We start from the raw sequence: 141,582 nt of genomic DNA, 5'->3' as shown, positions 1-141,582 counted from the left end.
TTGTCTAGAGAGAGCTAAAACACAAACCCCAGTTTGGATGACCTGCTAAGCCAAACCACGGCTTAACTCAGCACAGTAGCAGAACAACTAGGGGAGGGGGGGAAACAACCATGATCTCTCCAGGAGCCCACAAGTTTGCACTAAGCCATCTTTGGCTTACCATTAGGTGTGAACCCAGACAGTATGATTCTAATCACATAGCCACACAATTGGTGTTACACACCCCCTTAACATTTCGTAAGTGAAAATGGGCCCATTTCTGTTGGTGTACGTATAATACCCATATTCTCACACCAAGGATTAATGTGTGATCACCCCATCAGCACATAACAGTATTATATTAAGAAGAAGAGTAGAAGAAGAGTTTGGATTTGATATCCCGCTTTATCACTACCCGAAGGAGTCTCAAAGCGGCTAACATTCTCCTTTCCCTTCCTCCCCCACAACAAACACTCTGTGAGGTGAGTGGGGCGGAGAGACTTCAGAGAAGTGTGACTGGCCCAAGGTCACCCAGCAGCTGCATGTGGAGGAGCAGAGACGTGAACCCGGTTCACCAGATTATGAGTCTACCACTCTTAGCCACTACACCACACTGGCTCTCTAAACTTTTAAGTTCTGCTATATCCCAGAGGGTCAGATCCCCAACAATCTTGAGATGAGATAAGACACTACAAGGAGAAGGGGGTCGTTTAAGTACAAGTCTCAGGAGGAATTTAGGAGCCAGTTCTGTCACCATCGCTATGGGGTGAGAAGACCTGTTCTTAATCCCGTGTCTGTTTTGGAACCTGCTGTTGTGTGTATTACGTGTCGTCAGTCAAACAGTTAAGCTCACCATAGAAAACAGTGACTTAGCAAAGTTGTCTTTACTTCGCCAACACCAGCATACACCACACACACACACACTATTTACAAGTAGTCTTCTTTCTCAGAACCCAGAGAGGGCTCTTTGCTTCAAAGTCCTTGCTGTGCTAAAGCCCACAGCCAAGTCCTAAATTCAGTTGCTTGCAAAGTCCTCAACTGAGAGAGGTCTCTAAGATCTGAAGCCTGGCAATTTTCCACCTTTTTCCTCAGACCATCTCTTCAAAAAGTCTTCAATCAAATCCACAGTTCCAACAGTTAGCCTCCAGCGATTCCTGCAATCTCCTACCGCAACCCACACAGTATGCTGCAACCTGAGCCCTTATATACACAAAGTTACTTGCCAAATATTCCCAGCAACATTGATAAGACATTATGCCTACAGGTGCATTGTGGGGAATGAGTCTTCTCTGCTGACTCATGAAGAATTGACCCATTAATTGCATTTTTATGTGTAGGTGAAATTTGAAATAGATCATTGGCTTGTAAGTATTCTCCATTTTCGCTGCAGTCTCTAAGCCTACATGAAAGTTTGTCAAGGTTTAGTCCAGTTTAAACAACACTGAGTCAGAAGAAAATCCACTCTAGTTCTTTCTATATTCATACTGTATGGGCAAAATTCTCCCGGTATGCCCCGTGGAGGACCTTAAAGTCCATAAATAACAACACTTTGGAAGTCCCAAGCCCCAGGGAGGTTAGATTGGCCTCAACCAGGGCCAGGGCCTTTTCAGCTCTGTCCCCGGCCTGATGGAACGCCCTACCGCATGAGATCAGGGCCCTGTGGGATTTTACATCTTTCCTCTGGGCCTGCAAAATGGAGCTGTTCTGCCTGGCCTTTGGGCTGGACTCAGTCTAACCCCCCCTCTCATATATTTATTTTTTTAATGGAACCCCTTCCATAGGATTTGTATATAATTTTTCCCTTGGCTCTTTTTGCTGGCCCATGTAGGATCAACATGGATAGTTGGCCCCAGTGAATATTTGACGTTTTCTCCCCTTATGGCTTTGATCTATAGGCTACCATTAAAACGAGGCTGCATTTTAAGCTGTATTCTAACTTATATTTTAATCAACTGTTTTTTGGTTTTTTGTTTTGTTTTGTTTTTACTGTATTTTTATTCAGTGTTAGCTGCCCTGAGCCTGGTCTTGGCCGGGGAGAGCGGGGTATAATTATTATTATTATTATTATTATTATTATTATTATTATTAAAATAGAGATATGTAATGGCTGGTCTCGTACATAATACTAAAACATGGTTTGCATAAACATCCAAACCCACCTTGGCAGATTGACCTGGTTTATTCTCTGGCAACAAACAACAATGCAAAGCAATTGTTTGTTGTTGGCTTACAAACAATGGCTTGTTTTAATAGTGGTTTGGTGTGACTAAGTGTGACTGGTTTGACTTCAGCCCAAAGGTGCACTCCTCCATTGTCTCCCAAGACAGATGGATGCCAACCAAGGTGTGTTTCAGTGGGCTTGCTTAACTATGGTTTGTTTGGCCACTCCCCCCAAAGCACCAGTCTGCAAAGGCACAACAAACTGACCTCTGGAGAAACAAGCCTTGGCTTGTCATCCCTGAAACAACTTGTGTTTGTTACCGTATTTTTTGCTCTATAAGACCCACTTTTTCCCTCCTAAAAAGTAAGGGGAAATGTGTGTGCGCCTTATGGAGCGAACGCAGGCTGCGCAGCTATCTCAGAAGCCAGAAGAGCAAGAGGGATTGCTGCTTTTACTGCGCAGCGATCCCTCTTGCTGTTCTGGCTTCTGAGATTCAGACTATTTTTTTTCTTGTTTTCCTCCAAAAACTAGGTGCGTCTTGTGGTCTGGTGCGTCTTATAGAGCGAAAAATACGGTAATTATGGAAATCACACACTCCGTAAGTTATTCCACCCCATTCATTTCAAAGCAAATGAATGTAAATAGGGATGCCAAATGTAATCAGTCACGTGGTTTGCAGACTGAAAACAACAACAACAGCAAATACTAATCATATTTGCTGGAACGATTTCCATTCTGGACCTGGGATGAGTCAGAACATGGGTAATTTCCATTACCATCAGAAAATTCCGACATCCTAGCGACTGTGCTACCAACCCTGTTCCTCCTCTGCCTCCTTCAGCCACCCACCTCCATCCCTTTTCTGCTGTGGAATAAATGAAACCCTCTTTACTATCCTAGAATGCAACGGAGTGAGCTCCCGTTGCTCTGTCCCAGCTCCTGCCAACCTAGCAGTTCGAAAGCACGCCAGTGCAAGTAGATAAATAGGTACCACTGTGGCAGGAAGGTAAACAGCATTTCCGTGCGCTCTGGCTTCCATCACGGTGTCCCGTTGCACCAGAAGTGGTTTAGTCATACTGGCCACATGACCCAGAAAGCTGTCTGTGGACAAACACTCATGGGCAGAGGAATGGGGTGTGCGGTGGGGGTGGTCCGCCCCAGGTGTCCCCACTGAGGGGGGGGGGTGACAAAATGCCGGGCGGCACTCACTTGCGTCTTGTGGTCTGGTGCGTCTTACAGAGCAAAAAATACGGTACTTGATTAAGCAAATAATGGTTAAAACAAACCATAGCTTCAGCGGCGTAGCTACCCATTCGGATGCCTGGTGCGGCATGTGAGTCCTGCAGCCGGGGGTGAGGCAAGCCACCTATGGGGGCGGGGCGTGCTTTGTGGAGCCTCTCCGCCACCTCCCCCTCAGCTATAGGGCGGCTGAGGGAGAGGCGGTGGGCAGACGTAAGTTCCACACTGCCATTTCAGGCAGCGTAGAGCCTGCGGGCGGCCAAGCTACCATGTCACTCCCAGGAGAAACGCGTGGCTTGGGCACGCTGCAGGCCCCGCAGTAAGTGCCAGCCTCTGCGGTGTGGTACCCAGTGCCAGCCATGCTTCATTACGTTTCTTGACTAGACTAAAAAGTTTCATGAGCCCAATTTTTTTAAAACTCGTATTTTTGTCACCCCCCCCCCAGTGGTGACACCTGGGGCAGGTCACACTCACCGCACCCCCTTTCCTCCCCCACTGCATGGCTTAGCTGTAGGACTGTGTGCAAACGAAGCCCATATGTTGTTGTTGTTTAGTCGTTTAGTCGTGTCCGACTCTTTGTGACCCCATGGACCAGAGCACGCCAGGCACTCCTGTCTTCCACTGCCTCCCGCAGTTTGTTGGGGTTTTTTAAAAGATATTAATTGAAATTTTCAAGATGTTACAAAAAATAAAAAATAAAATAGAAACAGAAGAAGGTACAAAATAAAAATAGTCGACAAAGTAGAAAAAGAAAAAAACAAACCCCTTCCCACCATATGAGTAAAGATTCAAAATATAAAAAGTGACAAACAAACAAAAAATACAAAAATGCATCACAAACTGTTAAAAACATTTAAAAACAAATTATTTTCAGATCCTTAACTGTCATTGCCTTCTTTCTTAGACCTCCTCCTCCTCCCTTTCTTTGTATCCTAGTTGTTAATTATCCCAGCAAATCCTTTCCATGTTTCATAATATTCTATCATTGCGTTACCCTAAACTGTTTTAATCTTATCTTTCTATAATAAAATAAACTTTAAAGCTTAAAACTTAAATCTTATCCTTACCAACTTCTCTTAACCATAATATTCTTTCATAATTCTTTAAACATCTTTGCTAAAGCCAAGTAATTTCATTCCAACATTTTTCTAACATTCATCAATTTTATAAAGCAGTTCTAATGGTAGAGAAAAGAGATACAAACAGATCCAATCTTCATCCAACGTCCCTTCCTCCTGGTTCCGGGTTTTGTCAGTCCTTATTATCCCGTCGATCTAGCCCATTAACCTTGCAACCTTATATCAGAGGCCCTCAAGTCTCTTCCATGTCCCTTCCGCGGCTCTTCTTCATATTTGTAACTGTATTTTCCCTTGTCTCCTGCTTGTAGTAACTCCAGCTTGACAATGTTTTTAACCCTTCTCGACAGATCAGCCCCTTTTCCATGTTCAACACTGAATTCCATGTAGTATTTAAAAGCATGTTTCAAAGACCCTCCAAAAGTAAGAGCCCCCACAGTCCCAAACATCTCACGGCCCATTGCCATATTTGAAAAGTCCAAACATCCCAGCATGGGGGGGGGGGTGTCAATCCAGCCCCCCATTTCCAAGCCAAGCCAAACTTTTCCTTTCCAAATCTGGCTTTTTCTAAGTTCATTTGTCAAATCCGAAAAATCATATTCCTGTTGGGCCTGTTCTGTCAAGACACACTCCTGATTTAATTCATGAGTGGGCTCCACATATTTTCCCACTGTCTGTTCAAAATTTCCCACTGCCTGTTCAAAATTTCTAGTCGAAGTTGCCATCCAATTCACCTTCTCATGTAATTGTTCCAGTAGGGCATTTGTTTTATAGAGAGCACACAACAAAGCTTCTGAATACATTGTCCTGCAAGGTCAGATGCCTGTTCCCACGGTTGTAATCTGTAACAGCTGCCGGCTCCCTGGAGTTAGTTACAGTTTCACAGACTCCCTCTAGGGGGAAAACTTCTATTTGTTCTTGCAACAAAGTTTCCCTTTTTTAGATACTTTGTCCATATATATTCCTTTAAAATGAGAAAGGGAACAGTGGAATCCCTATGTTTCTCTTCTTTTAGCTATCTGTCAAAAACACTTGTCTTTGGTCAATGAACTTCAAACGTCAGTCCTGACACCCCGCTCCAGGATCAGGACGGAGGAAAGTTACTTTACTTTAAAGTCACTTTAAACAGTCCAAAAAGATCCCCCCCTTCTCCTGCTGTCGAAGGGGGTTCCACAATTTTAAATGGTGAAATCCAATCTTTTAAAAACGATTTTCTGAGCTCTAGTTTAAATTGTCTTTGCTTTATTCTGTTTACAAAAGAATGGAAGGCTGACTTCCTGTTTAGACCTTCCCGTTCCGTACCAAATTAGAATAGGTTTTTAAAATCCAATTCTTTCCTGCTCGCTAGTCCTTATTTGATGTCCAATTGTTCAAAATCTAAGTACTCACGGGTGCTTATTTTAAAGTCCAAATTGTCCCAGGAAAAAGGCAGCGCTCTCCGGCAACAGCTATGCGGCTTCGCTCCACGGAAATAGCAGTTGACTCACAGCACCGCGCCACTTCCCCCTCTTCACTTCGGAGCCCGTTAGTGGGTTCCTTAGTGGGTTGGGGGGGCGCTAAAGGTGCCCGCCGAGTCCCATGGTCACAGGCTTCATCTGCCTGTAATTTTTAAAAGGATCCCCGCTTCACCGTACCGGAGAATACCCGTTTCCCACGGAGCTAGTCCCTCCAGTTCAGAGGGACGCCACCCCAGAAGTCTCACTGCCTCCCACAGTTTGGTCAAACTCATGTTAGCAGCTTCGAGAACACTGTCCAACCATCTCGTCCTCTGTCGTCCCTTTCTCCTAGTGCCCTAAATCTTTCCCAACATCAGGGTCTTTTCCAGGGAGTCTTCTCTTCTCATCAGGTGGCCAAAGTATTGGAGCCTCAGCTTCACAATCTGTCTTTCCAGTGAGCACTCAGGGCTAATTTCTTTAAGAATGGATAGGTTGGATCTTCTTGCAGTCCATGGGACTCTCAAGAGTCTCCTCCAGCACCATAATTCAAAAGCATCAATTCTTTGGCGATCAGCCTTCTTTATGGTCCAGCTCTCACTTCCATACATCACTACTAGGAAAACCATGGCTTTACTTATACTGACCTTTGTCGGCAAGCCCATATATAATTCTTGCTAATTATGAGCAGTGCATCCACACAAAACTAACTTCTGAAAAGGAACAGTATTATTTATAATTTAATAGACCTATAAAAGCCATTAAAAGCTTTCCTTTTAATTTCTAATTTCCTGTGCCTGTCCTGCCTCTTTGATGAGTAGCAAGTGGACGTTCAAACAGGACAGGAGGTGCTTTTGTCCAAATCCCATTTTTGGGGGGACAAGTGGCAACCAATGTCAGCCAGGGACCCGTTCTGCCCATCGTACCTCTTTAGAGCAACTCAGCTAACCACTGCCAGAGGTTTCGTTGCTGCCTCATCTCTTAGTGCTTTACAATGCAGATAGCAGCTGAGTGGGTGGAGCGGCTTCTGCTGCCATTTCAGTCTGTGGCAGGCGAAGCTGCACCTCTCGAACCTCTCCCTTGTCATGTAGCTATTAAAGGCACTAGGGAGCCTTTGACTCAAGCAGTGATTACAGCCAAAGTCTTAATTAGGACTGCACCTAGATATCCAGTTAAAATACTTGGGCAATACGTTTTTTCATTGTGAGATCTGATTCACAGAACGGCGCGTCAGCACGGAATAACCGATGGGACGTCAGTTGGAGGGAAGAGGAAAGAAACCATTCTCAGCAGACTGAAAGCCGCTGCGGATAATTTGGAAAATGCATTGTTGATAAATTAAGGAAGGGATGCATAATGGAGACATGATACGCTGGGAGCAAACCCTGCTTAAATGAATGAGAGCTGTGCAAAAATAAAATTAAAAATGGGTTTGGGCTAACTCCTGTAAGGGTGTTTTTACTGGGGCTTTTCCTGCTTCCTCTTCAGTGCTTCAGCTCCAAACTCAGTGTCCAGGGGGATGCGGGTGGTGCTGTGGGTTAAACGACAGAGCCGAGGACTTGCCAATCAGAAGGTTGGCGGTTTGAATCCCCGCAGCGGGGTGAGCTCCCTTTGCTCAGTCCCTGCTCCTGCCAACCTAGCAGTTCGAAAGCACGTCTGAGTGCAAGTAGAGAAATGGGTACCGCTCCGGCGGGAAGGTAAACGGCATTTCCATGCGCTGCTCTGGTTCGCCAGAAGCGGCTTAGTCATGCTGGCCACATGACCCGGAAGCTGTACGCCGGCTCCCTCAGCCAATAAAGCGACTGGGCCTAATGGTCAGCGGTCCGTTTACCCTTTTACAGTGTCCAGGAGCAGCTCCCTCGTTTCACCCCACTCCCCAAATAAGTGTAATGTGAAGAGGATTGCATAGACAGTGAAGTCCATTTGAAGTCCCCTTTTGCTACACAGATAGCCAGAGGACAATTTGAAATATTGAAAAATAATTATTCTGCAGAAGGAATAATTGGGTGCACTCTTCCCACCTTAGATCAAATCTATGCTGTCAGGTGCCATAAGAAAGCTGCAGAGATAGTGCAGGATAGTGCGTACCCCGGAAATTATCTCTTTCAGCTTCTGCCTTCTAGAAGAAGGTATAGGGTTATAAAGACCATGACTAGCCGCCTGAGAAAAAAAATTCTACCCAAATGCAATTCTGGTTCTAAACGCAGTATAAGGAGTCTCTATAGTACAGTGGTACCTCAGGTTAAGTACTTAATCCATTCCGGAGGTCCGTACTTAACCTGAAACTGTTCTTAACCTGAAGCACCACTTTAGCTAATGGAGCCTCCTGCTGCTGCTGCGCCGCCGGAGCCCGATTTCTGTTCTCATCCTGAAGCAAAGTTCTTAACCTGAAGCACTATTTCTGGGTTAGCGGAGTCTGTAACCTGAAGCGTATGTAACCTGAAGCGAACGTAACCTGAGGTACCACTGTATATTGTATTTTAAAATGGCGTTTCAGAGTTTTTAGGGGGTTTTAATTTCAGTGTTCTGTATGGAACAATGATAATAAAGATAAAAGGTAAAGGTAAAGGGACCCCTGACCATTAGGTCCAGTCGTGACCGACTCTGGGGTTGCGGCGCTCATCTCGCTTTATTGGCTGAGGGAGCCGGCGTACAGCTTTCGGGTCACGTGGCCAGCATGACTAAGCCGCTTCTGGCGAACCAGAGCAGCGCACGGAAACGCACAGTGCCACCCGCGTCCCGACAATAAAGATATTGTATCGTAAAAAAGAAATGTTTGGCTGGGCATACCTTTGGAAGTCCCAAGATGAGGGAACAGCTCCTTCACTTTCCTGCCCTCCCTCCCTCCTCCTCCTAAGGTAAAGGTAAAGGACCCCAGGACGGTTAAGTCCAGTCAAAGGCGACTATGGTGTTGTGGCGCTCATCTCGCTTTCAGGCCAAGGGAGCCAGTGTTTGCAGTGGCGGAGCAAGCCAATTGGGTACCTGGGGCAGCATGCGTGCCCTGCACCCAGGGTCTCCGAGGAGTCTGCCTGCCTACTCCCACTCAGCCGCCCTACAGCTGAGGGGAAGGTGGTGGGTGGACCGTTTGGGGTAGCATGGAGCCTGCGGGCATCCAAGCCACTGAGTCACTCCCAGGAAAGACACATGGCTTGGATGCACTGCAGGCCCCACAGTGAGTGCCGCCCGGCATTTTGTCACCCCCCCTCAGTGGGGACACCTGGGGCAGACCACCCCCACCGCACACCCCATTCCTCTGCCCATGAGTGTTTGTCCACAGACAGCTTTCTGGGTCATGTGGCCAGTATGACTAAACCACTTCTGGTGCAACGGGACACCGTGATGGAAGCCAGAGCGCACGGAAATGCTGTTTACCTTCCCGCCACAGTGGTACCTATTTATCTACTTGCACTGGTGTGCTTTCGAACTGCTAGGTTGGCAGGAGCTGGGGCAGAGCAACGGGAGCTCACTCCGTTGCATTCTATGATAGTAAAGAGGGTTTCATTTATTCCACAGCAGAAAAGGGATGGAGGTGGGTGGCTGAAGGAGGCAGAGGAGGAACAGGGTTGGTAGCACAGTCGCTAGGATGTCAGAATTTTCTGATGGTAATGGAAATTACCCATGTTCTGACTCATCCCAGGTCCAGAATGGAAATCGTTCCAGCAAATATGATCAGTATTTGCTGCTGTTGTTGTTTTCAGTCTGCAAACCACGTGACTAATTACATTTGGCAGCCCTATTTACATTCATTTGCATTGAAATGAATGGGGTGGAATAACTTACGGAGTGTGTGATTTCCATAATTACCGTATTTTTCGCTCTATAAGACGCACCAGACCACAAGACGCACCTAGTTTTTGGAGGAGGAAAACAAGAAAAAAAATATTCTGAATCCCAGAAGCCAGAACAGCAAGAGGGATCGCTGCGCAGTGAAAGCAGCAATCCCTCTTGCTGTTCTGGCTTCTGGGATAGCTGTGCAGCCTGCATTCGCTCCATAAGACGCACACACATTTCTCCTTACTTTTTAGGAGGGAAAAAGTGAGTCTTATAGAGCAAAAAATACGGTAATTGTGCAAATCACATAAGGTGTGTGATTTTTCCACACTGGTCAGCAAAACAAACAGCATGGATTACTTTTGACAGCGGATGAACTGCAGTGGTTTTTCGTTGTTAAGAATTTGAAACTCTAATGGAACATGATTCCTGCATCTCAGGGGGTTGGACTAGATGACCTTTGGAGTCCCTTCCCACTACGATTCTATGATTCTATGGTTCGAATAACAATATGAGCTTATTATTTTCCTTTTATGGTAAGATTTTACTTGAAAATCAAATCAAAACAAATTTGTTGGGGCATCAGGTTCTATCATTTTTTAATCCTTGCGGGGCAAGTCAGGCCTAGGAAGAGTGATTTGTCCAAAGCCACAGACTGGATTTCATAACTGAGCAAGGAGAAGAACACGTGCCACACTCTGACCACTATACAGCACTGTCTTTTCAGTATATAAAAAAAGTTCACACGGAAAGCATACATGAACTGAGCTGGTTCCTTGGCAGCAAAGCATATTGGATCTGCTTTAGCGCATGCATTTTATATCAGGGAAAGGAAGAGATGTGCAGTTTCTGCTTTTTGTGGTAGCCACGCATCTTTTCCCAGTAATACCTATACAGTGGTACCTCTGGTTAAGAACTTAATTCGTTCCGGAGGTCCGTCCTTAACCTGAAACTGTTCTTAACCTGAAGCATCACTTTAGCTAATGGGGCCTCCCACTGCTGCCGCGCTGCCACCACGCAATTTCTGTTCTCCTCCTGAAGCAAAGTTCTAAACCTGAGGTACTACTTCGGGGTTAGCGGAGTCTGTAACCTGAAGCGTCTGTAACCTGAGGTACCACTGTATATGCCTTCAGTTCAGCTGCACTTGCCATGTTAGTGTGCATTTCTAAAAACAAGAGACTGAACATGAGATCAAACAGCTAATCTTTTTATGTCTGCTGCGAGGAACCCTTCAGATGTTGTTGGACCCCAACTCCCATCAGCCCCAGCCAGTTTGGCCGGAGGTCAGAGATGATGAATCTGGTAGTTCTGCAACATTTAGAAGGCCACAGATTCCTCAGCCTTGATTTTTGTGCACTGCACAGTGATGTAAACCTCACTCTTCATCTGAACATCATTTGTGATCAGTTTCATGTCAACTCCTCCTGCTCCTTTTTGAGTTTTTGGTCATTTCTGCTGCTTGAAGAGGGGGTCTTCTCTGATATTTTTAATCAGAATTTTATTCTGCTTCGTGCAGTGTGAAGAATTCTTGGAGCAACAGGAATCCTTCAAGTGCCATTATCCGCTGGTATCGAGTCTCTTTCATTCAGCAGTTGAGCGGAGGAGTGGGTAAAGGCTTGGAATAGGTAAAGGTAAAGGGACCCCTGACCATTAAGTCCAGTCGTGACCGACTCTGGGGTTGCGGCACTCATCTCGCTTTATTGCCAAGGGAGCCGGCTTACAGCTTCCGGGTCATGTGGCCAGCATGGCTAAGCCGCTTCTGGCGAACCAGAGCAGCGCACGGAAATGCCGTTTACCTTCCCACCGGAGCAGTACCTATTTATCTACTTGCACTGGTGTGCTTTCGAACTGCTAGATTGGCAGGAGCAGGGACCAAGCAACGGAAGCTCACCCTGTCGCGGGGATTCGAACCACCAACCTTCTGATCGGCAAGCCCTAGGCTCTGTGGTTTAACCCACAGCACCACCCACGTCCCCCCCAAAAAGGCTTGGAATACAGTGGTGCCTCGCAAGACGAAATTAATCCGTTCCATGAGTCTCTTCGTCTTGCGGTTTTTTCGTCTTGTGAAGCACGGCTATTAGCGGCTTAGCGGCTATTAGCGGCTTAGCGGCTATTAACGGCTTAGCGGCTTAGCGGCTTAGCGGCTTAGCGGCTATTAACGGCTTAGCGGCTTTAAGAAAAAGGAAACAAACTCGCAAGAACTCGCAACACGTTTCATCTTGCGAAGCAAGCCCATAGGGAAATTTGTCTTGCGGAACGACTCAAAAAACAGAAAACTCTTTCGTCTTGCGCATTTTCCGTCTTGCGAGGCATTCGTCTTGCGAGATACCACTGTACTTGGGTTCAAATTCCCTTCTGCCATGAATGTACCGTACTTTATGACCTCAGTCCAGTTACCATCTGACAGCCTTCATAAAATTGTTGTGAGGATACCATGTATGATGCCATGAGGTTCTAGGAGGAAGAACAAGATTAGACCGAACAATTGACTTTTGTTGTTCTTCCTGTCTGTTGTGGGGCACTTGCTGTTGTCCAGTTGGACGCCAACTCCCATCAGCCCCCAGGTTGCATGGGTACCTGATACAGTTGAACTGATAGTTTAACGTGCACCACAATTAAAACAAGCTTGAACTTGGCAGCTATTGCACCATAATAATTCTCTGCCTAATCTGACTAAGAGTTTGCTCTCTGGCTGCAACATTAACTGCAAGATTCTGCATGTGGAAATCAATCACGACAACCCTTGCTTGGTTAAACAGGTACGACTCTGCACCCTAGACCAGGAAGTACAGGAGAAGAAATGCTGCTATCCTTAGAAAATACAAAAAAGGGCTGTTGTTTTCTGTTCAGCAAGAACAGTGTATCTGAAGAAGTGTGCATGCACACGAAAGCTCATACCAAGAACTAACTTAGTTGGTCTTTAAGGTGCTACTGGAAGGAATTTTTTTATTTTGTTCAGCAAGAGAAAGAGAAACCAGTATCCTCCCATTTTCACAGTGGGGGGAGGGATGTTCTTAACAAGTTCCGTCCTGTGTAAATGCTAGCCGTTAACTGTACAAATTGGGCTCCAGCGATGCTCCTCTGTCAACATTTAGCGAGAAATGTGGAAGGTGTGGGGCTGTCCCGACTTGCGAACCAGCAGAGGGAGGAATGCATTTAACAATGCCTATCATTACCCATTCTGTGGTGTCATCATAACCACAGATGTTGCAGTGAACTCTGAAAGACCTAATGACTCACTCAGATTTATTCTGACACCCTCAGACGTTTAAAACCGCTGGATTAGTGTACTCAATTGACTGCAGTTGAATTGCAGTGCTTTGTACCGCAAACATCTCCCAGCTTCTGAATGAAAGCCTGTTTCGTAATAGCCTGGCCATGATGAATTTGCCGAAACAGAAAATAGCTCGGCTGCTGGTACAATCAGAACAGAAAGTTGGGTCAAATGGTACTGAATGCTGGGTGGAAGAGGGGAGAACAAAATGTGAAGATGCACAAAGCATAACATCAATCATTCGGTCAGTGTCCTCATTGACACTCAAAATAAAAAAATTCCTTCCAGTAGCACCTTAAAGACCAACTAAGTTAGTTCTTGGTATGAGCTTTCGTGTGCATGCACACTTCTTCAGATACACTGAAACAGAAGTTGCCAGATCCTTCTATATAGAGAGAAGGTGGGGAGGGGTATTACTCAGAAGGGTGGTGGGAATGGGAGATTGGCAGATAGCTGAGATGAGCCTGTTGACGACTCTTAACGACTGCAATAGGTCTTACAGGAAAAGGCAAGGGGTGAGAAGGTGAGAAATGGCTTAGTCATGTATAATGAGATAAGAATCCAATGTCTTTGTTCAGACCAGGTTTTAAGTTTGGTAATGAGTTGCAATTCAGCAGCTTCTCTTTCCAGCCTATTTCTGAAATTCCTTTGTAGTAAAACAGCTACTTTGAGATCTTGTATAGAATGTCCTGGGAGATTGAAGTGTTCTCCTACTGGTTTCTCTGTTTTGTGATTCTTATAGATTCTTATATATATATATATTATTTTTTTATTTTGACTATGGCAGACCAACACGGCTACCTATCTGTAACTCACTGACACTCATAATTGATTCCTGCCTTTGTACATTTAGTCTGATTCACATTGGTAATTTTAAAACCTCAGAGGTTTAGAACCAGGTTATGCAATCAGCAGAATGTGGCTTAAAGCTTTTCCTGGACTGCACCACTTTAGTCATCTAGACAGAGGAAGTTGCATGTCTGTGAAAAACGGCAGGCAGAAAACTAGTTCTGAGATCTCTCCCTGACATGGTAATTCCCTTTTTGCAGGGCATTTCTGTATGGGAGAGCATTCAAACAGGAAAAGCTGTACCGTGTGAATCAGCCAATTCTGTGAATCAGCTAACCTTGTGCATGACCAATAGTCAGAGATGATGGGATCTGTAAACTCATGACATATAGAGAGGGCACCAGGCACCAGGTTGGGGAAGACTTAACTGGTATACAGTGTGGATGCTGGGATCAGTCCTGAATGAATCTACCTGGGCAGAGTAATAGTACTTGGGTACAAACACAGAGAATAATCTCTCCCATAGAATAGTTGATTGACATTCTATGGCGTTTTAAATGTGTTTGTGAGAGGGGGGATATTGGTTTGTTTTCGTCTTATTATGTATAGTAAATGCTGTCTTATCACTGCAGATGGTGACAGCAGCCATGAAATTAAAAGACGCCTGCTTCTTGGGAGAAAAGTATGACAAACCTAGAAAGCATCTTAAAAAGTAGAGACATCACCTTGCCGACAAAGCTCCATATAGTAAAAGCTATGGTTTTCCCAGTAGTGATGTATGGAAGTGAGAGCTGGACCATAAAGAAGGCTGATCGCCGAAGAATTGATGCTTTTGAATTCTGGTGCTGGAGGAGACTCTTGAGAGTCCCATGGACTGCAAGAAGATCAAACCTATCCATTCTGAAGGAAATCAGCCCTGAGTGCTCGCTGGAAGGACAGATCGTGAAGCTGAGGCTCCAATACTTTGGCCACCTCAGGAGAAGAGAAGACTCCCTGGAAGAGACCCTGATGTTGGGAAAGATGGAGGGCACAAGGAGAAGGGGACGACAGAGGACGAGATGGCTGGATAGTGTTCTCGAAGCTACCAGCATGCGTTTGACCAAACTGCGGGAGGCAGTGGAAGACAGGAGTGCCTGGCGTGCTCTGGTCCAGGGGGTCACGAAGAGTCGGACACGACTAAACAACTAAACAACAACAACAAATGCTGTCTTAAAACTTTGCCCCTTAAAAAAAATAGAAGCGGGGCGGGGGATAAAACCAGATATAGACTTAATGAGGCCAGAAGAAGCTTGATCTATTTCTCCTCCCACCCTTCCTCAGTTGCATTATTATAACATCCCTAGTGTGGTGCAGTCACATAAGTGCTTGGCTTTCATTGGGGAGACTTGGGTTCAAATCCTTTATTTGGGTACCAAGCCAGGATCAGAGGAAGGCAGGACATCCAGCTGAAACGAGTCAACGATTCCTTCCTATTGTAATAGAACAAAAGCACAAAACAGGCCATCAGAAACCACCTCCATCATAATAAATTACCTTGGCATCACTGGGTTTTCCCCCTCTTTCTGAAAAGAACTAATAGACCTATAGAATATAGATTGCATTACTGTGGTGAAGAAGTCCCGGGAACACCCTCCGTGTAACTCTTTTTGTCATTTTGTGTTTCGTTAGCTTGTCTTGCTGAAATTTAGGTGTTGTCCTTTGTGGTTTATTAGTCATCTGCCAGAAGCAAAAATGGACAAAAGAAAATCAACTGGTTTCATTGTTTTCAGGTGACAGGATGAAATAAGAGGGAGTAGCTGCCTTTACAGAGAGACACTTTAAAAGACAGAGAGTAAGAATTTTGTCTCCTTCGCAATATAGGTTCCAACAGGCTTCCTGTTGGAAAAGTCTATTGTTTGTTTGTTTTTAAGGGACAGACAAATCAGTCATTTTGGGCTCCTCTCAGTTTCTTGTTTTTCAGCTCTCCATATTTCTGCATCAACTTGTTTTTCGTTGTTGTTGTTGTTTTAACTCATGAAAACAGTCATCATTTTAGTGCAAGTTCCTCCTAATCTGCGCATCTCCCTGCAAATAAATCAGGACAAATGCTTGACAAATGGATCACTTTGAGGCTCCCAACGACATGTTGCAGAACACATCTGCGAAACAAAATGGGAAATGGGAAAAAAGAGTCCTGGCTCTCTACCTACTGCTTTAGAAAAGGACATGCCTAGATAATGGAAGCCAACTATTGTTAATCCAAAAATATACGTTTTCCTAGGTTATTACTAAGTTCTTGTTCCTGTGTGCATAGGCTTGTGTTGCCAGTAAGGACCCACCTTGACTATTCGTAGGTCTTGTCTGTTTTCATTGGCAAATCTTTTACATTCACTGGCTTTTTGTTTTGCGCGGACAGGCGGAGACCCCAACCCCAGGTTGGCTCCCGCTTGGAATAAAGACACACAACACTGTGTTATGGGATTAAAAGTGGCCACAACTTTATTTAAGATTCAGGTGTAGGGAGACATTATGGTGTAGTGGTTAAGAGCGGTAGACTCGTAATCTGGTGAACTGGGTTTGATTCCCTGCTCCTCCACTTGCAGCTGCTGGGTGACCTTGGGCTAGTCACACTTCTCTGAAGTCTCTCAGCCCCACTCACCTCACAGAGTGTTTGTTGTGGGGGAGGAAGGGAAAGGAGACTGTTAGCCGCTTTGAGACTCCTTCGGGTAGTGATAAAGCGGGATATCAAATCCAAACTCTTCTTCTTCTTCTTGGCTTAGGCCTTGGGCGGTTATTCCTCCCAATCCCCAGCCGGGGATCTGGGGAACATCAGGGTTATCCAGATTGGAGTGTCTCTGGAGAACATCTGTTCAAGCAGAGAACTCGCCCCCCAATTCACCACAACATAGGGGAGACCAATGACAGCCTCTTCACATATGGCCAATGACTCTCCTCAGAACAACCCCTTTAACGGGGAACCCTGGGATCGCCGCCGCAGGGGGGGCGTGGATCGCCGCTTCACGCTCCCCCCCCCCCCATTTTAGGGAAGAAAGACTAAAAGATTCCACCCAAGGCCTGAAACTGCCAAAGTTGTGACGTTTTGCTACGGGGAAGGCAAAACTTAATTGATAATTGGGAATTGATATTCATAATAATAGGTTAATATATGAAGTAAGGATAAATGTTAGAGGGTAAGGATTGCTGAATTTAATATTTGAACTGGAATACAAAATGGGAGGTGTGAGAAGGTCAAGAAACTAGTGAAGGAAATATAAGATTTGAAAATATAAATCTATTTTTAGTTTTGATTTTTGGCTTTTCTCTTTGTTCTTATTCCTTATTTTTTCTTTTTTCTTTCTTCCCCTGTTAACTGTTTTTTATTGTGTATCTTTTATCTGTTTTGTTTTTGTAGTTTAAATGTTGGAATTTGTTTTTTTGTTTGTGAAACATTAATAAATATCACTTAAAAAAAAACACAACTTGCCTATGCAGGAAAATTCCTTTCCGGCCCTTCAACAGCGACCTTGACATAGCAGCGCCCGCCTACCAGCGGAGAAAAGGTTAACCTGCAAAAGAAAGCTTAACTGAGGGAGAGCAGGGTGAGAGATGCTCTTTAGCCGACTGTGATCTCCCAGGTAAGTTCCACCCTCTATTGTGTGAGTAGGGAAGCCCCACCCCCTATCTGGCCAACTCCCCTGGCAACGCCTCCCCCACCGGGATTGGTTGATTGTTCGAGGTTGGGCGGGAACCTCCAGGTATCCAGCTTGGGCTGGGCAATGCCAGACAAATACTACTAGGAGCTGTGTAGGATCAGGGGTGCTGGGCGCGACCACGAAGGGTACGCCCCCCATTTGATGTGGGGAGCGGTCATTACAGAATGTGCTCATCCCTGAGGTTAACGATTGTTGTTGATCTCGTTCTTTCACCTCCACCAGCTTCTTGCTTTTCCCTGCCCTCCAAAAAGAGAGACCTGGAAGTTAGGTGTACTTTGAATTTTTCAGTTTTGACATAGCGACAGATTCATCAACCTAAATTTAGTGTGTGACCTGCATTCTGGAGTAAATTCAGCCCTCTGATCAAGCAGGATTCCTGATCACAGGGAGGATTCTAGACAGGCTAGATCAAGCATGCTTAGAATCTCTCAACGTGGGAAGGTCTCAGTTGGATCCAGTCCTCCAGGTATGGGGCACCCCTGTTCCTTCCCTCCTATTAGCCCACATAAGGACTTTGCATTCAATACTATTTACCCCAGCTCCAGTGCACTCTCACTGCTGGAGTTTGCTTCAGGATGAGAACAGAAATTGTGCTCCAGCAGCGCGGAAGCAGCAGGAGGCCCCATTAGCTAAAGTGGTGCTTCAGGTTAAGGACAGTTTCAGGTTAAGAACGGACCTCCGGACCGAATTAAGTACTTAACCCGAGGTACCACTGTACCTCATGAGCAGAATTGTTAAAGGGTGGATAACTGAAAGAATCACTGTATGAAGGAACCAGACCTATAACGCCAAAAACCGCTGAGAGCGAATTAAAGTGAAATTGCACTGTATTCCTGAAGTAACCTAAGTTTAATCCATTTGTGTTATTTAATACAGTGGTACCTCGGGTTACATACGCTTCAGGTTACATACGCTTCAGATTACAGACTCCGCTAACCCAGAAATAGTGCTTCAGGTTAAGAACTTTGCTTCAGGATGAGAACAGAAATCGTGCTCTGGCAGCGCAGCATTAGTACAGTTTCAGGTTAAGTACGGACCTCCAGAACAAATTACCGTATTTTTCGCCCCATAGGACGCACTTTTTCCCCTCCAAAAATGAAGGGGAAATCTGGGTGCGTCCTATGGGGCGAATGCAGGCTTTTGCTGAAGTCTGGAGAGCGAGAGGCATCGGTGCGCACTGACCCCTCTCGCTCTCCAGGCTTCAGGAAGCTATCCGCAAGCCTTGCAAGCCCGGTGGGAGTACCTGCGGGCTCACAAGGCTTGCGGGCAGCAGCCTGCAGCCCCCGCGAGTGTCTGCAAGCCTTGCGCAGGAGGTCCCACCGGGTGCGCGAGGCTTGGGGCGGCAGCCTGTCGCCCGAAGCACGGGGAGCCCTCCGGAGGGCTCCCCCTGCTTCCGACGAGTGTCTGCAAGCCTCGTGCGCCCGGCAGGAGGTCCCGCCGGGTGCGCGAGGCTTGGGGCGGCAGCCTGTCGCCCGAAGCACGGGGAGCCCTCCAGGCAGCTCCCCCTGCTTCGGGCGAGTGTCTGCAAGCCTCGCCCGCCCGGCAGGAGGTCCCGCCGGGTGCGCGAGGCTTGGGGCGGCAGCCTGTCGCCCCGAAGCACGGGAGCCCTCCGGAGGGCTTCCCCTGCTTCCGGCAGGTGAGCGCAAGGCTTGGGGCGGCAGCCAGGGCTGGGGGAGGGAAATAATTTTTAAAAATTCATTCCCCCCCCCCAAAAAAATGAGGTGCGTCCTATGGGCCGGTGCGCCTTATAGGACGAAAAATACGGTAAGTACTTAACCCGAGGTACTACTGTATCTAGCCTTAAATAAATCTTTATTGTTAATTTAAAGAAAGGCTGTCTGAGACTCCAACTTACTAGTTACTCCCTCACAAAGGTCCCCTGCAAGGCATTCTGGGCTAAAATTAAAGGGGAAAGGTAGAGAGACCTTCAGTTAAAGGGTTGTTCAGTGGGGTGGGGGCAATTTGCCTAAGTGAGAGCGGGCCCAACGGTGTAAGAGGAAAAAGTGCCGCCACGCCTGTCGCCGCAGTCCACAACGCTGTTGGAGTTTAGTAAATATACCACAGCTGTGTGCAGAGAGACATAATTTGGTGAGGCTGCCGGTTGAAAGGATGGAGAAAACTCAAGGTTTATTTCTCATGGCAAACAAAGCCATTCTAAGGATAGATTTTAGATGCAGCAAAGATGGATCCAAGATGTGAATGCTAACAGATGCCAGCTCATACTGAATGCTGGCTGAAACTGGAGAAGAAGAAGGAAGGAAGTAAAGGCTGAAAGGAAGTAATCGCCTTCACCAACAAGATGTTAGTAAAAGATAATGAATTGGTGAGAAGGGAGAACATGTTGTTTTTCTGTCTGTCACCTCCCACTGGTTCAGATACCTTATTGCACTTATTGCAGATACCTTATTACTCCCCCAGTTGGTGGATGTATACAGTGGTACCTCGGGTTACATACGCTTCAGGTTACAGATGCTTCAGGTTACAGACTCCGCTAACCCAGAAATATTGCTTCAGGTTAAGAACTTTGCTTCAGGATGAGAACAAAAATCGTGCTCCGGTGGCGCAACAGCAGCTGGAGGCCCCATTAGCTAAAGTGGTGCTTCAGGTTAAGAACAGTTTCAGGTTAAGAACGGACCTCCAGAACTAATTAAGTTCTTAACCCAAGGTACCACTGTACCAAAATCTCAGTCACCATGTCTTCATTCACCTGGGGCACATGCAGGGAGGAAAAGGCAGGGATAACGTGATCAAGGGAAGGGTTTTCAATCATGTGTCAAGTAACCACATCTAGAATCAGTCTCGGTGGAATCTACACACACATTAAAACAACGCTGTGAAAATGCTTTTCTAAAAAAAGTTTTGAAAAACACATTGAATTTTGCATAGCTCACTTCCGCCATCTAGTGTCACACTTGTATTTTGCACTTTACAACGCATTTAAAACGTTTTATTTGCAGTTGTGTAGCCGAGTCCCTAGATTGAAAGCAGCATGAAGAGGAAGAGCCTGAACGAATCCACATTGAGAATCTACATTTCTGCACCGCAAAGGAGATTAGGAATTACATAGCCTACAATTCAGTTCTCCAAATTTCTGACGCAATTTGCATTTTTTAAAAAATACTTGTCATCATTGTAGTACTGATTTCTCCTAATAAACGTGTTTTGTGTGTGGTTTTGCTTAACAAAGTTTGCAAGTGAATAATAATAACAACAATGATTTATTATTTATACCCCACCCATCTGGTATTTTAGTATGCTGTTTTCACCAGTATATCTACTTTCTGCACCCTCTCCTTTAATGTATGCATTGTTGTACAGCAATTTGGTTGGAGGGCTGCATGACAAAATCTGAAAATGTGCACATTTCAAAGGAAAACTGTTGTGGGCGAACATATCAGATGACACAGCGATTCTTCCAAAGCAGCTCTTTATTTGTAAGCTGGAACTGAACTGAACTGAGGAGCTCAGTCAGCCTGCTTATATAGAGCTCCAGAACAATTGTAACTGTTGCAACTTTCTAAAACTATCCAATCACAGAACATCACTTTTCGATCCTTCATTTGCATACAAACTGTCCAATCACAGAACGTTACTTTCGATCCTTCATTTGCATAACTATCTACAGTATTCCCCCTGTTGGCCCAGGGTGAGAACTTCAGTACATAACAAAAACTATTGGTTCAAAGAGTGAACATTTAAATAGTTTCCTATCAAAATGCAGACAAATAATCATTTCTCCCCTCTTCCTTCATAGAAGTCCTAATCAAGCCAAAAGATTTACCTCACAAATCTCATTGAAATGAATGGGCGTGCATAGAAGAATATGACTATCTTTTACAGATCCTTCACACCTCTGTTGGCTCATACAAAAGAGCTTGCAACAGTTGTGACCAAAGGCTCTCACTCTCTTCCCCTCTTAAACTTCCAGCTTGGTAACTCGTACCTGAAGATGAATGGTGTTGATGGGGGTAAGCAAGGTCAATTCTTGGATGTGTGACAGTGGAATTGCACAAGAGACGAAAGAACAAAACTTCTGCAAATTATCAAGGCAGACTATGGCTAATTATCACCTGCCTGTCACATTTTAACTAGCTACTCCCTGGTGTACATATGTAAGGAGACTGAGAATCCATATTTTGGTCCTGTCAGGGACTGGTCTGAAGAGGGGGGCTGTGAAATGCCCCTCCCACTTTTTTGGGGGGAGGGGAAAGTCCACCCCCCGCCCCCGTTCTCCAGTAGCTGCAAGAAGCGACAGAGACAGGACTGATTTACGACAGGACAGAGAACTGCCAAGTTTCGAGGTATTGAGAGAAGGAGAGGAAGCTGGAGAACAGATAGCAGACACATCCTTAGAGAGCCTGGGAAACTCACCCACCCCTTCTCCAAGGACACGTTGGTCCATCAGGAGTCAAGAGCAAAGAATGCAGAGACATGTGACTCCTGAGATTTTCCATAAGGACACAGAATGTTGTTGGGGAAGGAAAAGGGGGGGCTCAGAGTGAGCAGCTTCATGTTGTTGTTGTTTAGTCGTTTAGTCGTGTCCGACTTTTCGTGACCCCATGGACCAGAGCACGCCAGGCACTCCTGTCTTCCACTGCCTCCCGCAGTTTGGTCAAACTCATGCTGGTAGCTTCAAGAACACTGTCCGACCATCTCGTCCTCTGTCGTCCCCTTCTCCTTGTGCCCTCCATCTTTCCCAACGTCAGGGTCTTTTCCAGGGAGTCTTCTCTTCTCATGAGGTGGCCAAAGTATTGGAGCCTCAGCTTCACGATCTGTCCTTCCCGTGAGCACTCAGGGCTGATTTCCTTCAGAATGGAGAGGTTTGATCTTCTTGCAGTCCATGGGACTCTCAAGAGCCTCCTCCAGCACCATAATTCAAAAGCATCATTTCTTCGGCGATCAGCCTTCTTTATGGTCCAGCTCTCACTTCCATACATCACGACTGGGAAAACCATAGCTTTAACTATACGGACCTTTGTTGGCAAGGTGCTGTCTCGTCATAATGGCATCCAAGTCTAGATTCGTTGTTCTGGAAACCAGAGGCCTTTCTCCTGGGCATAGTTGGCCAATTGGTGTTAAAGAAGGATAGAACTTTCTTTATGTACGCTACAGCAGCAGCAAGAATTCTCATCGCAAAGCATTGGAAGACACAAGACTTACCCACCTTGGAAGAATGGCAGATGCAACTAATAGACTATATGGAAATGGCAGAAATGACTGGCAGAATCCGAGACCAGGGAGAAGAGTTGGTGGAAGAAGATTGGAGGAAATTTAAAACTTATTTACAGAAATATTGTAAAATTTTTGAATGCTGATGACATTGAAATGAATTGAAGGGGTTCTAGCAACAAGGTAAAATGTAAGATGGGATTGATAATAGACAAACTAATAGGACATGAATTTGCTGAACCAATTTTTAAAAAGGGATACAAAAAAGGGAGACGTGAGGAAGTCAGGAAAATAAGTTAACTAAAGATGAGAAATAAAGAAAGAGGGAGTTTTTGTTTTCTTCTATATGTGTTTTCTTCTTCTTCTTCTTTTGTGTTTAATGTTTGTATTTTTTGTACTTTGTAATTTTGTATTTTTTTGTTTTTGTATTTTTCTGAATTTTTCTATTGATGAAACCTAATAAAATATTATTTTTAAAAAAACAGATTCGTTGTTCTGCTCCTCGATTGCTGAATAAAATCATTAAAAAGAAGAACTTCCTTGTTTCTTCTTTGATCCTGGACGCTACCCGGGGAGGAGAGAATCCCTTGAGTCTGACACGTCCCTGAATGCCCCCTGCCCCCTTCCATGGGTCTGTCGGTGGATGCAAGCGAAGCACCCCCAAAGGAATGAGGCAGGCCCAGCCTGCTTGCAGCCAGCTTGCCTATCAGAACACAAGCCAAGCATGAAAGCGAAAGGATATAATTACTAGTATAGTCTAGTTTGGGTTCCAGTTTATTGTTCCGCTTGAGAATTTGGGCAGGATTCTTGAAGACCAGGTGCAGCAGACCAGGTGACTGCTCAATCTCCCCCCCCCCATCCTGGCTGATTAAATCTGCTAAACTGGGACTGTCTGGACAACAGGTGTAATTGCTACCTTGGTGACAGAGGGTCATGTTCCAGCTGTTCTAAGGGAGGCAGTAATGTGTTCTGTATTCAAGACACACCCACCCACCCATATAATTACCATTTGTTCTCAAATAGTCCATTGTTAAGCACTGGAGGCTGGTAGAGCATGAAACTCTTAATCTCAGGGTCGTGTGTGTCGGGATTCAAGCCTGCCTTCAGGAGAAACTGGCCACTCTCTGGCTTGAATCACCAGTTGACCTCCCTGTCTGCATTCCCGGCAAGACCCAGGCAAGGTCGCGATCGGCGATCCTCCTCATGTGTGAGGAGAACACACCACTCTTTCCTGCCCCCCCCCCAGGGGCAGGGGAAAGAGATAGACAGAAACGTATTTACATGCCTTTATTTCTGTCTTTGCAGCGTTACAGAGAAACACGTCTGCTCTCTTCAAACTCCAACAGCAGAGAGACAAACTCCTCCCATACTTCCTGTACAGCTCATATTACATTGTGAGCTAATGCCGGTGCTTCGCACTGTGAAAAGACTGTCCCTTTGTTTCCCATGGAACAGTACCCAACATTCCCATTATGTTTTGCTTCCAAGCTAGCAGCAGCTCGCGGCCGCATTGCTTCTTTTCCGTAACAGTGTGTCGAAGCCGCACATTGGGCAAAAATATTCTTGCATTGTAGGGGGTTGGACTAGATGACCCTCGTGGCCCCTTGCGGCTTGACAATTATATTATTCCAACCTCACTCTGCCCATAGCCAGACCCTGCCTGCCTGGCTATCGTCTTTCTTAGATACTCAGCGTTGCCCTTGTAGTTCTTAGTAAAGAGGTCTATGGGCACAGAAGCAGGGGTGGACAAAGGCATCTTGTGCCGCACATAGCGGTTTGCTGGCAGCACCGCTCCAGCGCCGTACGGACAGTGGCGGGATCCTCTGCTCACAGCTGCAGCCACAAACGGAGGATCCTCCGTTTTTGGCTGTAGCGGCGATGGAGGGATCCCATCACCGTTTGTACAGCGCTCGAGCAGCGCTGGTGGCAAACCGCTATGTACAGCGCATGTGCGGCGGCATTACGTACAGCGAACGGAGGATCCTCCACATGCAGTGGCAGTGGTGCGAAGTACAGAATCAGAGGCAGAAGTTGAAGCAGGAGGGTAGTGTTACCGGAAAAATCTGAGGGCTCACCTTGGACAAAACAAAGACACCAACCAGGATAACTTGGAGCAAAACAGCAGCCTGTAGGCTTGGCCTTTATTGAACTGTTGCAACAGGGTGTTCCCCTCTCTCGCAAGACAGAGGAAAGACCCAGAAAGATGGTCTGCAAGACCTTATAAAAACTTTTGAAATTCCCATCCTCCAGGTCAAGCCCACCCCCAGAAACATCATGCATACATTACAGAAAGGAGGGGTTGAGGGAAGAGTTGTGGTGGTAACCTGAGTGTCCTGTCACCTGGCTTTCCCCCTGCCCATGAGTCACTTCCAGGAGACAAAGGGGAGTTTGCAGTTTCCTGCCCCCAGAGGGAAGATCTGATCATTGTCCTTTGTTTCAGTCCATGCTGAATCCACTCCCATATGCAAGTTCTTTGTGATCCTGATTGTCTTCTGTCTGGGATCATCAGGGTTGACATAGCAACTGGGCAGGGCTCCTGTGGATGTGCTGGGATGGTGAAGGGATTATGGCTGACCAGAACCAAGCCACCCCCCCCGATAGTCCTTGTCATATGGAGTAAAATAAAAATGGAACAGCGCAAATCCGATGTATGGTTGATTCTTCTGTGAAATTATAACAGAAATGTGGCGTATGTAGTGTGTGAGTGAGTGTGTGTGTGAAGTTTGCACAAACAGAATGATTGGGGTGGGGGTGGGGTTCCTGCTACAGTAGGAGGAGAGAGGACAAGGGGCAGAGGTGAGTCAGGCTGCTGAAGAGTGTCTCTCCTCCCTGTTTGTCCCCCAGAACCAGAAGAGGCGTGAAATGGGAGGAGCAAAAGAGGCATCCGGGGACAGTCTCCAGTTGTTTGGGGGGGGAACACCCTGATGAGGAGGGGACTGTGCTCCTTAGGCCTGACACTCCTGTGCAGACTGCATTTTTGCTATGTTATGGGAAAGAGCACATGGAGATTTTGTGTGAGAGCAAACAGCATACAACCGCCCACAGCCAGCTCTCCCAATCCTTTTCATCCAACCAGGGAATATTAAATCTAGCGCTTGCTGGGCGCTTGCTAGCTACTTAAAGCACTCAGGGCACTCCTCTGGAACAGGAACTTGCATAAAGTTTTGCATGTGCTCATTTATGTGGATAGCTTCCTCTGGGCAAAGCAAGATGGTGAGCAGCTGGGATCACAGTGGTACTGCATTTTTTTACTGTGTCAAACTGCCTTATAACCGGGGGGGAAAGTTTACCAAAAGGTAGTGAAAGGGGCAGGATATCTGGAGAATGGTTGTGCTGTATATATAGTTGATTTCAGCTGTAGAGAAAGCATGGGTAGACTTTGCAAGGGGCAAGATATTGCAAGGGTTAAGTAGGGACAGAGCAGCCAAAGTCGCCTTTTCCTGCATTCATCATTTCTGTTGCTTCTCATTCACTTAGGTCAACCTCCCAGAGCGACTGTGACGCAGCCTGTGGCTGTAGCACCACCTAGCGCCGAATTCTGCACTGTGCGAATTTCCTAGGCAGCAACAGCTCTTGGGTGTAGCTAAAAGGTCCGTATGGTAAAAGCTATGGTTTTCCCAGTAGTGATGTATGGAAGTGAAAGCTGGACCATAAAGAAGGCTGATCGCCAAAGAATTGATGCTTTTGAATTATGGTGCTGGATGAGACTCTTGAGAGTCCCGTGGACTGCAAGAAGATCCAACCTATCCATTCTGAAGGAAATCAGCCCTGAGTGCTCACTGGAAGGACAGATCCTGAAACTGAGGCTCCAATACTTTGGCCACCTCATGAGAAGAGAAGACTCCCTGGAAAAGACCCTGATGTTGAGAAAGACTGAGAGCACAAGGAGAAGGGGATGACAGAGGACGAGATGGTTGGACAGTGTTCTCGAAGCTACCAGCATGAGTTTGACCAAACTGCGGGAGGCAGTGGAAGACAGGAGTGCCTGGTGTGCTCTGGTCCAGGGGGTCAAGAAGAGTCGGACACGACTAAATGACTAAACAACAACAATCCCTGAGAGAGATGGAGAGCTAGAACCATAGAGCTAGAACTCTGAGCGACTTCCTACAAATATAAAGTATTTTGGCCAAAGTATTGGAGCCTCAGCTTCAGGATCTGTCACTACTGGTAAAACCATAGCCTTAACTATACAGACCTTTGTCGGCAAGGTGATGTCTCTGCTTTTTAAGATGCTGTCTAGGTTTGTGATACGGAAGGTGGGGGCATGTCTTCTTCACCTCCTTCTTTGCTACAATATATCCATTTATTTCCAATTGTCAATGTCAAAAGGGACTAAAATCTATAAAATTCATAGAAAATCAACGTGCCAATTTGCTGAATTTCTCTAGGACTCCATGACACCTCCCCTGTCCTCCATAATCCCTCAAAGCAAGGTGTTGAGGCATCTGATGAAGATCTGCATTTTTAAAATGAGCTTAAAAATATATTTGTAAATGTTTGTATCTCTCATTCTCTCATGCCAGGCAGAAACCAGCTGAATACTCTGGCAGCTGTTTATCTTCCTGTTTAAGGGCCCCTCTGACAGAGCCTCAGGGTTGCAAAAGGAAATTACAGGCTAGGAGCTCTTTCATAGATGGTGTGTGAAAAGGTGAACAAAAGATCTGTTCAGATAAAAATTAGAACCATTAGCCATCTGTTTTGCAGGGAATAGGGAAAGAGGGGCCAAAGGTTATCTGGTAATTAAGGTGCCTTGTCGGGGTTAATGGCTACTTGTTTGCCATTTATAAATAGAAGAAAATATAGCTCTCTGTCTGGCATAAAAGGTAATAGGAAATGGGTGTATCTTTTATGATTGGTTCTAGCAAACAGCCAATAGGAATTTCAACCAGGCTGATTGGACAGAGGCAGCCAAAGGAGGAGCAAGGGGGCTGGGCTGAGGGAATATAAGTGCTGGCCATGAGGGCTGGAAGGGCAGAGCATTGGTAACCATATACCACTGTGTCTCTCATTTATTTGTCTGACAAATAAGTTATTATTTTAATTTCTCTATTGCTGCGTTGAATATTTCATTCCAGCTAAGCGTTAACCACTAGCAGGGTGCTACAGTGTCAAGACCCTAATCCTGTCAAATCACTCTGCCAAGCCTTTCCTCCGGGCAAGGCCAGGTGGCAGACCATGCATACATGGGCCATTGTCTTCTCATCAGGTACTCAGGATGTGCTTATCTGCGCATATCTCCAGCTCTGCATATTCCCCCCTCCCTCCTCCATATGTTAATCCTGTGTGACCCAACCTTTTCTTAATGTATTCATGATGTAATCTGTGTAACCCAACCTCTTCTTAATGTATTCATGATGTAACTGGGATGTATTTTGCACTGTATTCTGGGACATGGAGGGAAATTTCAAAAGTTCATGTCACCCCTTTCTCGCTGTTCAATCTCGTCTTGAACCTGTTGCGCAATAAACTTGGATCTTCTCCAGTTTGCTTCTGTCTCAGGCTGAGCTCATTTTTCTTCCGCAGGGACCCGCGGACCTAATCCGACGAGCTGGGTGGCAGAGTAGCCCCGCACCCAGATTTTACCGTAACAGTTTGTCATTGCTTTTCTCCCAAGATCTCTCAGGGGTGCCAACGTGAATTAAAATATTGGGGTGGGGTGGGGCCTCAGGTAAGCCCCGCCCCACATCAACCACATGACACAGTGTGCGCACACTATGTGAATGCCAATGTGCATCAGCTGGGAGTGGGGAGCGGCCCCCTCAAATATTTCATTGGGGGAGTTGACTCCTAGGCTATCCATCGCTCTATATACACGTTCCACACTTTCTTTCTTTTTTTAAAAAAAAAATAGATTTTCCACAATGATAATAGAAACCGCAAAGCAGAATAATACACAAAAACAGAAAAAGAAACAGAAAAAAAGGAACAATAAACAGATAAACAATAACAACAAACTTAATCATTCACAAATCCAACCTTTTAAACATCTTGGTTGACTTCCTCCAGTCCCTCCCTTCTGAGTTTCCTTGTAGTTAAAAGTAACAGCTTTCCAATATCATTATTAAACTAAAACAATTTCCAATTATAATCCATCTTATTCACTTTTCTTAACCTTCTAAATCCCATTTATTTAATTATAACTTAGTTTAATCCTATTTGTTTCTTTCAAGTAATTTCAATTTTTTTATATTACAATATTTATCCAAATAGTCCTTAAATTTCCTCCAGTCCTCTTGAAACTCCTTTCTGGTTGCGCACTGCTCTACACTTTCTAGCTCTATGGTGATATCCATATATCTACCTATCGGATCTCTTTGTCACCTCTCTAGCCGTAGACACACTCTACACTTTCGTAGCTCTACGGTGTGTTCGGGTTGTTGTTGTTGTTTTTCGTACGCCATGAGGTAACGGCGCCGCGCCCCGGGGGAAGTGAGGGCGGAACGCGACTTCGAACCTCGCCTCGAACCCTTTGCAACTCGCGTCTCTACGTTTTATCTCTATGGTGATCTTTTACCCCACCCTCGCGAGAGAGAAGAGAGCGTACGCCGTGAGGTAACGGCGCCGCGCCCTGTGACGCCGCGCGCGCGCGCGAGGGAGATAGAAGAGAGCGTACGCCGTGAGGTAACGGCGCCGCGCCCTGTGACGCCACGCGCCGAAGCGGCTCCGTAGGGCCTTGTGGGAATTGTCGCGTAGGAAGTATAAAGCCGGGAAGGAGGGGGCGGGGCTTTCGGCAGGAGGAGGAGGAGGCGGGGCCGCGAGGGGGGAAGAGCCTCCATTTTGCTCGGCGTCCTGAAGGGAGCAGCTCCTGAAGGGGCTCCGTCGCCCTCCCCGTTGCCTCCCTCGCGTCCTTCGGCCGCGCCGCTCCCACCTCGCCTCCCGATACTCCTCCGCCTCCAGAGAAAGCCGCCGACGCCGCCGGTTCTTCTCCTCCGCCGGGGGGGACGATGGCGGCCGAGAGCCGGGAGGAAAAAGGTACCGCCGGGTGTTTCCTTTCCCCTCAGTCTCTAGGCCGCCCATTGCCATGGCAACCGGGGCTGGAGGGGGGGCCTGTAGCGGGAGGGGGGGAGGCCAAGGCCCAGGGGATGTGGGGGGGGAGGGGAGAGGCCTGAGGGGCTTAACGAAGGAGGGCGAGGGGCTTTTGGAAGACTTACTGCTGCCTCCTTCTTCCCCCCCCCCCCCAAGGAAAAGTGGGCAGGGGGGCGGCGGTTGAATTGCCTTGAAATGAAATGTTACTCGCCGTCAGCCTTCGGGGGGCGTCACGTTTGGGAAAGTGGGGCGGGGGGGAGCAGTAAGGTAAGGGATGGCCGTTTAATAGGCCTTGAAATATTGGTTCTCTTTCAGCCCCCACCCCGGGAAAAGTGGGTGTTACTCGCCGTCAGCCTTCTTGGGGGGGGTCACGTTTGGGAAAGTAGGGCGGCGGGGGGGGCAGTAAGGTAAGGGATGGCCGTTTAATAGGCCTTGAAATATTGGTTCTCATCCCTTGGGGGTCATGTTGGGGAAAGGGGGGGGCATAGGTTGGGGGCTGGATGGAAAGGCCACGTTGTTCGTTGCCAGGCTTGGGAAAGCAAGGGGGAGGCGTAGGGTGGGGGCTGGCGCTTTAAGGGGGCCGAAATGAAATCTTGCTCACCAACATTGTCATTTTGGGGGTATTTTATTTGTTTACTGAATTTATATACCGGTTTGCAGAACAAATTCAAAATGTAAAACCGCAATATATATATAATCAAAGTAAAAGCAACCCAATAACACACAGACACACAAACCTTTGCACCACCTTTCCATAGTTAAAACCAGTCTGGCGGCAGCTTACAAGATGATATGTTTTGCGTACACAACCGGATTGAAACAGTTGCCACATAAATCATAACAAGAGCTTTTTTAAAAAAATAGGAAAAAAGTTGTATCAGTCGTTGTTGGCATCTGTCTGTCTTCAGAAGACAATGGAGGAGGGCACATTTGGGGTTGAGGTCAAGCTGTTGGATTATTACAGTAACAAACCCGCAACAAAAAGCCATTGGTCTCAAGTAGGAAATATTTTAAGCTTTCCATTTAAAATTGGTTAAAATAGATAAAACATATAAAAAGTATGCAGCCAAACTGAACAGTTTCTGCATAAAATCATATTAATATCTAAAAATCAGAATTTATGTTAATAACAGCAACAAACCCCTCCAGCGAAACATCCTAAACAATGGTGAAGTCTAGCCATTGGTTTCAGGTAAAAAATGTCCGCAGGCTGTTTGTGCTTTAAAAAATGATTTTTTTATTTTAAAAAATCAACCTTTTTTTTAAACAGTCTCCTAGTGAGTTTTTGGCTGATTGCTTTCATCCTCCTCCCTCACATTCCGTGAATATTAGCTAGTAATCCTAGACATTAAAATTAAAATGCTGCTGTGTTCAGATAACATCTCAGTAAGACTTATAACTGCCCTGTAAGATGCACCACTTCGGTTTTCCTAATGCAGATGAGATTCTGAGGATGAGAGGATAGTAGTGTACCTAAGACCAGCCAGTAAGTTCTTGGTTGGCCTTACGTTTGAGCCAAAAGTATCTTGGCTATATTATAAAGTTCACACACTTGGCTGCTATGTTAAACTAGCTTTCTATTTTTTCATATATATACACAGCTCTTAGGCAGGGATATTATACTAGTGACCCCCTCCACTGATTCAGCTGATGCTGACTAGATTTGTGTGTTTCCCTTCTAGTTGGCGTAAAAGCAAAACAATAAAACAGCTGATCTGTGTTATTCCCATGTCATGAGATGAAGTACAGCTCTGCAGCGCTTCAAGCTTTTTGTTTGCCTGTGTTAGAGATTAGGTTCATGTTACTGTGCTATTCAGCATTTATTCAAACTGCATTACAGAATAAGATAAAACAGTGGAGGAAATGTGGCGAGCAAGAAGGTATCTGAGGTTAGAGGTGAAGGCTGCAATTTGAAGCATACAAGATTTGATTTAAATGATGTAAAGTCTGACAGGACCTCTTAGTAAATCTGGGTACCATTGAGCTGCTTACAAATATAGAAGACAGGGTGGACAATAATATGGTGAAGCAGGCTTACCTTACAAGAGGGCTGAACTAATACTTGGATGGTTTTAAAAGCGGATTAGACAAATTAATAGAGGATAAGGCTATGTTCTGCATCCATTTTTGGAGGCTATGTGCCTCTGAATGCCAGTTGCTGGGAATAACAAGTGAGGAGAGTCCTGTTGTGAGTTCTGCTTATGGGCTTTGTATGGCCATTTCTTTAAACACTGTGATAATGGGATTTTCATAGAGTTGGAAGGGACCACAAGGGTCATTTAGTCCAACCCTCTGCAATGCAGGAATCTTTTGCTCAATGCGTGTCTTCAAGCCACGACCCTGAGAATCTCTTGCTCTACTCACTGAGCTGTGCTGGGCTAGGTGGGACTTTTGCCTGATCCAGCCGGTTATTACATTCTTTTGACTATGTTTAACTATGCAGATTGACCACTGGCATAATTATGTATTGTTTATGTACATACTTGTTTCCTAAATAGATTAGCCTTAGAAATCCTGTTGAAACAAGAGGGACAGCTTCTATCAAAAGCTTGCTTTTTGCATCTAATAGGAGCAATATGACTGCAGAGCAGTGACTGCAGCAGTTCTGCATTGTGTGTGCTGAAGGGAATTTTAACTTGCATGGCCTGGTTCATGTAGAAATATATTGATGAGTACGAAGCAAACGGAGCGATAGTACATCTACCAGCTGCATACTGGGGCACTATGTATTTGAAGGAGTAGTAAGTATCATGGACGTTCCACCAAAAATTTAGGTATTTGAGGTCTACCACATCTCCATAGCTCTGTTGTTATGTCTTTGCAATTGTATCTAAGAGGCTCCTGTAAGCATGACAAGGAAAATTCCTGAGCTGGTCATAAGCCATCCTACTTTGGGCCTTTTCCAAAATATAGGTTAGGGTATTGTATGCAGTAATTAATTTTATTGGCAATTACTCTAGTAGATAACAGTTGCTTATTTAAAATAAACTGCTACAGATTTTTTATCTAAATGGCACACCAGTAAAATACAGTGGTACCTCGGGTTAAGTACTTAATTCGTTCCGGAGGTTCGTTCTTAACCAGAAACTGTTCTTATCCTGAAGCACCACTTCAGCTAGTGGGGCTTCCTGCTGCCGCTGCGCCGCCGGAGCGTGATTTCTGTTCTCATCCTGAAGCAAACTTCTTAACCCGAGGTACTATTTCTGGGTTAGCAGAGTCTGTAACCTGAAGCGTATGTAACCCGAGGTACCACTGTGCACTGTTCAAGAACAGAACCGGTGCTCAGAAAAATTGTTTGGGATGCCCTGTCATCCTAAAAGCATTAGGGTGTTTTAAGAAGAAGAATGTTTACAAACACAAAAACTAGAGCTGTATACTACAAGATGTTTGGTGCTTTAATTAACGAAGTCACCTCCAAAGGATTCTTGGGCTTGGGCAGTCTTCCAATAAGAGACTGTGCTTCCTTGCAGTCCTATGTCAAATGTGTAGATGGTATGCATTGTTAATGAAACACAGTGGTGGCGGGAGATAAATGGAGCTCTGGTCATTCAGGACTCCAACACTTAAGGGGTGTTTTGCGCAGAAGTCAAGATAGGGCAAGTGCAGATAATGGAAGACAAATGCAATTTGCTCCTAATGTCTCATATCTAGAAGGTTAGAGGTCTCTGGCACTAGCTGAGGCCATTGGATTGAGGGTCCCAGCCATACCCCACCCCGAACAGTTGCCATTAGTTGAATATTGTCTGGAGTAGGTTTTAGTCTGTATACCTGTATCATTGAGAAATAATTGAGAAGCTTTTGAAAACCAAAGAGCCCAGAGAAGCCAGACGAAATAAAAAAGAGAAATGCAACTGATTTTTCAAGGCAGCTCCATTTTTAATGGAGTTTTGTACACCACGTTAACTGTAGTTGAATCTTTGGAAACCTCTTTGAACTTGATTGTAGATAATTAAATTTAATAATGTTTCTCTGTAGTTAGTAGTGGCTTTGTACTAGTCTACACATGATTTGTTAAAACAAATCAAAACTGCTCAAGGAGATAGAATTATGAAACAAATTCTTGCTGTGGTTCATCTTAAAGTAAAATGATTGCCTGAAATGGAAATTTCAGGAATTGCAGTCCTTCCTGTTGCATGCCAAACCACTTTCAACATTGAAGGAAGTTTGAAAAGGTGCTCATGATATGACAGTAGGGGGTCTGATTATGTTTTATATTGTTTTTAGATATGCTGTAAGCCGCCCAGAGTGGCTGGGGAAACCCAGCCAGATGGGTGGGGTATAAATAAAATAATTATGATTATAATTCTAAAAACGGAAAAGTAAAAATCTACGTGCACCAGTTGTTGGGATCCTAGTCCATAATTTTACAAGCTTTAATTACACTTGGCTGCCTGAGAAGAAGCGGTTAGCCAGAAGGGGGAGGTGCCCTCAACTTTTTGACTCCTCCCTTTACAGAACTTGTTCTTCAAGAACCATTCCACCTGGCTGTATTTTCAGGAAAGGTGGCCTAGGTACCATATAGTCTGCCCTTATTTGAATCACTGCTCTGTGGCTAGTATAGCAAATACTACAGGAGGTATGGGGCATCCCTGTCAGATTCCCCCAAAATATTACTACTTTTTCTAGTAGTGAATGATGGGTATAAAATCTAGCTCTTTAATATACACAGCTCTAGGATGAATGGCTCCGCAAACCTGTGAAGGATCACAGTTGTTGTTTTTTTAGGAGGCTGTTCCTTACCTATGAAATTTCATGAGAGTAAAATCAGTGCAGACACATCCTAGCCTCTATGCCTTCTTTGATAGTCCATGTTTGTCTAATTATGGCCCAGTCTGTGGTCAGGAATAAATCTCAACTGACTGGTGTGAATAAAGGTTGCAGTTAATATTTTAATCTAATTGCCATAATTGCATTAAACATTTTAATGTCCTGATTAGGGTCTAAAGCAGGGGTCGGCAAGGTTTACCTAGCCTGGGCCGGTTCACTCCAGAGGAGATCCTACCGTGGGCCAGATTTTGCATGCCTGTGATTTCTGGCCTCTGCGCAGATGCGATTTCCAGGGTTGCGGAAGCGAGTCCCCGCGTCGTGCTGCGCTGGTTTAGTGCAGCGCATGGGGACTCGCCAAGCGGACAGCTCAGTTCGGGGGCGGCTGCTGGGTCAGTTAAACGACCCCCGTGGGCTGCTTGTGGCCCATGGGCCTTAGGTTGCCGACCCCTGGTCTAAAGCAAGCCTATAAGGTTTACCAGGTCAATTGTCCCTTATGTAGTTTAGGGATTAATGCAACTGAAAGATAGATGAGAGGTTTGTCAGTGAATTTGGTTAAACCTGTAGGGAGTTCATCCATATCTTGCTTCTCCCCGATTTAAACAGTTTTGATTGGCAGCTATCCAAATTAGTCTTGTGAAAAACTGCCTTGCTATTCAGTTTTCACTCTTAATTTTAGAAAAGCTTGAAATGGGTGGGCAGGTGTAAGTGCTGAAAGAAATTGTGTGGGTATTGGATTTTAGTATCACTTTAAACCATTTTAACAGCTCACTTGGTAAGAGCATTGCAGCGGGTTGGACTAGATAGATGATCCTTGTGGTCCCTTCCAACTCTAGAACTTTGTGGTTCTAATTCCACTATTCTAATACCATTAAAGCATACGGTGAAGCTCTTCTGAATGCCATTTCTTAACCTTGTGTTTTGTTTACAGATGGCGAACTGAATGTTCTGGATGACATATTGACTGATGCACCTGATCATGATGATGAACTGTATAACCCTGACAGTGAGCAAGATAAAAGTGAGAAAAAGGGTATGCTTCTTTACTAGTTGGGTGCCCTTTTGAAAAGATGGACAGCAAGATCAGCCAACAAGCTTGAGGGCTGCTGCCAGGGTGCGCAGAGACTTGTGCATGCCCACTGAGCAGCCCCTCTTTTTCCTAAGAGTTCTTTGCTCTGCATTACAAATTCCTTTTGAAGTATCCTTATCTCCCTACCACATTTGATTTTTTCCAAAGGCAATGTGAGCTATTAAAGTAAAATATTACATGTCACATATGTGCAAAGAACTTGCTGTGCCGATACCTTGGTTGTAGTTTTCATATCTGAAAGTTTTTAAAGGCTTTAAGATCCTTTGTGGAATATGGCATCCCAAGCAAAACAGTACAGTTTGGTAAAAAGCAAGTACTGCCATTGCTTATAAAATACTAACAAGTTGAAATAGTTTTCCTTCCTCAAGCATGTAATCTTGGCTCTTTGGCTATAGAAATACACAGGGAGCTGTCTTTCTCCCGAGGAAGCCAGAAGCAAGGTTCTATTTCAGCTTATTTCCCAAGTCAACTTTCCACAGCCTGGCGCCCTTCACATGCTATTGGAATGAAACTCCCATAATCCCTGACCATTGGCCATACTGGCTGGGCCCAGTTGGAGTTGTGAGTCCAGTAACATTTGGAATGATACTACACTAGGGTTTGGGTTTGGAAGGTCTGTCCTAAGTTGTGTTTCGGTCTTTTAAGTCATTCCAGCCATTGGTCATCAGTTTTCTCATCTTTAAATAGTGAGAGATGCTAGGATTTCCAAGGAGGCAGTTTAGTTAACACAACATCCTGGTTTTAAACCTACTAGCTTTATGTGCTTTGTCTCATGCTAAATGTGAAAAAAGTTTGCTCGTCATGTTTTCTAAAGATAGCTTTAGCAGCATTTTGTTAATGCTATCAAGTAACTATGAAATGCTGATTTCAAAATTTGTTGGTGCTTTTCTAAAAAATAATAATTCAGGATCCAAAAGGAAAAGCGAGAGGATGGAGACAGCTGAGAGCAAAAAGCAGAAGCCTTCAGTGCATTCCTCGAGGCAGTTGTTACCCAAACCTCCAAGCTCATCCGTTAGCAACAACAAGCGAATAGTGAGCACAAAAGGAAAGCCGGTATTGGAATATAAAAATGAGGAGTATCAAAGGTCTGATAGGAGCAAGCGCCCAGAAGGTGACAGAAAGATGCGTATGACAAGCAGCAGCTCGAGAGACACCTACAAAGGGCAACCTGAGAAGGCATGCATGAGGAAGAGAGATGCTGACAGAAGGGCAAAGTCTTCCACTCCAGATACCTCTGGGGTAAGCAGCGGCTTTTGCAGTCATTAAATGCACCAGTTCTTTAAGGTGCTTGCTTGCTCCGAACTCTCTGTGCATCCTGACATGTAAGGCGTTTGTTTTATTCTCATTTAAACAGAGGCTAAGGCATGAGGTGGACAGACAGCCAAGCAGGTCCAGCCACTCCTCGAAAGAAGAGGTGAACTCCGAGGAGTACGGGTCGGATCATGAAACAGGCAGTAGCGGATCCTCTGACCCAGGAAACACAGAGAATGAGGAGGAGGAGGAGGAGGAGGGGATGGAGGAAGAAGAGGAGGAGGAGGAAGACGATGACGGGGAGGAGGAGGAAGAAGTGGAAGAAGAGGGAGATGATGAAGAAGAGGATTATGATCAAGATGAAAGGGATCAGAAGGAGGGAAATGATTACGACACACGAAGCGAAGCTAGTGATTCTGAATCTGAATCTGCATCCTTTACTGATGGGTCAGTCCGATCTGGTTCGGGCTCGGATATATCAGGTAGCTGATATCATTTCTTTCTGCTCTGGGTCTTGTCATATTCAGTTATTTATTTCTAAATTGTACCACAGATGATTGGCTCTGGTGTGATTTCCTGGTGTCGGAAGAGCACCACCAGTAAGGATAGCACAGCAGCAAAGTGTTCATTTTTGTCCAAAGGGCTTCCTATGGCCACTGAGAAGAGTGCTGGACTAGATGGCTCCTTGGTCTCATCCGGCAGAGCTCTTCCTATGCTGTGGTGCTCATTAGTGTCTCACTAAGCAGTTTCCTTCATAGTGCTGGTCTCTTGGCCAGAGGCTGTGAGGAATGAAAGTGGAAACATAAGATGAGTATTTTGGCGGTGTACTTTACGTTACATTCTTTTAGAGGCCTCTTTCATGGGGATGAGAAAAGATCTTCAAACCAGTGTGTCTCACAGGTTCAACTTACGTTTCAACATGCATAATTCTATGGACCAGTGTTTGTAATACCAGTCTAGGTTAGCCTTTCTCAGTCTTGGGTCCCTAGATGTTGTTGGACTACAACTCTCATAATCCATAGCCAGCAAGGGATGATGGGAGTGGTAGTCCAACAACATCCAGGAACCCTAAGTTGAGAATGGCTGGTCTGGGTGTATTTCTGTGGTGAAATAATTGATTTTTTAAAAACATTTTTTAAAAAGAGTAGATTAACTGAAGAAACATTAGTGTTTCCAGCAGTATATAAAGCTATTTGGCACATTCTGGTTTAAAAAAAAACCTGGAAAGAAACAAACCAGAGCAAAGCAGCTGAGGTTTAGCTGAATTTCAAACTTCTAGTCAAATACTTACGTTCTATTAATTTATCATTGTTCACATTTTATTTAAGCGATGTTCCTCCCAACTCCGTCTTTATATTTTGGTGTCCCTACTGTCCGAAGTCTCGTGACAGGGACAGTTCCATTTTAGAAGCTTTGGAATGGTATTGCCGATGTGATGTGGTTGTCGTGTCACATGGCTAGATCATTTGAATAACATGGCAAACACCTCAATCAGCATTGCATCTCATTGGGAGTCTGGCACAGACTCCTTAAGCGAGTCTGTTATCCAGAAGTAGGTTCACATCCATGGTGTGCAGAAGAGGCAAGCATGCATACCTGGCAATGTATAAATCAGGCTTTAGGGAGACGTGTTTGCTGTATTTCTAATAATGTGCATAAACGTTGTGGTCCAAGGGCATGCTGGGGCTCCAATAGGAGGATTGATCTGTACCAGTCGATTCCTTGACTTTGTGAAGACCTCACACTCGTGCACACGTGTGCACACCATACCGTATCAAAAACTGCTTTTGCAGTTTCTGTGTGTTTCAAAAGCAGCTTTCCATGTAATGTGGAATATTACTGTTCAAGGCAAAAAAGCTCCCTTGACCTCTGCAAAACAACTCCATGGATCTTTGGGTCCTGACTAAAGAATGAAGATGAGATGATAGTTCTGAATGTTGAGATCCAAATATGCATTTAGCTAATGTAAACTGTATTGACCTTCTTGCAATCATTCCTGATAAAGTTTTTGGTGTCGGCCTTAAAAGTACTGCTGTTGCTTGTTTTGATGGTCTTAGATGAGAAAAAGAAGGCGAGAAAAAGAGCTAGAGGCATCTCTCCGATTGTTTTTGATAGAAGTGGAAGCTCTGCGTCAGAGTCATATGCAGGTATTATTATGTTATTGCTTATCTTACTGAAATGATCTGTAGCAAAAACCCTTGAACTGCATTTTCCAAAATAAATAGCGGGCCATAGAAACCTATTGGACATGTAGCTAAATAGTGAAAATTGGTATTTTGGCATGTTCTGTGTGAATAATTTGGGGAAGTAGGTTTTCTTGTTATGTTAATGCTATTTTGTTGCTTAAGTGGAATTTTCACTTTTTAAAACTTGGAAGATGATGATTCATTGACTAGTTTTCTGAAGAGAAAACTGGTCCACCAAAACAAACAAACAAACAAAATGAAACAACCCAAAAATCCAAAACAAACCCTCGTGCACATTGAGCAGCATTCTTTGTGTGTGTGTGGGTGCGCGTCAGGAGGGATAATTTGTCATGAATGAAAATAGTATGTGAAAAGGCTGTAGAATTTATATCGTATCTCTATTAAGGCTCAATCTGAACAAATGTACTTTGGCTAAACACAGGTTCAGAAAAGAAGCATGAGAAATTATCATCTTCCGTTCGTGCTGTCCAAAAAGGTATAATTTAAATTCGAATTTTTTAATGCATGCTCCCATTGCAAGCTCTTGTGTCAAGTCTTTGTTAACATACATCAAATGTGGTAATGTTCCGATGTATAGTGGAACTAACTCAAGTGAGCAAATTGTATTGCCTCTCAAATTACTTCTTGCATGCATCTTCATAGTGGCAAATATATATCTTGTTGCTGAATTGGCAAGCAAAGAAGTAATGAAATGGTGCTGTTTGAAAGATAAATTTTCATAGGTTCTTCATTCAAGAATGTATTTTACTCCATTAACCAGGAAGCAAACATATCGGAACATTACTGATGTTGCATTGGCTTTTTCCTTGAAATAGCTTATTTTGCTTTCTACGCTTAGCATTGCATGCTATGACACAGATTTCAAGTCTGAAATATGTGGTATTCAGCTACTAACCTGCTGCACAATTCCTCAAAATTTGGTCACATAGTTTCAATATATTAAAATGGAATTTGTGCAGGAGACCAATATAAGCCCCTCTGAAGTGAAGAATAGTTGTACCACAATATAAAAGGGCTTGTCCCACAAAGGGGCTATAAATATGTGTTGTGTGTTTACTTAGGAGGTGCAGAGGGAAATGCCAATAAAATTACATTTTGCTTTGTTTCCACCCCCAGACCAAACTAGCAAACTTAAATACGTTCTCCAAGATGCAAGATTTTTTCTTATCAAAAGTAACAACCACGAAAACGTCTCACTTGCCAAAGCTAAGGTATGCCACATTGCGCTTACAGACTACTTTCATTATGAAGATAAAGCTCTGATTGCAGAATACGGAATAGGGGCAATTGTTCTTTTAATTATCAAGCCTTTAATTAGTTCTCTTACCTCAACCCTGTCACAAAGAAATAGAATTAGTTAGCATCTCACCAGCTGTATCTCTGTTACTTTGAATCTGCTTTGAATCTTGCAGAAAGAAAGGGGAACAACAAATTCTGGGTTAATGCTTTGTTTTTACTGTTTAATGCTTTCCATAATGCTTTGAACTTAATGGATTATGATTTTCCTGGTCCTCCCCAAGCTTTTGTTGGGTATGTGAGCATTTATGAAATACGAAGCTGTATCAGTCATACTGGCTTGCCTGTAGTGGTAGTACCTCAGTTAGAGATCTTTCTCAGCTGTCCCATCTTTTAACTGGAGATTACAAGGACTGAACCTGGGACCTGGTGCATGTCAAGCCTGTGTTCTAGCACTGAGCTAAGTGCAAGGTGTCCCTGGTGCGTCCATTGAACAGTTTGGGTTTTATAAATTACGTGTCTGCTCATCTCTCTGCAGGGTGTCTGGTCAACCCTCCCAGTCAATGAGAAGAAGCTCAATGCTGCCTTCAGACAAGCAAGGAGTGTTATCTTGATATTTTCTGTGAGAGAGAGTGGGAAATTCCAAGGTAAAGAAGAGGGAATGCCTGCACTCAACATTGACCCAAAGTTGTTCGGGTTATGTCGTCTCATTGCAGTGTTCTGATTCTTGCAGGATTTGCAAGGCTGGCTTCAGAATCCCATCACGGGGGATCTCCCATACACTGGGTGCTACCTGCAGGAATGAGCGCAAAAATGCTGGGAGGCGTATTTAAGATAGATTGGATATGCAGGTAAAAGGGTTAAAATGTGAAATTTCCGGTTCGTAATGTTTGCTTTTGGATATTCTGAGTAGGTTCACAAAGTGTATCCTCAAAATAGACATGATTCATTTGCTGGAACAATAGGTTACCACCCATTTGCATAGTCTGGAGATAGTTCGCAGATAGCTCAGTTGGTGGAGCATGAGACTCTTAATCTCAGGGTTGTGGGTTTGATCCCCACGTTGGGCAAAGGTTTCCTGCATTGCAGAGCACTGGACTAGATTATCCTCACGGTCCCTTCCAACACTACGATTCTAAAAGACTTTCGCCTTAGTGGAAGGAATATTTTTGCCCTACCATGAATAGGGTATATATCTTTTGTCTTTTATTTTTGCCATGCTTCAGAGAGTTTGTTATTAACCATCATCTTCATAGGTGGCAAATTATTGCCTTAAATTCAGTCCTAGGGTCTTGCAAGTGTGTGTGTGTGTGTGTGTGTGTGTGAGAGAGAGAGAGAGAGAGAGAGAGAGCGAACACATACACAGACCTGCCATTACAGTGATGCCCCGCAAGACGAATGCCTCGCAAAACGGAAAACTCGCTAGACGAAAGAGTTCCGTTTTGGAGGTGCTTCGCAAAACGAATTTCCTATGGGCTTGCTTCGCAAGACGACAATGTCTTGCGAGTTCCTGCGGGTTTTTTCCCCTTCCCCCCCTTTTTCTAAGCCGCTAATCCACTTATCAGCTGATCCGATCAGCAGATAAGCCGCTAAAAGCCGCTAATAGCGCTAATCCGCTAATCCGTCAATGGGCTTGCTTCGCAAGACGAAAAAACCGCTAGACGAAGAGAATCACAGAACGGATTCTTTTCATGTTGCGAGGCACCACTGTATTAGCATTCTGTGCTCCCCCAACTGATTATGTAAGGCTCTTGATAGCTGCCTCTAATGCATGGATTTTGAGACATTGAAGTATAGGATGGGAATGGGGAGCCTCTATCTGCTGCAGTAGGATGTCATCAGAAATTGACACACAAGATACTGACTTTCAGACTAGTAGTCTATGAAGTTGGGAAACCAGAGGTTGTGCTGCAAAAGATGCATTCTTCACATCCCCAACCCTGCCATTGAAGTCTAGTTTTTTGTTTTGCATTGGTTTTCTCTTGTCTTTGAAAATAATCAAACTTCTCATGAAACACATATTCTATATTATGAATGTCAAGCTTGGTTTTTGTCATCACTTACCTGAAATGTTCAGAATAGTGATGGTTGAGTTTCCCCAAGTCTTAATTTTAAATCGAGAGAGAGAGAGAAGAGTTTCTCAATCTGTGAAGATAACTTAATCCTTTTGAACATCTTCCCAGCATTACTACTGTACTGGAAGTCCACATTTTTTCCAGTAGTGCTTTCATAGTTTGTTTACTTCCTAGAAAGTAATAGCAGCATTCTAGGTGTTAAGAACGCTGCCAGAATGTCAAAACAGTGTGGGTGGGTGGGATGCAAAGGCAAGGCTTAAGTTTCCTTCTGGAAGAGAACTTGCAGGGTTGTCATGCTTGCTTCATACTAGGGTGAGCATTATGAACCTAACTCAGTTGGTCTTCCAAGCTGCACTTTGATAATATTTATAGATGCCAGTTCAGAATGCTCATCTTCCTGGTTTTCTGTTTTCTTTTTAATGTTCAAGTTATAGTCCGTAAAAGCATCCTTGTATAAGATTTAATTTAAATGCCAAATACACAAAATGTATTACATGTCACTTATACGTTTAGGCGTGAGTTGCCATTCACGAAATCTGCTCACCTGACCAATCCTTGGAATGAGCATAAGCCAGTAAAGATTGGACGTGATGGACAGGTTTGTCATTTGTGTTAATTATTCCTCTTCAGTATCTTAAGGCCAGTAGTTAAAATTTTGGAATGCATTTGTTCTTATTTTATTTGATAGTTGTCCACATTTGAAAGACAACCACCATTAATTCGAGCACAAAGAGATCCTAGAACAATGATGAACAGTAACCTCTTAGAAAAAAGGTCACAACAAAATATCTTCTTTTGAAGCATCTTGAAGTGTAGTCCATTCTTTATTAAAGCTACTGTTAGGCTACTTTCTGCCAAAAGCAGCCTTGAATCTAGATGAACTGTGACTCCCACCATTCTCAAGTCTCTAAAATGGGTTCATTGTGAGGGAAGAAATATGGGCTTGTTCTCCTGCTATACTAACTGGGAGGGTAGGGTCTTGTGAAAAAGCAGCCCACATAAACTTATGACTTCCTTCACCTTGCATGGGTATTTGCGATCTCAGTGTGCTTTTTAAAAAGATAGCTGTAACACTATTTGGCATGCTGCAAATACAATTTTTGATAGCTAACAAATTAAAGATATGCACTTTTTGTTGCTTCATGGGCAGCATATGTCCTAAAATTCCGTAAAAACAAATTTACCTAATCTATTTGTTTGTGCCGGTGAGCTTTTGATCCATGATTCTGGGCTACACATGTTGGTTGCACAAGGTACGTGATACAACTCTTTCTTACTTACGCTGTAACATTTTTCTAGAAATCCCTCTTTTGGTATTTATAGCTGTTTCTAGTATAACTTTCTCGTAGAAATCAGCAAAAACATGTCATTGAGCGTTATACTTCGTTGTGTCCGTCTGGTTGGCTGCAGAAGCTGTCTTTGGAAAATTTGGATTCATTTTCACCTTGTAAAACGAGCGTTTAACTGTTCCAGGAAATTGAGCCTGAATGCGGAACCCAGCTTTGTCTCCTATTCCCTCCCGATGAAAGTATTGACTTGTATCAAGTCATTCATAAAATGCGGCACAAGAGAAGAATGCATTCTCAGCCCCGGTCCAGAGGACGCCCATCCCGCCGAGAGCCACTCCGAGATGTGGGAAGGTTAGAAACGTTCTTTGGACTGATAATAGGCACATGTGTCAGAATTACGTGATGGAGGAATGTGATTCATCAAAAAGCTTTCCCTGCAATCAAGAAGAGAGAAAATCCTCACATCAAGCTGCATGGACGGGTTTGTGGCTTCATTGAGGATTTCACACTGTCCCCCCCTTCCCCAGTTGGTCACTTTCAAGAGGAAAACGGGGACTTTTGGCTCATGCAGAAAATACGTTCTTGTAAAGCTAGCTTAGACTAGATCTTTGGGCAGATAATGCAGATAATCTGTTCGTGTAGGTAAGCGGATTTACCATGAGCAGGCTAGGTGGAGGAAGAGCAAGTCTGTGTGTTCAAAAATGTGTTAATATCTTGTAAAAGCCTTTTCTTTCAGGTATATCTCTGGATAAGCCTTGTCAAAATATGGGACTTTTATCAGGATCACTTATAATTTTGCAGAAGATGACCGCCTCATTTTGAGGATAAAAATATTTGTGTTATTTTGCTGTTCAAGAAGAGCGTGTTTGGGACTGTCTCAAATTGTATCACCGTGCTGTGGTTAAGCCCATTACCAAATATTCTCTCACATCTTGCTGAGCTTCTGGAAGCCGTAGGTTCTCTCCAAAGGGGGAGGAAGTGGCCTTGGAGACCCGGCAACAAACCAAAAAGAATGGCTGTTGCTGTGTCTGTGTACACAACCTTTCCAGATGCGGGCAGCACCTGTGGACTTAAGAGTGGTTTTAGAGGATCGCCACGATTATTGATCACTGCTCTATGAACTTGCCAACATTCCCCAGAAAAGAGGGGTATATCTTGTTACAGAATTGGAGAAGTCTTTGCAAAGGACTGATATAAGCCCTTCTATCCATCACGATTCCCTGACCCCCTGTGTAGCCACTTTGCTTTCTGATAAATCTAAAGCCTTTCCGCTAAAGACTGTGTAGTTTGGGCTGAAACCTTTTTCGGTTGCAGTTTCCTGTTTGTGGAAACGTCCTGTGGTAGGTAACAGATATCCAACGAGTCCCCATATCCTTGCTGTTTAAAAAAAAAAAAAAGGACACCGTAACCTGTAGGTAGGAGGAATCCTGGCAGCATCCCCCTTTCTTTGGGCATAAGAGGACTGAGCAGCGATGGCTTTTGAAGTTAAGCCTGAGAGGTTTCCAGTGCAATAAAGTATTTACGAGTGAAGGTTTTGCAATGGACTGCAAACTATACATTATAACACCGCCACACCTTCTCAAGCCTGCCAGGGCCTCCATTTATGTATGTGGCTTTCAGCTTAAAGTCAGTAGTTGGACTGCTATATGAACTGTTACTATCATATATTATACCGGTCGTAAGTGCACACTCAAACTACAAGAAAGCGGTATGTTTATTCTTTACACCAGCTCTTTTTTTCTAAATCTATTTCTGCTGTACATACAGTTGCTTTGTTTGCTCAGAATTGTGATACTTGCTTTTAAAATGGTAATGCAGTATACTTTAATGGTAGTTGGGGAGGAGGGAGGGTTAATTGCCTTTGGCCTGTATAATTGTTTCACCTTTTGATGGTGTATTTGAAGGGTTTGGGGGGGGGGCATTCGGTGACCTGCTGGTGGTGAGCAAAGGAGGAACCCAGGCTGGCAGCTGCAAAATACCTTCTTCGGAAAGCACAACCATTTCAGCTAATAATAAGAATTTTGAAAAATCTCTCAGCTCTAATCTCGAGAACATAGGAATAGGCCATATTGTAAAGGGTCCTTCCTGGCTAGTAATCTTTGTATGTAAAGCAGGGGCGGGGGGAAAAGAGAGAGATGGGTCCGAATGATATCATTCCAAGTGAGGCAGAGTATTTAGAGGTTTGGAACACGTCCGTAAGATGCGTCCAAATTGTGGGGCTCTGTGCTTGTAGGGCGAGCATCAATACAGCAATTGGACAAGTTACAAGTAGGGTTAAATTAGGTTTATGGCTACAGTTCTGTGTGTAATGGGGAGTAAGCCCTAAAGAAATAGGTTGGAATTAAGAGGTATGGCTGGGTCAAGGATTTCAGGTTCTTTGCAACCATAAAATGCCAGTTAAGCGTATTTACATCGACACAAGAAAGGATTGAGCGGTGAATTTGGTAAGGCTCACACAGCTGCCTGGGACTTCAGAAACCTCCCAGAAAGTCGTCCTGGGTTACCTCCTGTTCCTTCTGAAGGTATTTACTTTAAGGTTGCTCCAAACAATTGTTTAATTATTGTCTAATTTATGTAGGCGTCGACCAGAGGATTATGATATTCATAACAGCAGAAAGAAACCAAGGATTGATTATCCCCCTGAGTTTCACCAAAGACAAGGTTAATATCTCGCTATGCAAATACATTTGCACAAACATACAGATTTGTGTATTAACAATCTTGAATTTGTGTAGAATGTGAAGGTTGAAATAAAGCTTTGAGGGTGCATAGGGGTCTTCAGGGCTCTAGTTAAAGCTCATTTTGAATAGGAAGACTTAACGGAACGTGGGGGATCGTGGTGCCCTTCTTGGAACATGGTGGGGGACCTAGCTTAGAGCAGAGACAAAAATGTTATAAATGTCCTTACTTCTATTATATGAGTGAATATGTAGGTATGTCTTAATCTCCTCAAAACAGGCTACATTGTACTTTTGTTGATGTTTAGATTAAATCTTGGCATCAAGCTAAAATGACCAGATTTAACATTCTTTATCCAATAGCTAGATAATTACTGGAGTCTTCTCTATTCTTCTATAAAGAAAAACTCGATACATTTTAAAGCTCCTTACACAAATTGTTGAAGCCACCATTGGGAACAGCAGAATTATTTTCCTTGTTCTCTTTGCCAAGGCAGGTGCATGCTTGTGGGAAAGATGCTAATTTCTGTTTATGTATTGCTATAGCGGTAAATATGATATATAATGCTGCTTGGTTTCAAACAGGCTATATAAAGGATCCCAGATACCAAGATGCAGACAGGTAAGAGATGCTTTAGTCTTTGTTCATTTTGTGCTGCGGTAACTTAGCACTGTGTTTAAATCCACAAATCTCATTCCCAACAGACGATTTTCAGGAGTGCGGAGAGACGTCTTTCTAAATGGGGTAAGCGTCTGCCTTTTCGTGTGCTTTAGCTGCAAGTGCTTTAATGCTGCCTGTGTTTATGACATTCCCTGTATGTGTTTATTTTCCAGTCCTACAATGATTATGTGAGAGAATTCCACAGCATGGGTCCGCCGCCACCCTGGCAAGGAATGGTTTGTATTTTTAAACGCACTTTACTTTTGACCATGCATTTGATTGAATGCATTACTTAGAGTAATGATGATAAGGGTAGTTCCATTTTTTTTATTTTATGAACTTCCTTAGGGATCCAAAAATGACAAGCGATTCCTGCTGAATCAGACCAAACCCCATCTAGTCCAGCATTCTGTTCTCATGGCGTCCAACCGCATGCCACTAGGAAACCCTGCAAGCCAGGATATAAGCGTAGAGCCGTGCTCTTAAATCCATGCAAGAAAGATTTGCTACGTATAAAAAAGGCGCAGGCGGAAAAGAGCAGGCAATATGAAAGAATGAAGTCGGGGGGCTACCAAAGTTGTAGCGAAACAAGGCCACAGAAAAAAGAAGGAAATCTGCAAGCCTTATACTGTTGAAGTACAATTGGGGGGAGGGACACGGGTGGCGCTGTGGGTTAAACCACAGAGCCTAGGGCTTACCGATCAGAAGGTCGGCGGTTTGAATCCCTGCGACGGGGTGAGCTCCCGTTGCTCGGTCCCTGCTCCTGCCAACCTAGCAGTTCAAAAGCACATCAAAGTGCAAGTAGATAAATAGGTACCACTCCAGCGGGAAGGTAAACGGCGTTTCTGTGCGCTGCTCTGGTTCGCCAGAAGCGGCTTAGTCATGCTGGCCACATGACCCGAAAGCTGTACCCTAGCTTCCTCAGCCAGTAAAGCGAGATGAGCGCCGCAACCCCAGAGTCGTCCGCAACTGGACCTAATGGTCAGGGGTCTCTTTACCTTTACTTACAATTGGGGGGGGGCACAAACCAAAGGAGGCTAAAAGAGGACTTGGCATACCCAATAGCTGACCTCTTCAAAAGGAAAATTGAATCTTGTGGGGAAGCTGCACCTAGAATGCAGACTGGAGTGGTCTGTTTGGGGTGCATGGAACCCAGGGCAGGCAAGATTTCTTTAGGAAGGATGATATACCACAGCAGGCCCCACTTGTAAAGTACACTTAGATAGTATCCAGGTAAATGAACCATTCAATCTCAGAAGTTCCCAGACTGTTGCAGTGTGTCTGGATTTGTTGCAGATGGAAGACAGCACAACCATACAACATCTAGCACAGGGATACAGTGCACAGCTGTCAACGTTTCCCTTTTTTAAAGGGAAATTCCCTTATTCTGAATAGGATTTTCCTTGGAAAAAATGGGAAGGTTGACAGCTATGTTACAGTGGCTACAACAAGCAGAAAAATCATTAATTGGTCACCAAAACCCTCAGCGATTTTCAAGTGGTCCATGACAGGAGAGTTTGTAAACTGCTGATCTATGTAATAACATTGAATTTCAATGTTCTGGATGGCTTTGGTATCAAGACACTTGTGTCAAACTACAGTATCTGTTCAGCTCCAGCCTCCCACCTGCTTTTGCAATCAGTTCAAAGCAAATGTATGCATATTGATTTTGACTGTAACATTAAGAACATGTTTTTGGCATTGTGATAATCCTCACCCCATTCATCCACCCTAGGCCCACAGTGGCATGGTGAATATCCCCACTGCCAGTTTAATTCTGCACAAGGTACGAGCGCCCCTTCCACACGGAGAATCGTGTGCATAGTATGTTTTTACCTATACAACTGTTCAGTCGCTGCAGCCTCCTCCTGTGTCTGGTTGTGGAAATGTGGGGTTAAGTGTACAGTTTTGGGCTAGTTTTTAACCACTATAAGGTATTTTATCGTCCCACACTCAGAAGTGCCATTGAATCTTTGAAGCACTTTCTTATTACAGTTGCATTTGAGTGTTCATTGATGCCGATTGTGTTCTAAGGAGGAGAAATTTAAGCGAATAACACCATTTTCTTTTTAGCCTCCTTACCCGGGTATGGAACAGCCTCCCCACCATCCTTACTACCAGCACCATGCTCCTCCACCACAAGCTCACCCTCCTTACTCAGGGCACCATCCCATTCCACACGATGCACGATACAGGGATAAGCGGGTGGTAAGTATGCCCAGAAGGGCTGGTACCATGCCAGTTAAGGGTCATGGGCAGATCTTACGCTGTCAAGTGACCTTTATACAGTCTTAAGTGTCAGGCCTCTACGTTCATTGAAACTTTCAGTGCGTGTTCTGTCCCAGCCTTCAAAGAGCACATTTTAAAGCTTCCACTTGTGCCAAACTAAATAGTAGAATGCAAGCACACGAGACTGGAGAGCAAAACCTATGATGTTGTTTTACAAAGTTGTTCCTTTTGCACATGCCCATCATCGACCCCCTTTGCCTATTTTTGCATATGCTCCCAAGTTTGAGCCTTGAGAGTCTCAGTTGTTGAAGACTTGGAAGATTTGCAAGAAGTATTGTATGTGGCTTGAGTTTTCCCTTTCAAAAGAGAAAGTACGCTCCAGGTGCATGTTGAATCCAGATACAGTGGTACCTAGGTTCTCAAACGTCTCCGTTGACAAACGTTTCGGAACTCGAACCGTCTTCCGTAATGGATTACATTCGAGAACCGAAGTACCACTGTATTTGAATGCAAAGCCCGTTTTCATTTGTGATTTGTTTTGGTCCTTCTTTTAAAGATTAGCATAAGGAATGTTAAAAAGGGGCGCGGGTGGCGCTGTGGGTTAAACCACAGAGCCTAGGACTTGTTGATCCGAAGGTCGGCGGTTCGAATCCCCGCAACGGGGTGAGCTCCCGTTGCTCGATCCCTGCTCCTGCCCACCTAGCAGTTTGAAAGCACGTCAAAGTGCAAGTAGATAAATAGGTACCACTCCGGCGGGAAGGTAAACAGCGTTTCCGTGCGCTGCTCTGGTTCGCCAGAAGCAGCTTAGTCATACTGGCCACGTAGCCCGGAAGCTGTACGCTGGCTCCCTGGGCCAATAAAGCTAGATAAATGCTGCAACCCCAGAGTTGGCCACGACTGGACCTAATGGTCAGGGGTCCCTTTACCTTTATAAGGAATGTTGGAGGGTTGAGGCCTCCAGGTCCATAATAACATCAGAGCACTGGTGGGTCAGTCCAAAGGTCTGTCTAGGCCAGCATACTGCTTATCACAGTGACCAACCACATGCCCATGAAAAGCCCTTAAGCAGCATTTGAGGGCAATAACCTGTCCTGCAGCATTACCTAGTGACTGGCATTCAAGAGGCATGCCACCCCCGCTCCTGGAGGCATCATAAAGCGATAGTCACCAGCAGCCTTACCTGTGCTTTGTAGCTTTTTAAAATTAGGTGATCTATAAAAACATTTCTGTCTCCTACAGCATGATTATGACATGAGGGTAGATGACTTTCTACGTCGGACACAAGCAGTTGTCAGCGGCCGAAGAAGCAGACCCCGAGAACGAGAGCGGGATCGTGAGAGGGATCGGCCCCGGGATACCAGAAGGGACAGAGATCGGGATCGGGGCAGGGAGAGGGAGAGGGAGAGGATATGCGATCGAGACAGAGACAGAGGAGAAAGAGGAAGATATAGAAGATAATGCATTGCGGAACTGCAATCACTTAAAGCAAAGGCTTGTATATTTGTGTGTTTACAGGTAGTAAACTTCTATTTTCCTCTGTCTACCTACTTTATTGTGTAGAAGGATTTATAATTGACCCTCTTTGTTCTAAGCATGCAGTAAGCTGTGAACTGGAAAATCCCCATCGGCTAAACAAAAAGACAAAAAACGTGCAAACTTGACCCTTGAGCTGGTGACTTTCATTTGAGCAGTTTCGAAAAAGTTTAAAGAAGGTAGATTAATGATCCCTATGTGTTTATCTTTAACTGTAATTTAATCATCTGTTTGTTTGAATACCAGTTGACAACTGCCATAATATTTTTGCTTTTGTTTCCTTCCATGTAGTTTTTTACATGATTCTGTGGGGGGAAATGCTGCTATCAGGTATGCAAATACTGGGTGTGATGGTTTGGCTGTATGTCCGTGTTGAAACAGCCACGTCTTGGTTTTTCTGGTTGTTCCTTTTTTTATGGAAAAAAAACCTCTGTAAGAGTCAAGCTTGTTCAATAATGAAAGCAATATTAAGATGACAATATTGATATCTAATTTTTAACCTTTTAAACAGCTTTCCTGTGTTCTGCTGGCATTTTGGTTAATGCTATTGTTTGTTCGCCTCTCCCACTTCCATATTACACCCCCCCCCCCGAAAAAAATGTCCATATTGTTTGGAATGTCCACCGTGTGTGTGTGTGTGTGTGAGCACAAAATCTTGCTGTATTCTACATTGCTACCATTTTTTTTTATAATAAATTGGTAACAGTCAACTTTCATGGATGTGCATGCTTCTGATGAGTTGTTTTGTTTTGTTTTTGAAGGGGGGGGCGGAGCAAAAAAGCCTCAATCCGAAAATGTCACTTCTGGCTCAATAGATCCCTTACCTATTACTGGTGCGGCAAAAAGCAGTTTTAGTATGTTTTAAGTTACATCCTAACTCCAGATGGGGCAGTGGTGAGCCCCATCTCTCCCTCCTCTGACTTGACAAAGTGCCTCACATGGACTCAAATTGCACTCTCTGAGCATCTTCAAAATACTATATTTCTGTGATGGACAAAAGAATTCCTGGAAAGCAGAAAGCTTGAGACACATTGACTTAGGAAAATGGATAAAATTAATTGTGGAGTAAGAGATTGGGGGCGGTGAGTGAGGTGTTATGCATCACAGAGAAGTGTGTTCATAATGCAAAAGCTGGACAGGGGCAAGGTTTCAGAGGTAGCAAAATCTCCATCTGGGGAACAAGAAGTCCACTGTGGTCAGAGCAGGGTTTGGGTTTAGAGTTCTGGGCAGAGAGGCAGCATCACAGTGAGATGATGGCTGGGACAGAGAGCTGTCTTATTTATGCAAAGCAAAAGCTAGGAGGATCTAGTGGCAGTGACAAAGGTGGTGTGATGGAATTCTGTGCCATGAAAAGCTGAATTATATGTACAGCCATCTTTGGCCTCGCTCCTATTTTTCTAGTCATGGTAAGGGTCAAGCAGCTAATCGGGCACCGAAACCTGAACTGCAAGCATTGCAAATCTTCTGAGGTTTTACTAGACATTTCCAAGCATACTGTTGCTGTCATAAAGGCGAAAGTTGCATATATAGATATATAAATCGCTATGATCCTGAGGAAACTGAATTCTACACCAATATCATTTATTCCAGTCCTGAATTGAAGTATGCGTGCAGCTCTATCACAATGGGGGAAAAATTATTGTTAAGAATCACAATATTAATAATCTCAGCAGATGTGCAATTAGACACATTTTTCCTGGGTCACTGTGTCATTATTAGAATGGCTTCGGTGCGGACTATCCACCATGTGGGACTTAAACATTAAATTTTGCATTTTTAGTCCATTGATTCCAAGCAGATTCGGGCATGACTAGCGTCTGTTGGATCGTATCGATTGTGCACGTGCTATACTCCAGCAGCAGGTGACAGATGTCCACAGGAAACCTTAACTGCTGTGTTTCAGAACTAAACGGTTCTCAATCTTGAAAAGGACCACGTCGTTTATGCGATTTCCCACTTTAGCAACACTTAGATGTATATTTTGAGAGATTCATAGTGAGTGTCACTGCCTCCAAATAAAAAGGTTCTGTGCTACGTTGCCAGTTGTGGAGTTTACAGAATAAGCTCAGTTCAAAACAAAAACGAGCAATCTCGAAGTGTGAACCATCATCAATACATACATTACTCACTCAGGTGCTGAATGGAGCAGAGTTAAGATTGGCTTGCTTGTACATCCGTTTGAGTTGAAAAGTGTGGCAAAAAAATTAGAAGTTTTAGGTGCAGTTTTCATAAAGGGGGGTATTAGCACACCAAGTCATGAGCATGCTGAATTATGCAGGCCACACAATGATGACCGAGTCCCAGGGGTAAGTTACTCTGTTTTGGTTTTCCTAAGGACCCTGCCACATTTCCGACAAAGAAATAAGCAGCATTTAACAGCAATGAATATGAAAACTGCCATGCAACCGATCAAGAAGGCAATGACGTCCAGGGAGTGATATTGGTACCAGGTCAAGTGATGGGCAGCTGCTCTCAAGTGCTTGGCACCTTTGTGGCGCATGACAAACTCAATCCAAAAGACAGCCCGGTCCAGCGGCTTTATCGGTTGGTCATGGTGGATCTGTGACAGTCTCATTGCATTTTCCTTATATCTGGAGGAAGATAGAGAAACGAGAACAAATTAGTATAGAGCCAGAACTCAGAGGACTGCAGTCTTTAATTGCTCCCAGGATTTAAAAACAAGACTGTTGTGGCAGCCTACTAACTAATGTATTATGTATTACACAAGGAAATTAAGGGAAAACATTGCTCTGATTTGCCTTTAACTTCTGCTGGTTTTCTTAGGCAAGTGGCCTTGTGAATGTTCCAGAAACATGCTATGTGCATTTTGTAGACTGGTAGTGTCATTTGTGGCAAAAAATCTGAATGAGTGACTGACGGGCACCAGAAAAACATAGACTGAAGAGATTGACTACTTTCGCAGTGTTACTTTTGGCTCCATAACCATATGGGGGACTGAATAGAAGGAAACGAGATATACCGTATTTTTCGCCCTATAAGACGCACCAGACCATAAGACACACCTAGTTTTTGGAGGAGGAAAACAAGAAAAAAATATTTTGAATCCCAGAAGTCAGAACAGCACTGTGCAGCGAAAGCAGCAATCCCTCTTTCTATTCTGGCTTCTGGGATAGCTGTGCAGCCTGCATTCGCTCCATAAGACGCACACACATTTCCCCTTTGTAGGGGGGAAAAAGTGAGTCTTGCAGAGCAAAAAATACGGTTCTTGCCTTTCGGGGTCGTCTGCACCTCAGACTGAGGGCAAGAGGTGTTTGGGGGCAAAAGCCTTTGAGTTCCGTAGGAGAAACGTCAGAAGACGCTAGAGTCAAATGTGGTTTGGCAAGAGAAAATGTATCCCAACGTGGTAGAAGACTTGTGGCAAGAAGACGACCACAGCAGGACAGGAGGAAATTGAGTCAGGTGGGAATGGGCTTGGCTATAGAATATTAATAATATGTGCTAACGATTTCTCGGCTACATTTTTCTTTTCCAAAACCTATTGCTGAAGGACCTAGCTTGCTCTAGGCATGGTACAGAGAAGGCGATCCGGGTCTCACTCACGTGGCATTGTGAATGACAGTGTTCACGGCATCCACTAAGTCTTCCGTCTTCATTTTATGAATGTCCAGCTGTACAGCCATCCCCTTTGCCTTCATGTGCACAACGTTGTCAGGCTGGTCAGCAAACATGGGGATCCCAACCATGGGAACACCATGGTAAATAGCTTCATAAATCCCATTGGTTCCACCGTGTGTTATAAAGGCTTTCGTCTTGGGGTGTCCTGGAATGGGGAGATGGGTAAAATGTGATAAGGAATCATTCATAAATTTTCCCATCTATGTACCCCCCCCAAAAAAAAATTGATACCACTGCATACTTTGTATATGACATGCTATTTTTTCACTGGTTCCAAGACCCCAAAATGCCTAATTTCATTGAAATATCTGTTGATTAAATTTCCCCATCCTATATAGTCGTACCTTGGTTTTCAAACAGCTTAGTTCTCAAATGTTTAGGCTCCCGAATGCTGCAAACCTGGTAGTGACTGTTCCGGCCCGGTTTCCAAACTATTTCTGGAAGCTGAACATCTGACGCGGCTTCCGTGGCTTTCGGTTGGCTGCAGGAGCTGCCTGCAGCCAATCAGAAGCCATGCTTTGGTTTGAGAACATTTTGGAAGTCAAACAAACTTCCGGAACGGATTCTGTTCAACTTCCAAAGTACGACTATAGTGGTTTATATCTTTTGATTACCATGATCGCCCATATTTTTCTCAACTAGTAGTTGTTGAGAAAAATATGGGCGTTCGTGGTGATCAAAAGATATAAACCACTAGTAGTCAGTTGGGAGTTGGGGACACGGGTGGTGCTGTGGTCTAAACCACAGCGCCTAGGGCTTGCTGATCGAAAGGTCAGCAGTTCGAAACCCCGCGACGGGGGTGAGTTCCTGTTGTTCAGTCCCAGCTCCTGCCCACCTAGCAGTTCAAAAGCACATCAAGTGCAAGTAGATAAATAGGTACCACTCTGGCAGGAAGGTAAATGGCATTTCTGTGTGCTGCTCTGGTTCGCCAGAAGCAGCTTAGTCATGTTGGCCACATGACCCAGAAGCTGTCTGTGGACAAACGCCGGCTCCCTCGGCCTATAGACCGAGATGAGCACGCAACCCCAGAGTCTTCCATGACTGGACCTAACAGTCAGGGTTACCTTTACCTTTACCTTTTTAGTAGTCAGTTGATACCTGCTGAGACCTCCAAACTATCACAACTCCAGCTGCTGATAACATGAGACCAGAATAATTATAGTAACTTGTTGGCATCTGTCTGTCTCAAGAAACAATGGAGTGAACCCCTGGGAGTGAAGTCAAAGTGTTGGAGAATCACAGCGCCTATTGTGGCAGTAGGGACCAGTACAGTGGTACCTCGGGTTAAGTACTCAATTCGTTCCGGAGGTCCGTCCTTAACCTGAAACTGTTCTTAACCTGAAACACCACTTTAGCTAATGGCGCCTCCTGCTGCTGCCGCGCCACCGGAGCACGATTTCTGTTCTCATCCTGAAGCATAGTTCTTAACCCGAGGTACTATTTCTGGGTTAGTGGAGTCTGTAACCTGAAGCGTATGTAACCCGAGGTACCACTGTAGTTAATGTTGTCAGTTATGAGTGTCTTGACCCTTTCAGCTGTCCCATCCAAGGCTAAGATCTGCAACTTTGGTGTTAACCATCACCACGCTCTAACCATCAGAGATATCCATAGATGACAATGCTTTTTAAGATCTGGACTCTATCTGATAAAAGCAGATTATTGCAACTGATTACTGATTACAGCATTCAAGTTTAGTCCAGTTGACATGCAATCCCTTAATATTTCCATTCACACACAAACACACAAAATGTGTTTCTAGAACCCAAGAATTTTCAGCGCTCAATCACAAAATAGCGCTTTCTAAAATGGAGTCACCCAAATTATGAATAGTTGGAAACTCGGGTTTTCAAATACATTTTGTGGGTTCCACAGTGCTTTGCGTATGTAGCTTCCAACATGGAAATGCAGAGGTTGTGTTTCCTAGCAATTGTCAGAATGGAGCACTGAAGCCAATGTTTGCAGCGTAAGATCTCTCACCAAGAAGGTCGTTTTGTGGGATCCAGTCATAAAGTCTGGTGTTGGCTCCTAATGTGTCTGGCCTTTTTCCTTTGTAGCGCCAAAGAACCTGGGATTTGGGGGAGGGGGGGGGAGAGAGAGAGAAATTAATGAATAATTGCAAAGACGATTAAGCTTGATGTTGGCCCACAGGTTATATTGACCTTTTATCAACACAAAGGAAAAAGATTAAAAGTTAATACATTGAGCATGAATACAGCTAAAGCCGAAGATTTTTTTAAGCACATTGCTTAAGTATATGCTTAAATGCTCTCTATAAAAACCAGTGCTTCAGCAGTTGTGGTTTTTTGTTTGTTTGTTTTTGGTCTTTACACAAAAAACAACCAGTTTTCTTTTTGAAAAGCTCAAATATTGCCTATTTTAAATGGCCAACAAGACTTAAGTTCTATTCTGCTCATTGAACTATTAATATGTGGCACCGTGGTTGAGATTGTACCCAGTCCTAGACATAATGATGTTTAATTAAAATTACAGATAGGTAGCCGTGTTGGTCTGCCATAGTCAAAATAAAAAAATTCCTTCCAGTAGCACCTTAAAGACCAACTAAGTTAGTTCTTGGTATGAGCTTTCGTGTGCATGCACACTTCTTCAGATAGTTGGTCTTTAATGTGCTACTGGAAGGAATTTTTTTATTTTAATTAAAATGTGAGTAGTATACCTATTTATATTATGTCTTACATATTTTATTTAGCTAAACTTTCTCCAGTGTTATTTTATGTCCCATATTGGTATTCAGTGGACATTTACTCCCATGTATCTTTTCCCAGAAGAATTAGTACATCATTTGCGAAGTAACTTTTGCCTCTCGCCCACTATGCTAAAGGGAAGTGTATGTGTACAAATATATAAATATATATAAACAGCTTCCTATTTCAGAGAAGTATAGCATTCTGAAAATATCACAAACAAAAGTCAAATGCAAAAATAAGGTTGAAATTCCACATTTGATAGCAGCATAGATAGCAATTGCATACGATATCCTCTCAGACATCACCATTAACTGAAATCACGTAAGGGGACCATAACGACAACTACTATTTATTAAATTTGTTAGTCGTTTTATCTTGCACAAGACAACCCAAAACAACCTACAAACAACGCAAAACCCCACTTAAAAAACTAGAGCATTAAAATCATCCCACCCATTTCTGAAAGGCCATAGTTGGTTAAAGGGCATCCGCCGCCACAGAAGAGACCTGTTCTTATGTTGCCACGTTCCAAACTTCTCATGGAAGGTACGCATGGAGAATGTCCTCAGATGATGATCTCATTCAGGGGTTGGCAACCGTGCACTGTGTTAAACTGGCGCAGAGCAGAGCGGGAACCACCTTCCATGATGCTGACTGGCTTTCCATTGGCTGCAGGAGCCTCCTCAGCGCCAAGAAGCTGCGCATGCCTCCTCCGCACCAGAAGGAGCGCCAGAAATAGCGTTTGTGCGTGCAAGTGCACTCCAGCCCCCTGTGGCATCTGCAGGATCATGAACCTGCCCAAGCCACAAAAACTTTGACAACCCCTGATGGTTGGTTCATATGGAGAGATGCGCTTCTTTCAGTATTGTGGTCTTGAGGTGTTTAAAGGCTTTATAGGTCAAAACCCAACACTTTTAGTTGGGCCTGGAAGCTAACTGGCAGCCCATGCAGTTGGACCAGGATTGGTGTTATATGCTCAAGCCATTTTACCATGGTGAGCAACCTGGCCATGGATTCTACAGAGACCGCCATTTCCCCCACACCCAATATGCAAGCATGTTTTTATCCATGGGTAGGCAACTCCTGCCCACCTAGCAGTTTAAAAGCACGTCAAAGTGCAAGTAGATAAATAGGTACCGCTCCAGCGGGAAGGTAAACTGCGTTTCCATGCGCTGCTCAGGTTCGCCAGAAGCGGCTTAGTCATGCTGGCCACATGACCCGGAAGCTGGACGCCGGCTCCCTCGGCCAATAAAACGAGATGAGCGCTGCAACCCCAGAGTCGGTCACGACTGGACCTAATGGTCAGGACGTCCCTTTACCTTTACCTTTAGGCAACCTAAGGCCTGGGGGCCAAATCTGGGCTAATCGCCTTCTAAATCCGGCCTGCGGACAGTCCGAGAATCAGTGTGTTTTTACATGAGTAGAATGTGTCCTTTTATTTAAAATGCATCTCTGGGTTATTTGTGGGGCATAGGAATTCGTTCATTTTTTTTCTTCCAAAATATAGTCCGGCCTCCCACAAGGTCTGAGGGACAGTGGACCGGTCCCCTTGCTGAAAAAGTTTGCTGACCCCTGTATTTTATCAGTAGTAGGAACACCCTAGCCTCTCCCGCTTTCTTCCCAACTGAAGGATTGTGTTCACTTTTCCAAAGTCCAGCATATAACTTTTATATATATATATATATAAACAAACAGCACCAAGCAGGCATCCAAAAGAACATACCTTCTGTGGAAGCTGGCTGAGGGCCAATGCGATCATGTTCCCCTTTTCCTCTGTTAAGTTTTTAATCATTGAGCCCAGGGAGAAGACCACAATGCCATGTTCTCCTGAACTCTGGACAAATTTTTCCATTTCCTATTAAAAGGCAAAAGCAATTAAAAGTAACGTTCCCTCTGCTGCCTGCAATGCATACATGACTAGCTGTGGTAATCCATTTTTTCTTGGCTTATTTTATAAGTTGTGCTGTAATAACATCCTTAACATTGGCCGTGCTGACTGGGAAATGGGAGAGACCTTCTAAGAAAAGCAGAGTGTCTAACATTTGGAGCACACCAACGTCTGGAGGGCCACAGGTCCCCAACTTCTGCGAGAGAAAATAACTAAAACGCAGAAGACAACAGTAGTGAGGAATTTAATTTGTGGTCTTCCAGTGGTTGTTGTGTTCTTCAGCTCCCCTCAGTCTCAAACACCATGGTCAATGGGCAGGAATGAAGAGAGTTGTGTTTGACCAGATGAAAAGCCAAAGAAGATTACGAGTTTAACCTACAAAATATGTGAGGCAATTGTGAGAAAGAGACATTTTTGTTTAACGTCCGTGGAATTCCATCATTCATCCTAAGGTGGCAGTGTCCCCCAGCAATACATGAAATTCATCTTCCAATTTTTGAGAATTACCGTACCTTGAGAGATATACTACTATTACTACTAATAATAAATACCAGGCTTCAGTTAATGAAGTGTTTTTGTACTACTAAGCCTATGGTATTTACGATGATAACAAGGACAAAAACTGCTTCTCCTTCCTGTTATGGTTGTCAATCGTATTAAATCTTGGGGACATATTTTATAGCTTTATGAATTGCAGTTCATATATAGTATTACTCTGCCTTTGTCAACTTGCCTTATTTGACAAGTTGAATCTAATCCACATCGTGTGTGTGTGTGTGTGTGTGTGTGTGTGTGTGTGTGTGTGTGAGAGAGAGAGAGAGAGAGAGAGAGAGAGAGAAAGACTGGGGAGGGAATTAAATCCCAGTAAACTGGTTGCCTAATAAGGACCCTGAATATATTAATGACAACAGTCCCATGGGACTGGCAGAAATGACTGGCAGAATCCGAAACCAGGGAAGAGAGACGGCGGAAGAAGATTGGAAGAAATTTAAGGACTATCTTGGGAAATATTATAAAATTACTGAATGTTAGATTGATGTTGGACTGAATCTAAGTGGTTACAAACTGTAATGATTAAGATAATTGGGGGGAAAAAGAAGAAAGAAAGGTGTAAAATTAAGTGAAAATTAAGGGTGAGGATTTGCTGAATGAATAATTTGAATTGGAATACAAAAAGGGGAGGTATGAGGAGGTCTGAGAAATAAGTTAAAAGAAAACAAGTGAATGAAATTATATGTGTTTTTAATTTTTTTGTATTTTTGTTTTTTGTATAAATTTTGAAAAGTTAATAAATATATTTTTTAAAAAAGAATATATTAATGACAACAATATCAATACCTGGCCTAGTCTAACTTTATGAGTTCTAAAGTCCTAAAGGGGAAATGATAACTAAGGCCTTTCCTGGAGCTGCATACAATGGACTGTTGTTTCATAGAACCATTCCTGCCCCCTGGTCTGAAGCCTCTTTCTTGGGGCTGTGTGTAAGAGTGGCCCAGAAGAAGGAGGAGGAGGAGGAGGAGTAGGAGTTTGGATTTGATATCCCGCTTTATCACTACCCGAAGGAGTCTCAAAGTGGCTAACATTCTCCTTTCCCTTCCTCCCCCACAACAAACACTCTGTGAGGTGAGTGGGGCTGAGAGACTTCAGAGAAGTGTGACTGGCCCAAGGTCACCCAGCAGCTGCATGTGGAGGAGCGGAGACGCGAACCCGGTTCCCCAGATTACGAGACTACCACTCTTAACCACTACACCACACTGGCTCTCTTTAGCTGCCGAGCTACTGACTTGCGGGCCCTCCTAGCACTTTGATGGCTCCTGAGCCCTATTCCCAGACTTTTGCTGCACCCCACCTTGCGCTTAAATATGTCTAGGACTTGAGTGGGACTGACATATCTCTCCACTCCACTTTCGGAAGCGAACGTGATGCTAGCAGGTTAATCATCTGCAGCCCCCAACTGCAATCTCTTTGCCACTTCTAGAGAAATCTGAAATGGATTGAAACCCAGACCAGAATCCATCCCCACATAAACATGGGGCACAATCCATGTCTCTCCACAAGCTCCACTGGGATGAACACAAAATAGCCCTGGCTTCCTCAACCTTGGCCCTCCAGATGTTTTGAGACTACAATTCCCAGCATCCCTGACCACTGGTCCTGCTAGCTAGGGATCATGGGAGTTGTAGGCCAAAAACATCTGGAGGGCCGAGGCTGAGGAAGCCTGAGATAGAATGTGTCCTCTGTGTCAGATCTGTCCATCTTCCAGGCTTCCACTCTGAATGTCACCCCTGAATTTGCCCCTAAATAAACCTTCAGATATGGATGCTGTGAAACCACCAACTACCTCAGATTTGGAGCTGATATTCAGAGAAAGCCCATGAAAGAAAGAAGAAGAAGAAGAAGAAGAGTTTGGATTTGATATCCCGCCTTTCACTCCCTTTAAGGAGTCTCAAAGCGGTTCACATTCTCCTTTCCCTTCCTCCCCCACAACAAACACTCTGTGAGGTGAGTGGGGCTGAGAGACTTCAGAGAAGTGTGACTGGCCTAAGGTCACCCAGCAGCTGCATGTGGAGGAGCAGAGACGCGAACCCGGTTCCCCAGATTACGAAACTACCGCTCTTAACCACTACACCACACTGGCTCTCTCCACATATAGAAAGCCATCCTCCTCCACATATACGTAATTAAGGGGAAGAAATGGAGGCTGTGAGAGATTTTACTTTCTTGGGCTCCATGATCACTGCAGATGGTGACAGCAGCCATGAAATTAAAAGACGCCTGCTTCTTGAGAGAAAAGCAATGACAAGCCTATACAGCATCTTAAAAAGCAGAGACATGACCTTGCCAACAAAGGTCCGTATAGTTAAAGCTATGGTTTTCCCAGTAATGATGTATGGAAGTGAGAGCGGGACCATAAAGAAGGCTGATCGCCGAATAATTGATGCTTTTGAATTATGGTGCTGGAGGAGACTCTTGAGAGTCCCATGGACTGCAAGAAGATCAAACCTCTCCATTCTGAAGGAAATCAGCCCTGAGTGCTCACTGGAAGGACAGATCCTGAAGCTGAGGCTCTAAGACTTTGGCCACCTCATGAGAAGAGAAGACTCCCTGGAAAAGACCCTGATGTTGGGAAAGATGGAGGGCACAAGGAGAAGCGGACGACAGAGGATGAGATGGTTGGACAGTGTTCTCGAAGCTACCAGCATGAGTTTGACCAAACTGCGGGAGGCAGCGGAAGACAGAAGTGCCTGGCGTGCTCTGGTCCATGGGGTCACGAAGAGTCGGACACGACTAAATGACTAAACAACAACAACTTGTCCTCGCCACCACACGTCCTCCCCTTTCCTGGTGGTGTTTTGTAGGAGAACCAGGCACGATTACCACGACCAGTTGATGGACAAAGGAGGGAATTACCTCTGGCAAAGGCTTGGCTGGCTGGCAGTGCAGACCCCCCACAAACTCAAAATTGGGTAGAAAAGGCCGTGGGAATTCAAAGTCCCAGTAGGTGCGAATCAACCAGATCTCTGCTTTCCCCATCACTTCACATAATGTTGTGGGTCTCCCTGTTGAGTGAGAAAAAGGAAGGGGGTTAAATTCAGCTCAACTCTTCTTCCCAGATTCAACCGCTTTGGCAAACTTGCTTCCAGAAATACTGTGGTTCAGACATTACATTTCAGCAGTGTAAGGTGCACCTGAAAAAAGAAGACAATAAATGTGAACCACAACAGGGGACTGAGCTTGCAGAAATGCATGTACTGCACATGCTTTCTTGTTAGGATTGGCTTTGGCTCCTTCCTGGATACTCTTTCAGAGGCACACCCAAGCTCACAGTTGAGTAATAGTTGAAAGAACCCATTGCTTCAAAGTCAGTGTTGATAGCTGAAGGCACATCACTGTTGCTTCCAATCTGCTTAGATCAGCTTTCCCCAACTTGGCTCCTTCCTGAAGTTTTGGACTACAGAGACCATCAGCCTCGGCCAGCATGTCTGCACTGACTGGGGCTGATGGGAATTGTAGTCCAAAACCTCTGGAGGGAACCAGGCTGAGGGAGACTGGCTGAAGCTGCATTTCTCGGGGTTTTTGAGACCTTATGGGCAAATTCTCAGTGACCCACTAGGAAAGAGTTTGGAATGAACCATCTTGAATATTTTTTTTAAGAAAAAGGAAGGAATAAGAAACACCTAATACAGTGGTAGCTCAGGTTACATACGCTTCATGTTACATTCTCCACTAAGCTCCGCTAACCTCGGGTTAACAACTTTGCTTCAGGATGAGAACAGAATCGTGCTCCGGCGGCGCGGCAGCAGCAGGAGACCCCATTAGCTAAAGTGGTGCTTCAGGTTAAGAACAGTTTCAGGTTAAGAACGGACCTCCGGTCAAAAAATATATGACAATAACAACAAGAGATGTGGAAAAATAATAAGAAAGGACTGGATAGTACTGTGAACATCATAAGGTTAGATTTGTGGACATTAAAACAGCAGTAAGAAGCAAGAAGTTGATTGGATCCCTTCGGAACTTGAAATATGGGTACCCCCAACAAAAATTTAAAATTCGGCTGTGTAATTTGGAATTTATGTAATTTGGTTTGAGTTGATGTGATTGGTCGGTTAATAAAAAATTATTCATAAAAAAAGAAAGAACGGACCTCCGGAACAAATTAAGTACTTAATCCGAGGTACCACTGTATTGAAAAGGAAACACAATGTTTATTTTTCAGGAAGGCTCACTTCCTGCTCACAGGTTATTCCTATATATCTCACATAGTTGTTGTCTTCCACTGCCCCAATTCTGTCATATTTCTCCCATTCTTCCACTGCCAAAAACATTGCCAGTGTCCACTTGGTCCATTTAGCCCAGCCTGGTGTTTGCAGCAGTGGCTGGGCAGATCTGCTTCTAGCAAGTTTCCAAGCTGGGCTTGAAGGCAATGCCTCTCTGCTTCCCTCTCTCCTTTCCCAGCACCTGGTGCTCAGGGATATATACTGTACCACCTTCAAACATCTGGTTGTTCGTTGAGGAGGGCTGAGTTAGCCTTCACATCTCTTGGGTTACACTTTTTAAAATGCACCCCTCAAGAGTCCAGTATCTCGGTTGGCAGGTGTCAGGAGCCGATCGGCAATAAATCACACGGCGTCAGTAAAGTTAACTCTTTATTCAAGGAAACAGGGTCGGCTCAGGAGGCCAGGCCTACTGAGGACAGCAACTCTTCCCGGTAGATCTTGCCCCTGTGAGGCCGTTCCCTTCTGTGTGTCCCCACCTTCCCAGCAGCTCCCTAAGTCTCCTTGGGAGGGGAGCTGGTCACAGCAGGAGGGGGAGACCCCCTGGTTTCTTCAGCAGCCTGCCTCATCTCTGCTTCATGGTCGTCCTCTTCTCCAGCCTCCACTTCTGCCTCTGAGTCTGAACTGCTCTCTTCCACAGCCTCTTCCTGCTCACTAAACCCTGTTGTCTCTTCAGCTTCCAATACCACCTCCTCCCGGTCTGCTCCCTCTAACCATTCCCTATCTTCCCATCCCACCCCCTGGGCTCTTCTTCCTTTGGGGTTTCCCCAGCTGGTGCCTCCCACTACTCTGCGTCCAGCCATTCCATGACACCAGCCTCAGCTTCCACTTTATCACATTAACAGGAAACCAGAACTATGCTGGGCGCACAGCCCACTTGCTGCCACTTGGCTCCTCCCCTGCTGCTGCTAGCAAGTAAACAAACCCGGAAGGGGATGGCTCAGTGCTACTGGGATCGCAAGCCAGCCTCAAACTGCTGCTTGTTAGTATGCAACAACAGCAGCAAGAATACTTATCGCGAAGTATTGGAAGACACAAGATTTACCCATCCAGGAAGAATGGCAGATGAAGTTGATGGACTATATGGAATTGGCGGAAATGACTGGCAGAATCCGAGACTAGGGAGAAGAATCGGTGGAAGAAGACTGGAAAAAGTTCGAAGATTATTTACAGAAACACTGTAAAATTAATGAATGTTAGAAAAATGTTGGAATGAAGTTATATGGCTTTAGTAGAAATGTTATAAGGAATTAAGTATAAATAGATTAATAGAGTGTTAAAGGGAAAAATAAGGTTAGAATGTGTTAAGATAATTATAGGATAGAAAACAGAGGAAGATGGAAAGGAATTGCTGAAACAATTAATAGAAGTGGAATACAAAAAGGGAGGTGTGAGGAGGTCGTGGAAATAAGTGAATGAAAGATAAGATATTGAAATTGGATTGTGTTTTAAATGGTTTTTGTTTTGCTTTGTTAGTTGTTTGTGTTAGTGTTTTGTAGTGTTTTTTGTATTGTATTGTATTGTTGTATTGTTTTTTTGGTTTTCTGTAGTGTTGTGTTTAAACTGTTGAAAAACTAATAAATATTATTTCAAAAAAACAAACAAACTGCTGCTTGTTACTGGTTTTATGACTCCTGGCTTGTTTAAAGTCAAATGAGATGAGCCACTGTTGCTCATGCCATGCATATTTCTCTGTCCCGTTATCATCTGTGGTCAAACAGGTTTTGCAATCTTTTCCTGCGTACTTCAAAGCCCCACAAATCAACAGCAAACAAGAGCAGCACCCTGTTGGCCTTAGATGATACCATTTTCAACTTTTCGGGGTGGAAGCATCAGAAGATAGGAAGCTGCCTTGGTCCATCTCGCTCAATTCTGTCTACACTGACTGGCAAGGGCTGTCCAGGGGTCTCTCTCACAGCTACCTGGAGATGCTGAGAACTTTCTGCATGCAAACCTGATGTTCTGCCACTGAGTCACAGCCTGCCTCAGAGCATCTGAGTGTAACTTTGGATAAATAAAACCCTGGCCCCTCTGAAGAACAAAAACCCTACAGGTTGCCTAAGGTAAAGGTAAAGGGACCCCTGACCATTAGGTCCAGTCGTGACCAACTCTGGGGTTGTGGCGCTCATCTCGCTTTATTGGCCGAGGGAGCCAGCGTACAGCTTCCGGGTCATGTGGCCAGCATGACTAAGCCGCTCCTGGAGAACCAGAGCAGCGCACGGAAACGGCGTTTACCTTCCCGCCGGAGCGGTACCTATTTATCTACTTGCACTTTGACGTGCTTTCAAACTGCTAGGTTGGCAGAAGCAGGGACTGAGCAACGGGAGCTCACCCCGTCTCGGGGATTCGAACCGCCGACCTTCTGATCGGCAAGTCCTAGGCTCTGTGGTTTAACCCACAGCGCCACCCGCATTCCGTAAAGTTTGCCTACACTTACCTAAAATCTCGCTGTAATATCGATCCCACTCACTTGCCAAGGAATACAGGAAAAATCCATTGCTGAAAGCATAGAAGAGGACATTTTTCATCCTCTCAACAAAACTCATCCTGTCACTCATCCCTCCAGTGCTGGCACCGACATAGGAAGGAGGAGCAGGGAGCTGTCCACAGAGTCTCTCCATACTGTTGCCATCTGAAAACCGCAACGTGTACAGAAAGGGGATTCCGAGCAACTCGGCCAGCAGGTCACCGCAAGGTGTCACTGGGTCCGAGATGAGGACGCTAAAGTTCTCCTCCCTCAGCTTCGCTATCCGCGTCTCATTGTGGAAAATGCTGTTGCAGACCTGTTTGAACACTTCTTCGAAGGAAGCAACTAATTCTCTCATCTTCTGCATAGCTTTCCAAAAGGGGAGCGTGGGCAACTCGTACGTCGCTACATCCAGGTATTTCTCCAGAACAGCTGAGACCTCCTCTTTGGTGAAGGTCACGGGCAGGACCTCAATGTGGTAAGAGGAAGACGATGCCTCTTTCGGATCGATGAAGTAAGAGGCTGAGGGTATCAACACCGTCACTGAGTGGCCCCTCAAGGCCAGCTCATTGAGCATCATCTTTATGTTAATCCAGTGGCTGCCATCTGTGGGCCAGACAAGAACTTTCCCACCAGAACTGGTGCCCCAACAGCACAGCTGTAGCCAGAAGAGGATGAGAAGCATCTTCCCCTGCATAGCGGCAAGCAGAAACGTTTCCCCAGCAGAGGTACAATGACCCCAAGCTGATGATTGCACAATTAAATAATGAGTCTATTTGCCCAGCCCTAAGCGGAGCAAAGATCCTTTATGTGGCCAGTATCAATGGCATGTAACAAATCCCGGAATGGACTGCTTCAATACAGTACCTTGGCTCTCGAATTTAATCCATTCCGGGAGGCCATTCGACTCCCAAAATGGTTCCAGAACCAAGGCACGGCTTCCGATTGGCCACAGGAGCCATGGAAGCCACACTGGACATTTGGCTTCCGAAAAACGTTTGAAAATCGGAACAATCACTTTCGGTTTTCGATCGTTCAGGAGCCAAAACGTTTGAGTTTAAAGGCATTCGACTTCTGAGGTTCCACTGTATAGGCTGTTCAAAAAGATAACGTCAAGTCACTCGCTCTACTAGATTCTTCATGTAATATAGAGCTCGTTTCTGAAGCTACGCTCCCATTCACAAAAGGCAGGAAATAGAATGGAAACTTCATAACATTTATCACCCTCTCTTCATTAATAAATAATAATATTTTTTTAAAATTTATACCCCGCCCTTCCCGGTTCAGAAAACCAGGCTCAGAGCAGCTAACAACAAATTTAAAACGCTTAATTGATGCCACAAAAAACAGCATAAAATACAGTATAAAACGTGAACAATAAAATTCAGAATTCAAAAATCAATTTAGGGGGGAAATCCATCCAATAAACATTAGATGATCACCAGGGCTAGCTGGCTAAATTAGTCCTATTTGGGCCAGCGAGGAGACCTGGGGAGAATTAGCTGTCGGATCCCAGAGCGGGTAATCTTCATAAAAAGGGGAGGGGGAGGCAAGGAAGGGGAATAAAAGATCAGGCTAAGTTCAAATTGAAAGCCAGGCGGAATAGCTCTGTCTTACAGGCCCTGCGGAAGGAAGTTAAATCCTGCAGGGCCCTGGTCTCATGGGACAGAGCATTCCACCAGGTCGGAGCCATCACTGAGAAGGCCCTGGCCCTGGTGGAGGATAATCCGACTTCCTTATGGCCCGGGACCTCTAAACTATGATTATTCATGGACCTTAAGGTCCTCTGTGAGGCATACCAGGAGAGGCGGTCCCATTGCTGCACTGCTGCAGGCAGTCTCAGAGTGGAGAACAATACTTAAAACTGAACCGATACAATAAGACACAGCTAAATATATCAGGGAAGATAGACTAAAGGATTCCACCCAAGGCCTGATACCACCAAAGTTGTGACGTTTTGCTACGGGAAAGGCAAACCTGCCAATGCAGGAGAATTCCTTTCCAGCCCTTCAGCAGCGACCTTGACGTAGCAGCGCCCACGTACCAGCGGAGAAAAGGTTAACCTGCAAAAGAAGTCTTAACTGAGGGTGGGTAGGGTGGGAGAAGCTCTGGAGCCAACTGACAATTCCCAGGTAAGGTCCTCCCCCTATTGTGTGGGCAGGTAGTCCCTCCCCCTACCTGGCTCGATCACCTTGGCAACGCCTCCCTGGGCGGGATTGGGCAACTGGCTGAGTTAGGCGGAGACCTTCAGGTATCCCACCTGGGGGGAGGCGAAGCCAAGCCTGTGCCAATGGTGCCACATAGGGTCCAGGGGGCTGCGCGCGACCACGCAAACGGTGCCCCCCCTTTAATGTGGGGAGCGGTAATTGTGGAATGCTCTGCCCAGGAAGTGGCACTGTGGGTTAAACCACAGAGCCTAGGACTTGCCGATCAGAAGGTCAGCGGTTCGAATCCCCGTGACGGGGTGAGCTCCCGTTGCTCGGTCCCTGCTCCTGCCAACCTAGCAGTTCAAAAGCACGTCAAAGTGCAAGTAGATAAATAGGTACCACTCCGGCGGGAAGGTAAACGGTGTTTCCATGCGCTGCTCTAGTTCGCCAGAAGTGGCTTAGTCATGCTGGCCACATGACCCGGAAGCTGTACGCCGGCTCCCTCGGCCAATAAAGCGAGATGAGCACTGCAACCCCAGAGTCGAGCACGACTGGACCTAATGGTCAGGGGTCCCTTTACCTTTACCTGCCCAGGAAGGCAAGCCTAACACCATCACTATCCCTGCTTGATTCCCTAAATCCTCATTCCATCTCCCCCTTCCACTCCAGTACTGGAGCAAGACTGTGTGAAGGACCAGGCAAAATAGAGAGTGAAGCAATACAACAGACATGTCTCCATGCATCAGACCTTACTGGTACGGATGTAAAAAATACAGTAACCGAAACTCGGAGCAGGATCTTACCTAGAACATCGCTATAGAACTGATGCCAGTCTCCATAGAGAACTTGATGGTAGAGGAAATCATTTGAGAGGTAGAAGAGCATGTTTTGGAGTCGCTCCATGAAGGACATCCTGTCTGTTAGCGCCTTCATGCTTGCAGGCACATAGGATGGAGGGGCTGGCAATCCTCCACAAAGACGCTCCACTGTGTTTGCCACAGAGAATCGATAGGTGTATATAAATGGAATCCGGAGTTTCTGAGCCAACAGTTCTCCACAAGGATAGAGTGGGTCTGCAAGGAGAACATCGAATCCAGCTGATTCCATCTTCTTCAGCAGTTTCTCATTCATCACAGCCATCTGACAGAAAGTTTTCTGCCGATGCATTGTCACAGTTACGATGTCAGACAACTTGTTGAAAAACTCCCAGTAAGATAGTTCATGAGCATCATACGTCATAAAATATACTAAGTTCTGCAGCAGATCTTCCATCTCTGCCCTTGAGAATGGAGCGGATATCACTTCTATCTGGAAAGGAGAAGGTTCACTGGGGTCAATTTTCCGGAAGAATGAAGGCAGGAGCACAGTCACTCGGTGGCCTCTGGCTGTGAGCTCATTCGTGATGAATTCCATATTGATCCAGTGGCTGTCGTCTGCCGGCCAGATGAGGACATTCCCACTGGAGGCTGAGTCCCAAAAGAACACCCAAACCACGGAAGACACCAGCAGCCATTTTGCAGCCATTGCGTCCTGGCTTTCCCACGGTTGATTCACAGAGCTCCAAGGTGGTTGTGACAGACTTGGGCTTATGCAGGGCACTCCTCTAATCTGTGCCTCTCCTTCCTGTTTCACCTTTGCCGTACTTTGGCACAGAGTTCGTCAAAGCAAAGGTGGTTTTCTGCTACAGCAAAATCCTGTTACATAGCATGATCCTGTCGAAACGTGGGTTCATGATTGTTACTCCGCCTAGTTACGAAACAGCCTCTCTGTTCAATATACACTTTTGTTTGTCTTACTAGGAATTACTCTCAGGTAACCTCTCTATGGGGACGCGGGTGGCGCTGTGGGTTAAACATCAGAGCCTAGGACTTGCTGATCAGAAGGTTGGCGGTTCGAATCCCCGTGACAGGGTGAGCTCCTGTTGCTCGGTCCCTGCTCCTGCCAACCTAGCAGTTCAAAAGCACGTCAAAGTGCAAGTAGATAAATAGGTACCGCTCCGGCGGGAAGGTAAGCAGCGTTTCTGTGCGCTGCTCTGGTTCACCAGAAGTGGCTTAGTCATGCTGGCCACATGACCTGGAAGCTGTACGCCGGCTCCCTCGGCCAGTAAAGCAAGATGAGCACCGCAACCCCAGAGTTGGCCACGACTGGACCTAATGGTCAGGGGTCCTTTACCTTAACCTCTCTATGTGGTCCATAATATTCTCACACAAAACCTGAAGCAAATGAAATGGTTTTCCTATAAGCACAGAATTGGAGAAACTTTTTTTGCTTGTGGGACCATAGTTTCTTCTGGTCAACTGTGAACAGTGGCAGATTGAGGGCAGCGTGACCAGTTTCCCAGCACTGGTCACCATGCCACAGGGGGCATCACAGGGCTTTGCAGCTATGGCGTAGTGCACATGCAGATGGAAGGCTGGAGGTTGTGATGGATTTTGGCCTCTCGCAGGACGCCGCTGAAATTTGAAAGACCAAAGTCCACACCTACCATAAACATCAGCCTCAAATTCAAAGGTACCTGCCATTTTCAAAGAAAATAGTTGATATTTAACAAAGTCCTGCCAGAGCAGACTCACTGATATTAAAGAATCTAAGGTAGTCCGTCATGTCCATTACGCTCAATAGGTCTACTCTGAGTAGGGCTAGGTCTAAAAATCTCTGGCAACCCAATATCCTTTGTTGCTGAGGTGCTAGGGCCATTCCCAGTGGATCTGATGACCTCTAAAGCCTACAATTAGACACATAGAGAGTGTTTCTTGCATACACAGGTGGGGAGATGCATGTCAAGACAGAGTAAAGATGGCTATTGGCCAAGACGACATTCTCCTGCAGTTTCGTGCAGCAGATAAGGATGTATTCTCTGTGGTGCTAGTGGTTAAATGAATCAGTGTCAACTGCTAAGGGATGCTGTGCAAGGAACAAGATTATGTGGGTAGTCGGTTTCACAAGTCTTGTATTGTCTCCAGTTAGTTACATCAATAGGGCTAGGGGTTGTTGTTTAGTCATTTAGCCATGTCCAACTCTTCGTGACCCCATGGACCAGAGCACACCAGACACTTCTGTCTTCCACTGCCTCCCGCAGTTTGGTCAAACTCATGCTGGTAGCTTTGAGAACACTGTCCCACCATCTCGTCCTCTGTCGTCCCCTTCTCCTTGGGCCCTCCATCTTTCCCAACATCAGGGTCTTTTCCAGGGAGTCTTCTCTTCTCATGAGGTGGCCAAAGTATTGGAGCCTCAGCTTCAGGATCTGTCCTTCCAGAGAGCACTCAGGGCTGACCTCCTTAAGAGCTAGGGGTAGGGGTAGTCTTGGGTGAAGAAATGTCAAGGGTAAGGATTCACTCCTGCTCTCAGAGAACCTAAGCCTCCCTCACCTGGGGTGATGCCTCTGCCAGAGCAGTGGCAGGCTGCCCCCCAAGACCTGTAAAGATGAGCAGGTCCTCAGGCAATGGGAGGTTGCTCACTGCTGGGCTGTCAAGTACAGGAAAATCCTGGCTGGCTCATAACAGCACCCCTCTTTCTACCTTGTCCTGAGCTTAGCACCTTCCAACTCAGGCTAGGTGTCTTTCCTCCTCCTGTCCACAGCAGCACCTCCTGTGTTCTTATACGCTCCACCTCCTGTGCCTCATCAGACCACTGAAAATGGTCCTGACTTCACCAGTCTACCATTCCCCCTCACCCCATCAGAGTGCTTTGTGGATCCAGCCAGCAGCTAGGCCATAGCTGTCAACTTTCAGATTTGAAAATAAGGGATCAGCAGCCTCAAAAATAAGGGATCAGCAGCCTCACCTGTCCCGGGGACAGTCTACGGGATATCTAACAATCCGGGATAGCAGCGGGAAGCAGCGGGAAACGGCGCTGGAATAACGGAATTTCCCACAAAAAAAGGGAAGGTTGACAGCTATGAGCTAGGCAGGATCGCCGTAGGGGGTTGCAGAAGCAGGTGGGGATGTTTGACAGTCTCATTTGGTCCAAGTGGACCAAACCAATTCCCACTTTCACAAACCACCGCACAGAATGGAACAGAACAGCTAGAGTCAGTTATCGCACCTCTCAGAATTTCATCGTGTAGTTTTTGGCTCAAGCAAGGCATAAAATACTTGTTTTTAAATTGTAGCCCAAAATGTGGACAACGGATACAGGAAATATAAACAGACGTTATATGAAATATGGTAACAACGTGCATCTCTGCTTGCATTTTAGTGTGATATACCCACAAATTAGCAAAAAAGAATAACTTACATTTCTGCATTGTTCTTCTACAAAGTGGGGATGCAGAGTTCAATCATAGCATCAGAAAGAGATGTACAGGTAAGGGGAGCTGAAACACCTCTTTCCCTTACACGAGCTTCATACCCCATGCTCAGTTGCCTAAATTCTGCTTTCCCTGCCATCTCCCACCTCAATACTGGAGCTGGACTGGGTGATGGACCAGGCAAAAAAGAGGAAAACCACAGCACAGAAATGTGTATGTGAAACAACACTTTTTGATGTTGATGTCAAAAATACAATGACCCGAACGAGGAGCGAGCTCTTACCTAGAACACCACTATAGAACTCATCCCAGCCTTTATATTGAACGTGCCGGAATAAGAAATCTTGGAAGAGGTAAAAGAGCATGTTTCGGACCCGCTCTGTGAAGGACATCCTGTCTGTTAGTTCCCCTGTGCTAGCAGGCACATAGGATGGAGGAGCTGGCATACATCCACATAGACGCTCCACTGTGTTTCCAAAAGAGAATCGATAGGTGTATATAAATGGAATCCGGAGCTTCTGAGCCAAGAGTTCTGCACAAGGAATGAGTGGATCTGCAAGCAGAACGTCGAAACCAGCTGATTCCAACTTCTCCAGCAGTTTCTCATTTGTCACAGCTATATGACAGACAGTTTTGTATCGACCCATCACGTGTGTTACTAAGGCATTCAACTTGCTGAAAAATTCCCAGGAAGAAAGTTCTCGGATCCCATAAGTGCATAGATGTATGTAGTCCTGCAGGAGACCTTCCATCTCTGCCTTTGAGAACGGAGCAGAAATCACTTCTATCGGGAAAGGGGAAGGTTCACTGGGGTCAATTATCCGGAAGAATGAAGGCAGGAGCACAGTCACTCGGTGGCCTCTGTCTGTGAGCTCATTCATGATGAATTTCAAATTGATCCAGTGGCTGTCGTCTGCCGGCCAGATGAGGACATTCCCACTGGAGGCTGAGTCCCAAAACAACACCCAAACCACGGAAAACACCAGCAGCCATTTTGCTGCCATTGCGTCCTGGCTTTCCTCCACTAGATTCAGGGTGATCAAAGGTTACTGTGACAGGCTGGGCTTGTTCAGAGCACTCCTGAATTTCACTGCTCTCCACCCTGCTTAAACTTTGCCGTTCTTTGGCACAGAGACTTTCCAAGAAAGGTTCTCTGCCGCAGGAAAAGCCTGCTGGGGATAACATAGCATAGTTCTTTCGAAATCCGGACTCCTCCTACAGCAAGTAACAAAACAGGTTCTCTGCTCAGTGGACAAGTTTGTTTATTTCTCCAGGAATAACTCTGAATGAGTCATCCAATGGCTTCAGCTGAACTCTCCATATGGCCCATAATATTCACACCTAGAGCTCAAAGCATATGAAATTGTTTGCCTGTAACTCAGGAGTGGAGAAACCGCAATATTTAAGACATAATATTGACATGGCGGCAAGGGGGAAGTTGTGGCAAGTAGATATGAAATTTACTGCCTGTTACACATTAAAGGAAAACTATTTGGAAATGATATACAGATGGTATTTAACACCTAATAAACTGGCTGAGATGTACAAGACTGTATCAAGTAAATGTTGGAAATGCAAACAGTCCAAAGGGTTATTTTTTTTCATACGTGGTGGACTTGTAAAAAAGCAACAGGCTTTTGGGAAATAATACACAATGATACACAATTTTACGTTATAGTTGTAGCGCCCCCTGCAGTGCTCCTGAGGCTCCGCACCCAGCCCCATATCCACCTCTGAGCAACCATGGTGTTGTAAACAAAAATTGCGCATTCCTATCACAATGGTCAGCCTAGCAGAGGTCCTGGCATGTCCATGCTATCTCAACATCTGCTGTTCGTGGGAGACAGCTCTGTGGGTTGGGTCAGGCCCCTGCTGCACCACTGATCACAGCAGCGGGATAACTGTATCATCTTCTTTTTCATTCCATCACTGTGTTGTTAGCAGTGGCGTAGCGTGGGGGGTGCAAGGGGGGCCGGCCGCACCAGGCGCAACATCTGGGGGGGGGCACGCTCGCTGCCTCTGGAGTCGCCGAAGAGCCTCGGGCGCAGGCTGTAGCAGAGCCGCATGTCTCGCGGAACCGACGAGCTGTGCGCACGTCCGGGCTGAAGACGTCCGGCAGGCAGCGGCTCTCAGCGCTCACCGCGGTCCCCGCGCGTCAGGGCCGCGGAGGACGCGCCAGGCAACCCCTCCTCACAGCCCCGCCTCCGCCGCTGCTGCTGCTGCAGCTGCTGGGCCATGTTGCATTTTCCTCGCTTCTCTGCCCCCCTCCTCCTCCGGGAAAGCGGCGTCGTTTGGGCGGCAGCGCCAGCGACAACTCGCCTCAGATCACCTGACGCGGCAGGTTAGGGGTTAGTGGGGGCGCAAATTACTTGCCTTGCCCCGGGTTAGGGGGCGCAAATTACTTGCGTTGCCCCGGGTGCTGACAACTCACGCTACGCCGCTGGTTGTTAGAACTGGAAAATAAATAGCTGACTGCAGCAGAATAGTGATAAGAAGCTCAGGGAATGTGGGGTCAAGGGGCCATACAACGTATGCCAACTGCAACAGGAATTAATTCTGCTGATAAGATAACAATCCTCAGATTTGCACAGGAGCCAATGGGAGTTGAAGAAACCCTGCAAAGTGCAGGATGGAGCCCAAGATACACACACCCAACTTTTTGGAGGCCTGTTCACAAGCCATCAGGAATGGTTATATAAACTGTTGTCCCCACTGCAAAGCAGATCAAGTAAACACCAGACCATTTGAAACAAAGCCTGCATGTGAACTGCAGTGTCAAATTCCTGTGTGTGTAATTTGCTTACGGAACCTGAGCTTCGGCTATTTGTAAAAATAATCTAATTACCAGAAAGCATGGGGGTCAAGGGGGTTGTGATGTAAGCAAATCTCCAGGCACAAAGAAATCTTTGTACCTGCTGAGATATTGAGATGGCTCATACTGTCTTTTATTCCCTTATAAAAAAAAAAAGGTGTTAGGTAAGTCTGCCATATGAAGTGTGTTCAGAACATAATAGAACATACAGTTTAGGGGCATTTTCATTTAGCCCTCCCTCTATTGTTGCAGATTTGCAAAGAAGAAATGAAGCCAAGGTGTTGAGATCTGGCAAAAGAATTTCCCTGACAGATGCTGAATGTTATAGATAGGTAGCCGTGTTGGTCTGCCATAGTCAAAATAAAAAGTTAAAAGAGTTAAAACAGTACAACGCATCATCAGAGATCTACAACCTCTCCTGGACAATGACAGTTCTCTTTCTCAAGCTCTGGGAGGAAGACCTTTCATTGCCTACAGACAGCCACCCAATCTTAAACAACTCCTAACCCACAATAATACTACAACCAGACTTAACACGGACACTGGCACCAGAGCCTGCAATAAACCCAGATGCCAACTTTGCTGCCACATACACCCGGACAACACCATTACTGGCCCCAACAACATCACACATACCATCTCGGGACTATTTAATTGCTCATCGTCTAACATTGTGTATGCCATCAAATGCCAACAGTGTCCTTCAGCTCTCTATATTGGACAAACAGGCCAAACCCTACGCCAAAGAATAAACGGACATAAATCTGACATCAAGAATCACAAAACAGAGAAACCAGTAGGAGAACACTTCAGTCTCCCAGGACATTCTATACAAGATCTCAAAGTAGCTGTTTTACTACAAAGGAATTTCAGAAATAGACTGGAAAGAGAAGCTGCTGAATTGCAACTCATTACCAAACTTAAAACCATGGAGAGACCTGGTCTGAACAGAGACATTGGATTCTTATCTCATTATACATGACTAAGCCATTTTTCACCTTCTCACCCCTTGCCTTTTCCTGTAAGACCTATTGCAGTCGTTAAGAGTCGTCAACAGGCTCATCTCAGCTATCTGCCAATCTCCCATTCCCACCACCCTTCTGAGTAATACCCCTCCCCACCTTTTCTCTTTATAGAAGGATCTGGCAACTTCTGTTTCAGTGTATCTGAAGAAGTGTGCATGCACACGAAAGCTCATACCAAGAACTAACTTACTTGGTCTTTAAGATGCTGAATGGATAAAGTGTTGACCTCAGGCCAGGAAGTCTCGGTTCCAAATCCTCATTCACACATGAAGCAAACTGAGGAGCCTAAATGCCACTCCAGTCTGTTGGTTTTGTATAAGAACCAGAACATGCGCATCTACCCTCACATTGTTGGGGGGGTGGAAATAATAATCTACAAACGCCCACCCCACAAAATACAAAAAAAAAGGTTAAGACTTAACTGAGTTAAGATAGGAGGGACATAGATCCTCTTAAACTGGCCTATGGGGTGTCCCCCAAAAAGCCAAAAAGTGACTCTGAGGAATCAGAGCATGCCATAATGATTATGTTTAGTGTCCTAACTCCCTCCCCCTTCTGTCAGGGAACTGCCATCAGAGGCAAGAGGAAAGGTAAGACGCTCCAATGATGCAGGGGAGGGAACTAGCAAGGAGAGAGAGAGAGCTTCCGCTGGGGAAGGAAATCCAGGGGACACCAGGGAGAAAGGGGAGGCTGAGAGTACTGCGGAGGGGAGGCTCCGAGACTCTTCCAGTGAAATCAGCGGAGAGAGCACAGGACCTCCGCTTGGCACGCCCACGCTGCGCAGAAGGCTTCCGCGCAGAGAATCTAGGAGGAGACTTGGCGTCAAAGAATTTCTATGTTGGAGGAAGTTTAGGAGATGCCCACTCACGGATTCTGCCAGTGACTAAGACAGTTGCGTTGTAAGGGCTGTCAAACCAGGGAAAGGTTTAGCTATACGACCAGCTTGGAGCAGTTTGCAGTTTACGCACAAGCAACCCCAATTCCCATTACACCTTCTTTCCTAACCTTTATGATCAAGGAGAAAAGGCCCTGAAACGTGTGTGTGATTTCTAGTTTTAATAGAAAGTTAGATTAGCCTCAACCAGAGCCAGGGTCTTTTCAACACTGGCCCCGGCCTGGTGGAACGCTCTGCCTCATGAGACCAGGGCCCTGCAGGATCTGATTTCCTTCCGCAGGGCCTGTAAGACAGAGTTGTTCCGCCTGGCCTTTGGCTTGGAGCCAGTTTGATTCCCTCCCCCTCTTTCCTTTTTCTTTTCCTTTCTCCTCCTGCGATGAGGTTTCAATATTTTAATGTTGTATTTTAATCTTGTTTTTAAGTTGTATTCATTCAACTTGTTTTTATTATTGCTTGTTAGGTGCCCTGAGCCTGGCCTTGGCTGGGGAGGGCGGGGTATACATAAAAATTATTATTATTAATAATAATAATAATAATAATCTGCACATCTTCTTGATCAGCTGCTGGCAACAACTCTTGGCACCACCTAAGGTATCAGGAAGGACGTCAAGGGAAGTAGGGAACTCCAGCAGAGCTATGAGGAATCTGCAGCTTCTAGGGTTGGGGTGAGGGAAGGGTGGTCTTCCAGAAGTTGCTGACTTGTAACTCCTATCATCACTGACCACTGGGCATGCTGGCTAGGCAAGGGCTGATGCGACTTGCAATCCAGCAACTTTTGGACTCCACAGATCCACCCCCCTCTGCACGCTAGAGCTACTCCTCACACTTTGGGCTCTTTGAGCCCGTTGAAAGCAAAGCAACAGTGAAATCTTAAACATGTCTGTTCAGAAGTAAGCTCTGCTGGATTCAAGGGGGTATATGATCAGGTAGGTGGAGTGAAGGGGACGCAGGTGGCGCTGTGGGTTAAACCACAGAGCCTAGGACTTGCTGATCAGAAGGTAGGTGGTTTGAATCCCCACAACGGGGTGAGCTCCCGTTGCTCGGCCCCTGCTCCTGCCAACCTAGCAGTTCGAAAGCACGTCAAAGTGCAATTAGATAAATAGGTACCACTCCAGCGGGAAAGTAATCGGCGTTTCCCTGCGCTGCTCTGGTTTCGCCAGAAGCAGCTTAGTCATGCTGGCCACATGACCCGGAAGCTGCACGCCGGCTCCTTCGGCCAGTAAAGCGAGATGAGCGCCGCAACCCCAGAGTCGGACACGACTGGACCTAATGGTCAGGGGTCCCTTTACCTTTACCTTAGATGGAGTGAGGGTTGCTGCGGAATTTGAAAAGATATATACTGTATAGAGACAAGGGATTTGGAAGGTAGTCAGGGTGTGGGGTGACAGGAAAAGGGTGGCTTTAGCGAGGTGTGCTGGGAAAAAGAAGAAGAAGGGGAAAGATGAAAGACTGGGCTCCATCTTGGGAAGGCTCTCTGAAGGCAGGGGCGTAGGAAGGGGGGCGGGTCGCCCCAGTGCCACCATGGAGGGGGGTTGACAAATTATCAAGGAACAATTACTGCCCTACTAGGGCAGTTCATAACAAACATTTTTGAAAATGCCTGCTCCAAAGGTCTTATCTTACTACACTAGGGATTATATAGCTATATATGTTTACTTGGCTGTTTTCCTATGTCTTGAAGGCTGAAATTTCAGTTCAGTGGAGCTGGGTCAAGATATTAACTGATAGGTTTATTTTGTTTTGGTAAACCACTTTGCAGGTTTTTTAAAATAAATTTTATTAAAGAAATAAACAATAAATAAAATAACACAAGCCAAAACACAACCCATCCTGTAGATTTAAGTATCTGTTCACAGTCGCCTACTTGTTGTCAGAGGCCCAGAATCCACATTCCTTTGTAAGAAAATATGAAATAACGTAAAACCATTTTTGCAGGCAAATGATAATAATAATAATAAATCAATGGGGGGACAACAGTAAATTATCCACACCGAATACCACCTGACCTTCCTATGCCTCTGTCTGAAGGCTGGCTGGGAGAGATCCCTTTGACTCCAATGCTGCACTGCTGTGGGGAACAAGCCCTGTTTGAGGTGTTGCAATATCTGGAATCCCTCCTAAGGTATTAAGGAGGAACAGAAGTAGAACAGAAGGCAGAGCAACTCAGTGAAGCAATAAAAGAGCAAAGTAGGCGAGATCTGCTACTCCTTCCATTACAGGTGGCCAGGCTACCTGGCTTGGTAGTGTCTACCTCCAACTGATAGTGGCTCCACGAAGCCTCAGGATGAGGCCTTTCCAGTCCTGCAACCTGGGTCCCCCTTTTTATTGGCTATGCCAAGGACTGCTCCAAAAACCCTCTGCATTTTCAGAGCAGCTGCTCTACCAAATAATAGTGCTTTGAGGAGGAGGAGGAGGAGGAGGAGGAGGAGGAGGAGGAGGAGGAGAAACAAAAACAGGCTTACCTAAAACCTGACTGTAATAAGAGTCCCATTCTCCCCAGTAGGTCTGGAAAACATAATCCTGCAGGTGGTAAGATATCAAATTTTTCACCCTTTCCCCAAACGACAATCTGTCCGTGAGCTCAGACAGAGTAGCAGGAACATACGAAGGAGGGGAGGGTATTTTCCCACAGTGTCTCTCCACCGTTGAGGCCGGAGTGAAGCGCAGGGTGTACACAAATGGGACGTCCAATTTCACAGCAATCAGGTCACCACACATTGTCACAGGGTCCACAAGGAGTACGTCGTATCGGCTCTTTGTCAGCCGGGCCATCAGTTCCTGGTTGGCCAACACCCCTTCGCACATTTGCCTGTTCAGCACGACTGCTTTCTCCATCAGTTTCCCCAGCTCTTGGTAGAACCTGTGGAAGGTCAGCGTGGTGGGCATATGGTTGAACCACAACATTATGATGTCCCTGAGAAAGGCTTCGAAGTCGCTCGTTACGAAGGGCACAGGGTAAACCTCAAACGTGGCACCTGATACATCATCGCTGGGTTCGATGGAGATGGCACCTGTAGGAACTAGGATGCTGACATTGTGACCTCTGTGCAGCAGTTCTTGAATGATGACCTTAACGTTGAGCCAATGGCTGGCTTCTGCTGGCCAAATAAGCACATTCCCACAGAAGACGTTTCCTACTAGGGTGACCTGAAGTATTACCAGATGGATTACAACTGCTCTTGCTGAGATGGAGGTCATGATGTGCTTTTGTTGCATAGTTATGTTTTCTTCTTCAATAATTCCCCAACAGAGCAGCGTTATTCAGCATTCCACTTCTCTGGGGAAACCTTCTGTCTCATACTCTCCTTCACTTTTGACCAAAGGTGTTTAACGTTTATAAAGTCTCTAACAGGAATGCTGCTGTTGTTGAAGAAGAAGCTAAAATGACAAAAGGCAGAAGGGTCATTTTTTTCACCTATTCTGCACAACTAAAACCAATGCATATTTCACCCATCTTAATATATACAGTGGTACCTCGGGATGTGAATGGGATCCGTTCCGGAGCCCCGTCCGCATCTAGAAGCAAACGTAACTAGCGACGGCACATCTGCGCACGCACACGTCGCTTTTCGCCACTTCTGCGCATGCGCATGATGTCATTTTGAGCATCTGCACCAGCAGCAAAACCCGGAAGTAACACGCTACATTACTTCCTGGTTGCCGCAGAGCGCAACTTGAATGCACTCAACATGAAGCATATTCAACCCGAGGTATGACTGTATATGGGTGGCCCCAAAACCACCAGCATTTAATTTTGGGCAATATTTAGTGAAGGGGGAGAGTGATTTCAGGCCCCCGAGCAAACAGCTATTCAATCCACCATTAAACAACCAAAAACCCATAAACACAAATTGGCAGTTGAAACAAAAATGTAACCAGATAAAAATCTAAGGAAGGAGATGAAGAGCAGCGGCTATTTTGCTTTATAATACGAACAAACTAATGCAGAGGGATGCAGGTGGCGCTGTGGGTAAAACCTGAGTGCCTAGGACTTGCTGATCGTAAGGTCGGCGGTTCGAATCCCCGCGGCGGGGTGAGCTCCCGTCGTTCGGTCCCAGCTCCTGCCCACCTAGCAGTTCAAAAGAACCTCTAAGTGCAAGTAGATAAATAGTGACCACTTTATAGCGGGAAGGTAAACAGCATTTCCGTGTGCGGCGCTGGTGCTGGCTCGCCAGATGCAGCTTCGTCACGCTGGCCACGTGACCCAGAAGTGTCTCCGGACAGCGCCGGCTCCTGGCCTCTTGAGTGAGATGAGCGCGCAACCCTAGAGTCGGTCACGACTGGCCCTGTCGGGCAGGAGTACCTTTACCTTAATGCAGTCACAGGTGTTACCACAGTAACTGTATCCTCACATCTTCAGCATCGTGGGACATACAAGAAAGCTTTTCCCTGTGGATCTCAGGGAAGGGGGAAGCACAGATGGGAAGAGAGCCCCCCCCCAAGGCTTCAGCCTTTCACGTATGGTTTTGAGGTTCATTCCCAGCACTTGGAAATGGGCTCTGATGCTAATCGGAAACCGGTGCAGCTAAGCTGGAAATCCTTCTGACAATGTGCCCCCGTCAAGAAGTGAGCCACAACATTCTACACTGGTAGCAACTCTCAGACAACCTTCAGCGGTTTGCATCAATCAGCATCCATAGTTTACCTCTTTCCCTCCCAAACTCACAGATGCAGAGGCGTGCGGGCTGTCGCGACCGTTCCAGTTTCAGGAGCTGTTTTTATGTAGCCAGGATACCGATGTATGTTGCCAGGTGAACGTAATCATGTGCACGAGAAATGCTGGATTGAATTTGTAGGCATTATTCTGCTAAGAAGACGATAACCCAATCTTTCAAGGTGCCAATGCAAGATTAGGAAACTGGCTAAACAGGAGTTATTATCAATACAACAGGAAATTAACCATCATGTCTTATAGCATCTGTTAGGACTTCATGGGGAGCTTTTAATGTCTGGTGTTTCATAGTTATTATTATTTTAAAAAAAATATTCTGAATGCCTAAGTAATAAATTATCATCATGATGATAATAACAATGATAAACCAGATCAATGCTGCCCCATTGACACCTACCTGGTCTTCTCCTTTCCAGATTCAGCAGTCTTCTGCATGGAGTAAAGGAAAAGAAGCTTAAATAAGATTTGTTTTGAATAGAGGTATTAAATGGAAAAAGAGAAATGTGAGAATCAGGCAGGACATTCCCCTGGCATGTTCAGGGGAATAATGTTGGGACTGATGGAGAGGGTGGTAGCAATGCTATTTGATTTCACATAAACCTTACCAGATAAACAAAGGTTAATCCGACAGGTCTTTGATGCCCAGAACTGAAAGCAGGTAGTCAAAACGTTTCACATAGGAAGGTCCAGAATTAACTCCTGCAGTACCCTGAATGATAAAGGACGTATTGCACTGAATACAAACTGGTTTAATAGACAGGAGCTGTCTCAGTTAATAAGTCCTGATCACACTTATATCTTCACCACAACACAGTGTGTGAGATGTTCTTGAGTAGAGCATTGGACGGGTTTATTTTGGGAATGGTGTGGCAGCTGCAATGACTGAAAGCATCTTGGCAATCTGAAGTGCATGGATGACAAAAACCTGAACAACTTCCCATATCACCTTGAAATATACTCGGAGTCAAGAGTGGATTTCATGCTCTTTGTTCAGCTCATAGTGGTGAGGAGGAATGGAAGTTCCCCCAGAATGTCTGCTTTATATACATTATTTACACAATGGGCCCCACATGATTGGCTAATTCCGGGATTCTCCTGTAGGCCAATCAGGTTGCGGATTCACTTCCACCTGGAGCTGGATTGGGTGGCTCCTGTGGACCAATCAAACTGCTGCATTCTGGACCCTATTGTTCTAGGACCAATCAGACTGCTGCCTTTTGGATCCTATTCAACTCAGTACATAACACACCTGTTCCAACTTTCTTGCAACAGGATTTTCTTGGGGATGGATGCAGCGGCCTGCAGTTGGTAAAAAGCCCATGAGATTTGACAATGTGATGCACCATGTTTCAAAAACAAATCTACGATCTAAGAGGAGCCAAACTAGCCATTAGTGAAATGTCTTTAAAAAAAATTACTGTCTGGTTTGTTTTTGTTTCTTTTTCAGTGAAAGCAGTGCTTGGGAATGGGAGCCTCACCTCTTCACTTTCCACCCCATCAGAACTGAGATCACCACCCCTTGGTACGAATAGGAGTCTTAGGGGTAAATACAGTGGTGCCTCGCAAGACGAAAAGAATTCGTTCCGCGAGTCTTTTCGTCTTGCGATGTTTTTCGTCTTGCGAAGCACGGTCCGTCGCAACTGCGCCTCTTCAAGCGGCTTTAAAAAAAAAGCGCAAGATGTTTTCGTCTTGCGAAGCAAGCCCATAGGAAAATTCGTCTAGCGAAGCAACGCAAAAACGGAAAACCCTTTCGTCTAGCGAGTTTTTCGTCTTGCGAGGCATTCGTCTTGTGGGGCACCACTGTACCTGAGTGGTGCCAGCCATGTTTTTCACTTATTAACACTCAATTGATCTATTAACACCCCAGAGTGGTAACCAGTACCTGCTGATGAAATTACTGACTTAATTGCCCAAGTTCAAACTGGAAAACCAACAGGTCCCACTTTATTCCTCTCAGTCTGTTAAAATCCAACGCAGATTTACTAAGCGCCCAGCCTAAATTTCTCACATGTACCCTGGCACCAGTGTTTGGGCTCTTTTAATGCTGAGACCCCTCAGCACATTTGGGAACTGGCACCTCAATAGAGTTAGTGGGTTGAATGGGGAGTGTGGTGGATGGACTGGACATGAAGAGGGGAGAGTTTACTGAGTCACTGTGTTGTAGCAGCGTGAGATTTTGGATATGCCAGTGTTGCAGGAATCATTCCGTTTGTACAAACACGACACGCACACTCTCACACACGACACACGTGACGCTTCTGTTGTAAATTCATAGAAAATCAAGCCGTACATCAGATCTGTACCGTTCCACTTTTATTTTACACCATGAAGGAAGGACTATCAAAGGAGGGAGACTTGGCACAAGACAGCCATAATTCCCCAAGCGTACCAATACGTCCTCATCGAGCCCTACCCAGTTGACATGCCAACCTTGATGGTCCTAGACAGAAGATCATTACACTCACAAAGGACATGCATATGGAAATGGATTCAGCACAGACTGGAACAAAGGACAATAATCAGCTCTTCCCTCTGGGGGCAGGAAACAGTGAACTCCTCTTTGTCCTCAGGAATGTAATCATGGGGAGGGGGAAAGGAGGAACCGGACAGGTGCAAGACACTCAGGTTACCACCACAACTCCTCCCTGAACCCCTCCTCTTTGTGATGTGTCAATGATGTAGTCATGATGTAGTCTTAGGGGTGTAGCAAGGGGGAATAGTAGCTGATAAAAGTTGGGGTCTTCTTTTGTTCAGGGCTTCCATCTTGCTTCATCCTGTAGTGAGTTGGAGTCCTGTCGCGACAGTCTCAATAAAGACCAAGCCTACTGGCTGCTGTTTTGCTCCAATTGTCCTGGTTGGTGTCTTTGCTTTTCGTCCAAGGGAGCCCTTGGATTTCTCCGTTAACACCAGAGAGAGCTTCTTGAGAAAAGAGCACAGCAAAGAGGAAAGGGTGGGGGAAAGCAGGTCACTACTAGAAGGAATAAACTGGATAAAGAGAAAGAATAGTCTTATGTTGGAGGATGCAACATTTGGGGCAGTATCTTTGTGTAGCAGGTGAGAATGAAGGCGTATGTGCTGCCTGACAGACTTGAGGAGAAAGGGTTAAACTCATGCAGAATTTGCTACGCTACCATCAGCAATTTAGGGTTTTAAAGGTAAAAGTTAAAGGGACCCCTGACCATTAGGTCCAGTCGTGGCCGACTCTCGGGTTGTGGCGCTCATCTCGCTTTACTGGCCGAGGGAGCCGGCGTACAGCTTATGGGTCATGTGGCTAGCATGACTAAGCCACTTCTAGCGAACCAGAGCAGCACATGGAAACGCCATTTACCTTCCCACCGGAGTGGTACCTATTTATCTACTTGCACTTTGAGGTGCTTTCAAACTGCTAGGTGGGCAGGAGCAGGGACTGAACAACGGGAGCTCACCCCGTCGCAGGGATTCGAACCGCCGACCTTCTGATCGGCAAGTCCTAGGCTCTGTGGTTTAACCCACAGTGCCACCCACGTCCCATTTAGGGCTATAGACTGAATTAAATTGACTGGTTGATGTGGAGTCCAAATGCACAATCCTGAGGTTTTCAGTTAGTGGAAAAATATGATCCCCTAAGTGGAGGAGGAGTAGAAGCTGGCACTTTGAATAGTAGCTCACCTATTTTCCTTCCCTTGAGTGAATTAGACAAGGCAGCACTTGTCCACCCATATCTACAGAAAGCATAATACCTAATAAATTGTTTTCCTTTCCTTTCCTTTCCTTTCCTTTCCTTTTCTATTGGCTGGTAGGTTCCCAAGCATGGGAAAGGGTATATTTTTTACTTTTCTGAGGAGCACAAACACATAACACCACCTAGTGGATAGTCAAATTTATCTTCCACATCTGGAACAGTAGAAAAAATGTAGTCTTGTATGAGATGGTAAAACTAAGACACTTGGAGGGTATGTGTCCCTTTTGTCCGTTCGTCCTTCCAGCTCTTTCTCTGTTCATTGTTATTTTCTCTTCCCTTTTTCATGTTCTTTCTTTCCGTTACAAAAAATTCTTTTGTCCTTTTCTGCTGGGGCTCTGTCACTGCTAAAATGCATCTTGTATCTTTAAACATGGTTTTTAGCGTGTTGGCAGAAGCTCTAGAAACAACTTATGTATTTGGAACCCTATTAAGTTAATGTTTATTAAAGACATTTTGTTATGTAGTGTAGTTTCACCCTGGGCCAACAGGGGGATACTGTATATAGTTTTCACTCAGGTCTGTAGATAGTTTTCACTCAGGTCCGCGGCAGTTATTTTAGGCGGGAACTCTGGGCAGTTGTGGTTACAATGTTGACAGCCGGCTGCCTATAAATACAGGCCGGCTGAGCTGTTCGGAGTTCAGTTCTATTCCAGCTTACCATAATAAAGAGCTACTTGAAGAAATCGCTGTGCCGGCTGCTATGTCAACCCACAACTTAACACTGGCGACGAAGGTGGGATAGATGGACATCAGAGCACAGCCAGATGCGGCCAGCCTCTGAACTGAGCTGAATCACTGAGCTGAATCACAGAGCGAAATCACTGAGCGAAATCACTGGGCAGAACCAATTCAGAGCTGACTGTTCTGGCTAGAGCACTGTGTTCCATCCATCGCCCTTCACGCCGGCATCGGAATCATGGCTTCACTTGTGCCTCTACCGCCGTTTGCGCCAGCCTCTGAATCATGGGACTCCTACCTCGCTCGGTTCGACTGCTACCTCCAAGCCAACGAGCTGACAGCAGTATCAAAGGATCGGAAGCGGGGCCTATTCCTCAGCCTCTGTGGGCCTGAGGTGTTTGAGACGGCCCGAGCGTTGGTTGCGCCTGAAGCAGTCCAGGCAACACCATGGGACACGATCCAAGAGAAGCTCCGCAACCACTACGCACCAAAGCCGTCCAAGATTGCTGCCCGCCATGCGTTCTACCACCGGAACCAGGCAGAGGGGGAGTCAATCAACAACTACACCACCGCCCTGCGACAGGCTGCAATGCGCTGTGAGTTCCGAGACTTAGACGATGCCCTGATGGATCGAATCGTCTGCGGGGTCCGGGACATCCATCTGCAACGGCGCCTCCTAGCCAAGCCAGACCTCACGCTACAGAAAGCCATTGAGGAGGCTGTGGCCTCAGAAGCTGCTGAACGCTCTGCCCAGGAGATCCGCAAGTCCAGCAGCCCGCGTCTTGCTAGGGAGCCAGTTCCGGTGCATCATGAAGAGGCCAGCAGTGAGGAAGCATCCTCCAGTGAAGACGATGACGTGCACCAGACAAAGCGGGAGCGCAGGAAGTTCCAACAGAAGTCCAAGGGCCAACCGGAATGTGCTGGCTGCGGAGGCAACCATTCCCGTGCCAAGTGTCGATTCAGAGACGCCATCTGTAGGAAGTGTTCCAGAAGGGGCCACATCGCTAAGGTCTGCCGATCGGCTCCGTCTGACACCCCCCCTTCATCGACTCGCAAGTCCAAGTCTTCACTCCAGTCTGCCAAGGAAAGTTGTTTCGCTCTCACCAACTGCCGCTGCCCGTCTGGAACCACGATTGGCCAAACCGACTCACCTACGCGACGCAAGCTGAACGTCACGGTGCTCATTGAAGGAGCTCCATGTGACATGGAGATCGACACCGGGTCTGCCCTGTCCATCGTGTCATGGAGCACCATCAAAAGACTGGTACCCAGAGTGTCCAAAAGGCAACTCGACTCTCACCGCGTACACCTGAGAGACTACCAGGGAAACGACATTCCCGTGGTAGGCGTTGGCTGGTTCCGGATCGCCTTCAAGGATTTTTCGGGCCTGCTCCGGTTGGTGGTGGTCGAAGGTCAGCGGCCAAGCCTCCTAGGGCTAGACTGGTTTGATGCCCTCGGCCTGGAAGTCACCGGCATCAACTGCATCTCTAACGCAGAGACTGAGGGTCTGGTCAAAGACTTTGCCGAGGTTTTTGACGGCACCTTGGGCCAATATACAGGTACGCCCATCTCCTTTAGCCTTGATCCACAAGTCGCCCCCATCAAGCTAAAGCCACGCCGGGTTCCCTTTGCTCTCAAGGCTAAGGTGGACGAACAACTGGACAAACTGATCGCCCAAGGAGTTTTGGAGCCGGTTGACCACGCAAAGTGGGAAACCCCCATCGTCACGCCTGTCAAGCCAGATGGGTCGGTGAGAATCTGCGCTGACTACAAGTGCACGATCAACAAGGCACTTCAGCAGCACGCTTATCCGGTTCCTGTTGTCCAACACCTGCTGCATTCCCTGGGTGAGGGTAAGGTCTTCGCTAAGCTGGACCTTGCCCAAGCCTATCAACAACTGCCAGTCGATGATGCCACTGCTGAAGCCCAGACGATCGTCACCCACCGGGGGGCATTCCGTTGCCGCCGGTTGCAGTTCGGGGTGAGTGTGGCTCCTGGCATCTTCCAAAGCCTTATGGAGCGTCTCCTGCAAGGGCTTCCGGGCGTGGTACCATATTTTGATGACGTCTTGGTGTCTGCAGACTCACACCAGCAGCTGTTCGAGCGCCTCCGTGCCGTGCTGACCAGGTTCCAGGAGGCTGGGCTCAAGGTAAAGAGGGAGAAGTGCCAGATCGCCGTTCCACAGGTAGAGTTCCTGGGCTATCTTATCGATGCCTCCGGTCTTCATCCAACCACATCCAAGATCCGCGCTATCCAGCAGGCCCCCACCCCAAAGAACAAAACGGAGTTGCAGGCATTCCTGGGGCTGCTGAACTTTTATAACATGTTCCTGCCCCACAAAGCCACAGTGGCTGAGCCTCTTCACCGACTCCTTAGCACTAAGACGCCTTGGGCCTGGGGTCATCGGGAGACGGCGGCCTTCAACGCGGTCAAGGCTCTCCTTTCTTCAGACAGTGTGCTGGTACAGTACAGTGAATCCAGGCCGCTGGTCCTTGCCTGCGACGCCTCACCTTTTGGCATCGGTGCTGTCCTTAGTCACCGTTTTCCAGATGGAAGAGAAGCACCGCTCGCCTACTTTTCCAGGACACTATCTCCGACGGAACGGAATTACAGCCAGCTCGACAAGGAGGCATTGGCACTTGTGGCTGGAGTGAAGAGGTTCCATGAATACCTCTATGGCAGGACTTTTGACCTCATCACTGACCACAAGCCACTCCTGGGCCTCCTCGCCGGTGATCGTCCAACTCCACCGGTCCTCTCACCACGCATGCTGCGATGGACTGTTTTCCTGGCTGCCTACCACTACCGGCTCATCCATCGCCCGGGGAAATCGATGGGCCATGCCGACGCCCTCAGCCGTTGCCCTCTTCCAGCATTTGTGGAAGACCCGGCTCCAGCTTCATCGCTCCTTCTGATTGAGGATCTTCCGGCAGCGCCTGTATCGGCTGCCACTGTGGCCTCCGCATCTGCCCAGGATCGCACCATCAGCCGGGTGCTCAACTGGGTGTGGAGGGGGTGGCCACAAGGGCCTTTTGCATCGGAGTTCCAGCCCTTCGCAACCAGACAACATGAACTCTCAGCTCATCGCGGCTGCCTGCTGTGGGGAGACCGCGTCGTGATTCCCCAGGGACTCCGTCAGCGCGTCCTGGAGGCTCTGCACGTTGGCCACCCGGGAATTGTCAAAATGAAGGCGTTGGCTCGGTGTTACGTCTGGTGGCCTAATATGGACGATGCCATCACTGCCTGGGTGTCCGCCTGTCAAGCGTGCCAGGAGTCGAGGCCTGCACCACCGGCAGCTAAGGGACACACCTGGGAGATGCCAAAGACACCCTGGTCGAGGGTGCACATCGATCTGGCTGGCCCCTTTCACGGCCGGACCTTTATGGTAGTGGTGGACGCCTATTCCAAATGGCTGGAGGTCGCCCTGATGCCCTCCACCACTACCGAAGCTGTCATCCGGGTGCTGCGAGGCCTGTTTGCAACGCATGGGTGTCCTGATGTCCTTGTCTCTGACAACGGACCGCAGTTCACGTCAGGCACGTTTGAGCGGTATCTTTTGGGACTGGGCATCCGCCATGCCCTAACGGCACCCTTTCATCCATCCAGCAACGGGCAAGCGGAAAGAATGGTGCGCTCGACAAAAGAGGCACTGGCGCGCCTGGACCGGGGAGACTGGCATGAGCGGGTCGCCGAATACTTGTTCGTGCAACACATCACCCCTCATGCGGCCACAGGGAGGAGTCCTGCTGAACTGCTTATGGGCCGCCGCCTCAGGTCACCGCTCGACCGGCTACACCCAGACTTTGCCGTGGCTGAACCCCCAGGCTGTGCCAACGCACCACGGTCATTTGTCCCAGGAAACCAGGTCTTTGCCCGGAACTATGTGGGGGACATCCCTTGGGTGCCAGCCACAGTAGTGGGAGTCACTGGACCTCGCTCGTACCAGGTGGCACTCGAAGACGGACGCTTGTGGCGACGGCACATAGACCAGCTTAGGCGCAGGGTTGGGGACTTGGACACTACCGAGGTGCCCCCAACTGCGCTTGCGGCTCCAGAAGAGACACGTACAGATGGCGAGGCCCCACCTACACCTCCCTCGCAAACTGCCAGCGTGGAGCCGAACCAAGCCGTTTCAGAACAGACTCAGACCACTCCACTTGCGGAGGCTCCACCCACAGCAGCGGATCCAGGGGAGTTGGTTCCAATGCCACCTAGGGTCGCACCACAGCCTCAGCGAGAACTGTGTGGCCCTCCGGACTTGGCTACCAGTCCCCAGCGGTCTGGCAGAGTTTCCAAGCGCCCAACTTATTTAAAGGACTATGTTGTTGGACAGGTATCACTGTTGGTCTAAGTATGGGAAATGTAACCGATATGCTTTTGTGCTTAATTGAACCATTATGCGTAGTGCTGTATATAAGGAAACCATTACGATTGTAACTAACGCCTTATCTCGGTGGGGAGGGGTGTTATGTAGTGTAGTTTCACCCTGGGCCAACAGGGGGATACTGTATATAGTTTTCACTCAGGTCTGTAGATAGTTTTCACTCAGGTCCGCGGCAGTTATTTTAGGCGGGAACTCTGGGCAGTTGTGGTTACAATGTTGACAGCCGGCTGCCTATAAATACAGGCCGGCTGAGCTGTTCGGAGTTCAGTTCTATTCCAGCTTACCATAATAAAGAGCTACTTGAAGAAATCGCTGTGCCGGCTGCTATGTCAACCCACAACTTAACACATTTTATGCTTACAATCTTTTTATATATACAGTGGTACCTCTGGTTGCGAACGGGATCTGTTCTGGAGGCCCGTTCGCAACATGAAAACCTCGCAACCTGAAGTGCCGTATCTGTGCAGGTGCACAGCATGATTTGGTCTTGTGCGCATGCGCAAAGCGCGATTTAGCGCTACTGCGCATGTGCGAGCAGCGAAACCCGGAAGTAACCCTTTCCGGTACTTCCGGGTCACCGCGGAACGCAACCTGAAAAAACGTAACATGAAGCAAACGTAACATGAGGTATGACTGTAACCCTTTAAAAGACTTGTGTCATACCTCTACTGTTCTATCCTCCCATTTATTTAGTTAAATTCCCTTGAAAATTCAGCATCAGTCACCTTGATGCCAAGCCAAAAACTCATTGGTGACTGCTTGGCAACCAGAACTGAACAGTTATCGTATTTTTCGCTCTATAAGACGCACCAGACCACAAGATGCACCTAGTTTTTGGAGGAGGAAAACAAGAAAAAAAAATATTCTGAATCTCAGAAGCCAGAACAGCAAGAGGGGTCGCTGCGCAGTAAAAGCAGCAATCCCTCTTGTTGTTCTGGCTTCTGTGATAGCTGCGCAGCCTGCATTCGCTCCATAAGACGCACACACATTTCCCCTTACTTTTTAGGAGGAAAAAACTGAGTCTTAAAGAGCAAAAAATACGGCAAATTTTTGTGTGCATGTGTGCTTGTGTGAGAGTGACTTTCTTTACAGGAACTAGGTGGGGTCTGAGATCTTTGGACTCGAGCTGGCTCTTTGGACTCGAGCAATTTGGATTCTGTTTGCTTATCCTGGCGCCCCTGCATTGCCCCATACAAAGGAGAGAGCTAAGTTGCATGTTGCAAATCTGATCGATTCGGCATGCACAACAAAGCTGTTGTCTAAAGTGCACTGCCTGGTTCTGGCCCCCAAACCAGGCCATAGCAGGGCAAAGTGCTTGCTGCTTGCTCAGCAGAGAAGTGAAGGAATATCGTTAAAATGCATGCAACAGTACTGGGAAACTGAAAAGTTAATAACTGAAAGAGGGGTCAGTACCCACCTTTATGGAACTGCACATAGTGAACTACTGCAGTCCAGCCCATTGCATTTTATACGAAGATAGTCAAGCTCTGTTATCTGGGTCTGAGCCTCAGGACACCTTTGTCCTTTTCCTACGGCAGCAGGGAGTGAGCATCTCAACATCTCCAGGTAAGTCAGGAGACCCTTAATAGATTTTTAAAAAATTCCTTCCTGTAGCACCTTAAAGACCAACTAAGTTAGTTCTTGGTATAAGCTTTCGTGTGCATGCACACTTCTTCAGATACAGGAAGGAATTTTTTTATTTTGACTATGGCAGACCAACACGGCTACCTATCTGTAACTGTTAATAGATTTTGTCTGGGAAGGCAAAGCGAAGTGTTGGCCAATATAAAGGGAATCATGTGGCCCAAGGTATACGAAGCAGCCATCATGATGAAGCCATAGCAGATTCACCCAGCTAGGTAAAGGGTAAAGGGACCCCTGACCATTAGGTCCAGTCGTGACCAACTCTGGGGTTGCGGCGCTCATCTCGCTTTATTGGCCGAGGGAGCCGGCGTACAGCTTCCGGGTCATGTGGCCAGCATGACTAAGCCGCTTCTGGGGAACCAGAGCAGCGCACGGCAACGCCGTTTACCTTCCCACCTATTTATCCCACATGCTTTCGAACTGTTAGGTTGTCAGGAGCAGGGACCAAGCAATGGGAGCTCACCCCGTTGCGGGGATTCGAACTGCCAACCTTCTGATCGGCAAGTCCTAGGCTCTGTGGTTTAACCCACAGCGCCACCCGTGCTAATTGCCCCTAATTAAATATAGCGAACCCACCGCACGGCAGGTCAATCAAGCGAATTTCTACCATTTACCACAGGCTATCTCGTGGGGGGTCTTGTGTGAGGGAAACTTCGATTCAGGGGGTCTCCGGCAGGAGTCGATCAAACAAGGAAAGTTTTATTTGCAAAAAGGGGTTGGTGAAACAAAGTTGGGTCAGGAAATGCGTTCTTTCAGGTAGAAGTCAACTTATTACTTAAACTGAATGATGATGATGATGATGATGATGATGATGATGATGAATTATTTATACCCCCGCCCATCTGGCTGGGTTTCCTCAGCCACTCTGGGCAGCTCTCAACAGAATATAAAAAATACAATGTAAATCTGTCGCAGGATTGAACAGTTTTCAGTTGCTAAAAATCTGTTGTTACACTTCAGGCAGATGTTCAGGTTTCTAGAATAGGCGGCAAAATGACTATAATTCAGTTTCTGCTACTTCACTCTCATTCCTTTACTTAGTTATGACAGGGGTTACAGCTAAATACTTTTAACACAGCACAGCTTCCTTCACAGTTAATACTTTGGTTCATGAGTGAGGGGCATTTTTGTCAGTTAACAATCACACTCCTGAGGTATTCCAACAAACTAGTTGGAATACCTCAGGCATGGGATTGTTAACAGACCCAAGGGGTTGTCTCACTCCTTGTTACTGGTTTGGGAATCTTCTTTATCTAGAACAGGCATAGGGAAACTCGGCCCTCCAGATGTTTGGGACTACAATTCCCATCATCCCTAGCTAACAGGACCAGTGGTCAGGGATGATGGGAATTGTAGTCCCAAACATCTGGAGGGCCAGAGTTTGCCTATGCCTGATCTAGAAGACCTCTCCCTCCTGACTGGAATGAGTTCCATGTAAGCTGTATCCTCATAGCTTCTCCCTCTCCTGGCACAGACTCAGCCCTCCAGTTTGTGGGGTGTGAAACACAGAGCAGTCAAATACAACATTCCTTTTTTTAAATGAAATTTTTATTGGTTTTTCAACATTTATAAAAACACATACAATACAATACACAGTACAAACAAACAAACAAACAAACACATAAACACACAAGTATAATTTCAAATCTTTTCTTTTCATAAGCCTTACTTCACCGACTTCCCCGTACCTCCCCTTTCTGCATCCCTATTTCCAAATTCATTTCAGCAAATCCTCCCCCTTACAATAATCTGATTTTCCCTTGTTCTTTCCTTTTACTTGATCTTTTACAGCTGTAATCCCCTTTTTTTATAACCTCAACATTTTAACACTCGTTAATTTTACAATATTTTTTGAGATAAATTTTGAATTTCTTCCAATCTTCTTCCGCCGTCTCTTTCCCTTGGTCTCGGATTCTGCCAGTCATTTCAGCCAGTCCCATGTAGTCTATCACCTTCATCTGCCATTCTTCCAGAGCAAATACAACATTCCTAGAGTGGACATGTTTAGACATGAAGAGGGATGTTTGTCCAGCCAGTAGATAAACTTCCTGTTTCCTCCTGGGCTGGGGCAAATTTTCTCTACAAAGGATATAATTAAGCAATATATCCTCTCCTGCCTCCCTGAACATTCCCACACAGTTAACTCCTGTCTGTACACCTTCCCCAGACCCTCAACCCAGTCTACCTATCTAAGCTGTGAGGCTCCTTCCTCCAGCTAAAGTTATTCTCCTCAGCGCAGATGTTCAACTCAAATCAGAACTCATTCTCCCTCAGACAAACCCTATCCTAATTCCTATCTACCATCTCAAATCAAGCCCTGTCTCTCAAACTATCTCGCTCCAGCTCTTTCCCTTCACTACCCCATCTAACTTTCTCCCTCAGAAATGGCTCCTTTTATTCTCCCGCCCAAAGTGCTGGCTCCACCCCCTCTGACTAGCTGCCTTGGTAGCCAATCAGAGAGAGGCTGCAGCCCTCTGGTGGAATTCTGAGGGACTGCATCACCAGATTCTGGCCTGACTCTGCTGTCCCTCACAGAAGCCTAAGCTGGCCTGCGCCTGGCCAGTTCCTTTGTGATTACAACACCTTCCATGGGGCCAAAATTTGGGAACTATTAGGGGCTGGGGGCTGGATGTTGAAGCTTTACATTTCTGGTTTCCTCTATCTGCTTTATTCTTGTTTATTCTTTATTCTTTTATTCTTTCAACTCTTGTTATTCTTTTAATGCTCTATTTTACCGCAAAATAAACTAATGAAAGAGAACCAGTAATTACAACTGCCCAGCCCTGCAAAGGAACTGGCCCCTAAGGCAGCTAAGGCTGCCGTCCTGGGACACTTACTTTGGAGTTAGCCACTGTCACAGAGTTCTGTGAAGTTAAGGGTTATATTACATAACATGCCTAAAACTTTTAAGTTTGCCCTTCTGTTGCATCCGGCTTCCCAATATTCTTTCCTCCCTCCCTCCCTGAATGGTCACGGTATACTGCGTACCCACAACCCTGGGAACCGTTCCATTTCAGACTGAAAACAGAATAATAATAATAATAATAATAATAATAATAATAATAATAATAATTTATTATTTGTCCCTTGCCTATCTGGCTGGGTTTCCCCAGCCACTCTGGGCGGCTTCCACAAAGACAAAAAATACACTAAGATGTCACACATTAAAAACTTCCCTGAACAGGGCTGCCTTAAGATGTCTTCTGAATGTCAGCTAAGTGTTTATCTCTTTGACATCTGATGGGAGGGCGTTCCACAGGGCGGGCGCCACTACCGAGAAGGCCCTCTGCCTGGTTCCCTGTAGCTTTGCTTCTCGCAATGAGGGAACCGCCAGAAGGCCCTTGGCGCTGGACCTCAGTATCCGGGCAGAGCGATGGGGGTGGAAACGCTCCTTCAGGTATACTGGGCCGAGGCCGTTTAGGGAAGATAGCATGTGCATGTACTCACTGCAGATGGAAATCTAGCTTGTTAGAGAAGGTGCTTGCACCTAGACCTCTGCCCTGATATGCTAGTTTTTTGTTCACAAGGAGAGCATTGGCATTCAATCTCCCACCTGCATCCTATAGTCGCAGAGTCCCAGGAAGATTGCTTCACGTGATGTCTGCATATTTGAATGGCATGAATGAAATTAGGAGCAGGATTCTCCAAGGTGGGCAAGAATATAGTTCAATTGTACCTGTGAAAGTAGGGGCGTAATCCAATACTTCCCAACCATATCAGGGCAGCTACACCACTGGAACAGCTGCGATATCCTATACCCCCTTGGCATGGAGAGTGTAACCCAGAAGATGTATATATCCTATATCATATAGCTGTATAAAACGATATGCTAATAAGTTGTTGTTTTGGGGTCGAAGGTACATTTGCATTGATTCCAGTTGTGTAAAAATATCATTTAGTTGAAATAGCGATGGATGAATGTTGTGCCATTTGTTTTTTCATTCCAGAAATCTCCAGCAACAGACTTGACTCAACACATTTGGTTAAAAAGTCTTCTGGGAAAGGAAAGTTAATGATGTGAGGTTTCCGTGCAAAATGAAATACTGCTTAATAACTCCGTTGAGGAGTGGCAGAAGAAATCGGTTGTCCCAGAAAAGAACATCATGACCGCCACATCAGCAGGAGTGGCATTAATTCATTTGTTAACACTTCAGCTTGTCTTAGTGGGAAATATTTTCTGTGGGAATGTGCTTATCTGGCCAGAGGATGGCAGCCACTGGCTATATATCAAGGTCGTTATTCAGGAACTGCTGCATAGAGGTCACAATGTCAGCATCCTAGCCCCATCAGCGTCCATCTTAATCGAACCCAGCGATGATATAGCGGCTGCCAGGTTTGAGGTGTTCCCTGTGCCCTATGGAAAGAGTGCCATAGACTCCTATATGCAGGAGCTCATAATGTTGGGGTTGAACAACAAACCAACCACCCTGACTTTCCACAGCTTCTACCAAGCAGCAAGGAAATGCATAAGAAGCATAAATGAAATTCATAGGCAGAGGTGTGAAGCGGTGCTGGGCAATCCGGAACTTATGGCCCGCCTGAAAAAGAGCAACTATGATGTTCTGTTTGCGGACCTGATCTTACCCTGTGGCGACCTCATTGCTCTGAAGTTGAACATCCCATTTCTGTTCACCGTAAGGGTCACGGCAGCCTCAACGCTGGAGAGACACTGTGGCAAAATGCCTGCTCCTCCTTCGTATGTTCCAGCTGTCATGTCTGGGCTCACAGACAGAATGTCTTTTGGAGAAAGGGTGAAGAATATAATATCTTACCTTGTGCAAGATTATATTTACCAGAGCTGGTTTGGAGAGTGGGACTCTTATTACAGTCAGGTTTTAGGTAAGCCTGTTTTTGTTTCTTCTTCCCAAAGGTAGAGTAGATGCTCTAAAGATGGCAAGGGTTCCAACTTCAGTCCTTGGCATGGCCAGTTAGAAGGGGCCTCCAAGTAGCAGGATTGGAAAGGCCTCATCCTGGGCCTGTGTAGAGCCACGGTCAGCTGGGAAAAGACTCTACTAAGCTGGAGAGCCTACTACCTGTAATGGAGGGAGGTGTAGATCTCACCTGCTCTGCTCCTTTATCGCTTCACCCAGTTGCTCTGCCTGCTGTATTCAACTTGAAGTAGAATAATTTCTAAAATGAATTTGGAATTGAAGCACGGGCATTCTTTTGGATATTTCTGCTCTTTCCCACCAATGTTCAAGCATGGAGAAAGCAAATTTGATATTGTAGCTATTGTTCCACCAGCATTCTTTTGTGCTGCTTTACTTACTGATGTGTTCTTCTGGGGTTTGGGAAGAAACTTTGTTTGGTTTGCAATATTATGTGAACCTTCCTAAATTGCATTTAATAATAATAAATATAATAATTTTTTATTTATACCCCGCCCTTCCCAGTTTGGAGGCTAACAGCAAATTGATTAAAATGTGATTTTAAAACAACATAAAATGCAACATCAGTATCAATAAAATTTAAAAATTCAGGGGTCATTTTTTTGGGGGGGAAACCCAGTCAGTAGACATCAAAATGATCACCAGGGCTAAGTGGCCAAGTTGGTCCTACTAGGGCCAGCAAGGGGACCAAGATGAATTTAAATGTGGGGTCCCAGAAAGGGTTTCTTCATAGAAGAGAAAAGGGAAAAGGGTCCCCAACTATTGTTCAAATCTTTAGGTGTTCATTTGAAATGTAATGTGCAAACTAGCTTTCAATATTTCTAGAAACGAGTTTGCCAAATCCTTTGCATTTGTGAAATAACTCCGTTTCTCTTCCTCATCCATCAGGGAGACCCACAACTCGTTGTGAAGTGATAGGGAAAGCAGAGATCTGGTTGGTCCGCACCTACTGGGACTTTGAATTCCCGCTGCCTTTCCTACCAAATTTTGAATTTGTGGGGGGTCTGCACTGTCAGCCAGCCAAGCCTTTGCCAGAGGTAATTCTCTCCCTTGACCTTCACTTGTACATGATAACCATGCCTGGATCTTGTTCAAAGCACCTCCAGGGAAGGGGAGGGCGTGTGGTGGCGTGATAAAGAAGTGGCAAGGTCAACGTAGTTTACAGAGGTGCCCACTTGGGCCCCACACTGTGGGTGCCCAACATTGGTGCGCACAGCAATGCGCCGTAATGACGTCATAATGTTGTGGGATGTAAGAATCAGGTGCAGTCAAACACAACATGGCTAGAGTAGACATGAAGGTTGTCTCAGTCCTCCAGCCGGAACTTCCTGCTTTCCAGGACTGAGACGAAACTTCCTATGTGATGGGCGTGGCCTCTCCTAAAGTAGAAAGTACCAGAACCATAGGCTGGCGACCATCTTGTTTCTCTTGTCTCTATTGATGCCATCTTAACAACAGCACTACTAAGATGCACCCTTGGCTCCAGGCCTATAAGGAGATAGTCACCACATTTAAACTATGTTCTAACCTTTTAAGTCTGCCTTCTAGGTACAGTGGTGCCCCGCAAGACGAATGCCTCGCAAGACGGAAAACTCGCTAAACGAAAGAGTTTTCCGTTTTGGAGGTGCTTCGCAAAACGAATCTCCTATGGGCTTGCTTCGCAAGACGAAAATGTCTTGCGAGTTCCTGCGGGGGTTTTTCCCCTCCCCCCCTTTTTCTAAGCCGCTAAGCCGCTTATCAGCTGATCCAATAAGCAGATAAGCCGCTAAAAGCCGCTAATAGCGCTAATCCGCTAATCCGTCAATGGGCTTGCTTCGCAAGACGAAAAAACCGCTAGACGAAGAGAATCACAGAACAGATTCTTTTCGTCTTGCGAGGCACCACTGTATCTTTGTGTGAACAGATGATTACTTGTGAGTAAACATTTTATACTTTACAGAAGACTGTGTAGCATCTTATTTTAGGAGGGATTAAATGGGGAAAATACCAGGAAATATTTACAGTGACTCTAACAAGTCTGAGCAAGCTTTCCGCTGTGCGTGTGTTTAAAAGGGGGGAATGTTAACTCTGCTGATTTTGTTGAACTTGTAAAGACAAGTTGGGATAGGATATCTTAGGCAATATCCTATCCCACATCCCTAAACATTCCCACAAATGTGACATGAGGTAATGACATCACGTCATGGCACATCATTGTCATGACACAGCGCATGCGCTACGGAGGCCACCGGGCGTTGAGCACTGCGGCTGCCTCCATGCACCACCATGTACTGCAGCTACTGACACAGCGCACCACCCATCGCGGCTGCACACCGCCTTACTTCTGGCGCTCAGGCCCCAGTTGAGTCACCACCGCAGCAGCCTTACTATCATGTGGGTTTGGGGCAACATTCAGAGTGGCAGAAAGGGAGAAGAGCACATCTGACGTGTGGAACAAACAGTCTACTCATTGTAGCAGCTGTTCATTCCAACGAAGCTTGTGAAGACACGTGGATTGTGTCCCATGTTTATGTAGAGAGGGGTGTGGAGTGCTTTCTGGATGGGCTACAAGCTTAAAGGTAAAGGCACAGTAGAAAAAGTGGGGAATCAGTGTCTCCAACTGATGTGACCTGTGGTTCTGCTTCTTGTCTGCCCTGCACCCCACCTCTCCAGTCCTAAAGGCCAGTGGTTGCCATTGGAAGCTCCTTCTGAGGAGCCTGAAACATACAGTAGTTTGAAAACTGGACTTTAAAGACCACCTTCCCTGTTACAAGCCAGCACGCCTTTAAACATTGCTACAGAGCCTAGGACTTGCCGGTCGGAAGGTCGGCGGTTCAAATCCCCACGACGAGGTGAGCTCCCGTTGCTCCGTCCCTGTTCCTGCCAACCTAGCAGTTCGAAAACATGTCAAAGTGCAAGTAGATAAATAGGTACCACCCCAGCGGGAAAGTAAACGGTGTTTCCGTGCACTGCTCTAGTTTGCCAGAAGTGGCTTAGTCATGTTGGCCACATGACCCGGAAGCTGTACGCCGGCTCCCTTGGCCAATAAAGCAAGATGAGCGCCACAACCCCAGAGTTGGTCACGACTGGACCTCATGGTCAGGGGTCCCTTTACCTTTACTAGTGCATTAGGTTTAAAAGCATGGAGAAATGTTGTTTGTTTGTTTGTTTGTTTATAAAGATGGCTTTTATCTCTCAACAGGAAATGGAAGAATTTGTCCAGAGTTCAGGGGAACATGGCATTGTGGTGTTTTCTCTGGGCTCTCTTGTTGCAAACTTAACAGATGAAAGGAATAACATGCTTGCATCAGCACTCAGCCAACTTCCACAGAAGGTCAGTGTTCATGTTATTTGGTTAAAAATGCAGTTGTATACAGTACTGGATTTGTGAAAATGCTGCCCTCATTTCCTTATCCCTGCCATTATAAGGGAACACTTTCCACATTTGTTTTCCTTAAAATCTACCCGTATTTACACATCATCACTTTTCTTTAAAAAAATAATAATTATTTATTGAGTACAAATTAGAAAAAAATACAAATATACCAAAAAAAAGGAAAATACATGTAACCAAGAGAAAATTAGAAAAGATTTTACCTCTTCTCATATTTACAATTATTTACATCTCTACAAAACAATATTCACAATAAAGAAAAGAAATGAAAGGTAAAATATAAAAGAAAAGAACAAGAAGAAGATAAAGAAAAGGAAGAAATAAGATAAAAAAGAGAGTTTTAAAAGTAGATAAGTATTCACTATACTTTTTATTTTTGTAGATTATGAGAATTTTGAACAGCAGTGTTTTGGGTTGTTTTCAGATGACCTATTTGCTGAGCGTTCATCCTGTTTTATTTGCACAAGGTTTGCAGGGGGACTACAGTATGTTTGTAGGAAAGTTATAGGATGTTGCATCAAGAAATGGTTACCCCACACTTTCCAGGGCAATTTCCTGCCACTTTCCTTCCCACAAAAAAGTCCAATTTTGGGGAAGCAGGTTTGTTGTTCAAGAGTGCCAAATCCATTTTAATTGTGCAGCTCGAATTTAATTTTGCGCCTGGTATATCTTCGTAAGTATAAATGCCCTATTAGTTGCCTACTATCTTAATGTTGCCCGTCACCCCAATCTCTGAGCGGTGTGAGCAGTGTTAGAAACTGAGATTTGAAAGCTAGGAGCTAAATAGCACCTTAAACCTAAGTTATGGCCGCAACAACGGAATGTTTAGGTGCGCTTTTTTTAATAACAAGAATACAAAGCTGAAAATGAATGAATTGCAGCTAAAATATTATATTCATTTTTCACATGGTCTAGTCCTTCTGCTGCCCACCCCCCTAATATTATTAAGAGCGTCTCTTCTCCAGTCTTCAGAGAGTAACTGGAAGTGGGCAGGCAGAAAAAAAGGTCCTCCATTCCTTCCACTCTGCAGTTTTCGTCTGAAATCTCAGGCATAGTACTGCGCCCAGAGTTCAGAAACTGCTCACGCTAATGAAATTCCCTGTTGCAAAATATGCCTAGAACAATGGGATTTTCGAACACTGGGTGTGAGGTTCTTCATGGAACTTTGAAGTGTCAGGCATAGCCCTAATGGCTTTAGCCCAAACGTAGCAGAGTTTTCCTGCACAGCGAAGAAGCTAGTTGAGGTGGAAATGACTAGTCAGCTAGACTCAGAATAACTATTTACAGGATTTATTAAAAGGGGAAAAGACAGCAGAATTTCTGCATACAAAACAAAGCAAATCCTTTCTTTCTCTCTCTCTCTCTTAACCATACACAGCACTCCTACTCCTTCAACACACCTAACACCAAACTGTGCTAGCATTCCTAGATAACAGAGTTGAGTGCTGGTCGTTAACCAATCAGTGTAAATAGTTTCTAGGTCAAGCAGACCTTGGCTTTCTGCCAAGAGTAAATTGACACTGCCTTGAGTTAATTGTGTGAAGCCAGAATCTGTAAGTTTTCATGAGAATCAATTAACAGAAACTGAACAGTTCTAGGGGTTCCATGCGCTTACCCAGGGTCTGTGTTTCCTTTTGGAAATGAGGCACAATGGAGACTGTGGTGTCTTCAGGATATATGGTTTATTTATGCATATATACAACCAAAGCCTGCGATGGAGGGGTTCACAGCATGAACACCCCTAGTGGGTCTTCTTTCTCCCATAGCTGCAGCTTTGGATTCAAACAGACATCCAACATCTCTCTGTCGTATTCTCAGGCCGCAGTCAGAGGTAACTGGCCATTCTCCAGGCATTCGGCTTGAGATCCTTGTTGACCTCCCCGTCTGCGTCTCCCGGCAGGATACAGGCAAGGTCACTATCGGCGATCCCACTCAGCGTGAGAGGGACACACCTCTCCACCCTCCTCCCTGCTTCCCTCAGGGAGGGGAAAAGAGACAGACAGAAATCTATTTACATGTCTTTATTTCTGTCATTGCAGCAGTACAGAGAAACACGTCTGCACTCTCCAGTCTCCAACAGTAGAGAGAGAAAAACTCCACCCCTGTACTTCCAGTACCGGTCAGATGACACTCTGAGCTAACATCCGGTGCTCAGCACAGTGAATAGACTGCCCCTTTGTTCCAATAGTACAGTCCCAAACATCAACATCCTGTTTTGCATTCCAGCAACTTGCAGCTCGCTCTTGCATTGCTGCTTTTTCCTGACACTCTCTCCCCCTCCCTCCCTCCCTCCCCCTCTCTCTCTCTCTCTCTCTCTCTCTCTCTCTCTCTCTCTCTCTCTGCAGCTTGCTGTTTCCTTCCTGGTCACATCACACAAATGGTCTTGATTAAATTCAAACGTTAGATCCAGGGATTTACAGGTGTCTAGCGCCCACAAACTCATAATATTAATATATGTAATAGGCTCAGATGTACTCCAGAAATATGGTGCACGATCATTTTACTGTCACTAAAGAAAGTGGTTAAGCAGCTAGTGTTGATGAGCCATATCAGAAAACAGATGGGCCAACAGTTATTGGAGAAGCTTTCAGAATCAACATGGTCCTGTTTAAAAGCCAAGCAAAATGAGTAGACGGCCTGTGAGCCAGTTTAGTTTTCTTTGCAATCTGAGCTACAGATAACAGTTTTTCCTCCCCCCACCCCCCCGATCCAGGTTCTTTGGCGCCACAAAGGGAAAAGGCCAGAAACCTTAGGAGCTAACACCAGGCTTTATGAATGGATACCACAAAATGATCTTCTGGGTAAGAGGGACTTCATGTTTCATTGCACCTTTGGCTTCATTGCAGCGTTCTGCCAATCCCTAGGAAATATCTCCTCCATCCTCACTTTCCTCACTCACTGACAGCCCTGGATAGTGGTAGCAATGAGCATCTTCCCCTTCTTTTATTCCATTCCTAATCAGTAGCTTCACCCTGCCCCTTGTATTCTGTTCTGCCTGTTTTATTGCTGAGCTTGGATCATTTTTAAAATCAATCTCAGAACTGGCAATGTGTGTGTTGGGCAGGGAAGAGGGGAAGATGCAAACTGGAAAATGGTGAGCGCACACATGCTGTCGCCCAGGGGTTGGCCACCTAAGGCCCATGGGGTCGTTTAAATGGCCCAGAAGCCACCCCTGAACCAAGCCACCCACTTGGTGAGTCCCTGTGTGCTGCGCTAAACCGGCACAGCACGGCACAGGGACTCGCTTTCGCGGCACCGGAAATTGCGTCTGCGTAGACGTAGATGCTGAAAATCGTGTCTGTGCAGACGCAGGCACCAGAAATCGCGGGTGGGTGGGCGATCCGGCCCACGAACGGATCTCCTCTAGAGTGAACTGGCCCAGAAATTTAAAGACTATCTACAGAAATATTGTAAAATTAATGAATGTTAGAATGATGTTGGATAGCAACTAAGGGATTTCCAGCTGTAATGACTTAAGAGAATATGAAAAAAGGGTTATAAATGGGTTAAAATCTAATGGTAAGGATTTGCTGAACCAATAAATTGAAGTGGAATACAAAAAAGGGAGGTATGAGGAGGTCCGGGAAATAAGTTAAAAGAAAATAAGTAAAAGAAAAAATGTATGTTTTTATTTTGTATTTTTCTTTTTTCCTTTTCATTTTTACTGTTATATTTCAAAAAAAATTAATAAATATTTTATAATAAAAATAAATAGAGTGAACTGGCCCAGGTAAGGTAAACCTTGCTGACCCCTGCTGTAGCCAGAACAAGGACATTTACAAAACACAGAAAAGAACTGTGGTTTGCTTATGCATTGACAACACACCATAGCTCCAAAGATCCAGGGAAATGTTTGGATGGGGAGAATCTCGACGTTTCCTTTCTAAATGGTCAAGGATGCATCTTGTAGGCTTCTGCACATTCCTCTCTCACCTACGGCTTTCTGGTTTGACGTGACTCCTTGTCTGGCGCAAGCTGTTGTCAGAAGCTCTTTGGTTGTGCTTCTCCTGACCAATAGTAGAAGCAGACCATTATCCAGAATGGATGATGATGATGAAGAAGAAGAGTTTGGATTTGATATCCCGCCTTTCACTCCCCTTCAGGAGTCTCAAAGCGGCTCACAATCTCCTTTCCCTTCCTCCCCCACAACAAACACTCTGGGAGGTGAGTGGAGCTGAGAGACTTCAGAGAAGTGTGACTGGCCCAAGGTCACCCAGCAGCTGCATGTGGAGGAGCAGAGACGCAAACCCGGTTACCCAGATTACGTGACTACCGCTCTTAACCACTACACCACACTGGCTGGTTGACCTCCCCCTGACCGCACAATATAAGACAATTTATGTCTCTGCTGTTTGCTTCTAGTCCTTCTCCAGGCCTCCTGCCATCACCAATTTGTAGAGTTCTAGATCAAACTATTATTCTTCATACCACATCTGTTTCCCATACTTCCCCCCTCTCCAGTTTCTGCTAGAGTAAGCCAGCTTCTCTTGGGTGCAATTTCTTGGAATCCTTGGGGGAAAGGGCAAAGAGGCAGGGGAAACAGCTGGGGTACATCCCAAGGAAAACCAAGGCCCCAGACAGTGCTAAATTTTTGGTACTTTGTGTTTTCAACTATTCAGGATACCAGGGACTGCAAACTCTCTGTTTTACAAAGCTGTTGTGTGCTTGGCCAGGGTCAGCACTGAGTTCTAGAAACATCACTGCGTATAGTGAACGGCAATCTTCAGAGATTGCTTGGCAGTTGGACTATGCTGGGCACTGTTGCTAAGAATCACTGATAATAACCTACTTTTTCATTCTATAGTCAACAGAGTCTCCTCTTCCCCTTCCAGGACACCCCAAGACCAAAGCCTTCATAACACATGGTGGGACCAATGGGATTTATGAAGCTATTTACCATGGTGTTCCCACAGTAGGAATTCCCATGGTTGCTGACCAGCCTGACAATATTGAGCACATGAAGGCAAAAGGGATGGCTGTGGGGCTGGACATCCAGACAATGGATGCAGAAGATTTAGTGGATGCTGTGAACGCTGTCATTCTCAACGCCACGTGAGTCAATCGCAAAGTCTCCTCTGAAGAAGACATCTGAAGGCAGCCCTGTTTAGGGAAGTTTTTAATGTTTGAAGTGTTATTCTCTTTTTAGTGTTTTGTTGGGAGCCACTCAGAGAGGCTGGGGAAATCCAGCCAGATGGGTGGGGTATAAATAGAATTATTATTATTATTATTATTATTATTATTATTATTATTATTATTTAAAGACTGCCGTCCTTTGAGTTCTGGCTCTATACTAATTTGTTCTTATTTGTCTAACTTCTCCCTACCCAATCCTCCAGATATAAGGAAAATGCAATGAGACTGTCACAGATCCAGCATTACCAACCAAGAAAGCCACTGCACCAGGCTGTCTTTTGGACTGAGTTTCTTATGTTAATTGACTTCCCTCTATCTCTTTGCGGTTTCCATATTTCTCTTACATTTAAGTAATCCGTATTCCATTATTTAAAAAGAAAATTCCCTTATATCTGTGAAGTTAGTCTAGGCACAGCCCAGTATTGTTACTGGAACCATATTTTGTCAGATAATTTTTAAAGCCATCCCATTCAGGACCAGACATTTCATGGGGTGTCAATTCCACCTTCCCTGTCTCATGAGGACTCTACTGGTGTCCTTCAACACTCTTAAGTTCCTTTCCTTCTTCCTTGGGCTCCGAGCTCCGCATCCATGACACCACAAACGCGACTTGTAACACCTGCTAAACTGCAATGGAAATGTGACTTTGGGCCCTATTCCAATTTGTTCATCCTTTTCTCCCTTTCCCCCTCCCCTTCTTTATCCAATCCTCCAGGTATAAGGAAAATGCAATGAGACTGTCACAGATCCACCACGACCAACCGATAAAGCCGCTGGACCGGGCTGTCTTTTGGATTGAGTTTGTCATGCGCCACAAGGGTGCCAAACACTTGAGAGCAGCTGCCCATCACTTGACCTGGTACCAATATCACTCCCTGGATGTCATTGCCTTCTTGATCGGTTGCATGGCAGTTTTCATATTCATTGCTGTTAAATGCTGTTTATTTTGTTGTCAGAAATGTGGCAGGATTATTGGGAAAACCAAAACAGAGTAGCTTCTCCTGGGACCCGGCCATCGTTCTGTGGCTTGCATTCTTCAGTATACTCAGACTTAAGCCCCATCATGAAATCATCTTCCAAAAGCTTTAATCGTTTGCAACAACTTTCAGCTGAATTGAGAAGCCAGCCATAGCCATGCTCCATTCAGCAGCTAAGAGAAAGTTATAGGTATCAATGATGGTTCATTTTAGCATTGCTTATTATTTTTTTCCAAATATCTTAAACACAATGCAGCTTAACAATATTATTCTCCTTTCAATCTATATCTTATCCAAATTAACTTCCCTCCACCCCTCTTCTAGCTTCTTTACATTGCTCTTACTTAAGCTTGATTACTATATATACATTCTATAAATGTCTATAATTTCTTAATAATTTTTTGTATTATACTTTAGACATACATTCCTTATTATATTACAGCATTACATCTTGTGGTCTATAACACAACAATAAACGTTATGAGTTTTATTTCAGTCCTGTGAGTGTCTTTATTTATGTCCAGTTTTCTCTAAGTATACCATAAATTTAGACCATTCTTTTTGGAATTTCTCATCGTCCTGCTATCAGATTCTTCCTGTTAGCCTTGCTATTTCTGCATACTCCAATACTTTCTGTTGCCATTCTTCAATTGTTGGAATATCTTGTTGTTTCCATCTCTGTGCAAGGAGTAGTCTTCCTGCCGTTGTGGCGTACAGGAAGAATTTCTGATCTTCCTTTTTAATGTCCTCTCCAGCCATTCCTAGCAAAAATGCCTCCAGTTTTTTTATAAAAGGTGTACCTAAATATCTTTTTTAACTCACTATACACACTATCCCAAAAAGTGTCACCCTTGTCACACAACCACCACATGTGGAGAAAATTTCCCTCTTTTACTGTGCATTTCCAACAGTTCTTATTTTTCAGTTTGTACATCTTTGCTAGTTTGGTGGGTGTTAAGTACCACCTATACATCATTTTTAACAAATTCTTGTCATGGATGCGGTAAATTTTATTCCTAAATTCCATAGTCTTGTCAATTTCTCATACTCGATATTATATCCTAGGTCCATTGCCCACTTAGTCATGACCTCCTTAATTTCTTCATCTTTTGTATGCCATTTCAACAAAAATTCATATACAGTGGTACCTCGGGTTACATATGCTTCAGGTTACATACGCTTCAGGTTACAGACTCCGCTAACCCAGAAATATTACCTCGGGTTAAGAACTTTGTTTCAGGTTGAGAACAGAAATCATGCTCCAGCGGTGCGGCAGCAGCAGGAGGCCCTATTAGCTAAAGTGGTGCTTCAGGTTAAGAACAATTACAGGTTAAGAACGGACCTCCGGAACGAAGTAAATACTTAACCCGAGATAGCACTGTACTTTAGACAACATCTTTGTACAACCTTGTAATACCCCAGTCTCCAGTATTGATCTATCATGATTAAATCCATATATTTTTTATCTTTAAGGAATATATCATTAATTTGGTGATATTCCATCCATCCTGACAATCTAGGTTTTAGTTCTTCATAAGGTCTGATTTTGATTATGTTATTGTCTTCTTTCAACAGATCTCTATAGGTTATCCAATCTCCTTTCATATTTAATTTTTTAACTGAAAGGGCTTCCCTGCTTTGATGGAACTTATTCTGTAATCTCCAGAATTAGCATTGTGGCTCAGTAACTGCTTATTTGGAATTGGTGGAAACCCTCAACACATGTCTCAAAAATTGTGTATTACTATTGCCAAAACTGGGGACGCAGGTGGCACTGTGGTCTAAACCACAGAACCTAGGGCTTGCTGATCAGAAGGTTGGCAGTTCAAATCCCTGTGACGGGGTGAGCTCCCGTTGTTCAGTCCCAGCTCCTGCCCACCTAGCAGTTTGAAAGCACATCAAAGTGCAAGTAGATAAATAGGTACCACTCCAGCAGGAAGGTAAATGGCATTTCTGTGTGCTGCTCTGGTTTCGCCAGAAGCGACTTAGTCATGCTGGCCACATGACCTGGAAGCTGTCTGCAGACAAACGCCAGCTGTCTCGGCCTATAGAGCGAGATGAGCGCGCAACCCCAGAGTCGTCCACGACTGGACCTTATGGTCAGGGGTACCTTTACCTTTACCTTTACCTTTACCTTTTATTGCCAAAACTAAAGCCGGAAATCAAGTATATCACATGGAGCCACAAGGAGCGTGCACTAATTATTTGAGGTAATTTCCCCCCAAAATACAGGCAAGCATTTACACTGCTTTGAAAGGAAGGCTTAACAGCATTTTATATGCATTGTTTGTCTGTGTGGAAAGTAAAGAGTTAAAACTGTACCAGGCATTTAAAAATATATATATATACTTTTGAAAGAACCAGATTTCTCCTTTTCCCAAAAGTTGCTTAAAGTGCTGTAGATCATAGCATAAGCAAGAAAGATTGACATAACTTCAATATGACGTGAGATTCTCCATCATGAACCTTGTTTGACCTTGGTACAAGCCTGAAAGCAGCCTCATCAGCCAACACAAGGAAATTTAACTGCCAGAGAGCAGACAAAGGATAGCCAGTTCAGCCAGAACACTTAATTAGCAAGACGGGTGAGGTGAGAAGCAGGAAGGAAATTCTGTGATAAATTCAAAAGCACGAAAAAACTAACTGCTCATCTCAAGGTCTCCATCCCTTCTCCATTGGCATGCCTTTCCCAACAAGGTATAAAAGACCCCTAAATTTAAAAAGTCTGTTGTGTTCTTCTTGCTCCAACTGAGATCTGCGCTTCCAAAGAATCAGCACATATCCTCTTTGCTTAAGAATATATTATTTCCAAGAATTACCAACAATGGAGGAATGGCAGATGAAGATGATGGACTTTTTGGAGCTGGCTGACCTGACTGGAAGAATCCGTGATCAGAAAGAGGAGGAGTACCAAGAAGAATGGAAGAAATATAAGGACTCTTTAGCTAAATATTCTAAGATAATGTAACTAGAATTACTTGTAAGTACCAAATTGGCCTAGGAGTTAAACATGTTAAATTGTATAACATTATGGATAGAAGATAATTTGAAAAGAAAGACAGATGTTAATCAATTAAGTTAATTTTATTTAAAAGTAGTATTGGAAAACTGCTACAATGACCTACCGGTATATGGAAACTCAGCTAGGGGGATGTGAGGAAGTCATTTAACAAAGATAACAAAATTGGGATTGTAACAGTGAGGATAAATGTTTGTTTGTTTGTTTGTTTGTTTGTTTGTTCTTTATATTGTAATGTTTTTTATTTGTTATAAAAAAAGTATTTTGTTTGTTATAAATTTGGGAAATTAATAAAAAAAATTGGGGGGGGGGAGAATAGATATATTATTTCTTCCCCCACCTCCTCCCTCCATTTATTAACTTAGTGTGGGTCCCGCTCAGGGCCAGATTTAGATGAAGAAAGGCCCTAGGCTACTCCACTTGTGAGGCCCCTCCCAATCCCCCACCCTCACGACTAGAAGAAAATGGAAGAGTGTTATAGACAACTCTATTACTTCCTCACTCTTGAGAGATAGGAGGAACATACTGTGGAAAGAATTGATGGAGCCTCAAAAACTGGAAAACTTTACTGGAAGTTGATATCGTAGGAGGCATTAGGAAAAAAAGGCAAAGGACCCCTGGATGGTTAAGTCTAGTCAAAGGCAACTATGGGGTTGTGGTGCTCATCTCGCTTTCAGGCCTAGGGAGCCGGCGTTTGTCCACAGAGTTTTCCAGGTCATGTGGCCAGCAGGACTAACTAAACCGTTTCTGGTGCAATGGGACACCGTGACGGAAACCAAAGTACACGGAAATGCCATTTACCTTCCCGCCGCAGTGATACCCATTTATCTACTTGCACTGCTGTGCTTTTGAACTGCTAGGTTGGCAGGAGCTGGGACAGAGGAACGGGAGCTCACCCCGTCGCAGGGGATTCGAACCGCCAACCTTCCAATCGGCAAGCCCAAGAGTCCCGGTGGTTTCGACCACAGCGCCACCCGCGTCAGTACGAGGCATAGAACTAATTTGAGACACGTCTCCCTAAAAAAATAAAACTAGATTTGAGGTGACACCAGTATTGGGAGCCGTTTAAAGATTTCCATCATATATGCAACACCCATACATGCATGCAGTGGAGATTTAAAATCAGGGTTTTTCTTCTCTGAGATGGGCTGCCTTGCAAGCTGACAAGCCCCCCCTGCCCCTCACTTCCCTCTACAGTACCTGCAGACCATTGGAACCACAATTGGTCTCCTCTGCTCAATCCACCAGAGCCTGTCTCTGTATTAACTCTCTGAGGGTTTGAGAACCACTGGTTACCCTCACTTGCTTTAGCTGGCTGGTCAAAGCCTTTCCTGGGGTGTGGCTGCTGCTACATGCTGGTGGCTTTTACAGACCCTCCAAGTGTCCCTATTTTCCAGGCAAATCCCTAATTTGGAGAAGCCGTCTTGGTTTCTGATTTGATCCCACAATGCCCCACTTTTCCTTAGGATGTCTCTATTTTCATTGGAGAGATGTTGGAGGGTATGGAGTTATCCAACCCCCAAGCTGTCTGAAGACAATCCTGTATAGGGAAGGTGGGTTTTTTTTTAAGTTTAATGTTTTATTGTGTTTTTATATATGTTGGAAGCTGCCCAGAGTGGCTGGGGCAACCCAATCAGATGGGTAGGGTATAAATAGTAAAATTATCGTTATGGAATGGGACATCCGTATTCTCACTGGAGAAATGTTGGAGGGCCTGCTTTTGGAAGCCACAGGCGACCATTACAAGACATTTGTACTGACAGTAAACACAGAACGACGGTAATATATTGAAGCATTGAATGCGCCTTGTTTTCATCAAGGTAAACCACATTCTTTGTTATTTTAATTCCAGTAAAACCAAACCAAATACAAACAGCCAAGAAGAGTACAAGTCCCTGCTCTCTGAGGACAAAGGGCAGCAGGGAGGGAGGGAGGCAAGGAGTCAACTCACTGCTCTCTTAGTGGGGAGGACATTCACTGTGTTCACCTCAGCTATGGTAGGATGGATGCTTGGTGGCCCAGCAGAAAAAGGATAAAACCCGCATGGGGGGAGGGAAAACCACAAACCAGTGGGCCGGTCCCTTTCCCCTGGAGCAGCATTTCTTCTAAACAAGGAGAAAGACAGCTCAGATAGGTGTGGAGTCCCCTTGTCACACTGGCTACCAATTCTACAGGAAGGTAGTGAGAGACTGCTGACGAAGGCATGTCAGAGCACTGCCGGAGCCAGTCTTCCTGAGCAAGGCGATGGTGCAGGGAGCGGATGGGGGCAAGACAGAGGGGGAGGTCAGCGCCCTCTCTTCAATCCACCTCCTCCATGCGTGAGGCATCCTCGTCTCCTTCCAGAGGGGGAATATCTTCAGAGACAGCGGCACTAGGCTCTTCAGCAGCAACCTCATCTTCCTCCATCCCAAGCCCCAGCTTGATCATCCTATAGATACGGTTGGAGTGAGTCTGTGGGTCCTCCAAGGAGAAGCCAGAGGAAAGCAGTGCTGTCTCCAAGAGCAGCACCACAAGGTCCTGGACGGCCTGGTCGGCCTTCTGACGCAGTGTCTCTACAATGGGGTGGTCAGGACTGATCTCCAGGTGCTTCTTGGCCATCATGTAGCCCGTGGTGGAGTTGTCTCGCAAGGCCTGGGCCTTCATGATACATTCCATGTTGGCGGTCCAGCCATAGGTGCTGGTGACAATACAGCAGGGCGAGGAGACCAGCCTGTTTGAGACCGTCACCTTTTCAACTTTCGTCTCCAGGATTTCCTTCATGAGTTTGCAAGGGTTCTCAAACTTGGCTTTGCTCTCCTCCATCTTCTTCTTCTCGTCCTCATCCTCTGGCAGCTCCAGCCCTTCTTTGGTGACGGACACCAAGGTCTTGCCATCAAATTCCTTCAGCTGCTGGACGCTATACTCATCAATGGGCTCTGTCATGTACACCACCTCAAAACCACGTTTCCTCACTCGCTCCACAAAGGCAGAGTTAGCCACCTGCTCCTTCCTCTCACCTGTGATGTAAGAGATGCTTTTCTGGTTTTCCTTCATACGGGACACATATTCGGAGAGGGAATTCATCTCGTTGTCGGAGTGGGAAGCGTGATACCGCAACAGTTCTGACAGGTCTTTCCTGTTGGTAGAGTCCTCATGGATCCCCAGCTTGAGATTTTTGGAGAAGGCCTCGTAGAACTTCTTGTAGTTTTCTTTGTCCTCCGCCAGCTCTGCAAAAAGCTCCAGGCATTTCTTGATGATGTTCTTGCGAATCACTCTGAGAATCTTGCTTTGTTGCAGCATCTCACGGGAGATGTTCAGGGGCCGATCCTTGGAGTCCACTACATCCCGGATGAAGTTCAGGTACACTGGGATGAGTTCATCACAGCTGTTCATAATGAGACGCGCCTCACATAGAGCTTGATGTTGTTCTTTTTCTTCTTGTTCTCAAAGAGGTCAATGGGGCCCGGCATGGGATGAAGAGAGGCGCCCGGAATTCCAACTGCCCCTCCACAGAGAAGTGCTGAACAGCCAGATGGTCTTCTCAATCGTTAGTCAAGCTCTTGTAGAACTCGCCATACTCCTCCTGAGTGATGTCATCAGGGTTTCGGGTCCAGATGGGCTTGGTCTTGTTCAGTTCCTCCTGGTTGATGTACTTTTCCTTGATCTTCTTGGTCTTCTTCTTGCTCTTGCCACCTTCCTCCTCTTCATCTGAGCCCACATCTTCAATCTTGGGCTTCTCCTGCTCATCCTTGGGGGCTGCCTCTTCATCCTCCTTCTCCACTTTTTCCTCTTCTGCCTCATCGTCGCTGATTTCCTTCTCACGCTCCTTCTCCAGATAGAGGGTGATAGGGTAGCCGATGAACTGGGAGTGCTTCTTCACCACTTCCTTGATGCAACGTTCCTCCAGGTATTCAGTCTGATCTTCCTTTGGTACCACGGCCAATGGGTTCGCCATGGTCAGTTTTGACAGTGAAGGAGCTGCCTGCATATGACTCCCAGGCATACTGTTCATCATCGTTGTGCTTGGTGGTAACCACAATCTTCTCAGCCACAAGGTAAGCAAAGTAAAAGCCCACACCAAACTGTCCAATCATGGAGATGTCTGCACCAGCCTGCAAGGCTTCCATGAAGGCTTTGGTGCCAGACTTCGCAATGGTGCCCAGATTGTTGATAAGGTCTGCCTTTGTCATGCCAATACCGGTGTCCACCAAGGTGAGGGTGCGATCATGGGGATTGGGAATGATATCTATCTTCAGCTCTTTGCCACTTTCCAGCTTTGAGGGATCTGTCAGACTCTCATAGCGGATCTTGTCCAGTGCATCAGAGGCGTTGGAAATGATCTCCCGCATAAAGATTTCCTTGTTGGAGTAAAAAGTGTTGATTACCAGGGACATAAGCTGTGCAATCTCTGCCTGGAAGGTGTGTATCAAAACAACTGCTGTACAACTACTGTTTATATGGTTTACTTGAACCCACAGGGACACAGGTAAGAAATATTTTCATGAACAGAAGGATGGAGGATGTGCGCATTATACGAAACCAAGTTTGTGTTCTACCAAAAGATGAGGATCCCCCATTCCTTCACTCTGTGCCGGGTCGTTCAGAATATCCTCAAAACCAATGCAGTCACAGTTGCCTTTCCAGATATCCGGGGACAAGTTAGAACTAGGAAGGAAGAGGCTGGACCTGCTTCACTGCTTGGAATTCCATCTGCAGCTTCAGTGGTGAATGCAGCTCCGGAATATTTCTCAGAGTAGAAAAATTCATCTTATCTTGATTTAGCAACAACAACAACAAAATTATCCGGTGTGTCCAAAGGATGAACAGGGAAAGGTTCGCTCTTCACATTTGTAAAGCCTCTATTTATCACATCACAGCTTTCAAATGCTTCAGCAGCTGACAAATCAGAAACCGGAATACAGTCCTTCAGCTGAGATCCATCCGCTCTGGAATTCGCCTCAACCTGAGTTTTTGTATAAAAAAAAGAAGGGGGGAAAGGACAGTGGTCAAGGACAATGGGAGCTGTAGTGAAGCAACCCCTGTAGGAAGGCCCCCAGCCTTCTCCCTGCCCCATGCAAAGGTGTTCTCCCCGCCCCATGCAAAGGTTCCCTTCCTCTTACCTGGTCTTTTGGGGGGAGGCTTGGGCAGCAGCCACAGCGGTGCACGATCGAGATCCTGCAAGAAAGAAGGGATCTTTGAAGCACTGCTTCTTGGGCTCGAATCCTGTTGGCTGCTTTCGCAGTGGCATCTGGGTGGCCCCTGGGAGAAGAGGAGGCTGGACCAGACGGGCCCTTGGCCTGATCCTGCAGGCCCTCCTCGTGTGTGTCCTAGGGCCCCCTCCTCCCCCCTGTCCCATTACCTCAGGGGCGAGAGGCCGTCGTCTGGGCTCCAGTCCCTCCCGGAGGAATGCGGCGGTTCCACGGCTGAACTTCTCCCTCGCTGCAAAGGAAACGGAGACATCATCAGGCGACTGGCCTCCAGCCACGCTAGTCCCAGTCTGGGGCAGGAGGGTGGGGGACCTGGGAAGGGGCATTTCCTCCTACCTGATCTTATTAGGGCTCCCCACTTCTCCACCGTACGGGCATCCGACCGGCCTAGCACAGAAGCAACAGCCAAAGTCTCCTCCCTCACCTGAGAAGCTGTTTTAATGGGAGGAAACTTTGGCTGCTGCTTCTGTGCCAAACCGGGCCGGGATGGAGCCATGCCCGTACGGAGGAGGGGCAGTGGGGACGCGCCGCGAGGGACGACAGCCGGGAACCGCCGGGATGTTCGGTTCTTCATTCCGGGAGCCGGCGCTGGAGCCTCATCCCTGGAGGCGTGGCCCTGTGGAGGAAGAAGGACATCACATGAGAATGGAAGCCACAGGTGGGGAGAGTGTTTCTAGGACTCCCAAAACATGTTCCACAAGGATCCCTTCATTCCCTCTGCCCTCGTACCTGATGTTCGCCACGTCTCTCCAGGGATTTGGCCAGAACAAAATACGTGTTGGGGAAAGGCTCCCACACTGCAAAGAAAAAAGAAACATGAGCAGGCGCCTGGCTCCCTGCCATGCTAGCCCCAGTCTGGGGCATGAGGGTGGGGGACAAGGGAAGGAAGCATTCCTAGAATATGGGGCACTCAGTTGGCATTTCCACTTACCTGAGCTGGGAGCCTTTCCCCCTTTGCTCTGGCCGGCCTCTCGCCTAAGGAAGAAACAAGCTCAGTTAGTATGATTGGGGGAGACAGGGCGAATTCTGGGATTGATCTCCACCAGAGCCAGATTATTCAATGGACAGAGTAGGCCTATGGGCCAGGCAACAACGGATCAGAATAAGTACTGTTTGTTTTGCCTATTAATTATTGTTGGTTGCTAAAATCAAAAACGTATCAGGATATGATTTGCAAGGAGCCCAGGGATATTTTGACTGCCTAGGGGTCTCCACAGGTTTTAATCTGGAACTGTGCCCAACCAAGGGCCAATTTTGGGCTCTCAAATGTCAAGGGCGCCCTGTAGGCAGAGCCGTAGCTGGGTGATCTTGCGCCCCTGGAGAACCGTCCAGATCGCGCCCCCTAGCCACGGTCAAATGAGCTCTTCTTTCTGCCTCTCCTCCAACCCTCCACCCATTCAATTCACCCTCTATTAAAAACCTTTTCTTATGAGGCAATAGCCCAGTGTGAGGGCACCGGCCGTGCCATCCTCAGACTGCCCCACCCCTGCCCCAGAAGGGCACAGCATACCTGCAGATGTTGGTTTGGGACGTGGCACCACTGGGCTGCTGCTTGGCCGGAGCCCTGACCGGCGCTTCCAAACCACGGCCCTGCGAAGGAAGAAGGACATTTTACTCTCCTGCCATAGGCATCCACTCTAGGGGACAGGGGTCCCGTGGGCCCTCCCCAAAGATTTTCTTCTGGGGCAGAACACCCTCCATATTTTCTCTCCCCCCAGCCACATCAGGGGACGGCCAGCCAGCGGAGGGACATAGGGGGCAGGTGGGAGGGTGAAGGCTGCTCCCTGCAAGGCCCTTTCCACCTGGCCTGGGGGGCGAGGCCCAGACCCACCAGCCAGCCCTACTGAAGAGGCTCCTCCTGAGGCCGGAGGAATGTCGCCCAGCTAGTGTTTTATTGATTTATTGATTTATTATGCTGTAAACCGCTTTGAGATTTTTATTAAAAATATAAAGCGGTATAGAAATATAAATAAATAAATATGTGGGAAACGGATTCCCCAAGGAATTAACATACCACAATCTCCAGGGATATTAGTTTCTGCTTCTTCCTTCCTGCCTGAGAACCTGTGAGACAGAAAGGAAAATAAAAACAGAGGAAGTTACCAGCCAGTAATTGACAACAGAAAATATCCTGCCCACTGCCAGCCCTGGCTGGGCCCCAAACTCCGACCATCTCCTTCCAGCCAGATGCACTGACCCCTTGCAATTCTGCCTGGGCTGGAGAAAGGGGAGAGATGTTTTGCTCTCTTTCCCTCAGGACATGGATATGAGAGCCACACCATGAAGCCCTGACCATATCTCAAGGGCCATCACAGGGAGGAGGGAGGAAGCTTGTTTTCTCCTGCTCCAGAAGCCCTCAGGACCTGAAGCCGTAGCTTCAAGCTACAAGAAAGGAGATTCCAACTCAACTTCAGGAAGAACTTTCTGACAGCAAGAGCTGTTTGACCGTGGGAAGAAATCCCTCAGTGGGCAGTAGACTCTCCTTCCTTGGAGGTTTTTCAGCAGAGGTGGGATGGCCATCTGCCATGGATGCTTTAGCTGAGATTCCTGCGTTGCAGGGGGTTGGTCTAGATGACCCTCGGGGTCCCTCCCAATTCTACAATTCTATAATCCTATGGGGTTCCAGGTTCTCACCTTTGCGAAGCTCACTCATTGCGGAGCAGTAGAGCAGGGTCAGGTTTGGAAAGCAGTACAGCAGACTTGAAAGCAACTCTCCTTCCTTGAGAGTCTGAATGTTGGTGGGGAGGCGGTTGAGAGTTGGTTGAGAGTGGTGGGTTCTAGAAGGGGGGGGAGGGAAGGGATGGCTTCTGATTGGCTGCAGGAGCTTCCTGCACTCAGAAGGAAGCCGTGTCAGATGCTTGGCTTCCAAAGAATGTCTGCAAGCCGGACACTCACTTATAATTATTTTATTTACTGAGTTTATATTTCACTCTTTCTCCCGAAGGAGGGCAGCATGACATGGGATGTGGGTCTATTCTTGGCAGTTTCCCATAGATATGACACAGCTGAGGCGCAACTGGGAACATTGTTTGAATAAAAACCAGTGACTTAAAAGTGCCAAAACTTACCTGCTTCTTTAGATGTGTGTCAGCAATGCTGACTGTAGTGGCTAGATTTCTGATTCTGTTGGATTGCTGCTAGATTCTGGCTTCCTCACACGTAAATGTGGCAGACACAACTAAAGAACAAATACTGTTGCTCCCATCATGCCTACTTGGACCCATCAACCCTTACATCCATGCCCTATTTTGCATGCTTAAATAACTCAATAAATAAACTCAAACAACCACAACAACTGTGGCACTGTGAAAAATTCACTCTGTGTGTTTTTCTCCTATATTGTTAGTTATTCCCCTTGCAGAAGAAGAAGAGGGTGGGCTCTTTGTCTCCCTGCCCATCCCTTTCCCCACAGAAGCAGCCTTCCGCTTTCCTTTCACTTGGCTGAATCAGGCCCCACAGGTTTAATTAGATGTGCATCCAAGGGCCAATTTTGACTATCTGTAGTATCTGCACCCAGTTTACTGCACTGTCCTCTAAGGAGGCCTTTCCCATCCCCTGTCCTGTTTTCCAAAGAGCGTTGTTGGTAGCGATGGCCTTGGCTATCCATGCCAATGAGCCTCTGATAGTATGTCCACCACTTAGGTGTCCCAACGGAAGCAGAGCAGAAGGGGTGCTGCTGCTGCTATGGAGCTTGTGGCAGGGCTTAGGCTCTTAACTCTTCCTTTAGCATCACAGGATTGTGGAGGGACCACAAGGACAATCCATCCGCCTGCAATGCAGGAATCTTTCAACCAAAGTGGGGCTCAAACCCACGACCCTGAGGTTAAGAGTCAGGCTCTCCTGGCTGAGCCATGATTGGTGGTCAGCATTTAATCTCCGCCTCTCTGGCAGTGAGGAGCATTGCACCCCTTTGCCACATTTGGGGGTGTTTTAGGAAGAAGCCGGAGGCCACCACTGTATACTCTCCCATATTACATGTTATCTTTATCATCCCCATTCTATAAATCAGAGCTTCCTAATCTTAAACACAATACAGTGCATAGCTGTCAAGTGTCCCTTATTTGAAGGGACAGTCCCTTATTCCAGCGCCATGTCCCGCTGCTGTCCCTTATTGATGGATGTCCCTTAAATGCCCCTTAAATGATGTCCCTTAAATTTCAAAGGAAGCAGCTCCTCTCCCTCCCTCCCTGCCGGACAGGGAGGAGGGAGGCTCCAACTGTGTTGCTTGGCTGTGTTGCTCACCCAATAAGAAGTCTAAGAAAGACTGGGGGGTGGAGCTTGCATGCCTTGTGTGTGGCTAGTTAATGCAAGCTGAGGGGTTTTTTGAATGCTGGACGCCATTTTGTTGCACATGCTGCTGCAAACTTTGCAGTGCAAAGCCAGGCCGGGGAGCCATCTTAAGTTGAGGCTGCATGGGCCTTGTGGTGCATTTGATTCAGATTCTATTCAGTTGAACCTCTGGTTACAAAGTTGGTTGGACAGTGTTCTCGGAGCTACCAACATGAGTTTGACCAGACTGCAGGAGGACAGGAAGACTGGAGTGCCTGGAACAGGTGAGGCTGCAGGTCCCTTATTTTGGCTGCTGGTCCCTTATTTTCAAATCTGTAAGTTGACAGCTATGATACAGTGGTACCTCAGGTTAAGTACTTAATTTGTTCAGGAGGTCCATTCTTAACCTGAAACTGTTCTTATCCTGAAGCACTACTTTGGCTAATGGGGCCTCCTGCTGCTGTTGCGCCGCTGCTGCGTGATTTCTGTTCTCACCCTGAAGCAAAGTTCTTAACCTGAAGCAATATTTCTGGGTTAGCACAGTCTGTAACCTGAAGTGTATGTAACCTGAGGTACCACTGTATATCCAGAATAAGGTCTTGGGGCTTACTTGCATATGAAAAGATTTTAACCCAAAGATATTGGAAGTAATAATAACTACCCACTTAGAACTGTCATTTTAATATTCCGTCATCCCTTTTTTCCCTTTATTAGTATTCTTCTAGAAACTGGAGGGTTCTGTCTCAGAACATACAGGTTAATTCTGTGACAGACCAGAACCAAATGTAACTGTCTGTATGTTGTTTCTATGTTGCATGCTACTTGGAGATTTTTTAAAAAATAAGAAGTTTATATAGTGGTACCTTGGGTTATAGATGCTTCAGGTTACAGACGCTTCAGGTTACAGACTCCGCTAACCCAGAAATAGTACCTTGGGTTAAGAACTTTGCTTCAGGATGAGAACAGAACTCGTGCAGTGGTAGTGCGGCGGCAGCAGGAAGCCCCATTAGCTAAAGTGGTACCTCAGGTTAAGAACAGTTTCAGGTTAAGAACAGGCCTCCAGAGCGAATTAAGTTCTTAACCCGAGGTACCACTGTAAATGCTTTTAAATATATTTAAATAAATAAATATGTGGCATAAATGCTACAGAAAACTCTTTTGGCTTTTAGCGTTTAGGTGAAGTTTGTGAGTTGTTTTTTTATAGCTGTGTTCAGTATTCCTTGTCTGTCTGTGTTAGCACTGTGTTGTGTTGTGAATACACTGTACACAATCCTGTACTGTATTATCATAGGCAATCAGCTCCACAATTATGTTTTTTTTTTCCTGGCAGTTATTATTCATCGTTTCCAACTGCTTAAGCAGCCACCAGCCAGCAAGCAATAAAACAACCTAGATTTGTGGCAGACAATTTTATTCTCTACTCACTGTAAAAAAATATACCGGTATACTACAGTGGTGCCTCGCAAGACAAAATTAATCCGTTCCACGAGTCTCTTCGTCTTGCGGTTTTTTCATCTTGCGAAGCACGGCTATTAGCGGCTTAGCGGCTATTAATGGCTTAGCGGCTATTAACGGCTTAGCGGCTATTAGTGGCTTAGCGGCTATTAACGGCTTAGCGGCTTTAAGAAAAAGGAAACAAACTCGCAAGAACTCGCAAGATGTTTCGTCTTGCGAAGCAAGCCCATAGGGAAATTCGTCTTGCGGAACGACTCAAAAAACGCAGAACCCTTTCGTCTAGCGAGTTTTTCGTCTTGCGAGGCATTCGTCTTGCGGGGCACCACTGTACTATTATTGCCACCCAAACCTTGTGGGCGTATTAGCCAGCCTTCTGACTGATGCCAAAATTGGGGTTTAGCTTTTGCTGCTCATCTCTGCATGGGACTCTGAGCCCCCTAAGTCCATGATGCAATGCAACCATAACTCTGCTACATGCGTGTGCCCAGGGCCAGATTTAGATTTGATGAGGTCCTAAGCTCCTGAAGGTAATGGGGCCCTTTATATGTCCAGCTGTCCTTTGTCAACAACAAATTGTTGCGGTTTTTTGTGTTGAATATGTGCTATATGGTGATTTATGGACCTAATAGGTATCTAAAGCCATTTGCACATAACAAAATATGTATTTTATCAAAGTAATTGTTGAACTGAAATACAATTAAGAAGAAGTATATTAATAGTGAATTGGGGGGGGGCAAGAGAGTGGGGCCCTAAGCTGTAGCTTGTTTAGCTTATATGTAAAACCAACACTGGCTAGACTATTCATGGGGGTGGAGAGTGGAGGAGAGAATGAATGAGATGGATCTTGCTGTTTTACTGCGTGCCTGAATCTCTGTGCTTTTGCAGGCAAGGAAGATAGACCTGTCAAGTTCTCCTGAGACAAAGAATTCCAACGCATTGGGGCCACCACTGAAAATGCCCTGCCCTGATTCCTTATTGGCTTGTACCAAAGACGGAATGCAGAGCAGTATTTTGACACCGTATCTCATGGGGATAGTCACAAAAGGACCATTAAAGGAACGTCAAATACTGTCTTATACAGAAGACAGCTCGGTATTGCCTGCGTGGGCTGCTGGCCTAGCTTTGAGACCGGGTTCTCTCGCAGGTCTACCAGATTTAACCTGAGAGATCGCTGTACCACAGAGATGCAATCTTCAGTTCACTATCCGTGTATTGTATTTGCTGCAGTAGTGAAGAGAGGAGTATTTATGCCCATGTTGAGATGGTGCGATTTAACTTTATTTGGTCTTTTTCAGATAGCAAAACTATATGATAGTTTGTTAATGAGTCTTGATCCTTTTATTTAATTTATTAAAAATTGAGCTGTATTCTGAGCAGTGCAGCCATGCCATTTACAGCATAAAAGCTGCAGCCATTGATTCTTTTTCTGCATCACTATTGCATTTCTTTTACATTACTACCTTATTATGCTGCATTTTCTGGATCAGTGGCGTAGCGTGGGTTGTCAGCACCCGGGGCAAGGCAAGTAATTTGCGCCCCCTAACCCGTGGATTTGCGCCCCCTAACCTGTGGATTTGCGCCCCCTAACCAGTGGATTTGCCCTAACCCCCAGATGTTGCGCCCGGTGCGGCTGGCCCCCCCTGCACCCCCACGCTATGCCACTGTTCTGGATCTTTATTTTTTAGAATAATCTCAAAGTGGGGGGAGTAACCCTAAAGCAAACCATTATGGATACCCAGTGCTTTTTTGCTTTTTTAAAAAAAAAAAGTTTAGGGGTACTCTCATTTTGAAAATCACCATTTTATAGTTCAAATCGGGGAAAATAAATACAGTAAATGGACAAAAGTACAAAGAACATGCATTACACTGGGAAACGAAGTGAAGTAGCTATTGGAGGTGGTAACAACGAAGCTGACCAATAACCATGCTAGATTCCAACTCCTACTTCACACATTAAACGCCCGCTTCTGTCTGAGACTCAGGAAACACCGTGACAGGAAATGAGGCTGCCATCGAGGGTAGCAGAAAAAAGCACTGTGAATACCTCCAGCTCTCCTCTCTCCACTGCTGAATGGAGGGTTGTTCAGCTGAGCATTGCTATAATAATAAATTATTATTATTATTAATTCCCCGCCCATCTGGCTGGGTTTGCCCAGCCACTCTGGGCAGCTCCCAGCAGAATGTAAAAAACATGATAAAACACCAAACATTAAAACCTTCTCTAGACAGCTGAAAATGCTTAGCACTTTTGGAAGCAGATTCCATAAAGGGGCACACAACAATGACTGAGTCCCAAGAGGAACTATTCTGTTTTCGTCTTCATAATGATCCGAACACGTTTCCGACAATACAATAAACAGCATAAACAGCATTTGACAGCAATGAATGTGAAGAGTGCCATGCAACCAATCAAGAAGATGAAGACGTCCAGGGAGTGATACTGGTACCAGGTCAAGTGATGCGCAGCTACTCTCAAGTGCTTGGCACCTTTGTGGCGCATGACAAACTCAATCCAAAAAACAGCCCGGTCCAGCGGCTTTAACAGTTGGTCATGGTGGATCTGTGATAGCCTTAACGCATTTTCCTTATATCTGGAGGAAAGGAAGGTGGGGGAGAGAAATAAATACAAATTGAGATAGGCAGAGGCGTAGGAAGGTCACGTGGTACCCAGTGCAGAAAATTTATTGTCACCCCCCCCACACACATTGATTTATATACCATATTTTTCGCTCTATAAGACGCACCAGACCACAAGAGGAGGAGGAAAACAAGAAAAAAAAATATTCTGAATCTCAGAAGCCAGAACAGCAAGAGGGATCGCTGCGCAGTGAAAGCAGCAATCCCTCTTGCTGTTCTGGCTTCTGGGATAGCTGCGCAGCCTGTATTCGCTCCATAAGATGCACACACATTTCCCCATACTTTTTAGGACGGAAAAAGTGAGTCTTATAGAGCAAGAAATATGGTATTTTTTTGGCCTGCAAAAATGGTTTTATGTTATTTCATATTTTCTTACAAGGGAATAATAATAATTAATAATAATAATAATAAACTTTTATTTATATTCCCCCTCCCCGACCGAAGTCGGGCTCAGGGCGGCTAACATCAGATACATAACACTGGTATAAAATCAAACAGTAATTAAATTACCTCCTAAAAACATGTCAAAATCAAATTAAAGTCTTATTAGACGGCTTTCCGCAGGGTTGGGCCTGGGAACAGTAAGTGCTCTACTGAATTGAAATTTCCGCCTTCAAAACATAGGACAAACGGCCAAGTAAACAGCTATTTTCGTGGAGGAGGGTCAAGATATTAACTGATATGCATGGAATTTCAGATATAGCTATATAATCCCTAGTGTAGTAAGACCTTTGGAGCTGGCATTTTTTTAAAAGACAGCTTTTAAATTCCTAGTAGGGCAGTAATTGTTCCTTGATAATTTGTCACCCCCGTCCATGATGACCCCCCCCCGCTCCGCCCCACCTTCCTACGCCCCTGGAGATAGGACCAGAATTCAATTTTTGATTGCAGTTTAGCAAGCACTGTAGCATTAAAGTCCTTGATGATTACCCCCAAGATTAAAAACAGCTTTTAAAATCCAATGTGTGGGTGCATACTTGCCCGGGTGAGGTGTGCAAGCAGGGTGCAATGCATGCCTTGATACTATGGACATTGATTTGAACCATTCTACTTTTTACAGTAGCATTTTGAACACCATTTTGAATTTATCCTTACAGCAACCCTGTTAAGGAGACTGCAGTGCAATTCTAGGAAAGTTTGCAATTCTAGCAAAACAACAACGGGCTCAGTGCTAAGGAGCAATACTCTTCCACAATCAGCTTTTGACACTTGGCATGGTTTCTGCAAATTTCCACAGGTAAGCTGCCATACACCTGGCCCTGAAGCAATCTCACATGCATTCTGCAGGCTAATGGAGACCACTAGTCATCTCTCACTTTCAGAGGAGAAATAAAAAAAATTTCCTTCCAGTAGCACCTTAAAGACCAACTAAGTTAGTTCTTGGTATGAGCTTTCGTGTGCATGCACACTTCTTCAGATACACTGTGTATCTGAAGAAGTATGCATGCACACAAAAGCTCATACCAAGAACTAACTTAGTTGGTCTTTAAGGTGCTACTGGAAGGAAATTTTTTTATTTTGACTATGGCAGACCAACATGGCTACCTATCTGTTTCAGAGGAGAGTTTGCGATTGACTCACGTGGCGTTGAGAATGACAGCCTTCACAGCATCCACTAAATCTTCGGCTTCCATTGTCTGGATGTCCAGCCCAACAGCCATCCCTTTTGCCTTCATGTGCTGAATATTGTCAGGCTGGTCAGCAAACATAGGAATCCCCACTGTGGGAACGCCATGGTAAATAGCTTCATAAATCCCATTGATCCCACCATGTGTTATGAAGGCTTTGGTCTTGGGGTGTCCTGGAAGGAGAAGATGAGACTCTGTTGACTATGGGATGATAAAAGTAGGTTATTAGCATTGATTCTCAGCAGCAGTGCCCAGCATAGTCCAACTGTCAGGCAATCTCTGAAGATTGCTGTTCACTATACATATGGTATATGATGTATGGAAGTGAGAGCTGGACCATGAAGAAGGCTGATCGCCGAAGAATTGATGCTTTTGAATTATGGTGCTGGAGGAGACTCTTGAGAGTCCCATGGACTGCAAGAAGATCAAACGTATCCATTCTTAAGGAAATTAGCCCTGAGTGCTCACTGGAAGGACAGGTCGTGAAGTTGAGGCTCCAATACTTTGGCCACCTCATGAGAAGAGAAGACTTCCTGAAAAAGACCCTGATGTTGGGAAAGATGGGGGGCCCAAGGAGAAGGGGACGACAGAGGACGAGATGGTTGGACAGTGTTCTCGAAGCTACCAGCATGAGTTTGACCAAACTGCGGGAGGCAGTGGAAGACAGGAGTGCCTGGCGTGCTCTGGTCCAGGGGGTCACGAAGAGTCGGACACGACTAAATGACTAAACAACAACAACCACAACAAAGAACTCAACGCTGACCCTGGCCAAGCACACAACAACATTTTTGTAAAACAGAGAGAGTTTGTAGTCCCTGGCATCCTGAATAGTGGAAAACGCAAAGCACCAAAAATTTAGCACTGTCTGGGGGCTTGGTTTTCCCTGGGGTGTGCCCCATATGTTTCCCCTGCCTCTTCCTGTTATGGGAATGGTTGCTAAACATGGGAATCTCCACTATAGGAATACCATGATAAATAGGTTCATAAATTCTTCTGGGTCCACCATGTGTTATAAAAGCTTTGGTATTGGGGTGTCCTGGAGAAGGAAGAGGAAAATTTACTCGATATGAAATGGTTAAATTATAATTGATCTTCAGCTATAGCATTCCAGCTTAGTCCACATGCAATGCTATCCCTGAATGTTGCATATAGATATATCCTCAACAAGAAAGCAGGCAGCACAGAACACAGGAGCACAGTAAACTTGCTGGTTGGACTAGAAAACACTACAGTTCTATGATACTACTGAAGTGTAGATGGGTTCCAATGAAGCAAGGCAAAGTGATAACCGCCGGAACCTTTATTGAACTAACAGAACTGGACAACAGGGGCAGAGCAACTGCTTATATACAGTGGTACTTCGGGTTACATACGCGTCAGGTTACAGACCCCTCTAACCCAGAAATAGTACCTCGGGTTAAGAACTTTGCTCCAGGATGAGAACAGAAATTGTGCTCCGGCAGCGCAGCGGCAGCAGGAGGCCCCGTTGGCTAAAGTGGTGCTTCAGGTTAAGAACAGTTTCAGGTTAAGAACGGACCTCCGGAACGAATTAAGTACTTAACCCGAGGTACCACAGTACATTTCTGAATGTCTGAGCCACTCCCAATGTGAAACCTAAACCTCTAAGCTGCGAATCATAACTCAGAGTTTCAGGGCCAATGGCAGTGGCCCAAATCCTGAAATGTTCTATGGTTGGATTGTCAAGTATCGAATCAGGACACAGGGGCTCAGAATCCCTAGTCCGGACTCAAGCTCAGGCAAACACAGACCACTGGATACATAACAACTACCATTCTGTGATCAGGAATGGATCAGAATAGAACAAGGGGAGAATGCTCATTGCTGTCATGAGTGAGGAATATGGGGATGGAGGAAAGATATTTCCAAGGGACTGGCAGAACACAGCAATGAAGCCATAACTGCAACAAGCATGAGGTATCTCTCACCAAGAAGATCATTTTGTGGTATCCAGTCATAAATCCTGGTGTTGGCACCTAAAGTTTCTGGTCTTTTCCCTTTGTGGCGCCAAAGAACCTGGATTAGAAAATAAGAGGAAAGCTTCCATGACTCCTACATTCATAATGTACGGGTAAAATTGAAGAAAACAAATAAACTAAAAGTTATCCAGAGCAAATTCCATTGTCCATCATCTTCTCTATGAATTATTCTGCACTAATAATTAACTCTCATAACATTTACAGTGGATGCTCAGGTTGCGAACGTGATCTGTGCGGGAGGCACATTCGCAACCCGCAGCGTTCGCAACCCGCAACGCTGCGTCTGCGCACACATGGGTTGCAATTCGGCACTTCTGCGCATGCACAACCGCCGAAACCCAGAAGTAACCTGAAAAAACGCAACCTGAAGCATCTGTAACCCGAGGTATGACTGTATTAGACAAGACAAAAAAATTCCTTCCAGTAGCACCTTAAAGACCAACTAAGTTAGTTCTTGGTATGAGCTTTCGTGTGCAAGCACACTTCTTCAGATACTGGAAGGAATTTTTTTGTTTTGACTATGGCAGACCAACACGGCTACCTATCTGTAACTGTATTAGACAAGGATAGCTTCAACGTCTAACACAACTCCAATGTATTTAAGTAGATTTCAAGAAAAGAAAATCTTTAATGTGTTTGCAGTAAAGGGATGCAATTTCACAGGTCAGTTAAGGGAATTGGGACACCATTTTCACAAGTCCACTATATAACTTTTTGTTTTTGTTTTCTATACCAAACAACATGAACACTGACCTTCTGTGGAAGCTGGCTAAGTGCCGATGCAACCATGTTACTCTTTTCATCCGTTAAGTTTGCAACAAGAGAGCCCAGAGAAAACACCACAATGCCATGTTCCCCTGAACTCTGGACAAATTCTTCCATTTCCTGTCAAAAGTTCAAAGCACATTTAAAAATAAATATATTGACAAGTCACATTCCTCCATGTCTTTGCCATTTGAACCTGATGCATGAGTAGCAATGTGAATATTTTTCATGATATTTAATGTTGTGAGGGAGTGTTTGGGAAATGATCTTTAAGTTCCAGCTTCCAAACTGTGCTTTAGGCTCCATGGAAGCCTATTAGAGTTCTAAAGGTAAAGGGTAAAGGACCCCTGGACAGTTAATGTCATCTGCTTAATGCTGGCCAGCTGGCATAGATAAGACTCCGGGCTCCCAGCCAGTTCCAAACTATTTGATTTATTTGACAAAGAAGAAGAAGAAGAAGAAGAGTTTGGATTTGATATCCCGCCTTTCACTCCCCTTCAGGAGTCTCAAAGCGGCTAACAATCTCCTTTCCCTTCCTCCCCCACAACAAACACTCTGTGAGGTGAGTGGGGCTAAGTTCAAACGTACAGTGGTGCCCCACAAGACGAATGCCTCGCAAGACGAAAAACTCACTAGACAAAAGGGTTTTCCGTTTTTTGAGTCCTTCCGCAAGACGAATTTCCCTATGGGCTTGCTTCGCAAGACGAAACGTCTTGCGAGTTCTTGCGAGTTTGTTTCCTTTTTCTTAAAGCCGCTAAGCCGTTAATAGCCGCTAATCCGCTAAGGCATTAATAACCGCTAAGCCGTTAATAGCCGCTAAGCCACTAAGCCGCTAATAGCCGTGCTTCGCAAGACGAAAAAAACCGCAAGACGAAGAGACTCGCGGAACGGATTAATTTCGTCTTGCGAGACACCACTGTACATCTCCAGCATTACAATTAGCGTCCTTCCCCTTGTGCACAGTTGCTCCCTCTAATCTTACTTCCTCCTTTTCGCACCCAGCATGAAAGTCTGCGAAAACTCCTCCCCTTACTTCCTCTGTGTACAGCATGACTTGTCCCAGGCTCATCCTCCTCCCCCTCTACGTCAGACTGACTATCAGACGACAAGCTGCTGATAATCTCTTTAGGCTCGCTATAACTGCTGGTTTCTGTCCTTTCATCTTTTCCCATTTGCCTCTCCCTGACAGTTAAGTCCAGTCAAAGGCGACACTGGGGTGCGGCACTCATCTCGCAGGTCATGTGGCCAGCATGACTAAACCACTTCTGGTGCAATGTAACACCGTGACAAGTGCCAGAGTGCACAGAAATGCCGGTTACCTTCCTGCCACATTGGTACCTATTTATCTACTTGCACGGTTGTGCTTTTGAACTGCTATGTTGGCAGGAGCTGGGACAGAGCAACAGGAGCTCACCCCATCGTGGGGATTCGAACCGCCGACCTTCCAATCGGCAAGCCCAAGAGACTCAGTGGTTTAGACCACAGCGCCACCCAGAGAGCAGAGTAGACAACAGACAAAGTCACTGGTCACTCCAGCTGCAGACACCTTTTCTCCACTTTTTCACCTGTGCTCTTCACATCAGCCTGAAAAGCAGAAATTAAACAGGCCAAGTTCTTCCTGGCACAGTTATATCAGTGATGATAAGCTTCCATCCTGCTCATTCACTACATTTGCTACACTTCTCAAAATGTATAATTCACTCAGCAAGAACAATGGGACCTTCTCTCAGGAAAGCACGCCTAAGTGAAATTTGGTTTCAGAATTACCTCTGGCAAAGGCTTGGCTGGCCGACACTGCAGACCCCCCACAAACTCAAAATTTGGTAGGAGAGGCCGTGGGAATTCAAGGTCCCAGTAGGTACGGATCAACCAGATTTCCGCTTTCCCCATCACTTCACACTGAGTTGTGGGTCTCCCTGTCGAATGAGAAAGAGGAATGATGTTACATTCAGCTTGTCTCTCCTTCACGTTTTCAACATTTCCACAAATAGTGAAAGCTGGTTCACACATTACATTTCAACTGGACACCTAAAAAAAGTAAGAGATGTGAACAGGAACTGGGGACAGAAAGAAATACATGTATTATGAGCACTCATTCATTAGCAAGCCTGGATTGGCTATGGCTCCTTGATGGATATTCTTTCAGGGGTAAGTCCAAGTTTTCTCTTCCATAATGTTAGAAAGAACCAACTGGCCTGAAGTCAGCATTGGTAGCTGAATGTGCACCAGAACTAGTGACAATCTACTGTATTGACAAACCAGGCCATTGGTTCAGTTCTTGTTACTGAATTCTGCAAAGAACCCTGTGCAGATACTATCTGTTGCAGCTTTTGGTTCCTTCAGTTTCCTTGACTTTCTTTCCCCCTCAATATTACTGATGCATTGATAACACATCTTCCCCTCAAAACAACAACAACAGTGTGGTGGTGATCACACATACAGCTTTATGAAAATTATCTTCATGTGGTATCTTCCTGATGTGCAGGAGCTAAGGATAGGTCAATTGTGGCTGCTCTCAGTTTCTTTCTTCCACAATAAATTGTCCACATTAGTGCATTAAAATGTCATTCATTTTAAAAGTTTTCACAAAAAAGTGTCACTCCTAACAGACATGTTTTTGTATGCACTTTTGCATATTATACACATCTTTGCAAGCAGTTTTCCCAAATATACAAAGCTATTCTCACAAATGTATGCATTTCCCTGCATGCTTCACATAACTTACACATTTTTGTACAATGTTTTTGGTCGATTGAACTGCATTGCAAAATTCAGGTAACTCCAGTTTCAAAGCATAGTTGTGTGTCTGTCACTCCGGGAAGTGGAATTTACATAGGTTTACAATATCAGATCAAGTTTCTCTGCCATCCATTGCAATAAGACACATCAGTAAAATATTGCACAGAAGGATCCTGATGAAATAATGGATAGAACTACATAAAAGTTGCTTGCTCATCATTTGTTGAGCGGTGGAAAAGAGCAGAAAATGTCTGTTCTTCAACTCCAAAGCTAATTTTAGATATGATTCTAGTTCAATTTGAGCTCAGGGGGAGTTGTACAGAAGGCAGAGCAACTGGGGAAGCAATATAAGAACAAAGCAGGTAAGATTCACTCCTCACTCCCTAACAGATGATCAGGTCTATTCCCAGCTGACAGTGGCTCTGCCCCAGAATGAGGCCTTTCCAGTCCTGCTACTAGGAGGTCCTTTCTAACTGGTCATGCCAAGGACTGAAGTTGGAACCCTTGACCTCTTTAGAGCATCTACTCTACCAAATAAGGGAGCTGGGCATGTTTAGCCTGGAGAAGAGGAGGTTAAGGGGTGATATGATAGCCATGTTCAAATATATAAAAGGATGTCATATAGAGGAGGGAGAAAGGTTGTTTTCTGCTGCTCCAGAGAAGTGGACACGGAGCAATGGATCCAAACTACAAGAAAGAAGATTCCACCTAAACATTAGGAAGAACTTCCTGACAGTAAGAGCTGTTCGACAGTGGAATTTGCTGCCAAGGAGTGTGGTGGAGTCTCCTTCTTTGGAGGTCTTTAAGCAGAGGCTTGACAACCATATGTCAGGAGTGCTCTGATGGTGTTTCCTGCTTAGCAGGGGGTTGGACTCGATGGCCCTTGTGGTCTCTTCCAACTCTATGATTCTATGATTCTATGAAATAATAACAATACTTTGGGAAGAAGAAACAAAAACAGACTTACCTAAAACCTGACTGTAATAAGAGTCCCAATCGCCATACCAGGTCTGGAAAACATGGTCTTGCACGAGGTAAGATATTATATTCTTCACCCTTTCTCCAAAAGACATTCTGTCTGTGAGCCCAGACAAGACAGCCGGGGCATAGGAAGGAGGGGCAGGTATCTTGCCACAGTGTCTCTCCACTGTTAGGCCTGGCGTGAACTGCAGGGTGTACACAAATGGGATGTCCATTTTCACAGCAATCAGGTCACCACAGGGTGTCGCAGGGTCTGCAAGGAGCACGTCGTAGTTGCTCTTTTTCAGGCGGGCCATGAGTTCCTGATCGGCCAGTACATTTTCACACTTGAACTTATGGAATTCATGTACTTTCCTCATCATCTTTCGCATCTCTTGGTAAAACCTGTAGAAGGTCAGAGCAGTTGGCTTGTGGTCCAGCAACAACATGACGAATTCCTCAAAGAATGACTGGGCCTCATCCTTTCCATAGGGCACAGGGAACACCTCAAACTTGGCAGCTGATATATCATCACTGGGTTCGATTAAGATGGACGCTGATGGGGCTAGGATGCTGACATTGTGACCTCTATGCAACAGTTCCTGGATAATGACCTTGATATTTAGCCAGTGGCTGGCATCCTCTGGCCAGATAAGCACATTCCCACAGAAAATGTTTCCTACTAAGGCAAGCTGAAGTATTAACAATTGAATTGCAACTGTTCTTGCTGAGGTGGGGACCATGATGTGATTTTCTGGGAAAGCCAAAGATTCGTCTTCTGTCACTTGTCAACAAAGATTTCATTCAGTGCATAAAACTCCTATTCCACACCCTACTTCAGAGAAGACTTTTTACCAAGTGTGTTGAGTCTTGATTTTTAACTGTCCAGGTGGAACACTGTTTGAAGATTTCTGGAATGAGAAGACAAATGGCACAATCCATCTCCATCACTGTTTCAACTGAATGAATGATGTTTTTACATAACCATAACCAATACAAATCTACTACCCACGCCAAAATAATTACTCGAATATCATTTTATTCAAATAGATGATACACCTATCTTCTCCTGGGCTAAATCGCTCAGGTCCTTGGGGTATAGGCTAATGGCAGCTGTTCCAGTGGTGTAGCTGCCTCGATATATTTGGGGGTATAGGATTGTTCATGGAGTTTTCTTGGCAGGGATATCGGAGTGGCTTGCCGGTTCCTGCTGCAGGTGACAAACCTAGACAGCATATTAAAAAGCAGAGACATCACCTTGCCAACAAAGGTCCGTATAGTTAAAGCCATGGTTTTCCCAGTAGTGATGTATGGAAGTGAGAGCTGGAGCATAAAGAAGGCCGAAGAATTGATGCTTTTGAATTATGGTGCTGGAGGAGACTCTTGAGAGTCCCATGGACTGCAAGAAGACCAAACCTCTCCATTCTGAAGGAAATCAGCCCTGAGTGCTCGCTGGAAGGACAGATCCTGAAGCTGAGGCTCTAATACTTTGGCCACCTCATGAGAAGAGAAGACTCCCTGGAAAAGACCCTGATGTTGGGAAAGATGGAGAGCACAAGGAGAAGGGGACGACAGAGGACGAGATTGTTGGACAGTGTTCTCGAAGCTACCAGCATGAGTTTGACCAAACTGTGGGAGGCAGTGGAAGACAGGAGGGCCTGGCGTGCTCTGGTCCATGGGGTCACGAAGAGTCAGACACAACTAAATGACTAAACAACAAATAGGATTGTTCTACTACTTTCACCAAGCACGACTTAACCTTTTATTTTCCCAGCTTGGATGATCCTCCTACTAACTATGTTCATGGCATTCCAACATGCAGACATCATGCCCATTATATTTGCAGAGCAGAGCAGACTTGTGAAGCAACCTTCCTGGGACTGTTCCACTAGGAACAGGTGGGAGATTACCTGTCTATTTCCTCCCTGCACACTGAAAGTTCGCATCTCAGTGGGGAGAAAGAAGGCTCAGGCATTTTCCCTGACAAGCTACCTTACCATCTGCTGGGAGTGCATAGACATGCTATCTTGTATGTGGACATGAGTCCCAATTTGGGAGAAAGGCGGGATGCAAATATATTAAAATGATAATAAGAAGAATCGACTTCCACATGCAGCCTGAAGTGGTACAGTGCCAGCGTTCTGTGTTTGCAGGGCCGGAGTAAATGTTTTAGAGAAGGAAGTGTCCCAGAATTGCAGCCTTAGCTGCCTTAGGGGCCAGTTCCTTTGCAGGGCTACACCGCTGTAATTACTGTTTTTCCCAGGTAAGATCCTCCCTCTATTGTGTGGGCAGGTAATCCCTCCCCTACCTGGCCTGGTCTCCTTGGCAACGCTTCCCCCAGGTGGGATTGGACAACTGACTGAGGTAGGCGGAGACCTCCAGGTATCCCACCTGAGGGAAGGCAAACCAAGCCTATGCTGTTGGAGCCGCTCCAGATCTAGGGGCTGCACATGTCCACGCAAAGGGCGCCCCCCCCCCCCGTTTTAAGCGTGGAGCGGTCATTATTTTATTTTACGGTAAAATGGAGCATTGAAAGAAAAAGAAAGAAAACAAAAAGAGGAAGCAGAAAATAAAAGTTCCACATCCAGCCCAGCCCTCAGCCCCTCAAGGTTCCAACATTTCGGGACCCTTCATCATTACGAAGGAAGTGACCATCATCATGGCGACTACATCATAAACCGATTTTTGGTGTTATTGGTGGCTGCAGCAAGGGCTGGTATGGATTTGCTGTCACTGCGACAATTGGGTGGGCAATTGGTGGTTTCCGGCGGCGACGAGACATATGAAAAGGCAGCTTTTGGGATGTGCGTAAATGGCAGCGTAGGTCAGGCGGGTGAGCGATTTTCGTCAATCTCCCCTTAAAAAAGCTCAGTAACCAATCCTTCCCCCCAAAAAAGCTCAACAGCTCTGGGCAATCTTCACCCATTTTCCTAATTTTGAGTCCCCCCAAATACGGGGCATCTTATACATGGGGGCATATTACACACGAAAAAATACGGTACCTTGGGTCACATGATTCCCTTCGCCCTCAGCTTGGCCAACAATTCACTTTGCCTTCCAATACAAAAGATTTTAGGTGTCTCCTGACTTACCTGGATTTGCTGAGATCCCCAGTCCCTGCTTCAGTAGTAGAGAAACAGAGGTTTCCTCCTTCTCATAGGAAGACTGCACACTGCTGGTGGAAATTGACTATTTAAGCATAAAACACAACTGAGCCCCATGAGCTCTAACAATTACAGTCCACACCCTTACCAGTAACAAACAAAAAGCCTAAAGGTTTTCCTGTAATATTTTTGCAAAGCTGGTGATCACCAAAATTACTAAATTTTAACATTCCTTCCCTCAGGTTGTATTAAAAGCATTTCCTGCTATGGCAGAGAAAGAGACGGGAAGGAAGAAAAAAAGAACAGAGAAATGTGGAAAGACAGGAAATTTGGGGAAATGAAAAAGGCGAGAGGAAGCAAGAAAAAAAACAGGTGCATTTAACTTTTTGTTGTTGTTTATTAAATTTGTATATTTCCCTTCAGCTGTAGATCTGAGGGTGGTTCACAGCATAGAACTACAAGGAAATTTAAGAACATTTTCATGTATGCGACAACGGCGGCAAGAGTCTTAATAGCACAAGGATGGAAGAATGAAGAAACCCCAACTAAAGAACTGTGGCAAGAGAAACTGATGGACTATGCGGAATTGGCGGAATTGACACACAAACTGCGTGACAAGGACAACTGTGACTTTAAAGAAGAATGGGAACCTTTTACAAAGTATTTCAAGAAACAACAAAATGAATTGGACTCCTTGGCAGGTTTTGAATAAACATACACAAATTTATTATTAATAACACATAGTAAATGCAAAGGGACCCCTGACCATTAGGTTCAGTCGTGACCGACTCTGGGGTTGCGGCGTTCATGTGCAATGGCCCACAAGAGTTGAGGGTCTTCACAAAATGGCTCCTCAAAAACTGCCTGGTTCTTGCCTCTAGCAATGTCAAACAGAGGTGTAAGCCTGCCCGTCCAAAGGGGGTTGTTGATTTGGAAGCTGGGTCCATCGAGTCCCTAGAGCAACATAAATTGCCCAACATACGTTCCATGACAGGTAATTTTATACCAGGCAATGACTGCCCATGCATTTTAGAGAGAGCAAACCCAAAGAGACTGAGAGACATATACCGTATTTTTTGCCCTATAGGACTCACTTTTCCCCCTCCAAAAATGAAGGGGAAATCTGTGTGCGTCCTATGGGGCGAATACAGGCTTTCGCTGAAGCTTGGAGAGCGAGAGGGGTCGGTGCGCACCGACCCCTCTCGCTCTCCAGGCTTCAGGAAGCTATCAGCAAGCCTGGGGAGCCCGCGGGAGTTCCCGCAGGGCTCCCTAGGCTGCAGATAGCAGCCTGTTGCCCGGCGCACAGGGCGCCCGGAAGCAGAGCACCCCGCGCTTCGGGCAGACATCGACCAGCCCCACAAGCTCAGGGGACAGCGGGGAGGCGGAGCGCCGCCATACCGCTGTTCCCCTACTTGGTTTGGTTTCCCTGACCTGGTTTGGGGGGGGGGGAATAAAGGGGGGGAAATTCCTTTATTTCCCCCCCCCCCAAAAAAAAAACTAGGTGCGTCCTATGGGACGGAAAATACGGTAATAAGTGGGTGGTTGCGGGGAGAGAGAAATAGAGGGAAGCTGGTGGTGGCAAAAACCTCTAGGTAAACAGAAAAAGCCAATTCATAAGAGATGGGGGACACTTTATCAAAAAGTGACTCTTCAGTTCCCATTCCTATACCAGCCAAAACATATTTCTTCACCCAGATTAAGGAATGGGTATCATCTCTTTCCGCGAAATAACTGTGGGCATTTCCCAAATAACTCCCCCATTCTTCTCAAGGCACCTGTTCTTTTTGCTTCCTCTCTGCCTTTTACGTTTCTCCAAATTCCCCATCCTTTCTCCCCCTCCTTTCTTATGTGTGTTTTCCCCCCCTCCTTCCCATACCTTTCTCTGCTAATTCTTATTTTCTGTTTCCTCTTTCCCGTTCTTCAATTCAGTTACGAGAAGTTTCAGAGGGAACAGCGTGCTTGTTGCTTGCGCCACACCCAGGGGGAAAGTTCAAAATAAACCCTGAGGGATCGAATGTGTTCAAATGTGTGCAACGGTATTTGGGGAGTCAAAAGTTAGTAAGTGTGAGGGTCACCAGCTTCCAAAGGACAACAGATTAAAAACTTCCCTGAAATCTCAGGCCATACCAACAAAGGAAGAGTGGATTTGTAAATTAAGTGAGTATATAGAATTGGCAAAATTAACTTCAATTATAAGATATCAATCAAACCAAAAGTTAAGAATGGAGTGGAAGTATTTCGAAGATTATATGTCAAAATATTGTTCTAAAAATGACATGTTCATAGGCTTAGAATAAAAAATGTAAGCAATAACAAAACAAAGAAAGAAAGAAAAATCAGAATTTAACAAAAATAATTTATTATAGAATGCAAGGGGGGAAAGGTAGAAAGAAATATACAGAAGTCAAATTGCTGTGGAGGGAAGTAGAGGGTGAGTGATGGGTTTTATAATTAAGTGTATAATTATGCAACTGTTGTAATTTAGATATTATATTTTATGTGAGGGAATCATTGGGAATTTTGGTTATTAAGTATAAATGTTTCAATAAAGTTTCAATAAAGAACTTTGAAAATTTTAAAAAAATATTTTCTGCCGGTTAATTTTTTGAGGGCTGATTTCTTGCCCTGTGATAAAAGGCCTTCTGTTTCCATCGCCAAAAGCTTTCAGGGGATCATTTGCAAGCTTCTTGCACCGTTTTTGAGTGAATTGCCAAAAGTCAGATTTTTGTTGAAATTGTGACCCCGGGGCTTAGGGATTTTTTCAAAAAAATATTTTGTGCCGGTTAAGTTTTTGAGGGCTGATTTCTTGTCCTGTGATAAAAAGCCTTCTGTTACGGGTGCCAAACCTTTCAGGGGAGCATTTGCAACCGGTTGGCACCATTTTTGAGTGAACTGCCAAAAGTCAGATTTTTGCTGAAATTGTGACCCCGGGGCTTAGGGATTTTTTCAAAAAAAAAAAAAATCTGCCGGTTAAGTTTTTGAGGGCTGATTTATTTTCCTGTGATAAAAAGCCTTCTGTTTCTATCGCCAAAGCTTTCAGGTGAGCATTTACAACCGGTTGGCACCATTTTTGAGTGAATTGCCAAAAGTTAGATTTTTCCTGAAATTGTGACCCCGGGGCTTGGGGATTTTTTCAAAAAAATATCTTCTGCCGCTTAATTTTTGGAGGGCTGATTTCTTGTCCTGTGATAAAAAGCCTTCTGTTTCCATCGCCCAAAGCTTTCAGGGGAGCATTTGCAACCGGTTGGCACCATTTTTGAGTGAACTGCCAAAAGTCAGATTTTGGCTGAAATTGTGACCCCGGGGCTTAGGGATTTTTTCAAAAAAATATCTTCTGCCGGTTAAGTCTTTAAGGGCTGATTTCTTGTCCTGTGACAAAAAGCCTTCTGTTTCGAGTGCCAAACCTTTCAGGAGAGCATTTTCAAGCTTTTGGCACCATTTTTGAGTGAATTGCCAAAAGTCAGATTTTGGCTGAAATTGTGACCCCGGGGCTTAGGGATTTTTTTCAAAAAAATATTTTCTGCCGGTTAAGTTTTTTTGTTTTGTTTTGTTTTTTTAAGAGATATTTATTGCAAGTTTTAAACACAAAATCACCAAACATATAAAAAAACCATCACCACAATATAACAAACAAAAGAAGACAAAGAAATACAAGAAAATAGACATAGAATAAAAGAGAAATATAACAAAAACAATAATCCATAAATCATATTTCCATAAGCTTTGGACTTCCTCACATCTCCCTTTCCTGCATTCTCAATAATAAAATTATAAGCAGCAATTTATTACCTTATTTCAATTCTTATTTTGTAATTCTCAAATATTATGTCCCCAACTTTAGATATTTTTATGAAGATACTGAACTGCTTAGCTTAAACATAATATTACTTCAAATTTCATTTTTCTTAAACATCACTTATTCTCATATATCTTTCCACTAAATTACTGGTGCCATGTTGTTTTCTATCATGCCTTTTCTCAACATTCATACAGCTTGTAGTGTTTTTGTAAATAGTCTTTAAACTTTTTCCAGTCCTCTTCCACTGCCTCTTCTCCCAGGTCTCAGATTCTGCCAGTCATTTCAGCCAACTCCATGTATTCTATCAGTTGTGTCTGCCATTCTTCCAGTGTGGGTAAATCTTGGGTCTTCCAATGCTTTGCGATGAGTATTCTTGCTGCCGTTGTTGCATATATAAAGAAAGTTCGGTCCTTCTTTAACACCTTCTGGCCGACAATGCCTAAAAGGAAGGCCTCTGGTTTCTTGGGGAAGGTATACTTAAATACCTTTTTTAACTCATTGTAGATCATTTCCCAAAAGGCCTTCACCCTCGGGCAAGTCCACCAAAGGTGAAAGAATGTTCCTTCAGTCTCCTTACATTTCCAACATTTATTGTCATGCAAATGGTATATTTTTGCAAGCTTGACTGGGGTCATGTACCACCTATATATCATTTTCATAATGTTTTCTTTCAAGGCATTACATGCCGTGAACCTCACACCGGTGGTCCATAACGTTTCCCAGTCAGCAAACATAATATTGTACCCAATGTTCTGAGCCCATTTTATCATGGCTGATTTAACTGTTTCATCTTGAGTATTCCACTTTAACAGCAAGTTGTACATTTTTGAAAGTACCTTAGTCTTAGGCTCTAACAATTCTGTTTCTAGTTTCGATTTTTCCACCTGGAAACCTGTTTTTTTATCCGAATTAAAGATCTCCCTAATCTGAGCGTAATGTAACCAATCTCGCACTTTGTCCTTTAATTTCTCAAAACTCTGCAACCTCCAAGTATCTCCAACCTTTTCTAGTATTTCCCAATATTTCGGCCATTTGGCCTCCATATTGAGTCTTTTCCGAGCCTTAGCTTCCATTGGTGACAACCACCTTGGGGTCTTGTTTTCTAATAAGTCTTTGTATTTTATCCAGACATTAAATATTGCTTACCTGACAATATGGTTCTTGAAAACCTTATGGATTTTTACCTTGTCGTACCACAAATAAGCATACCATCCAAAAGCATTGTTAAACCCTTCCAGATCCAGGACATCAGTGTTCTCAAGAAGAAACCAATCTTTCAGCCAGCAGAAAGCTGCAGCTTCATAATACAACCTTAAATCTGGCAGGGCAAACCCCCCTCTCTCCTTAGCATCAGTTAAAATTTTAAATTTTATTCTGGGCTTTTTGCCCTGCCAGACAAATTTAGAGATGTCTCTCTGCCACTTTCTAAAACATTCCACCTTGTCCACGATCTGTAGGGTCGGAAACAGAAACAGCATTTTTGGCAGTAGATTCATCTTTATAGCAGCAATTCGGCCCAACAAGGAGAGTTTCACTCTTGACCAGCTTTCTAAATCCTTTTTGATTTCTGACCAACATTTTTCATAATTGTCCTTAAATAAATTCAGATTTTTAGCAGTCATATTAACCCCTAGGTATTTCACTTTTTTAACCACATTTAGATCTGTCTCTTTCTGAAACCTTTCTGGTTCCAAAGATGTCATATTTTTTTCCAAAACCTTAGTTTTTTGCTTATTTAAAAAATCTGCAGTTCTCTCAAAAATGGCGCCAACCGGTTGCAAATGCTCTGCTGAAAGCTATGGCGATGGAAACAGAAGGATTTTTATCACAGGACAAGAAATCAGCCCTCAAAAACTTAACCGGCAGAAAATATTGTTTTGAAAAAATCCCTAAGCCCCGGGGTCACAATTTCAGCCAAAATCTGACTTTTGGCAATTCACTCAAAAATGGTGCCAAAAGCTTGAAAATGCTCTCCTGAAAGGTTTGGCAATTGAAACAGAAGGCTTTTTGTCACAGGACAAGAAATCAGCCCTCAAAAACTTAACCGGCAGAAAATATTTTTTTGAAAAATCCCTAAGCCCCGGGGTCACAATTTCAGCAAAAATCTGACTTTTGGCAGTTCAATCAAAAATGGTGCCAACCGGTTGTAAATGCTCCGCTGAAAGCTATGGCGATGGAAACAGAAGGCTTTTTATCACAGGCCAAGAAATCAGCCCTTAAAAACTTAACCGGCAGAAGATATTTTTTTGAAAAAATCCCTAAGCCCCGGGGTCACAATTTCAGCAAAAATCTGACTTTTGGCCATTCACTCAAAAATGGTGCCAAAAGCTTGAAAATGCTCTCGTGAAAGGTTTGGAACTCGAAACAGAAGGCTTTTTGACACAGGACAAGAAATCAGCCCTCAAAAACTTAACCGGCAGAAGATATTTTTTTGAAAAAATCCCTAAGCCCCGGGGTCACAATTTCAGCCAAAATCTGACTTTTGGCAATTCACTCAAAAATGTTGCCAAAACTTGAAAATGCTCTCCTGAAAGGTTTGGCACTCGAAACAGAAGGCTTTTTATCCCAGGACAAGAAATCAGCCCTCAAAAACTTAACGGGCAGAAAATGTTTTTTTGAAAAAATCCCTAAGCCCAGGGGTCACAATTTCAGCAAAAATCTGACTTTTGGCAGTTCACTCAAAAATGGTGCCAACCGGTTGCAAATGCTCCCCTTAAAGCTTTGGCGATGGAAACAGAAGGCTTTTTATCACAGGACAAGAAATCAGCCCTCAAAAAATTAACCGGCAGAAAATATTTTTTTGAAAAAATCCCTAAGCCCCGGGGTCACAATTTCAGCAAAAATCTGTCTTTTGGAAGTTCACTCAAAAATGTTGCCAAAAGCTTGAAAATGCTCCCCTTAAAGCTTTGGCGATGGAAACAGAAGGCTTTTTATCACAGGACAAGAAATCAGCCCTCAAAGACTTAACCGGCAGAAGATATTTTTTTGAAAAAATCCCTAAGCCCCGGGGTCACAATTTCAGCCAAAATCTGACTTTGGGCAATTCACTCAAAAATGGTGCCAAAAGCTTGAAAATGCTCTCCTGAAAGGTTTGGCACTCGAAACAGAAGGCTTTTTGTCACGGGAGAAGAAATCAGCCCTCAAAGACTTAACCGGCAGAAGATATTTTTTTGAAAAAATCCCTAAGCCCCGGGGTCACAATTTCAGCAAAAATCTGACTTTTGGAAATTCAATCAAAAATGGTCCCAAAAGCTTGAAAATGCTCTCCTGAAAGGTTTGGCACTCGAAACAGAAGGCTTTTTGTCACAGGACAAGAAATGAACCCTCAAAAA

General features: G+C 45.3%; 5 protein-coding genes, 1 long non-coding RNA gene and 1 pseudogene across 15 annotated transcripts; 2 read left to right on the top strand and 5 right to left on the bottom strand.

The window, feature by feature from the left end:
• Nucleotides 1–26,834: 26,834 nt before the first annotated feature.
• On the bottom strand, nucleotides 26,835–28,166 carry LOC310691502. The gene is made up of 3 exons (XR_014518525.1): nucleotides 27,918–28,166; nucleotides 27,688–27,876; nucleotides 26,835–26,989 (listed from the first exon to the last, which is right to left on the bottom strand). It is a non-coding gene; the product is annotated as an uncharacterized lncRNA (long non-coding RNA).
• A 955-nt stretch (nucleotides 28,167–29,121) lies between these two features.
• On the top strand, nucleotides 29,122–51,338 carry YTHDC1 (YTH N6-methyladenosine RNA binding protein C1). Of its 4 annotated transcripts, none has more exons than XM_083473213.1 (17): nucleotides 29,122–29,555; nucleotides 35,305–35,406; nucleotides 36,371–36,702; nucleotides 36,818–37,196; nucleotides 38,772–38,861; nucleotides 39,343–39,396; nucleotides 40,038–40,132; nucleotides 40,696–40,804; nucleotides 40,891–41,008; nucleotides 42,746–42,830; nucleotides 43,706–43,872; nucleotides 46,100–46,182; nucleotides 46,785–46,821; nucleotides 46,905–46,944; nucleotides 47,034–47,096; nucleotides 48,934–49,068; nucleotides 50,329–51,338. In XM_083473213.1, exons 1-17 carry the CDS (start codon nucleotides 29,528–29,530, stop codon nucleotides 50,545–50,547), a joined length of 2,136 nt encoding a protein of 711 aa, XP_083329339.1. In that variant the 5' UTR covers nucleotides 29,122–29,527; the 3' UTR covers nucleotides 50,548–51,338. The 4 variants fall into 4 exon arrangements, with proteins under 4 accessions (XP_083329339.1, XP_083329341.1, XP_083329340.1 ...); XM_083473214.1 differs by having other exon boundaries at nucleotides 29,138–29,555; nucleotides 35,305–35,394; XM_083473215.1 differs by lacking the exon at nucleotides 39,343–39,396 and having other exon boundaries at nucleotides 29,126–29,555.
• Nucleotides 51,339–52,186: 848 nt separating this feature from the next.
• On the bottom strand, nucleotides 52,187–80,452 carry LOC310692369 (UDP-glucuronosyltransferase 2A2-like). 4 transcript variants are annotated; one of them, XM_083473262.1, is made up of 6 exons: nucleotides 79,684–80,452; nucleotides 62,263–62,411; nucleotides 58,687–58,818; nucleotides 56,236–56,323; nucleotides 54,184–54,403; nucleotides 52,187–53,213 (listed from the first exon to the last, which is right to left on the bottom strand). In XM_083473262.1, exons 1-6 carry the CDS (start codon nucleotides 80,435–80,437, stop codon nucleotides 52,934–52,936), a joined length of 1,623 nt encoding a protein of 540 aa, XP_083329388.1. In that variant the 5' UTR covers nucleotides 80,438–80,452; the 3' UTR covers nucleotides 52,187–52,933. The 4 variants fall into 4 exon arrangements, with proteins under 4 accessions (XP_083329388.1, XP_083329386.1, XP_083329387.1 ...); XM_083473260.1 differs by lacking the exon at nucleotides 79,684–80,452 and adding an exon at nucleotides 72,773–73,723; XM_083473261.1 differs by lacking the exon at nucleotides 79,684–80,452 and adding an exon at nucleotides 69,044–73,207.
• Nucleotides 80,453–81,641: 1,189 nt separating this feature from the next.
• LOC310692368 (UDP-glucuronosyltransferase 2A2-like) lies at nucleotides 81,642–108,319 on the top strand. Its single transcript, XM_083473258.1, has 7 exons — nucleotides 81,642–81,972; nucleotides 96,268–97,159; nucleotides 98,098–98,246; nucleotides 100,391–100,522; nucleotides 103,296–103,383; nucleotides 105,415–105,634; nucleotides 106,431–108,319. Exons 2-7 carry the CDS (start codon nucleotides 96,424–96,426, stop codon nucleotides 106,708–106,710), a joined length of 1,605 nt encoding a protein of 534 aa, XP_083329384.1. The 5' UTR covers nucleotides 81,642–81,972; nucleotides 96,268–96,423; the 3' UTR covers nucleotides 106,711–108,319.
• Nucleotides 108,320–111,491: 3,172 nt separating this feature from the next.
• Nucleotides 111,492–114,084, bottom strand: LOC310692360 (heat shock protein HSP 90-beta-like; annotated as a pseudogene). The gene has a single exon. The product of its transcript is annotated as a heat shock protein HSP 90-beta-like (transcript).
• Nucleotides 111,492–118,835, bottom strand: LOC310692394 (uncharacterized protein). 3 transcript variants are annotated; one of them, XM_083473359.1, is made up of 9 exons: nucleotides 117,966–118,835; nucleotides 116,592–116,961; nucleotides 116,408–116,487; nucleotides 115,829–115,872; nucleotides 115,627–115,694; nucleotides 115,234–115,513; nucleotides 115,050–115,129; nucleotides 114,811–114,865; nucleotides 114,227–114,653 (listed from the first exon to the last, which is right to left on the bottom strand). In XM_083473359.1, exons 2-9 carry the CDS (start codon nucleotides 116,619–116,621, stop codon nucleotides 114,649–114,651), a joined length of 642 nt encoding a protein of 213 aa, XP_083329485.1. In that variant the 5' UTR covers nucleotides 116,622–116,961; nucleotides 117,966–118,835; the 3' UTR covers nucleotides 114,227–114,648. The 3 variants fall into 3 exon arrangements, with proteins under 3 accessions (XP_083329483.1, XP_083329485.1, XP_083329484.1); XM_083473357.1 differs by lacking the exon at nucleotides 117,966–118,835 and having other exon boundaries at nucleotides 111,492–114,653; nucleotides 116,912–117,547; XM_083473358.1 differs by lacking the exon at nucleotides 117,966–118,835 and having other exon boundaries at nucleotides 116,592–117,014.
• A 3,967-nt stretch (nucleotides 118,836–122,802) lies between these two features.
• LOC310692370 (UDP-glucuronosyltransferase 2A2-like) lies at nucleotides 122,803–132,179 on the bottom strand. The gene is made up of 6 exons (XM_083473263.1): nucleotides 131,355–132,179; nucleotides 129,416–129,564; nucleotides 127,637–127,768; nucleotides 126,833–126,920; nucleotides 124,840–125,059; nucleotides 122,803–123,212 (listed from the first exon to the last, which is right to left on the bottom strand). The coding sequence occupies exons 1-6, from the start codon at nucleotides 132,088–132,090 to the stop codon at nucleotides 122,924–122,926; spliced, it is 1,614 nt and encodes a 537-aa protein (XP_083329389.1). The 5' UTR covers nucleotides 132,091–132,179; the 3' UTR covers nucleotides 122,803–122,923.
• Nucleotides 132,180–141,582: the final 9,403 nt, after the last annotated feature.

This window comes from Podarcis liolepis (genome assembly GCF_965112155.1).
Source record: "Podarcis liolepis genome assembly, chromosome: 13".
Lineage (NCBI taxonomy): Eukaryota > Metazoa > Chordata > Lepidosauria > Squamata > Lacertidae > Podarcis > Podarcis liolepis.
Note: the sequence above shows the minus strand (reverse complement) of the source record. Positions and strands in the feature narration are given on the sequence as shown.

Coding starts and splice junctions, on each gene's coding strand:
- LOC310692368 (XM_083473258.1), top strand. CDS start 96,424: ATGACCGCCACATCAGCAGGAGTGGCATTAATTCATTTGTTAACACTT. Junction 98,247..100,390: donor CAGCCAAGCCTTTGCCAGAG/GTAATTCTCTCC, acceptor ATCTCTCAACAG/GAAATGGAAGAATTTGTCCA. Junction 100,523..103,295: donor TCAGCCAACTTCCACAGAAG/GTCAGTGTTCAT, acceptor CCCCCGATCCAG/GTTCTTTGGCGCCACAAAGG.
- LOC310692370 (XM_083473263.1), bottom strand. CDS start 132,090: ATGGTCCCCACCTCAGCAAGAACAGTTGCAATTCAATTGTTAATACTT. Junction 126,921..127,636: donor TTAGCCAGCTTCCACAGAAG/GTCAGTGTTCAT, acceptor TTTCTAATCCAG/GTTCTTTGGCGCCACAAAGG. Junction 125,060..126,832: donor ACCACAAAATGATCTTCTTG/GTGAGAGATACC, acceptor TTCTCCTTCCAG/GACACCCCAAGACCAAAGCC.
- LOC310692369 (XM_083473262.1), bottom strand. CDS start 80,437: ATGCAACAAAAGCACATCATGACCTCCATCTCAGCAAGAGCAGTTGTA. Junction 58,819..62,262: donor CAGCCAAGCCTTTGCCAGAG/GTAATTCCCTCC, acceptor GCCTTTTAATAG/GAAATGGAAAAATTTGTCCA. Junction 54,404..56,235: donor CCCACAAAACGACCTTCTTG/GTGAGAGATCTT, acceptor TCCCCATTCCAG/GACACCCCAAGACGAAAGCC.
- YTHDC1 (XM_083473213.1), top strand. CDS start 29,528: ATGGCGGCCGAGAGCCGGGAGGAAAAAG. Junction 36,703..36,817: donor CCACTCCAGATACCTCTGGG/GTAAGCAGCGGC, acceptor TCATTTAAACAG/AGGCTAAGGCATGAGGTGGA. Junction 46,945..47,033: donor GAGACGTCTTTCTAAATGGG/GTAAGCGTCTGC, acceptor TTTATTTTCCAG/TCCTACAATGATTATGTGAG.
- LOC310692394 (XM_083473357.1), bottom strand. CDS start 117,193: ATGGTCAGGGCTTCATGGTGTGGCTCTCATATCCATGTCCTGAGGGAA. Junction 115,873..116,407: donor TCCCAAACCAACATCTGCAG/GTATGCTGTGCC, acceptor TTTCTTCCTTAG/GCGAGAGGCCGGCCAGAGCA. Junction 115,695..115,828: donor GGGAAAGGCTCCCAGCTCAG/GTAAGTGGAAAT, acceptor TTTTCTTTGCAG/TGTGGGAGCCTTTCCCCAAC.